At 47.6% G+C, this 143,135-nt stretch overlaps 1 long non-coding RNA gene and 1 pseudogene across 1 annotated transcript; one reads left to right on the forward strand and one right to left on the reverse strand.

Annotated features, from left to right (window-relative positions):
* The first annotated feature begins 24,906 nt into the window (after window positions 1-24,906).
* LOC144173493 (uncharacterized) lies at window positions 24,907-116,640 on the forward strand. The gene is made up of 5 exons (XR_013323295.1): window positions 24,907-24,963; window positions 29,474-29,489; window positions 34,131-34,263; window positions 61,004-61,301; window positions 116,444-116,640. It is a non-coding gene; the product is annotated as an uncharacterized LOC144173493 (long non-coding RNA).
* LOC144173733 (uncharacterized) lies at window positions 44,864-45,896 on the reverse strand (annotated as a pseudogene).
* Window positions 116,641-143,135: the final 26,495 nt, after the last annotated feature.

Here is a 143,135-nt window from a genome sequence, read left to right on the forward strand (position 1 = left end):
TGCGACGTTTCTGCACGAAATACTACGGAAACTTTCGCAGGTACTACAAAAACATACGCGCAGACTAAGGCAAAACAAATGCGTAATTGGTGGAGCTGACACATTTAATCTTCATAACAATGTAACGAAGACATTTGGTCTAATGACGTTTTGAACACCCAAGAATAGAAAGAACAAACCTACAAAAATTGCTTAACCGAATAAAAAGTGGGTATCTTACCGATATGCTGCAATTAACAAAATCTGAAATAGAAAAGCTTTCAAAATAATATTGGAAACCTTAAAAATTGCTACATTATAATTTCGCATGTTTTTGAAACCATGGGTGCCGCGATTATTAAATGAGGATAGCTCGTCGATTCTTTTTTATTGATTAACCTTTTTTCAACGCTTTTTCAACACGCACTCAATTTAATTACGCATGCCGCGGCGCTATATTACAGAGCTACTGTCGCAGGTTTATCAATGTGCAAAAAAATAGTTACTGTCCCTGATCTTTGACAAAAAAAAGTGGTAATAAGTCGTTACAAGAAACGAGTAAAAATACACAATCATACTGACACTGATTTGTTCATTAAAACAAGTCACCAGGAAAAAAGAAATTGAACAATAAAATTGACTGAAAGCTGCAAATATTCTGGCTTATATTACACAAATAAATATTCATTTTTGGCAAACCCCGCATAACCACCCGCTGGCCTAAAATACGCATAACTGCAAGCAAGGCCATCTGACATAAATAGTTCAGAATTGCGTGCTTACTGCATCCAATCATGCTCCAAGCTACTCTTACCTCTGAATAAATCTAATTCAAAGAAATCAATCTTAAACGCCTGCTTTCTTCATTTCAACCAGAGAAAGCTTCGTGTTTCAGCCATCTTCCTTGTTAGATGTCAGGGGCTTTGATTATTTTTTGTTGTTTGTTTCCGGGAGCCATGTGCATAGGGCACGTGAAAGGCACCAATTGAAACCAGGCACACATTTTTGCCACGCTCAAAAAAGGCATGCAACCATCCCGCAGAATTACAAAGAGCCAAGCCCTTTATAAGTGTAAATTTTTTTTTCAAGAAATAAATGAGCTGCATGGGTAGCTACAGTGCACAATAAAATAAGAACACACAAGACTGGTTTCGAAATACCAACTTTAAAGGCAGGGAGCTTGAAGATATAAGAGAGTGCCAATACAACCTCGCTTATATTTCGTCTATCCGCGCAAAAGACGCATCTCCACAAGTGCACGATGTATTTTAACCAAACGTCTTGACAGAATCCTTCTTCTACCAAACACCGTTCGATGAAAAGGCATTTATGGGGTCGCGGTTTATTTCCGCGCGTGAACTGATTGTAAGCTTACTTGTTTGAAACCACCGCTATAGTTTCATATACACGGTGGAAGGGTTTAGCTTTGAATATCAGCTACGTAAAAATAAACTGGGTTACATTGAATAAATACATTGTTTCCCGCAATGTCTACGCATGTACTGTCTAGTTTGCAATCTGCTACGCTGAATGTTATTTATGGTAGGTTGTGAGCCAAAGACCTGATTCTGTTTTATCCGCAATCACTATCCTGTATATGCAGCCAATCATGAGTCAATACTTCATCGTACTAGGTTATGCGTATTTGATCGATGACATTGTAGGGCGCAACCCCTCAGAGACTCGGGCGTTCTGCGTCTCCTCTCATCGTCTTCGTTTCTTCGTTGTAGTCACGATATTATATCAGCAGGACACTCGTTTTCCAATGCCTCGCGCTTGAACGTTTCATCCCCGTGGGCAGAAACTCGTACTAAATAACACACCGGAACACTCGTTTTCGAAAGCCTCGCGCTAGAACGCTTGGCGCTTCAAAGACATGAGACTTTATCAGCAAAGCTTTATGGCGCTACCCCCAACGGTTTCACCTTCATGGGCAAAAACACCAAGGCCCCAATAATACAGTTATACACAGCGTGCTTCGCTTTTCCCGGGGTTTCACGTTAGAGAAGATGGCCCGGGATTTTTTTTTCTTCTTTGGCGAACACTTTTCGGTCTCTTATTCAAACTTTGTGCGTTGATTGCTATAACTTCTGATCTTTTGTACTTGGTGAATTTGACTTTTTCAATTGTTTACAGTGTAGACATTCTTGGAAGCATTATATTGTTTATATTCTAAATATATTGACACTGTAGGTTTATGCAGTGTAAGCCATGCCATCTATAGGTTCCTGGGCCTGAGTCAAGCTATCTTTAGAGCGTTTTGCCTACGAACCCAGCTTGGTCTTTTTGAAAATAGATAGATAGCTCGGTTAACTCGTCTATTCAGAGGAGGGGTTGGAAGCCAGTAGGCACCGGCTATCCCATTTTACTGAATGTAGGGCCATAGATCCGGTTAAAAAAATAACAAGTACAAGACAAGGTCAACAAAGTTTCTGAGCTTTAGTTGGTCCTTCTGGGTTCGTATTCAGGGATTCGCGGTGGAAGGCTTACACTATCAGTTATTACTTTGAATTGATACCTGTCGAGTGAAAGAATGCATTTAAGGCACGGACGACCTTTTTTTGACGGGCAGCATCAAGCCATACACCTAAGAAAATCATCGTACTAGCGAACACTTAACAGCGACAAGGAAAAGAGGCGACGAAACACACGCTAGAACTTCAACTCAGTTTATGCGACAGAAACACGAAAAAGGCTATATGTACATGAAACGTCGAAAGGGTAACGAAGAGCAGCGAACACAAACAAAATAAAATAAAATAGAATCGCACTCGTCACACTTGCTCATATAACAGAGCCACCTCACAGTGCCCGCCGATATCACTCGGCGTAAATTAAACTTACACGTGTGTTCGGCTATCACCCCTCACCCGTGCACAACCTGCTCCCCCTCTCCAAAGAACCGATTTCCTTTGAAGACAGTGCCAAGGATGGTGAACTGATGCACCTTTCCCTTTCTCTGTTTATCATGAAGGCCTCAAAAATTTCCCGTTCTGTCTGCGGAAATTTCTGTCAATTGAGAAACCAGATGTCATTGTTCTGCTGAAAATTCAAGCATAAAGCATTAGCTTAACGGGCTACGATACGCATATAGCCGAGGGCATGACCCGAACTGCCATCCATACCCTAAAGCAGTTGGCCGCACATTTGCTCCCCCTCCAACACAGAATTCACCAGACCTTCGTGGAGATTACACCCGACAGGAAAACGTTTTAGAGCCTGTGCATAAACAACCATTGTCCACCCAACGAAAACTTGGGGGACCACGACAGATTTTTTTGTATGGTCTTGAAATTGAGCACGGGTCACAAGATGTTGGTGGTAGGTGACTTTAATGCACCCCACGTGTAATGGGGGTATAAAAGGTCATTAAAGAAAGGAAAATGTTCACAACGGCTCAACAACACCGCCTTATGCAGTGGAATGATCTCTGATACCCCACCCGAATGGGCAACTGTGTGTCGAGAAATACCATCCCTGACCTCACTTTCACGAGGGGCATCACCCATGCTGAGTGGCAGAGACTGGACGAGAATCTCGGTCAACTGGAATTTGACCATCGGCGAATACCAGAAAAAACAGGAAAGGCAAGAATTTCGGACGGGAAAGCCTTCCGATAAGAAAGTGACAAGCAATCAATAAACATAGACACGGATCTCAAAGAATGGACTACAAAACTGGTTAAAAAAGCCAACAAACTCACAAAGGAGATACAATTAACATCTCAAAATCCCAAAAAAGACCCTCACCACTTACATATTTGGGAGGCTCGCCGAAGGCTTACACGGAGGTGGAAAAAACAAACGTGTAACAAGAAGCTACAGAAACGGATTGCCCTCTTAACCAAGCAGAGGAGTACGCTAGCCAGCTGGGAAGGCAGAACTGAAACCAGTTATGTGACCGTTTATAGGGACACTCAGTAACCAAAGAACGTGGAATATCCTGAAGTGACTCATCCCCAACACTGGATCCAAAATACGTCTGGACGACAAATAGAGCGCCTGATGCACAATTTTCCTGGGACTGAAAAGGATATCCTTAAGGCGGCAAAAAAGAAACTCATTGGTGATCAAGACAAAATTATACCCGTTTCCCACCCTGATTACGTAGGGGTACCGAACGCCGACATTGACACCCCATTCACCAGGGCCGACCTGGATGCGGCGCTCGCCAAGCTCACAAGGAACACTGTGCCAGGAGCGGACAAGATTACCAACAGAATACTACGCAACATCCCAGAAAAAAAATCAAGGAGGGTCTTCTTAACAGAATAAACGAGGTATGAGAGAGTAGAAGTATACCAGCGCAATGGAAGCATGCCAACATCACCATGATTCCAAAGCCCAACACGCCTACCGGACTGTCTAACATAAGGCCGATTTCATTGACCTCGTGCGTAGGGAAACTCATGAAGCACATGGTTCTGAATCGCCTAAATCTTCACATAGAGCACAACACATGTACGGTTTCAAGCCATACATATCGACGCAAGGTATCCTGCTACAGATCAAAGAAGAAATCAATAACACTTCAGCACGTCACAAAAAGCGCCATCCTGGCGCTTGAAGTTAAAGGTGCGTTTGATAATGTATCGCATGGGGCCATGCTGGAGAACTTACAGGACTCGCAATGTGCGGTGAGGGCCTATACTACGTTCGGGACTTCCTTTCGTCTCGGACGGCGGCAGTGGGCCTCCGAAAGCTTCGGAGTGACAAATTCCACGTCCCAGCAAAAGGCACCCCACAGGGCTCAGTGATCTCGCTATTACTTTTCAATATCGCGATGATCAACCTTCCCGACAAGCTAAATGCAATCCCTGGTCTTAGGCATGCCATCTGCGCTGATGACCTCACACTCCGGGCAACCAGAGGGTCAATGGGAAACCAACAGGATTCCCTGCAGGAAGCCGTGGACCACACCGAGGCATCCCTCAGGCAGTGTAGACTTTCCGTCGCCTCCGAAAAATCGGAACTTCTGGTACTAAAAAAGAGGACGAGAGGCAGAACCCCGCCGGAAGCCCCGGACCCGGGCGTGAAGCTTCATGGGATCCCCACCCGAAAAGTCGACCCACTGCGAGTATTAGGCTTCACTTTCCAAAAGGACGGCACAGGAGCCGCTACACTCCACAGGCTCAAAAGCACTATCACCCAGGTAACCCACCGGGTCAAGACGGTTGCGAACAAAAAGCATGGACTCAGGGAAGAAGATACAATTCGATTAATACAAACATTATTATCAGCAAAATGACATATGGTACCCCATATCTGGGGCTAAAGAACACCGAAAAAGAAAAACTCAACATTCTCATAAGGCAAACCTACAAATTGGCACTGGGTCTACCGGCGAAGACTGACGGAGAAGCTACAGCACCTAAGGGTACATTACACGTGGGAAGAACTTGTAGAGGCGCACAGGGTTAGCCAAAAAAAACGGCTGAAACTCACAAAAACAGGTCGTCCTTCTTCACGCCGTCTCGGGTATGAGGTGAACTTGGATTCCCAAACCCGAAAAAGGCGCATCCCACTTAGTCTGAGGTAGTACATCACGGTTGCAATATCCCTCGCACAATGCACCCTCTTTACCACACTGGAAGGAGAAATGATAAGGTAAAGGCACTGAAAAAAGCCTATGGTAATGATAGTGAAACAAGGTACGTCGACGCCGCAAGATATTCAAGTGCAAAACATGCAGCACACGCGATAACCGTGATCAACAGCAAAGGAAAAGAGCTAAGCTCGGCGACTACCCCCACTGAAAACATTGACTCCGCAGAAGAAGCAGCGATTGCTCTCCCTACAAACGATCACGGAAAGCCAAGCTCGCATAATTATAATCACACACTCCCAAACAGCCTGCAGAAATTTCCAGAAGGGTCTCATCTCCACAGTAGCGCTTAATATACTCTGAAGCTAAATGATCAAAACAAAGATGTACCGGACATATACATCGTGTGCACACCGGTGCACGAGTTTCTGGAGGGTAATATGGCGGCTGATGCCGCTGCCCGAGATCATTCCGACCGGGCAACCACAGGTATACCCTCACCTACATCACAGAAGCTCAAGCCACTCCCCCGTCGCTGTTTCCACCTATCCTACGACGCACCAGGGACATGGTGGAACATTACAGATTTAGCAGACAGAAATATCCACCTCCTCATCCACAAGTCACCAAAGAAGCAGCAACGCAGTTAAGAAGACTCCAAACTAACTCTTTTCCGCGCGCCTCCCACTTGCACATGATTCATCCCAGTCTGTAAAGTTACGACTACCAATTCCCCGGCACCCCCAACACTCTACCACATGGTGTGGGAGTGCAAGGGTGTGAAGGAACTCCCAGAGGTCCTTCCGCCATCGACGGAGCAGGGGAGGCCCTGCTGTCCAGCGAGGTTGTGGATTACCAGCGCGGTATGGTGATCCGGGCCAGACAAGCAGCTGAGGGCCATGGCATCCTCGACTAGCGACGCAAGCCACCCTGGATGGTCAACGCTACTACAATGAAGATCAGCCAGTACTCAATTTTCCCTTTATAGGAATCAATAAACGTTTATTACTCCTCCTCCCCCTCCACGCTGATGGGTCCGGCATGTGACATATATGTTAGAAAAAAATAGTAGCGCTTTTGTAACCACCAGCACCTTTCAAGCAAAAGTTGCGGGAAGGAATATAGTTCCCTAAGAAAACCCCTCCTCCATCCGGAGTGAAGGCTATCACGTCGGATGGTATAGCTAAAATTTCTGCTAAACCTCCTGCTCCTCGAACGCGAGAATTTGTTCCTGCGTATATATTTGCAGATTTTATTCCTCAACGTCTTGTCTCTATTTATCTTGGGCTTTCAGTGGCTTAGACACCAATTTTATAATTTCTTTTGCAAGAAGATACGATGGCTTTATATTATCCAATAGCTGTGGAATCATTTCGGAATGTCAAAACCTTAAGTGTCCGGCCCATACGTTGTTATTTTTATTTAATAGGGTAATATGAGCACAAGAAATATTATATGAAGCGGAGTAGAATCACTGGGTGATAATCTACGCTGTTATAGCTGGGCTTGGCGCCCTCGATGTGAACAAATTTAATGCGCACTTATCTGCATTTACCGCCTGCTAACCAGCCTGCTGACCAGCCTGCAAAATGCTGCTCGTACATCACAGCAGCATGTAATCCGCTCGCTTAGTGTTGGCTTTTCGAGATGCAGTAACCACAGCTTCATACCTTAAGAAACGAAGAGAAGGAGAATCCGCGGGAGAATGCAAAGCGTTGAACGCAGCCGTCTAGTTGTGCAACGTACAGCTGGGCAGCAAGGCGACGGCGTTTTATAGGCGCTCCGCTTTATTTGGAAGCTTCCCCATACCGTATGATATTTCTGCATGACTTCGTGGCAGGATAAAGTAGATATGAACGCAAAAAGGTTCAGTGCCCTTCCACTCCATGAAGAAGTATGACCAGCAAAGCTGTGGTGTCGAGCCTGAAAGTGAGCGACAAAATGCTTTGACAGGGTCGAAGTCTTAGGGAGCATGAAGCAAAACACGCTTGTTTGTACTTTGCCATTGAATATACTTCCCTGTTAATTACCTGTATGAAACTTTGACGAAATGGAGTTCTATTCCAGTGGACAAACAAGGGGCTGTCCGTTTTCCTCCCATAGAATCTCATTTATTCAAAGAAGACTACAGTTCCTCAATATTTGCAACATCTCTGTGAACTATGCAAGTACGAAAAGGTAATAAAACTCGGCGTACTGTTAGAGCCGTCTTGGCGGCTAATTGTCATATAATTTTTTTCGGGATAGTTCCAATAAAACAAAAGTTAGAGCCACTTTCTGTAATGATCCTTCCCCGAAGAAGGACGTGTGCACTGTGCAACACTCAAGGTGAGAAAGCCACCTTATAAAGATCAAGCTTAAAACGACCTTCTAAAGTCGGCTTCACCTTTAAACGCAAGTGCATTCCTGGGAAGGCGTTTTGTAGAAGCAATATAAGCCGTCTTATATTAACAGATAAAGGCCCTAGGACCTTTGTAACACGAAAGTGTTTTATTTTGGGATACACAAACATTTTAGTGACGTCCAATCCGCCACAGAAGTAACGCCAGTACAACGAAGCAACCGGCTTGTAAACTGTGCACCCCTGCGCATAGGGTCTTCTTGCGGGGAAGAAACATTTAGAACCAATGTGTACGTTATACGGAAAGGTGTTCGTTTTTGGGTTTTATATTTTAACACGAAAGTATTTTATGCCGGGATACACTAAGATATCACTGACGTCATATCCGTGACAGAAATCACGCCCGTACACCTTTGCCGAAGCCACCCGCCAGCAGGACGTCACTCGCCAAGCACACCCGCAAGACAGCTGCCATACCGGAAATCATGCGCAACTGCAAATTTAACTGCACATTTAACTTTCCGGTTTTACCAATTCCTATGACAGAAGAATCAATCACATTTTTTATGTTTTATAGCGTGAGCTACACTGGTCGAGATTCAGCAGTTTAGCGTGGCTCCTAAAGAGTGGTACCACGCATGCGCGAGGAGCAGTGACGCCACGCGGAGCACAGAACGTTGCTCACTTCCCAGCGTCTCTCGCACACCCCACGCGCCCAGCGTCTTCTTCGACCTCCGTTCCGCACGGTGCGGCCCGGTCCTCTTGATGATTATGCCAGGGGTGGCCGGGTGTGGAGCCGATGGCTCGTACGTAGCAGCAACACCGGCGTGCGCCTGTAAAACCAGCTCATCTCTGGGGCGATCTGTGACGCTGCGCCGGAGCCTCTTGAATAAATATGCATGTATCACATAATGCGTATGAAGATTGCATGTATCACATAATGCCCTTTTTAAGATTTTCTCTTTTGTTATAGTAAAAGTTATGCACTAGCAAAATTTAGTGCGGACACACATCACCAGTCAAAAGGGTGCAAATAAACAGCAGAGACAGCGAGCCCGAATAAACCTGACGACAAATGCGAGAAACCTTCCGGCGAAATCCCGGAGGTGCACTTCGCAGCGCCGCAGGTGGTCGCGTTCACCGCCAATAATGTTGGCAGGTTCCGCCGCAGACCTAAAGCATAAAACTTCAATTGCAGAATAATGAGGTGCCTGTGAAAGCTATTCAGCGTGCGAGGGGCCAATTCAGGCATAGTATTCTTGAAACTAGTGCTTTGGAACGTACAACCCCACCCAAAAAATTTGGTAGCCTCTGTGCTATCACAGTGTTATGGCGGCAGGGCAAAGATGAGAAAGATGAAAAAAAGCAGAGCTGACAGCCCCTTCCCTTCGTCGAAGACCAGGCTGTTGCACCTGACATTAATTTCCGAACTTGCCGCTGTAAGCTCTCCAAGACTGGCAGGCCCGGATCGTTTCGTACGGAGGCTTTGACATCTCTCGTAAGGTGGACAGCGTCAGCACGGGCAAGAAGTGGCGGCCGAGACTAAAGTCAACGCCCGCCCCCCGAACCCAAAGGAAATGCTATGCGATCAGAATGTGATGAGAGCTCAATCGGTATCCATAACGCGAGGGGCCCAGATTGGATTCCGTCCACGGCAGCGTTTTTCTCTTTCCAAGTATTTTTATTGTATTGTTCACTGCCGCCGCTGCCTCCGTACTCCTTGGGCCTTTGGGGTGGCATAATGTTAGGTTGCCGGTGTCACGGCGTTAAGGGCCGGGATTCGATTCCCGGGACTTCCCTAACCACACATATTTCTGAGGCTTCGAGGTTTTTTGGTGCCACTGGTGAAAATGCTCGGCCTAACCAGCTCTGCTGTTTAACACTTTCAGGGTCACGGACGTACATATACGTCCTCTGCAAACGCTTGAAAATGGTCAATAACGTATATGTACATCATCGCTTGTATGTTTAAAAGCGCACCTTTTTCGCCTACTTCTCTTGCTCAGCAGGTGCTGCCACACTGCGGAAATACGTGAAATTATTTTCTTGCGCCGCTGGCTCTTCCTTTTATTTGTTTATAATTTACTTCAGCAGCGCACCGACTATCGCTTGCGCATCCGGTAACGAGGGTACGGTGGCTAGAATCTAGCCACCATAACGAGGGGGCGCAGTGGGTCTGGCCCTCCATGCGCCCGGGCACCTCCCGCCTCTTTCGCTTGCCACAGACCAAGGTCGCCTCCGAAACTTATGGGGCTCTTTTCTGCTTTTTTTTGTATTTTATAGGAGCGGTGCGCTGCCTATCGCTCGCGCATCCGGCCGCATATCGTCCTGCGGGCGCTTCCCACTTTTTGCGCCCGCAACACTGATGTTTGATTTCGATTCACTCAAGAGATGGCGGCTTGTTACCATCCCGTTTTTATTTAGAATTTTTCTTGTGTTACCAATGAATAAAACACATGTAGGTAACTACACAAATGATTTTTGTCACTTTATGGTCACCCTAAAAATTACGACAATGTTTTCTCGAAATAGATTCATCCGGAGAATTTAAATCAGCAATAACAAAAGTCGACCCTGGGGGGCCGCATTTGGCGAAAAAATTCGACCGTCAAAGGGGTAAATGACTGTGAAACTTCACAATCCTGAGCGTGCGGAGAGCACAAGGAAGATGTTTCCAGCGTGTTATTAGATTGACCCAATATACCCCCGGCTAAAACGTGAACTTTATTACAAACTATATCAGTAGCTAACGGTATTATGGTGGGTCCTGAAACTCTTAGGTGCATTACTAAAGCAGTAAGTTGGGCGAGTTGGCTACTGACTAAGGAAATCATCGTACTAGCGAACACTTAACAGCGACAAGGAAAAGAGGCGACGAAACACACGCTAGAACTTCAACTCAGTTTGCGCGACAGAAACACGAAAAAGGCTATATGTACATGAAACGTGGAAAGGGTAAAAAAGAGCAGCGAACAGAAACAAAATAAAATAAAATAGAATCGCACTCGTCACACTTGCTCATATAACAGAGCCACCTCACAGTGCCCGCCGATATCACTCGGCGTAAATTAAACTTACACGTGTGTTCGGCTATCACCCCTCACCCGTGCACAACCTGCTCCCCCTCTCCAAAGAACTGATTTCCTTTGAAGACAGTGCCAAGGATGGTGAACTGATGCACCTTTCCCTTTCTCTGTTTATCATGAAGGCCTCAAAAATTTCCCGTTCTGTCCGTCATCAGAAGTTGTGTCCTCTGTGGCGGACAACCTTGTCAAGGATTTGAAAAGTGACCGCTTGCCAGGTTCGGAAAGCCAAAGGCAAAAAGTGCCTGTGGTGGCTGTTCCGTACGTGCATCAAGTGTCCCACCACGTGAAAAAGGTCGGTGGGAAGTGCGGTGTGCAGGTTGTATTCTCGGCACCTGAGAAGCTCTCCAAGATGCTGCGTAAGGGGAACAACCCTTGCACAAAGCCCCGCTGTGACACGAAGCACAAAAGTAGGTTTGTGGATTGTGCGATGGGCGTAGTCTACAGGATTCCCCTGTCGTGCAAAAAATGCTACGTCGGCCAAACAAGCAGGTGCCTTAATGTAAGGCTGCAAGAGCACCAAGCGGCTGTGAAGACGCTGATGGGGGCTGGCAACCTGGCTGATCACTGCCGGAGGTGTAAGGATTGCACTCCAGATTTTCTGCACATGCGCATCCTGTACAAGTTTTCCTCGCAGACAGAACGGGAACTTTTTGAGGCCTTCATGATAAGCAGGGAAAGGGAAAGGTGCATCAGTTCTCAATTGAGCTGGATTAGAGCCAGTTCTGATTTTTAGATCTAATGGTTCTGCAGCTCCATTGCCAAATGTTGAGCTTGGGAACTGTTCGAAATGGGGCTTCGTTGTAGATGAGGGGCTACTCGTCATAATCTAGCATTTCATCCATTCTAGCTTCTCTCCCAGGATAATTCTTTGGTTTCTTGCAAGCCTTGTCCTTTTCCTCTAGAACCGTCGCCCGTTTGTTGAGGTCTTTCATTTCATTCAGTATGGTGAGTATTGTTCCTTGTACTTGCTGCTGCGTCTTGTGGATGTCTTGGATTTGCTCCTGAATCTGTTGAAATAGTCCTAGCACAGTTCGCTGAAATTCGGTGTGAACGTGTTTAATTTGGCGAGATCCTGTAAGGTTTGAATGGACTTTTTTCTTGTATTGCTTGATGTTGTCTGATATGCATTATTTCCAGCATCATGCTTGAGTTTTGTTTGATCAATTCCTCGATCATGCGCGTGTTTTCTTCAACGTTGCGTTTTAGGGCTTCGAAGGGGGCCACCCTGTCTGGGGTGCCTTTACCGTCGTTATTGTTATCAGTAGGGGTCCCAACCAAAAGTGAAAACTGGTCATTCGAGAACATTCGTAGATGATGAAGATGAATAAACTTTAGTTGAGACTAGGTGCTCATGCTAGGGCACCCGCCCGGTGGTAGGCTTCCTTATTCCGGGATGCCTTGGGCTATGCTGGCCGTTCGTGCTGGCCATGGCAGGTGGGAGCTAGCTATGCTGGCTAAGCTGGCTATGCTGGATATGCTGGCCGTCCCAGCAATCGTCGCATGTGTGGGAGGTGGGAGCTGGTCCGCAGCTCCACGCACTGCTCATAGGTAGTGTTGGGGTTAGGGGTGAGGGAAGGGGATCGCTGGAACTCCCATACAATGTGGTACAGGGTGCCTGGTTGATGGCAGGATTTGCATGTGGCAGCGTATAGTGTGTGATATATGGCATGTAGCAGGGTGTCATATGTGTACATTAGTATGTAGTCACCGAAAGGTAGTACCTTCATTACGAGAGAGCTTCGGGGGGAGGCGGATGGGTATTTACGAGGGTCGTTCCTGTAGTGGGCGAATATCTCGGCGTATTTTTGCAGTGGGGTGGGCTTAACTATTGCTTCAGGTGGGGGTTCGTGGCCCTCGTTGGAAACGGCCTGGGGTGAATGAGCGCGGGCACCGGTGTGTGCTGCTTCGTTACCCCCGAGCGGTTCGTGACCTGGACTCGAAATTTTATGCAAACATTTGTACCAAGAAAAAAAGTACCGAACATGAAAACTCTTGTATCTATACCGTAAGCCAAGTAGATGTTCTTCTGAAACCTCCCCTGTTTCTTCATCACCCAATGAAAGTTCTTGTGGTAACCTTCTCGCGAAGAGTTTCTTTTTTCGGGGCGTGCTGTTATAAAAGTTTATAATCTTGGGCATCGTCCAAACATATCGCGTTTCGTTTCCTATGAGACGGACTTGTCTTTTAATACGATTGGACGCTGTTTAGCGTTCTAAATTTCATGCATAAGCCATTGCGCTGCTATCAATGCTAGTTTTTCTTTAGGAAATGCTTTAGCGCTATTGGCTTTAGGTGAAATTGTGAGAATGTAGTTTTGTTAGAAATGCGCCGTATAAATATCCTTGCGCCATTTCAAGCTAATAAGTATCGTTTCATGCAGTAAGGCAGGTCGAGCCATGGTGGACGCAGTCGTTGAACTCTAGTGCTGCAGTTCATAGGAGATGGTGAACGGCGGGACTTCTCTCCCGCACCTACGGATCTCACCTAGATGTCTTTTCTCCGTAGTATCGTCCTCGTCTTCAGCAAATAAGCCAATTAAACACGTTCTGCCAATAAGAAAGGCCTTTACCCCTAGATTTGAGCCCACACACTGGATGCCAACGCTTTGTGCTACATCAAATTAGGCTTCGGTAACATGCAACGAGGCTTACAAATAACAAGTACGTAAATTGAGGCCCACCCCCTTATATCTGACATTACGACATGGTTATACAGCTAAAAAATGACGAACACAAGACAGATGACAGGACAGGCGCTTCAAAAATTGCATTGGACATTGATAATTACTTGTTGGACTGCAGTACTTGGAGCCTCTAAGCTGGGCATTGCTTGAATACCTTTCTTGCAGTAGGCTTTAGCCTAACCCCAGCAAATATCTGATGAGCAGCTACTACGTTTCTTCTGGCAGTATTATCGAACGGAAATATGTGGTCGTGCTGAAGACTGGTCTGCTATTTCACCCTGTGAAATGGTTTAACAGTTTAGGCAAAAAACGCAGTTGGTTTAATTTCCTTATTGCGTATATTACATCGTTTTCAATTTCCTTTAGAGTTTCTACGGGTGTACTCGTCGCACAGGCATATACAGCTTACCGCGAAGCGTTGTACGTCCATATATAAAAACATACTTGCTCGCTAGAAACGGTCATCTTCATTATCATCATCAGCTTGCTCAGGTTCACTGCAGGACGAAGGCCTCTACCATTGACCTCTAACCACTCCTGTCCCGAGCTGCTCGAGTCCACAGTTTACCTTGCAGTTCTTTATTTCTTTTGTTTTATCCGGCCCGTCTCTAAAGTCAAAAACATGTCACCAGGGGGCCATGGTGACTCCTGAATTGTGGTTAATGCACGATTACAGATATCTGTGGAAACTATGGACGTGTTGCACGGCGAAACAAAAAACGGAACTAGTTCGAACTCTTCCAAAATAAACCACAGCAACTTTGTTCCACCCCTACTTGCACATTCCGACACATAATCGCACTTGCGAATTGCGGAAAAGTATTTCCTATAAACATAATTTACACAAACGCAGGTGCTCATGCATGAACTATAACATCTTGGTCGTCGTCTATCACATCGCAAAGCGAGTTGGCGTCATTTCGCATTACTACTGCAGTTGTTGCGGCCGCCGCAGACTTGGCATAATAGTTTTTCTTCTTTAGGGCTTTAGAACTTGAATATGGTATTAGCGACTGCATAGACGAAGAAAGCCATGTTTATTTGCGCCCGTGTATGCAATGCTAACACAAAAACAAGTTAAACAAATAAAAAAAGCGGTTGGTTGCGACTTAGCAACCACTTAACTAGGGTGTGTATTATTCTTAAAATTCCAACTCAATTTTTTTGGCATGCGCAATGTTCACAGTACTCTTCGTGGGCTCCACTTTCACCAAGCAGCTCAATGATTGGCGAAAAATAGAGAAAGACAGACATTGGTGTGAATATTCGGCGCGGAGATTAGAATATTCTAATGGTATGGCTAGCTTTGCAAACGTTGTTATTAAAAATGCATTTATATAAAAATTTCATTTTAAATAATTTTATTTGTACAATATCGCAGCTCATTGCATGAATAAGGTACTGCGCTTGTGAACACAAGTTTCGGCTTGATTCCTGGCAGCGACAGTCGCCTTTTCGAAGTAAAAACAAGGCAGCCGAGCGATAAAGTAGCATGCGCAAAAACCTCTATGTAGCACGACTGTTGGGCACGTTCAAATCAATTAGGCATCACAAATTGGTCCGTAGCCCCTCCTTCAACTGCCACTCCAGCCCGCAAAGCCTCACGGTATCGTTTGCTCAAACATTATTATTTTAAACTGAATTTTAACACTTCAAAAATGTTTGTCGTCTTCGGATAACTTTTCGCCTTCCGCCCATGTAATACACTACAACTGTACACTAATAAATGGCCTCATTTGAAACAACGGAGCGGAAGAGTGACAGGGTTAGTTGCCGATGCTGAAGCGATCCAATTATGCATTCCGCTGTCTCTCGAGCTGCTTTTGTCTGCACGTTTATTCCCGTCAAGCATAACTTGAATCAAGTGTTTCAGTGATCCGGCCACCTCAAAAAGACAGATTGTGCGCTGATTTCAAAAGAAAATGGCAACGCAAGAAGTTTGTTTTTCTAGCGTATGGCCGGGAAAATATCGAAATATGATTTCCTGACAACGATTTTTACGTGTATTTAGTGATGCAACAACACTGTGTGTGAGGAACCGAACGGATTAGACCCTGCCGAATCGCAGTTCCCAAAACAAAACATTATTGTTTCTTTTATTGACAGACGATGCTACCGAAATTGACCAGAACACCGCGGGACAATACACCCACGTTTGAGCTGGTCGCCCGATTCGCCCGAGGTCGCGGATCGATTACTGGCCGCAGCGGCTGCTTTTAACATGAAGGCGAAATGCCAGAACGCCCGTGTGTTCGAGATTTTGGCGCACGTTAAAGATCCCCAGGTGGTAAAAATTAATCCTCAGCCGTCCACTACAGCGCGCGTCATTGTCTGTGTAGCGACTGGCAAAATAAACCCCACAATCAATCAATCAATCAATCAATCAATCAATCAATCAATCAATCAATCAATCAATCAATCAATCAATCAATCAATCAATCAATCAATCAATCTATCAATACGCTTACGTGGAACAGGTTACATGCACGCAAAACTGAGTCCTTCATGCATAAATAACGAAATTGTCAAAACGGTCAGTTAAGTTTGATGGGGTAATATTTTACACAGCTGATTCAAACACATCGGTATCCACTTTATCCAAATGAGCGTACTAAACTTATTGTTGGACCTTTCGTCTCGGTGGATCCTTCATCTCAGTAGACATTCAGGCTCGATTGAACCTTCCGACTCGGTGAATCTTTTGTCTCGTTTAATATTCAGACTCGATTCGACCTTCCGCCTCGGTAGATCTTTCGTCTCGTTGGATATCCAGGCCACAAGCGAAATAACAGCACAACGCGGCCGCCACCGTAGAGCGCACAGCATCCCTCTTTCTCCCTTCAGGAATCATCGGCGCCCCTTAGCACTCGCAATGCTACCCTCGCTCCCTCAATAGCACTCGAAGCTTTGACGAAAGGTAAGCGGCGGAGGTTTTATTTTAACACGAAAGTGTTTTTGCCAGGGTGCACCAAGGTCCCACGACGTCATATCCGTCCCGGAAATGACATCGGCATAAAAAGTTCTATTGAATCCCGGGCTGCCCCGGGATTCGAGCCACGAACTCTTTCGCCGCAACGGGATAAACGAAACGCGCTCCCGAACGCGCTATGAACAGTCGCGTGGATACGACGACAAACGCGCCTTATGTCGTTGCTTTCAGATACCGCTACAATCTAGGAGAGGAGAAGCGAAGTAGCGCATCATGACGCTAATGAGCGCGGACAGTTGGCGCCTCAATGCCAGCGCCTACAGGTACAAGGGGCGCGCAGCGCAAGCTACGAAGACGACTTGCAGATGTCACGCTCGTGACGCGGTCCGTTGCTCCTCTTGCTGCAGTGGACCATGTCTTCACCAAACAATTAGATGTCAACCCGTTTGGTTTCGTTCGCACAGACGGTTTGCGAGAGCGTGTAGAATTTAGTCTGATTTATCCCATGCTCTGGAGCGTGCATGCCAGTGCCTGACGTTGATTCGTATAACGGTGCCACGCCGCCGAAATATAAATAGCGATGTTGAAGTTCATATCGATGCACACTAAAACTTCAACTGCTCCTGTGAAGGCACACTTCACTTTCGTGTTTTACCGGTTCCTCTGAAAGAGGGAACAACCACATTTTTTGTAATTTTCTTGCTAATAAGCCGGCAAGTGACTGGAGTTATCATCGCCTCCTTCGAGGGCGTTCCAGTGTTTTATCAGGGTGAATAGAAAAGAAATTGAATTGATCGGACGGCTTTGTAACCAGAATTAGGCGCTGCACCATAATATGAAAAAAGCTGTACGACATTTCTGGAAGCCGAACGCTCGCGTTTGTGACACACGTTCACCCTTTCAAAGCCATTTTTATTTCGATGCAGTGGCCGAACTTTGGCTATCGGATGACGATAAGGACCTGCACTGCTTCCCTCCATATTCGCCTGAATATTGTCACAGGCAAACAAGTAACCATCGTGGTGTTGCTTTATTTGTATTTGCTACTGTTTTCTACAAGCGAAGGCAGGGTTTGCCATCTTGTTAACCAGATGTGAATCTGTCCTCAGCGCACTCGATCCTTCTTTTCTAACTATCTGTGGCGAATTTTTTATTTGTGGCTGCATTTATCGTTCCCCATCAACATCGATTTCTGAATTTTGATTGATTGTAGGGTTTAACATGGCGACGCAACGCAGGCGATGATACGCGCCGTAGTGTAGGGCTCTGGATTAATTTTGACCACCTGGGGATCTTTACCGTGCCCCGAAATATCGTACACACAAGCGTTTTTTTTCGCCTCCACCACAAAAGCGGCCGCCGCGACCGGGAATTGAACCCGCGACTTCGTGCTCACCAGGGCTACACCTTAGCCATTGAGCCACCCCGGCGGGTGATTCCTGAATTTTGTTTAGCTCTTCAAGATTCCATAAACAGTATGTGCCTGGAAAACAAAAATAACACTTTCTTGTGTAACAATAGAAAATTTTCCGGGTAACACATCTCTTGGCTGTATTAACTATACAAAAACAATTCACAGCTTCGGCATTGGGTGTCTTATCAATATTCCAACTCGTCATTCCAGTAACCGCAATATTTCTCTTACTGATCACGCCCTGTTTAATCTGCTTGCTCCGCCTCTAGCTGGTGTTCTTGACATCGGAATTACTGATCATTGCCTCACTTTTAGCAAATGTACCAGTAAACAGCGGCACCGTTCTTTTTATTTTGTAAGAAGTGCCTTGGACAAAGAAAAGTTTATTCAATTGAACATGTAGATTGGTCTGAAATTATGCGCACAAATGACACGCTGAAACCATACTCCCAGTATTTAATGATAATTTCCGCATGCCTGCTTTCTAACTCCTGTTCCAAAAAATGTAAAAAAACAAAATCTATTTGCAAATAATCCCTGGTTGGTCTATACAGTACTATCGGCCCTACACAGATGAGATAATCTTTACAAAAAATAAATAAAAAGCCTTTCAACTATAAGCAACTTCGTTCGTATACAAAAGCAGCCAATGATATTTCTGCGCAACTGAAGATCGCAAAAAAAAAGTATTACGAACAAAAATAACAGAATCTGGCCACAACGCAAAGAAAAAATGGAAAACTCTAAATTCTTAATAAATGCACCCATGCGCCAAGATCATAGTTCCAAAATACCGCATAATTGTACGGAAAACGCTCAAACCCTTCATATAGCTAATGCTTCTGCAATTTTTTTTTGCCGTGACGATCAAAGCGGCATATTTCCTTACGAGCCTCACTACGCTCGACTACTTCATTCGTTCTTCGTATCCCCTGCAACACGCCACGAAATTTTTCCCAACCAAAAAGCATCCAGATCCGGGCTTCACACCATTGACCCCAGCCAAATAGAAATGGTTGCTTATCCCATTTCACGGGTAGTTTCTCATATAATTTCCCTAATGTTTAAAGATGGTGTGTTTCCTGAGGAACTTAAGCAAAGTAAAATTATTCCTGTCTTTAGGAACGGTGATCTATCCTTGGGTCCTAACTACAGTCCCATTTGCATTCTACCATTTGTCAGTAAACAATTTAAAACTAATTGAAACTTGTCAAACACACTATTTAAATAAATTTATTATCCTGTCTTTAGGCCGGTTTCGTATTCTTCCCTGTTATTCTGCTGATCTAGCCCTCGTTTACCATGCCGTGTGGTTTCCCTTCACTTTGGAATCTCTCGCCCATGTGCATAAAATTCAACATACCTGGTGTCAACTCAAAGCGAACTGTCTCGCAACTCAGCCTCCTTCAACTCGCGCTTGCCCACAGCAGTGGTTTTATTCACACATGGCCAACATTTTAGGGACGCTCATCTACAATCACAGTAGTTGATCTAGCATTTACGTTTCGTCAACCGGCCAAGTGCTGTCCTACCACCTTGAACGTGCAACCTCAGCCACGTCGGCCGCGTTTTATACAGTTGAGCAAGCCCTCCGCTACATTCTCCGTCAGCCACCAGCAGAATGGTCTATATTCACGGATTCTAAGACAGCGCTGCAAACCCTATGGCACGCCAGCTGCTTCAGCCTCCACGACCATGTATCCCACGACGTCACCTACCTGCACCATATAGCCTACGCCGCTGGGCATCGTGTGACCTTGCAATGGATACCCGCGCATTGTGGCATTTTCGGCAACGAGAAAGCAGATGAGTAGGCTCGCAGAGGGCAATAACTGCACAATGTAAGGAAACTTGTCTTTACAAAGCACGAGGCCGAAGCGCTAGCGAAGCAGCTTGCTTTAGAGGAACGAAACAGCCTCTGGTCTTTCCCCGAAACTCATCACCCGTTTCTACCATATACACTTCGACCTGAGAATGAGGCTCCCAGAGCCAAGAACACGCCGACTTGAGACGCTTTACCATCGATTGCGCCTCTACGCAGCACTTACGAACTCCTGCCGACATCGCCTCGGCCAAACCACAAACCCTTTAATAACAGTAGTTTGCCAAAAACTGTTGTACACATCTTTAATAGAGTGTCTGGCACACAGCCAGGAAAGGAACACCTCGCAAAGGAGATCGAGTGCCTCAACAACAGACTTTTATCATTAGAAGCTCTTCTTGGACCACGGTCATATCCATCATCACAGCGAAAAGTATTAGATGCAGTGTTCGATTATTTACATGGAATCAGCGTCGCAGAAACAATGTAGAACTACACATCGTCCTCCGGTGAGACCACTTGGACTTTTCCTTAACCCACGGAACACTCCCTTTTACCTTATTTTTTACCTCTTCCTTTTTTCCCCTCTCTTAATCCCTGTTTTCTTTGGGGCCTTAATTCCCTTAACCACATCCCCGCACAGTAGCATGTAGGCGAATACATGCTAGCAGACCTCTCCCCTTTCTTCTAATAAAGAGCTCTCTATCTCTCTGCCTCACCGATAAGCTAAAATTATTTATTGACGAAGGTTGCTACGCTGGTTCAGTTTTCATCAATCTGTCTAAAGCATTTGATACTATCAATCACTCTATCCTGTTAAGTGCAGAGCCCTTAAAGGGCTCGCCTTCTCGTCGTTTCTGGCTGTAACGGTTGATGTGAAACGACTGCCGAAATCAGGCGGTGCCGCGAGATAACGGACCCAAATAGAGCCCGGCGTTCCCGCATGGGGCGTCCCGCACAGGCTTCGAATACCAATCGGTTTTCGAACCCCGCTGGTGCTGTTTCAGGCAGGGGGCGGGCGAGCACAACGAAGGCGGGGCATTTGAATTGCTTTAGTTGGTAGCAGCACTTCCTCTCCACTTCCGCCAGCTTTGACGTTTAGTGGAATGCTTTAATTTTTTTTTTACTAAACTATAATGGCTTGAAATTTGTAGACCGCACTTACTGCTCCTTAAAAATACTTACGAGATAGAATTCAAGTTGTTTATGTTGCTGATATCCACTCGCGATCCAGAACAACTAAAATTGGCGTACACCAAGGCTCCTTGATGGGACCACTACATTTATGTTATACATCAATTGTTTACTGAATATTCTTTCCTCTTCCAAATGGTAATTCTATGCGGGCGATACACCTCCCTACAGCTATGACAGTCGTTTCGTCACTAATTGCTAAACGAAATATTGATCTTGGTAACGTTTTAAAGAGCTGTAATCTTAATAGTTGGAACATAATACTTCTAAAACAAAATTTGTTGTCTTCAACTCCCAGAAAAGGGCAATAGCATTCAAAGCACCTGTTACCGTTGACAACCAACAGAGTTTTGCTAGTCAATAGTTTTCATTTTGAGGCGTCCTACTCGGCTCCAACTTGAAGTTTTCATATTACTAACATGAAGAGGTAAATGGCATATGGCATACGCTGCCTTATTAAAGCAAGATCTTCAATCATTCAATTCCTATGTATCACCATACGTCTCATTTATTCATTCACATATGACGTACTAAATCTGATGCTGGGCCAAGACATACAACAGTCACCTTACACCATTGCAACTAATACAAAATGAAGCTATTCGAATAATCTCGTCTAGTTCCTACAGGGCCAATGTCCGTTCATTGCTTCACACAAATATCCGTTTCCAGACTTGTGAATTATAACATAGGTCGTTTATGTTTAAAGTGCGTAGCAATCACGTCTTGTGTTTTTCTTTTTTGGCCACTACTCTTGTTGATACTAACACCACTAGAAGCGCGTGTGTCATCGGCCATCGTCGTCTTTTTTGCGCTTCAGTATGCAGCAACTAGACCAACAGCACGTTTTACTGCACACCACTAGGTTTGCTTTTAAGAGCGATTTTATTTTACCGAGAGTAAAATTAACTACGGCAAACAGACAGTGCACTTCTCTGCAATACATTACGTAATTTTATGCCTCCTGCAATTAAGTCTTCCAGCACATTACAGAAATCCAAAAAGAAATTAAAGTGCTACCTCATGAACGTGCCTCAGACATGACCAAGATTGTTTCCGATGCTTTGCTGTTCAACGTTTTTCGATGTTGATTCTGTAAAGTTATCATTACCGTTTACTTTTACCTATTGACATGCTTTACCCCATTGGTGTACGATCCTTTGTTTCCATAATTTGCTTCGATTATTCAGTGTATCGTAATTTATTCTGTAGAGGAGGTTCCACTACAGCCTGCCACCTTGGGACCTCGTTTTGTTAATAACCCCCATACATAATTTTCAGATATAATAAATTGATTGATTGTTTGATTGATTGATTGATAGGTTGGTTGTTTGATCGATTGATTGATTGATGGATTGATGGATAGATTGATTGATTGATTGATTGATTGAATGATTGATTGATTGATTGATTGACTGACTGATTGATTGATTGCTTGATTGATTGATTGATTGAGTAATTGATTGATTGATTGATTGATTGATTGATTGATTGATTGATTGATTGATTGATTGATTGATTGATTGATTGATTGATTGATTGATTGATTGATTGATTGATTGAACAGCATGGTCACCAGATAGCTGTCGTTTTTGATACCTTGAAGGCGCTTGTTTATCCTGCTTTATGGCGGACAACAAGAAGTCCGTTAAGAAAACCACTTTAGTATATTTCGCTACATTGATTTGCCTTGCAGGGTGTGAAAATTGTTTTAGTACACAACTGAAGTGAATAACTAGTAAAAATTCGAATATTTGCAACAAAATTTTGCTTCAGGCATTGAAATGAGCCTGCCGTTTTTGTAACATCGGAATTCCCGTCCCCATAGTGAAACAAGATTAAAAAAAAGCTTGAAACCCAACTTCAGTAGTTTTATATTTTGCCTAAGTATGCCGAATTACCGTATTCTTAACGGCAAATTCATAATTTAAACCAAATGTGCGTAGTTCTGTGCAATAACGAAGACATCGTGTAAAACGACATATTATTTGTACCTATTTTGGCTTGCAGTGCGTCGACTGGCTCAAATTAACACACTTTTCGTCGTTTATCCGGCTGAAAAAATCGGTAACTATTTTATAATGCTCGAAAGAAGAAAAACTGCCATGCGCAGTCTGCGGAGGCCACACCAACTAAACGCTGTAACGACGGGAGGAGGTGCACCGTGATAGGACAATGCCCACGATTAGCATTCAAACAAATTCCGGTTTCGGTTCTGTAAAACAACAGGCTTGACAGCCGACGTTAGCTGATGGGCATTCTCGATAACTCATTAATCGTCATACTGCGCTTCTGCCATGTTGTCGGCTGTGAACTGCCTAAGATAACCTTCCCAGGAAGACTTCGAATCGTACCAATCCCTTGCCGAGGCCTACGCAGCGGATGAACGTCCTCCGCATCACCGCAGACGCTCAAATGCCTTGCGCTTTTCCCCCATATTTGGAGCTTGCCTCACCCATGCCTGTATCCTAAAAAGCGTGATCGCAACAGGCCAAGGGTCTGCTAATTCTGGCCTGTGCCCACTGCCCGCAAGCAGTCGGTGCTTATGGCAACAGCACGCCAACGAGAACTCGCTAGCGCGTCAGTGTCATTCGGCGCGCGTTCTGCGAACTCGCTCGTGGTGCAGTAAAGATTACGGCCCAAAAAAGGTTAACTCAGTATAGAAAACATCGGCCGAAAACGAAAAAATCAACTTACAAAAAAAAATGTATCCCCGGAGATTTGAACCTCAAACTTACAAAATGATATGACTATAGTGTTACAGACCACTCGGCCACAGGCCAGCGCTGCCAGCGTTGGAAATAGGAGGTATATAATGTATTACCAGTTTGCACTTTAGTTTTAGCCTTTCAAACAGCTTACTATTTGTTGTATAGCGCTCGTGCAGTAAGCGTCCCCCAAACTTCAACAATATCTCGCGTCTTCACTTCAACAGGCTAGCATCTGCAGGCGTGAAAGTATGAAACATTAACGAGAGGTAGCAAAACCAGCACAAACGGGAGAGTTAAACGTTACAGCATGGTACAAACGAGAGCGTCAAACTGAATATTACAGTGTAAGGACGTTACCGAAAATCATAAACAATTTGATGCATATGTGATACCTACGCTACACGGCCGTTTCAAGGGCCTTGCGGAGGCCTTTGAGCCAAATATCTATCTAGTGCCCTATTGTAAATACATGGGCTCCACTTCAAGGGGGAGCGTTTAAATTGTTAATTTAAAGTTGCCGTGTAGCACACGCATTGGAAACGAAGTCCCACGGCCCGAATGATGCACCGCCGTCCGGAGGTGGAATGGCTTCCTATGAGGTGTTGCTTCGCTGTAGACCAGGCCTTCGGGTGATGAACACCGACATTGAAGAACCAGAGATCAAGTTGGGGTCTTCAAAGAAGCGGTTTGCCAAAAACTACGTGTTCAACGATACCTCTTTTGCTCTGTACGAGCGCTTCCTTTATAGCGCCGCTAACGCGAAGCAAGACAATAACGCACACAGCGTGTGCCACAGTGGGTATGCCTAACATCCTCGTTTCCCCTTCTCGAATTGACACCCCTCCCTCAGCAAGATTGTGAAAGTTACACGGCTTCCGTGGTAGCCGTGAAGGTGCTCGTGGCCGCGAAACCGTAGCCATTTATTTTGTTATTTACTTTGCGCCCCGTCCCTTACCCTTGTGCAGGTGCAGTATCTGTTTCAGTGACGGCGGTCGAATGATGAGTCATAAATGCCGAAATGAGAATGTTTCCGGGGCCTGTATAGGGGAATAAAAAGGAAACAGGGAATGAAAAGGGTGAATGTACTAGTAATAGATGGTGTACAAAAATATAAAAGGGCTGTACAAGAGAACATACGCGTATGTTGGAGCTTGGACACAGCAGTAGTCAAAATGATCACATATGTATGTATATTTTTTTCAGTTTTCGGCTGACACCAAAATGCGGGGGTACATCGCAATCGTTTCGTTTTTGTTTCTGGTGAGCACAAACTTCCTATAATTTTTGAAACATTTCTAGTTTAAGAGAATTCTTTCCAAGGTGCGCTTTCGTCATTCATCGTGGCTGTTTGTATTTTACTACCACCTTTGTTTCAAAAGAATGAAAATGTCCGTGCATTCAATTTTTGTCTAGCCAGGCAACCTAAAACGAACCAGACGTGAAGGTTTCATTGAAGGCTTGTTTGTGTTTACAAAAAATGTGAAAATATACATTCAACTCAAGCAGGCATAACCAAGACAAGCAAATAGCTTATAGAAGATACGCTTAATGTGACGTGTCGTGGAGTACTAGTGGTCACTTTTGCACACTTTCTGATGTTATTATTTCTGAGCCTGGAATAGTTATTTTTTATATACATCTTGATATAAAGAAATCTCCAGGACCACACGATATCCCCAATTCCCTTTTTAAAAAGATACGCGGAATGGTGTGCAAAATAATTATATGTTGTCTTTAGGAAGTCTGTAAATGATGGCGCTTTACCTGATGACTGAAAGCTAGCCAAAATCAAACCTGTACATAAAACCGGAGGAAAAACTTCCATTCAAAATTACCGAACAATCTCACTCACTTCAACATCATGTAAACTGCTGGAACATATAATTTACAAGCACATATTTACCTATTCAGAAAAACATAAGGTAATAACAAATATGCAGCACGGATTTCGGGCTGGTTTCTCGACCACTACTCAGCTAGTGGAAACAGTTCACGACTTTGCGAGTGCATTAATGAAGGAAAACGAACTGACGTAATATTTATGGAATTTAAAAAAAAGCATTCGATAAAGTACCGCACCAAAAGCTTCTGCACAAATTAGGACATATTATACGAAATGATAAATTAGTTGCCTGGATTTCTGCATACTTCAGAAGTCGAATTCAATTGGTCGCAATCAATAACGCTTCTTCCAACTGTGCACCGGTTGATTCTGGCGTCCCTCAGGGGTCAGTACTGGGTCTTTTATTGTTTTTATTATAAATTAATGACATTGAACACTGTTAAAGCGTTCTTGACGTTTAGGTTCATGTTAACCTGTACGCAGATGACTGCATTGTATATGAAATGATGGAACCTCTGCAAGACCAGTTAAGACTAAATAATCACTTCCAGAAAATAATTGCTTGGTGCCACGAGTGGCAAATGTCTATCATTTTCAAAAAAGCTGTCTTCATGACAATAACCCTTTAAAAAGTTCCCTTCCAGTACTAATACCCTGCTAATAATACTCGTCTGCAGGAAGTAGAACTCTATGGATATCGAACAAGCTTTCCTGCACGAAACACATAGACAACATCACAGCTAGATCACTACGCAAGTTATCCTTTCTACGGCATTCCTTAAAATTGTCCACAACGAATGTACGTCTTCTCGCATATAATGCAATTATTCGACCAATAATAAAGTACGCAGTAGTAATCTGGGACCCATTCACAAAATCCGATATTAATAAATTAGAAAGGTTGCAAAAAAAGGCTGCAAGATTCATTTACAATTCATATTGGCGCACCTCAATATCAGCTCTTCTTGAACAAAGCGGGATGTTGCCCGTCTCCAAAAGAAACCGGATTCTCCGCCTCAAGTTATTCTTTCAATTAATTAGAAGGCATTACTCTGTTGACAATTCTCGCATCCTAAAATATTCATCCGGTTATAATTCAAGACGCCGCCACGCGTTCTCTATTTGAACCGTCGAAATAACTGCTACAACTATTCATTTTTTCCTCGAACAATTCTTGAAGGGAACGACCTCACTAACGAAGCGGTAACACAGCAGTCATTGACTTCATTTGAAAAGTGTTTGCAATACGATATGTATTTTTATTTTTGTGCATTTTATGTTGTATTATTTGTTGCCTTATCTTGTATGTATTTGCATTTACTTACCTGTACCCACCCGGCAAAAGTCTCTAGAGAGACTGCAGTATTTAAAAATAAATAAATTCAGCAAAAAATGGCTGCAATACTCATTTTAAATTCGTCAAAGAAAATTGACAACCGCTGTTTAAAACTGTGGCAGCTGAGCAGCTGGGCAAATCAGGCTCGCCAACGCGCTGATTTTACTTTCTTTGACAGTGCGTCGTCTGGTACACCGTAATAGCTCGGTAATTTAGACTACTAGAGAGCGCCAGTTACGTTCGAATAAATAAAGGTGCGAACCAACGAAAACGAAGAACAAAAGCTGCACAATGCGATGGCGGAGTACTGGGACGTACCTACATAAAATGTGTTTCAGAAAGTCCGCAAGTGAAGCCTGCAGTTTATCGTTGATGGCGAACTCCAGATCACTTTCTCTAATGGGAGAATGTATCCGAACGCCTGTTTTCACGTATACTCTAACGCTGTAACAGAGACGGGAAGAATCCTATCCGATAATTACTTCCGAGCAATGGTACCCCTGGTGCTTCATCCGCTTCCTCCTGATGGTACTTGGCAATCACAGATTCTACGCGTCTAACCTAAGAAATGATGCCATTTATCATCCCGCCCCACACGATTAACTCATGTTCGCATAGACTGAGTGCCGAAAGATACTTTTGTATAAAAGGTCCACCTTCCTTTTTTATATTCTGTTTCCGCGATTTATTTCACTCCCTGTTTGTTGCTCCTTTCCCGAGGCTACGCAGCCTCCAACGTAGCCAGCGGGTGTGTTTCTTCAGCGGTGGGCCGGCCGCAAGCGGCCATTGCGGTGGCGCATAGTTTGATTTACCCGGGGCGGAACCTACTCGCGGTCAGATTAACACGCTTTCTATACATAGATTTCTATTGCATCTCGGCCGGTGTAGTACGAAAAGTTCGAATTTTAGACAAATTTGAGCGGGAAATAACGAGCTTTCCTGTAATAAGAAAACACGTTCACAGGTAAGCAAACGTATTTGCTTACGTGATAACAAGCTCTTACAGTTCAGTTTAGCAGGTCTCCAGAAGCGGATAATGCGAACAGCGCTGGAAGGCGGCCCGGCTGCCGGCTCTGAGCGCGAAGCTATTGCGGTGCGAATTTATTGATTCCATGTCGCGTCTACACCAGAACCAGCACTCTACCGTCTTCTGAAGCAGAGCGGCATAGTGGCAAGCATGTGGGCCGCAGTAGTGTGATGGCCAAAGTTTTGTCACAGACGGCGACAGGGACGTTCCAACACGCAATCTCCACAGCGCAACCACCATACAGGGAGTTAGACCGCCAGGAGGAGGTCAGCCTGTCGTTACAGAAACATTCAAACTTGTGGCCAAAAAAGGAACAAGCACGCCCTCTCGGAATTCTAGCACCTCGGCACCTTTCTGCCGACTAAGTACTTCTTGAAGTCAATACAGCAAAACATTCTTCTCCGTGGGAAGTTTGTTCCCCCGGGGTATGTGTCTACGTGTACTCTTCCAAATGAAAAATAAGTGAACTCTGAGATCAGTGTGATAAATCTTTGACAATGCGACTCTAGAGTCAGCCTCTTTCCTTCATACTGAAATTGGTAGAAGTCTCATTAAAGATGAGTGATTAGAGAGACGTTAGGCGGGAGCAGAGCACCTGGACTTTACAGTGATCCGTACACAAAGACAACTAAATGGACAAGAAAGCAAGCGAGTGCTGTTTTGTCATATTGTCAGTAGCGAAGCTTTCTACACAGAATCTGGTGCATGCAAGCGCCAAAAACCAGGATGAGTAGAGCTTTAAAGGGGCCTCATTTTTCGAAGCCAAGGCTCAGGTATGCCGAAGGATTGGATTATGATGATAGTAAACACAGCCAACAATCGCACCACTTTCTACACCTACTCTCTGAGTATCGTCCTTAAAGCGGTAGTCTCGAAACCATCTACCGCATCGGGAGCACTGCAATCTTGTCGACCACAGAGGTACATATGAATAGTAAATACAGAGAAGCACATAAACCCCATGGCGCGCAGGGCAACCAGCCAACTCTCCCGCAGGAGTAACGGCGCGAACATTACACTTGAGACTATGTCTTCTGAATGACATAGACGTTGAACAATAGAAGAGGACGTATTTACGACACGTCAACTATCAGACAGAGGGTAGCGTAGCTTGAATATAAATCTCAGTACTTTTTTTCATTCCCATAAAAGTGCGTAATTAGGTCTCTGTAAAAGGTATGCAATCGCTGCTAAATGCAAGAAGTAGGAACTCCACATAGTGGACTGCGAATGAAAGATCGGTGAGACCGCGGTTCTAATCGTTTTTGTTAATTGGGAAGAACGACTCCCTGTTAAAATAGGCACGGTAAAATGGCACACTTCCTTTGAAGCTGAAATGGAAACGCGGTGGAACATGTCAACCAAGGTTAAGAGCGATTTCGTTAAAAGGATCGACACAAGTCGATAAAAAGCAACGACACAAGTAAGCTATTTTGATTTTGTGTGCGTAAGTTAACTCTGTTAAAAAGAAACACTGCATTGGTTCAGCGCCTGTCTTCTTACCTCAGACTGATATAAAAATCGCCCTTACTACGACATTTACTGTTACCTTTGTCTGTTGCAGATGCGTCTGCGACTCGGTAAGAACCTTTCATATTTTCGTTATTCTGTCCCGCACATTATTATGCAGAAAGTGCATTTACAACGTGGTAGACTAAAAGGAACCTTTCATGTAACTGTCTCATCTCCGAATTTGTGCTTGTAAGATATGATGGCCTGGTGGAAGAATATTCTGACCCTTTCATTTCTATGCCGCCCGTTCAGTGGAGCCCTATTTCAATTGTGGTACTATACAGGGTGATCAAAGGTAAGTCGACAGGCGCTTAGATGCACGTGAAAACCACCGCTACAGTGAGGTTGTCTGCCAAGGGGCCACACAATGAGGTGGCATCTATTTATGTCAGTGGCTTAATTAGCAGAAGTTGAATAATTACCTTTTTAATGGCTGTAGTAAGCAGGCATGCTTGTGTTGACAGGTGGAGTAGACGAAATTTGTTTCTATGCAGTTTGAAGTGGCAGAATTCTAGCGCATTTGAACTCCGTGATATCGAACGGCGAAATTTATTTGCTTGTCGCATGATTACGCATTCTAGACAGTGAGGACCGGCGTAAAGCTCCTCCCTTTTGTGACGTTCCTGCTGTAATACGGAGTTTAGTTTGACAACGAGGTGGAGGCATAAGCCGAAGGGACAACTTCCACCCTTTCAGACTTGGCTGACGTTATCGCAATCTGCAGCAGGCAGAACCGGTATCAAAACACAGAACAAAAAGGAGGAGCCTTGCGCCTATTGTCACTGTCGAGAATGCGTAACCATGCGAACGGCAATTAAACTTCACAGCTCGAAATCTCGGAGGGATGCGCCAGAAGAATGCTGCCAAATAAAACTGCGTAGAAACTCTATTGCGTTAAACATTTCAAAACAGACGTGCCTGCGCACTGCAGCCACTACAAAGGTAATTATGGAATTTCATTTATTTAGGCCACTGACAATAATTACCACCTAATTATGTAGAGGTGGTAGAGGTGACCTCAACGCAAATCTAAGTGCCTAATTAAAACAACCGGTCGACTTATCTGTTATCACCCAGCATATTTTAGGTCGTAACTATAATTCGGTTGGACTATTCCGGCACCTAAATGACGTAGCGGCCTTCTCTTCATGACTGCTTCTGGTATAATGTACCATGAAATGAACGTAAGGTTTTGTGCAAAGCTTAGCTTCGCGACCAATATAATTTTTGGCTTCTCTGCTCCCACACAATTGTTCCAATACAGACGCGTTAAACCACAAGCCCAGTTTTTTAACGCAAGTGCGGTACGAGGCTAACTTTCATGATACCTGCTTATAATACTAAAATTCCATGCGAAAGTAGAAGGTGAATAATCGTGAGCGAAAGAGTGCAAACAGGAGCACTAAAAGTTAATAATAGGGGAGACTGCAGAAATAAAATTCAAAGAAAAGTTGGGCTGCTTTAGTTTTAAACTGAATAATTAAACCTGGCGCTGTGAAAGTATTTGGTCGTTCTTAGCGGGAATTTATTAAATGGCGCAACTTTGGCAACAGTGCGTTCGTTCTGCGGGATATACAGGGAGGAAAGGGTCATAATATATGAGGTACTGCTCAACTGAACTTCAATTGTTGTTCGCATGTTTTCAGGTTTCTTTTCTTTAATTATTTCGTGGTAGTCTTCCTTCGCGAACTTGACTTGATTTTTGCTACCGGCGAGGTGGTTGTTTTCCCGTAGGCTAGAAAATGTTTTTTGGCTCTGGTAATTTAGGATTCTTTCGCAAGAGGTTCACTGCATTTTTATGTCCAGTAACCGCCATTTCTGCTACGCTTAGGTACACCTGATTAAACATAGTTCCAGTTTCGACGGCGGTTACTGATAGTGTTTTTCATTCTTTCAACGGAAACAGCTTTGTCGTACTACCTGAAGCCACAAAATTAGCAGCGTTGAGTTTTCAATCATATTCTCGTCTAGTAAATCTTCGCAATGTCTCCTTGACATTGCTTCATTGCAGTCAACGTTTAGCGATGAAATTTATTCAATAGACGGACTAGACAAGTTAAAATGTCTTCTATTTATATAATGGAATATTTTTATTCTTTGAAGGCTATACGGCACCAACGTTCTTTGGAATTCAGTGCGGCAAGAAAAAAGCGTTATGTTCCCTGTTGTGTCCGAGCTCATTGACAACAGCAATAGTTTTTGTAGTGAACTTCTGAAGCCTAAAACCAATAAATACCATTAAAATGTTTGACTTATCGGCACACGGCCTATTCACGAGCAGTGCATTTTAAAGTTAACCAGCAACTATCACAGGCATTGAAACCCAGATATATATAAATTCTAGCACAAGAGACTGGTCAGAAATATATTCCACAAAATTGTGAAATGACAGAAGTGCCGATCCAGGCAGACGATAACGTAGAAACATTGTAATCGTATGGCCATCTAAAAACGTTTGTACAAATGTGGTTATGGCTAAACATGTAAAAGTACTATTCAATTCAGCCCTTTGCGGAATAACAAAGCAACGCTGGAGCCTTTCCATTGTTGGACGGGAACTTTTATTCGTCTTTGACACCGCGGAATTGGCGCCGTGCAATATTTGAGTCAGAAATTCCGGAAACACCAAAAATTAATTACGCCAGCTCCAACACTGAAATTCTATACTTGAGTTTACGACACCTACAAATATGCACATACGTTTCTAGGCGAGGCTCGGCTACCGGGGACTCATCTGCCGTAAGCCTGGGAATACCGTAGGCCCAGTGCACCGTCCATAAAAACTGAATCAGAAAATATCCTCGACCGCCGCAAAAATGGCAGCTGTTGGTGATGCACTACCAAAGCTGTCCAACAGCCGCAGTCAGCTTTTATGTGAAATTTCCGAAGTGCACACATGTATGCGCAGGCCGTCAGTTCATAGTTTTGTGGCTGTATGGTCACTGGGGGATACAAGGCAACACTATACCCTTCGCAGCCGACAGCGAAAGCCACTTGCTGCGCTACACGACCCAGCTTTCTTCCTCCCGAGAAGGCACTAATGAAGTTATCTTTGTAAGTGGATAGGCGGCAAACATGATGGTGTAGAACCACTCCTCCTGCAGGTATCGACGTTTTTAGGCTACTGATCTATACGCGGCCTTCGCAAGCGGTCTGAAGAAGTGTCCTGCGCCTCATTCGAGCGTTTACACAAAGGTGTACGTTCATAATACCTTGGGACGATTCAGTGTTGTGAGTAATTGCGCAATACCTGAGAGAACAAATCCCCTGCTGTGTTTTTTTCCTCGATTCGCTGCTTCGCGAGCGACTGCAGCTATCTTACTATTTCCTCTGCGAGGGGAAGGTACGCCAGAACTCTGTAATTTTCATATCGTTGCGAATGAGCAAAGATTGATGATTGTGCCTTGGGAACCTAAACTTTGCCCCGTTGCCTAAGTGGCTTTGAAATGGAAAAATACATTTAGATTGAAAACAATTCAGGTGCTTCTAGATACGTAGCCTTTTGCATTTTTATAGTTCACAGTGCAGGTCGGCACAATAAGGAATCCGTGCCTGTTGCCTAACAAAGGCGTGTGGTCGTATAAAACATCCGAAACTGATGATTTACTAGATTTATTCCAAATGAAATTCCGCGATGTGGAGATGCTCAAACGGTTACACATTATGGGAAGTTTATTGTCTGTAAGTGTAATGAGTAACTATCAGTAACACTTTAGAAGAAACTATCAGTGTACCCGCGACCCATATGTGCCCCATACCAATAAGTGTAACAAATAATGTGTTAATTGCAACTTGTCATTATTAGTTATTTATTCGTGGAGTTGTATACAAGTGCGACTACCCGCTTTCTGTAAATACATTGGCTTCAACTTTAGCTTTGCGTTTTAAAAAAGCCTAGAAATTGTATTTTATTTTAACCATTTTGAAAATATTTGTACGACCTTGGTGCGACAGAACGACTACATACCCATCGGAAGTGTCATCTCAGCAGGCGTGATTGATTATCGCATTGAATCCGGCTTTAAAACGATTAGAGGTAGCACCGATGCTGACGTATTTAGTTGACAATTACTGGTTGTGAAAAAATTACAAAAATTTTGCAGGCACCCTGGAGAGGAGTCAGCTTGTTTTAGTCTTTTTTTTCAACATTCATTACGCCATAAGAGCACATCTAGGTGTATCGACAAGATGCTGCTCTATACACAAAAAAACAGTTGCTGCAAAATAGGTGTTTTTGGAGTACCCTTGCAGCTTTGTTTTCTGACTATGTTGCTGTTAGCTAGCTGGCAAAGATAAGTGGTCCAATATTGGTCATGTAGATATATCATAATAAATTACCGCATAGTTGAAAATTTAAGGCAATCGGGACAACATTTTGGAAGCACATAGTTTTCTGCCACTGCAAAATGAAGAAAAAGCGCTCATGACTACTGTAAATTTTTAGGCTATCAGCGCAGAGCACCCGTATCTGAATGAAAAAAAAACACCAGCGGCGAAAGATTTCCCCCTTCTTCGGTTCTGTGGCTATACACTCCAATAGCAATCTTTCCACCTGTACTGCAAATGTAATACCTGATGCGGCTCTTTTAGAGCATTTCAGGTGACAGTACCATGACGTAACCAACTTTTTCTCTCCAACCACCCAAAGTATATTCTCGCAGATCTTAGATACCCGACAGTTTTTAAAATACCAGTATGTTTCTCGCCAGGTACATCTGAGCGGCTGAATTTGACGAAAGTAGCTGAAAGCTACATTGTAAACTTAGCAGGGGAGGCTGAAAATGTTCGTTCTTGGGGACTGGCAGCCAATTACAGCTACTGGAATACACCCCACCCCGGAGAGTAAGTACATGAAATGTTGTTTGTACATGATTGGTTTGTGCCTCTCAGCAATATTTTTATTTTTTTCGTCGTTTTTCATTGATGCCTTCATGGAGTAAGGGAAGTTTAAGCTGCAGGACCTTGCTTATGCATAATTTTTAAACCAATCTTTAGTTTTATTTCTTTTATTCTTCTGTGAACATAAGGCGTTTTGGAAAAAAACTTTGCAGTCTATTTGTCGGCACAGTGACAGAACCGAGAACTAAAGAGTTAGTGGCTGCGAGGATCAGTGGCCGCGCCTTGGCTTCCCTGCGGAGTTTCTATGCAGACACCAAGCCGTGCTGAACCGCGGCTCGCTACCCTCCGCTGATTCGCAGACGTCGCACGCCATGGCGACGGTTCCCGCGACCCCATTGTGATGTTTGCGAAGGACGTAAGAAGCACTGGCAGCACCACCGTACGAAAGTCGTTGATTGTACACAACACATCAAATATATCCATAAAGGAGAGACGCGCCCCATGTGGGTGAAAGAACACAACGTAATACCGCAACTGAATATAACCTACTCCGTCACTTATGTGTAGTGATTAGTTGTTAGCAAGTGTTAGTAAGAAGCCCCTATGCATGCACTGTTCATATTTACACGTTGTATACACATACATATTTACACTACATACACACTGTGCTATACACACAGACAACTAGTGGGTGTGATAGTCCTTGAGCCAGGCCCGTGGCCGGCGCTCTCAGGATGGCCGATCGGGATGCTGCACGGCCGGAGACGGTAGTGAGCTCGTAGAGCCCTGTAGTAGGCCAGGAGACCGTGGTTGTGGCCCAGGAGAAGGTGGCTGCAGCATGGAAGGATCCGGTACAGGCAGCTGCGGATAGGAGCCGGCGACTGCGGTACGCCAGACTGCAGTGCGTCAGGAGGCGGTGGCTGCAACCTGGGAGAAGGCGGTGGTGGCAGGGCAGGCAGCGGCACTCGAACCGTAAGCTGCGGCGCAGGTAGCTCCGAACGTTGATATGGTGGACTCGTGCCCTTCTCGGGAACCCGGGAAAGCTTGGAGCCGTTCCATGTGCGGCCGTCTGCAAGTCAGAAAGAGGCAGGTCCCCTCTTCTCCAACACTTCAGTTGGCGAGGAAAAGGAGCGATCTCCCTTGAAGCGAACGGACGGCTTCTTGAAACGAACGAAATCACCCACAGCTATCTTAGGCTCATTAGCAGCTCTCCTCCGAAACGGGTACTCCTTGCTGCTTTGCTGTTGAAGCCGGACCCTTTGGCGCTGACGCGCCTGTTCCTTTGCTGGGTGTTTTGCAAACGCTGGTGCCGAAAACCCCACGACATCCAATCCAATTCGCCCATGCAGCAGAACTGCTGGGGTAACCCCAGTGGTAGCCTGTGGAGTACAGCGGTATATAGCGAGGTAGTCTATGACTGCTTGTCCGATAGGTCGCCTTTCGAGGAGTGAAACTTGGATGAAGTTCTTCAAAGTTCGGTTGAACCTTTCGACTTGGCCATTCGCCTGGGGGTAGTATACAGATGAATGCGACAGCTTGATAGCTCGGCTTTGAAAAAAGGTTACAAGTTCACGTGAAGTGAACTGCGGCCCATTGTCGCAAACAATCTTCTCCGGGTATCCTTCACGGGCAAAAACACTGGTTAAGAAGTCTTTCACGGTGCTTGTGGCCACTTCGCTGCAAACATATATTTCTGGCCATTTGGAATGGTAATCGACCAACGTTATAGCAAATCGGCTATTGTGAGGTGCATATTCCTACGGGCCAACAATGCCTAGGCCCAGTTTCTGCCACGGCCTTTCAGACCAGTCAACAGGCTGCAATAGCACTGGCGATGTTTTGGCGGACTTATCTGGCTCCAGGCAGATGTGACAGTTTTTCACGGCAGATTCAGCTAGCTTGTCCATTCGTGGCCGCCAGAACAGCTCACGAAGTCGCGCCTTTGTGCGCGTGTCCCGGATGCGTCTCGTGGGCGACGGCGATGAACTGAGCCGTGAGCGAGGACGGAACAACGAGGCGCTCTGCGCGCAGTAGAAGGTCATCAACAACAGAAAGTTCTTCGCGCACAGAGTAGAAAGCTTTTGCGTCCTCTGGTACGCACTTTTGTGGTGGCCAAGAACCGAGCATGAACGAGTTCACCATTTGCAGACAACCATCGTTGAGGACGGCTTGCTTGAATTATTCCTTCGTCACGCAAGCCGGATCGACCAACGACACAATTTCTTCTTCCTTGGCCAGCTCTGCCTCTGCCGTAGGAGCTGGCAGCCGAGAAAGAGCATCTGCCACCGTGTTGGTGGACCCTTTGCGGTACTCGACAGTGAAGTTGTAACATAGGAGTCATGCACTCCAGTGTGGAATTCCTAGTGGCCTTCCACGTCCTTGCGACGACAGCAACTATACCAACGCCTGATGGTCCGTTGGAATCATGAAATTGATTGATTGATTGATTGTGGAGTTTTAACGCGCCGACGCAACGCAGGCGATGAGCGCGCCGTAGTGGAGGGCTCCGGATTAATTTTGACCACCTGGGGATCTTTAACGTGCGCCGAAATCTCGTACACACGGGCGTTTTTGCTTTTCGCCTCCATCTGAAAAGCGGCCGCCGCGGCCGGGAATCGAACCCGCGACCTCGTGCTCAGCAGCGCAACGCCTTAGCCACTGAGCCACCGCGGCGGGTGGAATCATGAAATGCCGACCCCAAAGGTAAGTGTGCCATCGTTCGTAATACCAAATGCATGCCAATGCTTCGCGTTCACCGTCCGAGTACTTTCTTTCCGCTAATGACAAGGTACGAGACGCGAAAGCAACTGGGCGGAGCTCGTGGCCATTTTGCTGCTTCAGGACGGCTCCCAGCCCACAGTCGGAAGCGTCGGTCGACACGATGACTGGAAGTGTGGGATCGAAGATGTGTGGAACTGTACTTGGAGAGAGCATTTCCTTGACCCTCCGAAAACTGCTGTCATCTTCGGCTGATCATATGAATGGCTCATTCTTGCGAAGCAGGACGCGCATCGGCTCGACCACCTGGACCAAGCGTGGAACTAACTTGAAATAGTATTCTATAAGACCCAGTAATGAACGGAGGGCGGCAACGTCTGTTGGCACTGGAGTGTTAACTACCGAGTCTACTTTCTCTGGAAGCGGCGAGATGCCTTGCGCCGTGACCTCATGACCTAGGAAAAAAGTTCTGGAACGTCGAAGAGGCATTTGTCGTTCAATTTCAGGCCTGCATCTTTGACTTTCTGCAAGGCCGTTGTTAGGTTCGAAAGATGTTCTTCTGCACTTTTCCCAAAGACTATCAAATCACCAATGTAGAACAACACACCAGGGCAGCCATCAAGAATTGTGGCCATCATCTTCTGAAATGCCGCTGGGGCGGAAGCTAACCCAAAACAAACTCTTTTAAACTAAAAAGCCCTTCATGCGTTATGAAGGCTGTCAGGTCCCTGCTATCAGGGTACAAAAGAGTCGGATGGTATGCAGAAGCCAAGTCAAGTTTTGAGAAGTGTGTCGCCCCTACCAAGGCACGAAGAAGTTCCTCTGTATGAGGCAACGGGAAGCTGTCTGGTACGACAGCCTTATTAGGCTCCCGAAGGTGAACACAAATCCTGATGCTGCCATCTCTCTTGTCAATGACAACAATGGGCGAAACCCATTCAGAAGCATCGATACGTTTGATGATGTCAAGGCTCAACAACCTTTGAAGTTCATCCGACACTCGTTCCCGAAGAGAATATGGCAGACGGCGAAGCTTCGAAGCTACCATCTCCACGCCTTGCCGAGTCTTTACACGATGCGTGAACCACTTAGCAAGGCCCAACTCAGGACTGAAAAGTTAACCGAAGTCGTGTGCCAAGGCAGGCGGAAGGTTTGCTTGCCTCGGTTGCTCTATTGAGGGCGTTGGAATGTGACAAGGTGTGGGGTAATTGACACGCGGCGATGGGGCAACGAACGCGTGCAGGCACTCGAGAGTGGAGCCCTGAATTGGAAGATTTAAGGCCTTAATGCCGTCAAGGCCAATCAGACGGGTTCCTTGGTGAACGATGTAGAAAATAAGTGGTGCAGAGCGCCCTTTAAATTAAACGTCTGCCTGGAAACAGCTTTCAACGAAAATTCCGCGCTTAGAATAGTCAAACAAGGTGACGTGCGCAGGTGGGACGAGAAAACCGCTTTGAAAATGTCGGCGAAATTCTTGCTCCGTCAGAATTGAAACAGACGACCCTGAGTCAACAAGGAACGCCAACTTTACATCCGCTACGCGCACTTGTACAGGCGGGAACTTAATTTTGCATACCACGCGAGCGCGCGGCAAACGGCGCCGATACGCGCTCTGGAGGCCCGGAGCCTGTTGTCGAGACCAGCGCCGCGCGCATGCGCGTCCTGTTTTACTCGCAGGCACGCCGAATTTCTCGCTTCCTGCAGCGGGGCTGCGTTGGTCACTCATTACTCAAGCACCACAGAGCTACGCCTTTGTAGCATTCATTTCATCCCGATGGCACATTTGGTACCTAATATGACGATTCCACCGGCTTTGGAGAAAGTGCTCCTCGCGTCCTGATAAACACTTGCAAGGAATGTTTTGCTTGTTTTGTGCTTTATCGTTTATAGACGATGAGACTGGCGGCTTGCGCTCGGCGTCCCCGAATGAAGCCTGTACGAAGCACAATTGCACGGTGCCGCGCCACCGACCAAGGTAGCGCGGCACCGGAAGGTTCGCTACCATATAAATGGTAGCGAAGCTTCGGGCAAAAAGCGGTTCAGAACCTATTGCCAGCGACATCAGCAAGTTGGCTTATGGGAGTTGCGGTTGAAGCGCGACTAGGTGAGGAGGGAACAAACACTAGTAACAAAAAACCAAGTTTTCTTCAACAATAAAACAGCGTTTATATTTTACGAACAATATTTATTTTTGAATCACATTTATTTAGGCACAGTGTGTAAATAATTTATGTAAATGCTGTTGATCCTCAAAAACTTTTTTGTAGCGCCCTCTGAAGAATGGCACATCTCATTGCTCTGTGATGCAGTCCTTGTAATGTTCTGAAAGGCGCTCCTAAAGTTCGTCTGCTAGGAAACGCCCCTCGCGTGTTTTGGTGGTGCGCATTCGCATCCGTTTTTCCTTGTTAATATGGTGTGCACTTAATTTTTGCTGTGCGTGGAGTTGCGAGGTGCGTTGTACCGTCGCTGAAAACGTTTAGTACCCTGTCCGGCGGGCACGGTGAACTACGGGACGATGCTGCCAACGGTTGGAGCGGAGCGCTTTCATCGGTACCTTCGGAAACGATGTGCTGTACAAGGTTGCGAAGAGAGAGAGAGAGAAAGCTCTTTATTAGAGGAAAGCAGAGAGGTCTACCGGCATGTTGACGCCAACATGCTACTCTGCGGGGTACGGGAGGAGGGAAAAAAAGTTGCAATAGGAAGAAAGGTGGAAGAGAGAGAAGATAGGAGAAAATAAAAGAAGTGAAAAAAAAGAGGAAGCGCGTGCGTTGGGGTCCGTCAGTGCGACACGTGAAAAGTCTATGGGCGGTTGTACAGTGCAAGAATGGTCTGGTCCTATATCAGCTCAGCGACGCCGATGTCATTGAGATATTCAAATAATGCGGTTAGCACCTTACACTGAGAGGAGGGAGATGGCCATGGTCCCAGAAGTGCTTTTAAAGTCAAGGAACTGTGGTTGAGGCACTCGATCTTCTGTGCGAGGTTGTTTCTTGCTTGATAGTATGTAGGACACTCCAGTAAAATGTGCTCGACGGTTTCTGGTGAACCGCAGTTGTCACAATAGGGGTTCGAGGTTAGGCCAAGGCGATAGCGGTAGGTATGTGTTAGCGCCACGTTGAGACGTAAGCGATGGAGCAAAGTCTCTAGCCGACGTGGAAGTCGCTCCGGTAACCTCAGTGCCAAAGTTGGGTCGACCTGATGCAGGAATGGGTGCTGGTTTTCCAGGAGAGACCAGAAGGTGCTTCTTTCCCTGAAAACAAGCTCCTTTGCTAGCCTAGAGGCATCGTGCTTCGTGAAGAAAATATTCCTCACGTTCCGCAGTTGCAGTCCTCTCTTGGCAGCTTCATCTGCTTTTTCATTGCCTATGATGCCGCAGTGGGCAGGGATCCACTGCAGTATCACGCGGTGTCCGGCGACACAAACTAGATGATTTAGGTAAGAGACATCGCGGGATATATGTTCATGAATGCTGAAGCAGCTGGCACGTCGAAGAGTTTGCAGTGCTGCCTTCGAATCCGTAAAGATTACCCACTGTGCTGGCTGCTGGCGGAGAATGTAGCGAAGTGCTTGTTTAATGGAATGAAGCTCAGCAGATGTAGATGATGTTGGGCGCTCAAGACGGCATGAGAGCGCTTGGCGGGTGGATGTAATGAAGAGCCCACAAGAACTGCAGTCAGGCGTAGATGATCCATCAGTAAAAATGTGGGTCATACGAGAGTATTGGTCACTTATATGGGCAAGTGTTAGTTGAAGGAGGCATATCTGAGGCATAACTTTTTTTGATGTGAGTCCAGGTATGTTTAATTTTATCCATAGGGGTGATAGAGTCCAAGGCGGGAAATCAGATGGCATGAGTTGTCGTCGTTGGGTAGGTACAGAGTGTTTATAGTATTTAGAGTTTCTGCGAAGCTCGAAATTTTGTTGCATCGTACAATACCTGCCAAGAACTTGGATTTTGCGTGCAGCCTATGCCTCAAGTATATTCGAAATGTTTCCTGCATTCTAATAATATCTAAAGGCAAGCAACCAGCCTCTGCGACAGTGCCAACACACGATGAGCCCTTAGGAAGGCCGAGGCAGGTACGCAAGCAGTTATTTCTAGCCGCATTGAGTTGCTTTTTGCATGTGGGCGACAGCCGTTGCAGAACAGGCAGGTTGTAGCGCAGCAAGCCGTCTACATATGCTTTGCAGAGAAGCACCATCGATCTTCAGTCGCTGCCCCATCGACATCCAGCAAGGTATCCAATAACTTGTGCCACCGCAGAGAGATGAGTACGTAATCGCTTGACTTCGGGCGCCCATGATAGATTTCTATCTACGATGATCCCAAGGTATTTTTGTGTTCGTGCGTATTGCAGACAACGACCGCCAAGGATTAGAGGGTATTGTCTCATCCGCTTGCGGGTGAACGCCATGGCAACGCTTTTTTCGGAAGAAAGGCGAAGACCCTTGGACGCAAGGTACGAAGACACATTGCTCAAAGCTTTCTGCAGCCGCTGTTGCGTTGTACGACGTGACTTTGCCGCACACCAAATGCAGATGTCATCCGCATAAAGTGTGACCTTGACGCCGGGAGGGAGCGCACGCTTTAGGTGGATAAGCGTAAGGTTGAATAATAGAGGACTTAAAACGGCTCCTGGAGGCACTCCTTTCTGTATACTGTGATGGGAAGTAGGGCCTTCTGGCGTGCACATGAAAATTTCACGTCCTTTGAGGTAGCTCGCAATCCAGGCGTACAGTCTTCCACCAAGACCAAGGACAGCTAAGGACTCTAGAATTGCAGTGTGCAAGACTGAATCAAATGCTGACTTTATGTCAAGAAATACTACTGTCGGTATGTGTCCGCTTTGTAGTTCTTGTTCCAGTGAAGCGACGAGAGCGATTATGTTATCAATAGCGGATCTGTTTTCCCGGAAGCCATTCATTTCAGGTGGGTAAAGGTTTCTGCTTTCCAAGTACCACGTAATTCTCTTAAATATCATTTTTTCCATGATTTTGCCAATGCAGCTTAGTAAGGCGATAGGCCGGAATGAGTCGAATCTTGTCGGTTGCTTCCCAGGTTTTAGGATTGCAGTAATTTTAGTGATTTTCCATTCTGTAGGAACACTACCACAGAGCCAGGTTGAGTTGTAGTATTCCAGAAGGCGTAGGCGGGAATGGTGAGACAGATGGGAAATCGCTTCGTAAGGTATGTCATCATGACCTGGAGAAGAACGTTTCTTGAAATTCGAGATGGCCGTGTCGAGCTCTCGAATAGAAAACGGAAGGTTCATTGCGGCTACAGCGTTTGGTGGCGTTACGTCGGGGACACGTTGAAGGAATGGCGGAGGCATGGATACTGTAGATATGAGCCGACAATACTCCTCAGCGGCTTCTTTTTGTGATATGCCTTCGTGTAACGACAGCGCTTTGAAAGGATACAGTTGCTGGTTATCTGTGCGCATACAAGGTTGCAACAGCAACTCCCGTACGCCTGCCGTTTTACCGCACCATTTTACTCTCAGTTCCACAGGTAACTCGAAACTATAGTACTGCTAATACGTGCACTGAGGTTGTGTAAGGGGACGTGGTGGTGCTTCGAAAAAAAAAATGGGTTTAAAGCTTTGTTATGTCACAGTTATCACTTGATTTTACCTCGGGCTGGCTCGGAGCAAGTGGTGTCAATTACTCTAGGACTTCTCAGTGTAGTACCACTCGAATTTAAACGAGTGGCTTTAATTGTCTATCTCAGTGTCTTTTCTATTGCATTACAACGCTTGTAGTGCTCGTTGCTTCCCGCACTTGTATGCGCAAGCATTATTTCCAGCGCAGTACGGTGTTGTGCTGCTCCGTGCGGTGCTGTTGCCAGATCTTTCCTGCTATGTGCTTTTACAAACTGCTGTCACTTTCGTTTGCATTGATCCATTTTTCCTCTTTTTACTTATCTGTTGCGACACTTGCCTAATAATTCAACCAGGAAATTGCAGGCGTGAATGCTGAGTGAACTTCTGTAGAAACCCTTGTCTACTTGATAAGACGCCGGGACAGCTGCCACCCACTGAAATCAAAATAAACAACTGATTGCTTTTATACAGCAGTGGAAGGCATGAATAAAGAATAAAGGTTCAGAGAAGATGCAAGATGTTTTTATAAACACCGACGCTAATCCTACGACAGTATACTAAAGTACGTTTCTCTAGTCGCGAGTATAAGCTGGCGTTGACTTGAAGCACACACGCCAAGGGGTCGCCAACTTGCGTCAGATGGCAATGACATGAGCCCTCAGGGATCAAAAGCCTGCTAAGGCTATATTGAAGTCAAATTTTCCCGCTAATGCCACCAAAATGACGTCACTTTCTGGCCGAATCTTGCGTCACATCCTGTTTATTTTTTGTTCCACCGGAAGTGTTCCCTCCTCACACAGATGGCGCTAAGCCCCATGAGCAGCTTAAGAGCCGCCATTTTCTGAACGTATGGGCTTCTATGGAAGCTTCGCTACCAATTATATTTACCTTGCCACCGACAACGAAATGCCAGCTATATGAATAGCGGACCTTCATTCACCTTGTTTATTTTGTAACTTGGCCACCAAACATATATTTCAGCTCTCTCTCCGCTGCCCATAAAGAAGGCGAGTTGCAAGATCTATAAAATCAATCCTCTTTTTTTATTGTAAAGTCTACTTTCTTACTCAGAAAGGATTGAAAGACATACCCATATAAATTGTCTGTTCGTTCTGCGCGCCGCATTTGTAAAAAAGGGCACCTCGGGTTCCAATCGAAGAACGCCATAACATTATTCGCTAGTTTTCGCCGTAATGGCCCTTCCGAATGTTCTTTTGACTAATGAACGGGTGCTCAACCACTGAAAAACAGTCAGCTTGCCCTCCTGTTTCATTGTTGACTTTGTCCTCCCGCTCCGTTGGCATCTGCAAGTTGGCCCTTTTGTGATGGCGGCGAAAAGCGAAAATGGTCAAGCGTGTTCAGGATTTAGGCGAAAATTAAACATCCCCAGGCAATCAAAATTTATCCGGAGCTTTTAACTACAGCGCGCCTAATCGCCTCTGCAGCGTCGGCGAGTTAAAACCTCATAATCAATAAGTGTAAGCCGACCTTGAAGAATTGCTCCGGCATTGAAGCAATTCATCCCCGTAGGCATGAATTCCTCGGTTGACAGCATCTCTTGTCCTATTAGTAAGCCGGCAAATGTCGCTTAGAAAAACGGTTCCTCAAAAGTAGCGAATAATTTTACTGCGTTCAATGGCAACCCGAGGTGCCATTTTTACGAATGCGACGCGCGGAACGAACAGACAATTTATATGGGCATGTCTTTGAATCATTTTTAAGTAAGGAAGTAGAATTTAAAATAAAAAGAGGATTTCTTTTATACAACTTGCAAATCGCCTTCTTTATGGGCAGTGGAGAGCGAGCTGAAATATATGTTCAGTGGCCAAATTACGAAATGAACAAGGTGATTGAAGGTTGCTATTCATATAGATGGCATTTCCTTGTCGGTGGCGTGGCACCGTGTTATTGTGTTTTGTACACGCTTCATTCGGGGACGCCGTTCGCAAGCCGCCAGTCTCATCGTCTAAAACGAGAAAACCCAAAACAAGCAAAACATTCCTTCCAAGTGTTTATCAGGACGCGAGGAGCACTTGCTCCAAAGCCGGCGCAATGGTCATATCAAGCCCCAAATGTGCCATCGGGATGAAATGAATGCTACAAAGGCGTCGCTCTGTGGTGCTTGAGTGACCAATGCAGCCCCTCTGCAGGAAGCGAGTAATTCGGCGTGCCTGCGATTAAAACAGGACGCGCATGCGCGCCGCGCCGGTCTCGACAACAGGCGCCGGGCCTCCAGAGCGCGCATCGGTGCCTTTTTCCACGCGCTCGCGTGGTCTGGAAAATTAAGTCCCCGCCTGTACGTAAATTGCGCTGCGAGCGGGGTGCTGCACAGTCAAAACTTGCTCAAAACTTTCACATGACAAAGCATCGTCATTGAATCCAACTTCACGAACCCTGCCTTGCATTTGTCGCTTGTGGTTGCATAGTTTCTGAAAGTGGCCCTTGATACCGCAAAATGAACACTTCTTTACCTGCGCTGGGCAGTGCGACGCTGATGCGCGGAGATTCCGCGAGCCGGATCGGAAACAGTGCGGTGAAACAGACCGGCTATCTCTGTCTCGGCGAGAGGGGCGGTGCCCCTACGGCGCACGTGAAGCGCTCGAGCTCCTGGGAAAGTTCTGCTGAAAATGCGCTTGTGGCTGTGAATTGAATTTTCGAGAAGAATGGGAATACTGTGGACGACGCCGTACAGATACAGGCTCGACTGAGGCAGAAAATTCCTTCAGCTCTTCTGCTGCTTCCTCAAACTGAAGAGCGATCCTCACTGCACTCGCGAACGAAAAGGAGGAACACTCGAGCAGCATCCATTCACGTACGCGGTTGGAAGCAACGCCGGCAACAAATCGGTCCCGCAGAGCATCCACTTGTGAAGCGAACAAACAATGCGAAACGAGCTCCCGTAAAGCAGCAACAAAGTCATGAACGGACTCGCCTGCTTGCTGGCTGCGGTGGTGGAAACGATGACGCTCGACGAAGACGTTGCACGACGTCGAAAACTGCTGCCGTAAGGCGATGAGTGCAGACTCGTACTCGTCAGTACCGGGCGCGGGAGGCTTCTCTTGTAGTGCCGGTGCTGCGACGCTTGCTGGTGCTGGTGCTGCGGCGCTTGACCTGCAGGTAAAGTCCCGTAAACACGCTGCCCTTCCGCCCCCAAACAATGCAGAAGAATGACCTTGCTCGCTCTGGTGGGAACTCAGCTGCTCCAGACGCTAGAAGGTAGACGGGTAAAGTCTGCTCCCACTCCTCCCATGGAAGTCACGGACGACCAGGTGTCGGGAGGAACGGTGGCGGTGGTGCACGGCCGGCGAAACTCATGGCGGGGCAGATCCGGGCGGAACTCCATGCTGAAGGTAGCGTGACGGGTTGTTATCCCAACCTCGTCGCCAATGTGGCGTTTGCGAAGGATGTAAGAAGCACCGGCAGCACCACCGTACGAAATATTTTTATTGTACACAACACTTCAAATATATACATAAAGGACAGACGTGCCCCCTGGGTGTGAAACAACACAAAGTAATACGGAAGCTGAATATAACATCCATTATATGAGCAGGCGCTCTTAAATAGAGTGTGCAGCCTTCGCAGGGTGCCAAAATATTGCATGGGAATGACGGCGCCAAAATAGGGCTAGCGGTATACAACAAAGAAAGCCCCGGGATCCAATGCCATTGATGAAGGATGCTTAGCATGACGCTTGAGACGGTTAAAGCGAAGACCACGGTCGGTATGGTGCACGAGGCCTTCTCAGAAAAACCTTGTTATCCACTACTACAGCCGGAGCAAAGCGTATGCAGTTGGCTCAGCCTATAGTTCGCAACGGAGAAGACACACAAGACCCCCCCTACTGAAATATCCACCAATATAACTTCCAATACTTTGTTTAGTGTTTTGCCTAAAGTCTCTGCTATCTAGCTTCTCTATTTGTCATATTAGAGAGTTTTAGCTGACCGTTTCTGACGGTCCGCTCCGCTCCGATAGCTAGCGGGAGCGCCATTGCGCATGCGTGGCGCGCAAAGGCGCTAGCGGCGATACCGGAGCGGGGCCCCGCTCCGCTATCCGGGCCTCTTAGCGGACCGTCGCGGCCGCTTACGTTACCGTGCGGAATATCAGCAAGGCTGCCCCGCGATGTGAGCGCGCTCCCGCTAACTCTGTTTTTTTAGTTGAAACGCGAGCGACGAAATCGCGAAAGCTCTTCCGAAAAGGCAAAGGTGGCACACTCCTCAACAAGCTTTAATACGGCAGCGAAAAACGTCGACCGAAGCGCGGGGCTGCTTCTATGCAGTGCCGAAAAAGATAGCCGTGTCTTGGCTATTCCAATGTTTATCGGCTTCTTTAAAATAAGTTAGAACCATTATGTAAGCGACTACATCGTTTTAAAAAGGTGGGGCACTAAACACGGCAGTTTACATTGGCTATTCCAATGTTTATCGGCTTCTTTAAAATAAGTTAGAACCATTATGTAAGCGACTACATCGTTTTAAAAAGGTGGGGCACTAAACACGGCAGTTTACATTACTTGAGCGACCAAATTCCTATTCGTATCTTGCGATGACGTTTTGGTTTGCCCACGCACAGGGCACGATCAGTGACGAGAATCATTCCTCGTCGAGGGAGATACGGTTATCGCTTAGCCGCTTAGCTAAAAGCCTTTCTGCCGCTGACGCTCCGGTTGTGCTTAGTGGGCCGTCGGGAGCATAGCTGAGCGTCAAAAACGCTCAGCTAAAACTCTCTATTGTAACAATTTTTACCGTTATCCCGGGGAATTTTTAATTGTATACGAACTGAGGCTGTTACAAAGTTGGGTCCTCGCACTTTTTTATGTTACATTTTCTGTTTTAGGGGAGGGGGGGGAGACTCCACAGATTGATTATGTTGTATGACACAAACTTCTCATTTCGTCATCTTGATTTAGGTTGTTAAGTTTCACTTTAGGCAAAGCTTAGGTGGCTTTTGTTGTCCGTCAAAAAAACCTCCCTCCGTTGTAGGTGTCCCTGAAGGGCGAGGGGTTCAGTAGCACGAAGAATATAAAGCGCAAAGCTTTGCAGAACGAGCTATAGGTGTGTGTCGCCATCATGTTCCAAACTGTCTACGACTTCGATGGTGGCTGCGCAGTTATAGCACTTGTGGGTATCTGTAGCATTCACAATGGATCCACGTAACGGAGACAGCAGCGCTAAATTTCGCCCTGGTGGCTCGGGTCGTCCGAAGAAGTGTTGCAATAATCGTCATGGCAACGACTGAAAAGGAAACCGATGTGGCTGCTGGGCGCTGCTCGTACTCAGGACATCATTTTTCTTTTTTTCGGCGCGGCGTCACAATGCTGCCTTCACCGTTATTGCTCGCCCAATTCTCCCGCCGCGAGCCGGCCGAAAACATAAGCGAATGGCGGCTGCAGCGGCTGCAGCGGCTGGCACATTAGAAGTGCCTTTGCGCCGCCTTGTGTTTGCTTTTTTTTATAATTCAAAGGATTAGACATGCAGGCTAAGAGGTGTAAAATGTTTGTGCATCGTTTGTTAGTTTTAATATACGCACAGCCGCGCAAGAACAGCATTTGTTTCATTTTCATTCAAGGTTAGTACTACGTTGATTGAGTGGTATATATAGTATAGAGATTTTCGCATCACGGCTTTTTTTACGTTGCTAGTATAACAGGCGTACGGCAACACTGCATTCTAGCAAGCAATAATACTGGAGGAAGAGATCACCAGTGGTAGTTTTTTCCATCGGCTGCTTGCTCCTCTATGACTTGGCAACCCCGCACTGGCTGTGCATCCGCTAAAAACTCGGCAGTGGAACCACAAAAAATTGGCTCCGGTTTATGTGAGTAGTAACTCTAAATGCAAACCGAAAGCTCGGCTCTGCCTCGGTAAATATTGATTTCAATTCATCAAATTAACATTTCATTAGGGTGTAACGACGGTACTATTTGCCAAGAGCCTCTGTTTTTTTACGTCGTGGTGGAGCTAGCGCCATTTGCGGAGACGAACAGCTCGCTCTTCTCAGTATCCGACTCTAGCTTCGCGCGCTTGGCATTCCGAACACCTTTCAGTGAATCAGCAATACCCGCAGGTTGGTGATACGCCGCTTACCAGCCACGGATAAAAGCCTCGCGCTCCTGCCCTTGGCTCAGAGAACACGACCCGGTTTGGCTCTCATCCCTGAACAAGCTCGCGTGCACGCGGAGAGTCACGTGGTCAGGCGGCGACCTAGCTGCGGTGAGCGCATGCCCCAAGCCAACAGCGACGGTGGCGGCGGATATCGAAGGGGGCCGTCGGTGGAGCTCGGCACGGCGAGTCGCGAGATGTGTTGCCAAGGGTACGACGACGCTGCGGTCAAATGAAGGTGAAATTCCCCGTTACGGCAATATGGCTAGATGAGACTGGTAAAGTTTTGCTTTAAACACGACAAGCTTGACCTTATTATTTAGGATGAAGTTCGATCCATTCCATACCGAACTGCTTGTGATACATCAATTAGTTTGGATAAGCTGATATAAATGCGGAGGCTTCTTTTGAATTACAGCTTCTTCAACAGCAGATGTCTGAACGAGTTACTTATTACTAGGACATACAGCCACAATTTACTTCACCGAGTGGACATTTGAAAACTGTTACTTCTCTGTCCTGTCGTTGGCTTAAGTAGGGAATTCTGAGGTGCTGCTTTTCCTCTTCTCAGTTGCCTTATCTTGCAACAAGAAGGAAGGTCCATAATTATCCGTTAAAACGACCAATGGGAACGTCGGGGCTAGCTTTAGCAAACGCTAAAACTATTCAAAATGAAGGCGGCCAAGTACGGGGGTGATGAAACATGCAGACTTGTACGAATGGAACAAATTACTCGACGCAATGCATTTTTTTCGTCTCAATGTTGTTCAAATTCACGAATATTGCGTGAAATGGTCCCATATACACATAGTACGGTTGTGGAGAGACACGTAAGAACAAGGTCCCATGGCTGACCTTAGAAATGTTAATATTGCACAGGTATCCACCGGCAGATCACCCTGCTGTAAGTGTGATAGGCGTTGAACGGACCATAAAAATAGTACAAGGCAAGAATTATTATTCATAGGCATCTTTGGGATGCAATGTTTCCGGGCAGCGGTTGAGATCTTTTCCATGCGACGACATATCGTTTCAAATCCGCCCGAAACGGAAGACCATTACTGCAATATTATTGATTTGCTGTTCTTTAACCCATACAGTTTCTTACTATATACACTACTGAGGAATCTGGTGCTAGCGTCGATGCGGCGCGAATTAAGGCCGTCTGTGTCGTCATAGGCCGCCATCATGCTGCACTCTCGACTAAGCTTCATCGTTGGCTTGGATTGAAATGTTTAAGTGTCCTCAAATTTATACAGGGTGATCAAAGTTAGGTCGACAGGTTTTTTTAAAAAATTGGCGCTTAGATTTGCGCCAAGACCACCTCTACAGTGAGGTTTGGCGCCCAGGGGTACACTTAATTAGGAGGTAATTATTGATTTAGGTGGCTTAATTAACTTAAATTGATGAGTTACCTTTTTAGTGGCTGCAGTAACCAGGCATGTTTGTATTGGAAAGGTAGACGCAATCGTGTTTCTAAGCAGTTTCAATTGACAAAATTCTAGCGCATCCGTAGTCTGAGATATGAAATGGCAAAGTTTAATTGCCGTTCGCATGATTACGCATGCTAGAAGTCAAGACCAGCGCATAGCTCCTCCCTTTTGTTCTGCGTTTCGATAGCGGTTCCGAGTAGTGCAGATTGCGATAACGCCAGCCAAGAATGAATGGGTGCCAGATATCACTTTTCCTGTGCGTCCACCCCTTTGTCGAACTGAACACCGTACACAGCAGGCACGTCACAGAAGGAAGGAGCTTTGTGCCGGTACCGACAGTCTTGCATGCGTACTCATGCGAACGGCAAACTTCGCCGTTTGATATCTCGGACTACGGATGCGCTTGACGAATTCTGCCAATCGAAACTGCGTGGAAACATGATTGCGCCTAACTTTCCAATACAAACATGCCTGGTTACTGCAGCCACTAAAAAGGTAATTAAGCAATTTTTTTTTAATTAGGTCACCTACATCAATAATTACCTCCTATTTATATGTCCCTCTGGGCGCATAACGTCACTGTAGAGGTCTTTTTCGTGGAAATCTAAGCGCCTATTTTTAAAGAAACTTGTCGACTTAACTTTGATCACCCTTTATATAGCGCCACAATGTGGGGATTAAGAGTGCTGATTTGTATAAGTGTAAAACAAAACGCGCTATAATAAAGCTTAGGAAATTAAAATTAAAGTGCATTTCTTTTGCTCAGAGTCTGCCGGATCGGCAGTGCCTACTATTCTGCAGGCCATGCTGGTAGTCATGTAAAATGTTAGGAGAACCTCACTAAAGACTTTTGCTTGGCGAATATTTCAAATAATAAATTGTTTGAAAAGCTGTGAAACGTTTTATGCGTGTACCTAAAAAACATCGCCTTCGCGGTGTTATCGTCGTGTTGTTGTACAAAACCGTCTCCTAAAACATTCGAGATGGCAGATTGCCCACTCAGTTAAGATGTACGGGCCCTAGTACTGCTGCAAAACAAAAAAAAAAAGCAAAGAATGACCGTGAAGCGAAGTCCCCGTACCACAAAATAGTGTGTTCACATTGTGCGCTTGTTCTTACGTAAATATGCACCGATGGCCATGCAACGCGATTATTCATCCCACTTGCTTTTATAAAAAAATGCTCTGTTAGCATGAAATAATGCAGCGAATTTTCAGTCGCCAAGCGAAGCGAGAGAAGCTAATCGAGTTTAAGCCATTTTGGCTACCCTGTAGGCATACGTATACATACTGGGGAAAGTAACCCAAAAGGACGCTTCAGATACCGATAGACATACCAAGCCAGTTTCTGTGCTTTTTCCATAACCACCCACGCCGACATGGATTCCCAGGCGCAGTTTCCTCTCTAGTATACTTACTAAGAAAACTCCATGCACTCAACGCTACACAAACGCACTACTGAACTGACCAATTCCTACGCACCCCCCTCCCCCCGTGCAGCTCGTCTCACAGCACCCATGTGCAGTATCCTACATGCAATCCCTCAGCGGCGCTCTATGCCGGTATCACGCACTGTGTTACAGTAACAGCGAAACTCTTTTCCGCGTTCCATTCCGGGGCTCGCTCTCCTCGTAACCATGGTTACGGCCATCCTTAGCTTCCCACAACCCGTGAAAAACCAGACAGGGCGGTACCATCAACCCTCTGGGCCCCCCTAGACAAACCCAACGCTGCATGTCCACGTCCGTTACTTTCCTTCTTAACTTTTCTTGCTGTGGTTCCGGTGCGCCTTCCTATCCTTTCTGCTGCTCTTTTCGCTCGTACATTTTATTCATTCTTCGCTGCACTGGGTGCTCACTTGTTCTCGCACTCCTGTGCGCAGCTAGATTTTGTTCGGTAACACCGATAGCGCCGCATGGCATATAGAAAGTCAGAACAAGTGTACGAGTACCGAATCTAAAGGTAGAAGAAAGCCGAGGACATACTTTCACTTTCGTTGCCGAGCTATGGCACTGCTGTCGTTTCCGTTGCTGTTACCTGCGACAGGTTCGTGCATGTTATCTGTTGGTAGGCGCCTCTCCAGCACCCTTACCCCTTACGACGTTGCGGTTGTATTATAAAAGGTTTCTCCGCATTTTTAAAGCAAAGCTTTCTAGGTCTACCAGCCAACGGTTCTTTCGTGGCGTGCGGGACAACAAAATCCCAATGTGGCGGAGGCGGCTGCAGGGGTAAGGGGGACAGAGGGTTTTATTCAGGGAGCACACTCTAGATGACGCGGAGATTTTACACAGCGTTCCCTGCGCGGAAGTGTCTGCTCGCAAGCGGCGGAGTCGGCGGTACGTCTTTGTCGTCTGTTTTACCCACAGTTGTTTTGGGCCTTTTTTTGGAGCAACTTCGCGTCAAGTGATCGTACGATAAAAATACGTTAAGGATTGGTTTTCAAAGCGGCAAAACGTAAAGTAAAATAATATTGGACATCTCGCTGCTATAGAAACGCTACCTTTTGTGCACTGCTTGCCACGATGGGACACTGCTTTCTAAATTAGTGAATACCAATTCGGTTGTGTTTTAAGAGGTATTACAAAAGGCGAAAGTAGCAACTGGTCTTAATAAATACCCATTATAAAAAAGCTCACTCAGCTTTCTCGCAAATCTGAAACTCTGTAAACTCTTTTCAATAGGTATAAACGCGAATCACTAGCTCACAAAGCCGTATTGTCTCGGTGTCTGTGCTTGTGTCACGCAGTGGTGTAGCCCTACGCTAGCCCATCCGGATAGCTAGGTTTCTCTGTCGCACCCTTCGAAGGACGTTCCTGTCCGTTTTCTTTCTCCCGACTCACGGCCGGCTACAGCGACGGCGTCCGCCGCTCTAACCCAGTCGTGCCGATGGTGCTGCTGCGTCCGGTACTCTGCCCCCGGGAATTCCTGGTAACGGCTGGTAGATTATCTGGTTTCACTCCTTGTAGAGCCACGTGTGTGAATTCAAGTGACGTCGCATAGGCAATTCCGGTGGGTGTCATTTAGAGCTTTGCTTTGCAACCACCTTCACAGCGTGGATTGGAGCCAATTTTTATATATTCACGTCAAAATGCATGAACCTTCACTTATCTTGAAAGCGCGAGGTGTTCCATACCACAGCAACAGCGCTTAAGCGCATTTTCTCGGCTTTAGCGAAAAGGAAGAAGCAGCGGCGCCGCGCGTTGGAGACAGATCGGAGCCATAAATAAATAAATAAAATTTTGAGGAAAAAGGCGCGAGCGTATCGGAAAGCAAATCGTGTCCAGCGAGGAGACGCCTGAGGAATTTCAGAAAGCGAGGTGGCAAGAAGCGTCTAAAGTGTTTTATTTAACAATAAAGTTTTTGAATTCCGAATTCGGAAGAAATGTTTAGGCGTCCTCAGACTGTTCCCGGACCGTGTGTTAGCCGCCCGCGATCCCTGCTGTTGGTTTTAATGTGGACGTGTTTGAACAGAATAAAAGTGATTTTTGGCGTCTTGCATTTACAAAAGTAGACTCAGACTCCTCAACAAAACTGCCCAGCCGATTCCCAAGTGGTGTTACGTGCATCAACTTGTCATTGTCCAAAATGTTTCTGCAGTTACGAGCGTGTATACCTGGGTATACAATAGCGGCACGAAAGTCATTCTAACTGTCGTTACTAAGAGAGCATAAATTTACAGCCGCACTGGTCATCTAGCATTGCCGTGCGGAATGGCCTTCCATTTTCTTTTATTTGTGCTCTGAAAGCGCACTGCTTCTGTCTATTCTGAATTTTTATGGCTCCCCGCGGAAATACAAGCCTTCTCACGCCCTTCAATGTAGAGAACGGCCCGTCCCCTACACAATTTCCCCACTGCTCCTTGTTATTGTTTACAAGTACCAGATTCTATCGTCTTGCCGGAAACGTTATTGCCTATGAACAGGGTTCTAACTAAATTGTAGCGTTCCTTTCACAAAAATCTGTGACGCAGTCTGTAACAAAGACGGCATTTCTCAATAATAACGTCACATTTTGATTACCGCAAATTGTATGAACTGGTATCCCTCACTTTCGACATTTCGCTGTGAGCTAGATTATTTCTAGACACAGGCCCAGATGCAAGCAAAAATAAAATTTGAATCTCGGAACAGCACCGCAATTCTGATGCCATTATATTGTACTGCTACCACTCTTGGACAACATTATTGCAACGGGCAACATACCAACTGATATGAAAGCAGTGATAATTCCTCCCCTTCACAAAGGAGGGGATCGTAACAAATAAGAAAACTATAGGCCAATATCTGTTCTAATATGCCTCTCCAAGATGCTAGAAAAATATCTGTTTCGAATTATCACAGACTTTTAGGGCACTGGGAATGTATTTCACCTCACCAATACGTGCTTGTCTTGAAGAAAAAAGCACTGAAACTCTGCTGGAAAACCTTTCTGACCTAAATATGGCTTTCCAACATAACCAAGTTGCCTGGGCTCTGTTTTTAGATTTTAAGAAAGCATTTGACAGTGTACACCATAGTTTTCTGTTGCGTATACTTTCCTTGCTTGGATTAAGGGGACCTTTCGTGCAGTTGCTTCAAAATTTCTTGCATGGCCGGCGTCAATGTATCTCCCTAAGGGAGTCTGCTAGCATCTTTTCACCGATAAAATGATGCAGCAAATTTAATGGTGGTTAATACTGTTAAAACGTAGCTTGTGTGCTTCCACAATCTATTAATAAATGTAGTGCTTGAATACCCGTCAATTTTGTACACGTCTTCGTATTTTTCTTTTACGTGAACACTAGTGAAGTATGCTTTGCCTGTAAAATATCTGGGTCTAATCTTTGAAAATGACCTGACATGGAATTCTCATCTACCATTTGTATGTAAAAAGCTGCGTGCGCTTTCGTGCATTATGTACAACTTGCGTTATTTTAAGCCGCTATCAAAGCGGAAAAATATTTTGCATGCGTCGGGCTACAGTGTTTTTTGTTACGGCATTACAGTGAACGGACACTGCTCGGTTTGATGGCCGGAGACGCTAAATTCTATTCTAAGCTCCTGGCTCAAAAGTGTAGCCTATAATCTATGTCTCCCTGGAAGCGCAGATATTTTCCCAACGTTACAATTTCCTAATTTTTTATGCTGTTTATGAAAATAATCGCCTTAAAGCATTCTTGGACGAGTAACCACAAAGAAAAATGCCTTCCTACACGTAGCCTCAGACGAAGAGATCTGTATCGAATACAACGGTGTCGTACAAGGTATGATCAAAGAATGCGGCGCCACTTTGTTCTGTCGTCCTTCAATAAATTGCCACCCAGTGTATTTGAAATGAACAGTCGTGAACTGAAAAATCGTCTACGTGCATTTTTCTCTGAAGTTGCCTGACTCTGTTTGCCCTGATGCCCAACTCTGTAGGCTTGTTTCCTGTTTCCCGTCACTTTGTGGAACGACCAGTGTTTCCTGTATTGGTTTTAGAGTTTACCGTATTTTTTTTTTTCACTCGTGGGTATAGTGTACCATCTTGAACTGACGATTGTGTTACTGTTTCATGTTCAGCTATATACACGGATGTGCGCAATCGGCCGGGCACTCCCAATAAGGCCTACTGTGGCTTTGGCAGGAATGCGAATTTGTAGTTTTGTCTTCTTTGTAATAAAATAATATTATTATGTAATTATTATGTAATTTTATTAATAATAATATTATTGTTAATATTATTATTGCCTGAACTTTCCTCGACCGCATGATCAGTGTTTGTAACCAAAATGTCCATGGTTTGAGGACCAAGTCTGCTCAGTTTTTTTTCTCTACAGCTTCGTCCCCATACAATGTAATCGTACTTACCAAAACTTGGCTATCCTCAGAAATTCCGTCTAGCGATTATTTTATTGATAATTATGTTGTTTTCCGAAGAGACCGTACTGGCCCCACTTCTAAAAATTGCGGTGGTGAAGTGCTCATTGCGGTGGACAAGTCGTTGAACTGCCGTCGTCGCTCAGACCTCGAAACTGCTGCAGAATCAGTGTGGGTGGAGGTTCTCGGCGCTAGCAACAAGAGTATCCTAATTTCCACCTTTTATATACCTCCATTCGTTAACTACGCTGAATTTCAATGCTGTGTCGCGTCAATAGAGGATGTTGTTAATGCCTACCTAGACACTAAATTTATATGTGGGGACTTCAACGTTCCCGGCGTAGACTGGGATGATCGCACTGTGAGACACGATCATCATTATATTTCCCAGAGGGGCTACTATCTGTTAAACTTTATTTCTTTCAGTGGTCTGGAACAAAGTAATAGGTGTAAAAACATTTGCGGTAATGTTTTAGACCTTTGCTTTTCCAACCAGGTGAGCCTTACCATTTCTCTGTTGGATACCTCGCTGGTCCGTCCCGACAAATTTCATCCTGTCCTTCATATCTCACTGCCGTATGTGTCGGGGCAATCGAGATGCTCCGGCCATTCTGCACATCCAACGTACAATTATGCTGCTGGAGGTTACGTTGCTTTTTAAAACTACTTATGTAACACTGACTGGTCTCTCCTCGTGAAACTTCCCTCTGTTGATGACCAAGTCGAGAAACTTTCTACAATTATTCAGCAAGGAATGCACATGTTTACCAAGAACGTCCGGAAAGAAATCTAAACTTCCGAACTGGTTTTCTGCGGAACTGCAAAAGGCATTAAAATGTAAAGCCCGTGCTCACAAGAAAATTCGCGGGACACAATCCGAAGCTTGGAAAAAGGAGTTTAAGTATTTCAGAGCCTTGTGTAAAGAGCTGTATGATCGCGATCGGTCAGACTACATAGCCAAGGTAGAAATCAGCGATACGCGCGACCAGAAAAGTTTCTGGCAGTATGTTCGCTCTCGATCTTCTGGAAAGGTTGCCGAAATCGTTAACCTTCTAGACGACGATGGAAGTCCGATTGGAGATGTTGCTAATGCCTTTGCGGATCATTTAAGCTGTGTATTTCCAAAGGGTGAAGTTAACATTGTGTCCAACGCTTCCTCTGCGTCGTTTAAATTCTGCGTTCCCAGAATAAGTGAGGACGATGTTCGGAAAGCCCTGAACCGTCTCAAACCGTCATTTTTTGTGGCCCTGACGGCATTGCTCCCGCAATATTAAAAATTTATGGGGAGCTTCTGATTCCTATACTAACCGCTATATTTAATAATTCAATTCAATCTGCTACTTTTCCAGCAGCCTGGAAGCTAGCACGCTTGGTGCCTGTTTTCAAAACTGGGGCCAAAGATAGTGCTAGAAACTATCGGCCTACTTCGCTTCTGTGTGCGGCGTCTAAGCTTTTTGAGACTGTGTTGCACAATGTTTTAACTTCCAGTGTTAAGGGCATACTAATTTCCGAACTGCACGGGTTTATGTCCGGACGTTCCACAACAACTAACCTCGTTTCTGTCATGCAGTGAGGGTCCGAAGCAGTTCATCATAGGAGGCGGCTCGATACTGTGTAATTTGACCTGAGCAAGGCTTTTGATGTGGTCAGTCACCCATTGGTAATTTCTAAACTGTCACTCCTGAACATAGATAATTCGATCCTTGACCTCCTAATTAGTTACTTGCGTGGGCGGACCTGTTACGTAAATGTTAACGGCCAGCAATCCTACCGTTACTGCGTTTCAAGAGGTGTATCACAGGGGTTGGGTCTAGACCCTCTTTTGTTTTCTTTATTTGTCAATGATGTTTTTGCTGCTATAAGGCATTCTTCTTTTTTACTTTATGCTGATGACATCAAGATTTTCAAGGAAGTTTCGTGTCTTGGCGACTGCGAGCATTTGCAAAGAGACGTGGATGCATTTACACTCTGGTGTAAAGAGAACGAACTGATAGTGAACGCAGCGAAAACCAAAGTGTTGTCGTACACGCGTAAAACATACTGCCTGCTTTATCACTACTCAGTTCATGATGTTACTTTGCCTCGAATCTCGATGACAACTGATTTTGGCGTGCTCTTTGACAACCAGCTGACTTTTACACCGCACGTTAGATCCATCAAACAGCGAGCTCTCCGCTGCTTGGGCATAATCTGCCGGATGTCTAGAAAATTCCATATTGCAAAGTCCTTCCTGAAACCGTACTGCACTTTCTGGCGTCCCGCGCTGGAATATGCCTCGCTTGTCTGGAATGGCACATGCAAATCTAACAGCGGGGCCATTGATAAACTGCAGAATAAGCTGCTGTCTATACTTAGACATCGCTTCCCTCGCGAGTATCACGTATTTACTCCGGACCACGGTACTTGAGATGCTGCCTGATGTAAAGGCTAGGCGCAGTACAGCTGACCTCTTGTTTCTTTTTAAGCTCATACACGGACAAATTAGCAGTGCGGAACCTCTTTCTGAGCTCCAACTAACAGTGCCTCTTAAAACCACAAGAAAATGTCATCCTTTTCGTACTCTCTGCTCCTGTAACCGACATTGCCCGCTCTTCAGGCTGCAGAGCACGTGTAACTTCTACTCTGCAGCCGTAGATATTTTTAACAGCTCCCTCAATCAATTCAGCTCAGACACTTGCAGAATTTTCATTCGCTAATATGCTCCCTCTTATTCTCTTACATGGAACTATATGGAATATTTCTTTCCTCCGTCATATTGATTGGATCTTGGTCTGGTTATAGTAACTTGTTTTTACCTTTTTGCCTTACTATAAGGACAGTATGCTGTTTATATGACTTTTTTGTTGCTTTCCATTTTGTGGATTGCTGTTATAACGTTAAAGGATTATCTGTAGTGTGCCGATGTTCTGTTTCATATGTACGATGTAATTACGAATTCTGTTGTATCCTGTCAGTTTTGTTTGTGTTCATTGCATATAGTGTATACGCTATCTATGTTTTGTAGTGGTTTGTGCGGGACACTTTGTAATATACATTGTCAAAACGTTCTTTCCTTTCACTTTTTTCCTTTTTTTCACTTGTATCCATCTCTGTGCCAGCACCAAGGCATCACGGCCGTTCCTGGGCACAATAAATATTCATAATTCATAGATTCACTGATTATAATTAATATTATTATTATGATTGTTATTGGCAGCATGTCTTGTCTCAAAAGTATTCCTTCCCTTTGGTGTCGACGAATGAGAGCTGACATTATCTTTCTTTATAAACTTCTTCATGGTGATATTTTGTGTGATGACTTGGTTGCACTTATCAATGTCAACTTGCCGAACAAACTTTTCCGAAGATTTCGAACGTTCAGAACAGATGCTTTAAGTAGACGACGCTCGTGCATCTGCAGAATACAATGTGCATATAATGAATATTCCGATCGTCTTGATATATTCCAGAGCTCTTTGTCTTTGTTCTCTAATGAATTGAAAACTGTTGTAGCTTAAGTGCCTTTATGTCATTTATGTGGCGTATTTCTGTTCGTATTTATTCTATGCAAATCATCATCTTGCTTGTTTGTTTTTCACTTTTCCTGATTTTGTGTTGCTTGAATTTCTGTCGGTTTAAGTGTCAGTGCTTGTAACGCTGAACTTCGTTTTTCCATTTTGAAACTTCCTAAGATCTTGTTACAAAACCTTTGTTTTATGTGTATAATCTATGTTCATTGAGTATTTGCTTGTGTATTTTCAATTTTTCACGTGCCCTCAACGTTTTGCTGGCCGGGTGTCATGGCTTCTAACACTAGGCTTCCTTTTTTTTTGGCTGTTTTGCTTTCTGGAATCTCTGTAACTATTTTTACTTTATTGTTTCTTTCATATATATGGTTTTATGTGTTGTGTTGTTTTGATTTTAGTTTGTTTTTATGAATGCTTGTATATGGTGTACCAGTACCAAGACCCTAGGTTGTTCCTGGGCACCAAAAATAAAGATTGATTGATTGATTGATTATTATTAATATTATTATTACTGCTATTATTATGATAATGATTATTATTATTATTATATTATTATTGTTGTTGTTGTTATTAATATTACTATTATTATTATTATTTCACCTTTCAAAGTTGCTTTAAAATTTTAAAGCAACTTCTCCGCGGTTCTGTTTTTAACCAACAAAGATATAGTTGCCTATTTTTGAAACTGCTTCCTCAGATTTTTTAGTCGTATCATTTGTCTCTGTGCCATGTCCCGTTGTTTTAATCCTTGTTAGTATGCTTCTTGTGTGGTTTTTACAACATGCAGAGCCACAAAGGCGTTTTTTTTACCTGTACCCACCTGTCACTCCACTAGTGTTTTATTTGTCATTTTTCCCTATTTCATTTTGTGTGTGTATCGTCGCTCGTTTTTTTCTTGCAATATGTTTATTGTGTTTTGTTTTTATGTAACTATCCATGCGCTAGCACTCAGGCGTTTGGCTGTTCCTGGGCACGTAAATAAACATGATTGATTGATTGATTGATGGATTGATTGATTGATTGATTGATTATTATTCCCCCTCTGCTCTTCATGAAAGCATTAAATTCGTACCTTATAAGGGTCAGTTTACCGCCATGGCAAACATCCTTTTTTACGCTTTGGCCGCTAAATGTTAAAACAAGTATACTGGTTGCGTGCAGCTAATTATTCTCGAATGGAACATTTTTATCTTCGTTATTATCGTCATAAACAGCCTATTACAGCGAGAGCGTAAAGGCTTCTTGTTCGAAAAGGTTTTGGAGGCGCAGCAAGCAGCCTTGAAGGCCCAATGTTTACTTTCTTTTTAGTATTAAACTATTTCCAAAGTTAGCTTCAGAGCATAGAAATTTCTCAAGAGCACAGTGCAGAACAAATATTCGGAAAAAAAATGATCTTCAATGCGCGTGGTTGAATTTTTTTCAGGTTCTGCTACGGTAAACAAAGTTCACTAACAACGAAGGCGTGGCCAAGCACCCTTTTTACTAATTGGGCTAGCAAAAAAAATACTTAAGAGCAGCGGGCATTTTTATTCTTTTTTTCCAGGTACCCAATTACAGCTAGTCTGAAAGACTTGCACTGTGAAGGCGAACCGCTTACACGCATGAAGGCTAATGATCCTAAACGGCGGGAATGCGACAAGCTCCTCATTTGGGACGTCTCCGATGGCTTGATAAGCCCCTTTGACCTTAAAATCAACATCACGTTACCGATGATAGGAAACTGGACAAGTCCAACTCTTGAAGAGCTAAATTTTACGAACGAAGCATCAGTTTGGGCATTTATGGCAGCAAGTTATATAGCGGAATTCAACTATGATAACTATGAGGAAAAAACGGACGAGGTAAGCGCCTTTGGGCCACATTTCTTGTGTTGAAAAAAAACAAGCCTAACGTTAAAGAAAAGTTTCCGAAAGCATTCCTCATCCCTGTTTCGTTCATGAAAAAATAACAGCGCCACAACACTAATTACACTAACAGATGTAACTCGAGGAGATGTATTTCCTACTTTTCAAAGTTCACCTTGGAGTTGTACCATTGTAGATAGGTACTAACTACGGCATGCTGTCATTACATCCGCCCCTACCACTGGTGTGTGGTAGGAGCCCATGAAACGTGGTTATGTGAAAGATGTGGGTATGGGAAACGACTGGAACTCGTGTTTTATTGAAACCGTCGTGATATAAATTACACCAAGATAGTGTCTTCAACTGACTGCTTATCCATGCCGTTGCCGTCAAAGAGCCACAGTTGTCAATTGTGAGTATGTAGAGCAGATTTCTTTCCTCCCATTAATTCCCAGTGGATGGAGGTGTTGGGCCGCTCGGAGTACCCCCAGCTACAGAAGGAGCTTGTTTCTCGAGCGGGTGAGGTCGTCGCCTGAAGCGCTAACTGTTGGGGCGCCACTGAAATCCCCTAGCAGCCTGTTTTGAAAGGAGTCGCGGGAGGCTCTGGCCTGCTCCACACTATCGCCACTGCTTTTTCAGCACGTTCACAACTGAGATTTTCACTTTCTATCCGTTGAAAATCATATTCAATTGGAGCAGTGACTGTATTCAAAAATGGGGTGTATTCGGTAGAGCGTAAATGCTTCTGACGCGACCTCAGTGTGGTACATGCGGTATGTATAAGCGCCAGCCGCGTCTCACAGACCGGTGCCGTGAAACCGGCATATACATGAAGCTAATTGTAATTGCAATGCATTGAAATTTACCAACAGTATCTCAGTTCGTAAATGTAGTAGTTAGTACTACTAAGTTAGTAACGTTGCTCGAGATGGAAAACAGTAAAACAGCGCTAAATCAAAGACAGTAGAGCAATTCACAGACACGAGGGCTGGAGGACTGTTTTACTGTTATATGACGAACCAACTAACCCAAACCCAAAGCTTGAGATGGTCATGCTACGGCTGCACACTACATTGTATATCATTTTTTGTGCTTACATAATCTCGTGGAGCACTCATACCTTACCACGCCAGTTACTCTTAGTAGCTCAGATATTGATAAGTAGACTGGGCAAGTACATGCGGAATAAATATCGCGAGCCTTCTACGCTGTAAGTACAAAGGATAATGACAACTAATACGTGGGAATCATCACACGACAAAACACATAATACTGGGTCACATTGTCGCGAAGTGACTACTCGATATCGATCATTTGCTACATATATCTCCCACGATTAGGGCGGAGATGGCCTTATAGAGTAATCCGCTTTCCGCGACTGAGCGCTTCTTCGAAACATCGTAAGAAGGCACAGGGATCCTGAACACCCCAAGAGAAATCCCAACAGACATTCAGGCTGTTGGACCGAAAGCCAATCCGGAAATTCGGCATATCAGTCTGTTGGTCTGATGGCAGCCTGTTGGCCTGGTGGCAGTCTGTCGGTCTGATGGCAGTCTGTCGATCTGATGGCAGTCTGTCGGTCTGATGGCAGTCTGTTGGTCTGAATGCAGTCTGTTGGTCTGAATGCAGTCAGTTGGTCTGAATGCAGTCTGTTGGTGAAGTATAGGTTCGATGACGAGATTGACTTAGGACAAATCTGTGAGGTGTGAAACTGGTTTACAAGTTTGGCAAGCATGTAGGCCTTCTAGCAAAATAAAAATAGAGAAGTTCATTTTGTGCTGCTCACTCATTTATTTGCGCTGCATGTTGCCGTGCTTTTGCGAAAGGTGCTTTCGCACCACCTTTAGCCTGGCTTCAGTGGGCTCCGCAGACGCAGTCCTGGTCACATAGATCTGAAAAAGAGCTGTAGATAGAGAGAATCATTAAGGGTTCAATGACCTTGTGAACAAAAGACCATGTGGTAAAAGGGAAAAAAATATTGCCAAACAGGTTGCCAGTAAAAAGCAACACTTTGGGGAATAAACTAATACCCTGGAGCTTTTTTTCTTGTAAGATAACACATTCTGGGCCCCAAGTAAACCATTATTCATGAATGGCAATCAGCCACAATAGAGTTTTAGCAGTCCGTCCGTTCCGTTCGTTACGTTGTTACCGTGTTGACCGGGGCCGGTCTAAGCCTGCGCGCGCGGAAGGGCACGGAGGCGCGGACATGGCTAAGACAGGCGCGCGGAACTAATCCCCCTACCGTGAAAAATGCCCAAGTGCCCAGACGGTTCCCGGTAAACACGCTAGCTACGTACGGGATGGAACGGACGAACTGCTAAAACCCTCAAATGTGAGACCATTTATTGTGCAAGAAGTTTCATATTAGGGGATGCTTGCTTTTGTTAATTTATGAGTTAGCTATGAGTTCTGATGCCAGATATCACATGCAATACCTTTCAGGGATGCGACCTTCTCGGTGTCAGGGCTGGTTTAGGCTTCGTTTTTGCATGGCCCTTGTTCACTTCGTTCCGGTGCTACATTAATCTTCTGTGCAGATTGCCTGTTTCGCCAATGTACACTGATTTGCATTCGGCGCACGGAATCTAATAAACAACACCTGGAAGCTTGAAGCGTGAGAGGGGGTCTTTCACGCTGACAATGTCAGAACGTAGCTTGCTAGTGGGCACGTGCACGATGTGCACACTGTGTTTCTTGAAAATGCGTGCAAAAGCTTGATTGATGTGTAGGACGAGAATTGCAGCACGTTTTGACACAGGCCTTGTGGATGCTTCTGCCTGGTAATGTCAATGCGGATTCCTGCTGGTCGCCCTCTTCGCTTCTATTTGAATATAATGCTTTAGGCAGCCACAAGGACTGCATCAAAACGTGCAGCAATTACCTACGTCCCACACATCAGTGAAACTCTTGCACGCATTTTCAAGAAACGCAGTGCATACATCGTGCATGTGCCCACTAGCAAGCTGCGTTCTGACATTGTCAGCGTGAAAGACCCCCTCTCACGCTCCAAGCTTCCGGGTGTTGTTTATTAGATTCCATGCGCTGAATGCAAATCAGTGTACATTGGCGAAACGGGCAATCTGCACAGAAGATTAACGCAGCACTGGAACGAAGTGAACGAGGGCCATGCAAAAACAAGTGCGCTGGCAGAGCACCGTGAGAGGACGGGACACGTGGTCGACTGGAACAAGGCGAAATTACTGACAACTGAGTGCAATCTATCTTCTTGATTACTTCTCGAGTCCCTCATCATTCAGACGACGCCCAACATTATCAACATAATGGATGGCCATCCGCACCATATCTATGCAAACTCATAGAACTTCGTAATGCCCAATATATAGCTTCGTTTTCCACGACACATGCTCATCGGGAACAAGCACAAAACCGTTAAACGGCTTTCTTGACTTGGTCAGTGACCTACGTTTCATCATTGCAATAATGCTTTTACCTGCCTACATGGCATTTTGTCAAACACTGGACTACACTACATGAGCCATTGCCGTTCTTAACCTGCACCAGAGTATATAACCTTTTACTACTGCTATGAGATAGACCCATAAACGCACTTCAATATGGCCTTTATATTTAGCTCTCGGAAATATGCATAATTTCACCTTTATGTTGCACCTGCTACAGCAGCAGGTAATATTCCAAAAACATGAAAAAAAAAAAAACGCTGGTTTAACACGCCGAAGCTACACTGGGGATATGGGGAGCACTGTAGAGGAAGGCTTCGCATTAATTTTGACCACCTGGGTATTTTTGTGCGCACCGAAATCACAAAACACGGGCGTCTTTACGTGTTGCCTCCATCTGAAAAGCGGCCACACCGAGCGGTATCTAACCAACATTCGCCTCCACAGCACACCACCCTAGCCACTGCAGTGGGTTAAACATACAAAATAAAGGGAGTTTTGGAGTGCAAATGAAAATATTATTCACACGTCTTATTTTCCCAATCGACCTACCTTTTGAAATCCACCATGCAATCCCCCCTCCCCTACCGGCCTACCAAAACACCTTTTTCTCAAGAGGTAATCCGGCTGTTGGGAATGAAGTAAGTATTTACAATTCCAGACTTGCAACCGTTAAAGTCGTGCACTTTGTTTTAGAGATAAGCGACATTACCCATTTGCAGCACCAGGAGTTAATTGTGTTAAGATCAGATTGAAACATTGACGGTAGTTGAAAGAAATTGTGTGATAAATTGCAACATCATCTGCAAATAGACCTACATGGGAGGATATGCAACATGGAAGATAGACAGGACCAAGCAACCTGCCTGGGGGGACAACAAAGTGGCACGAGCAAAAGAAGTATATAGTTATTAGGAGAAGTAAACTGCATTTGAGAAGAATGAAAATCTTTCGCTCCAGTGAGGACAATAGGGTGAAGTTTGAGAAGTAGTCTGTGGTGTGCAATGCGATTGAATGCTTTAGAAAAATCGAGAAAAACTACCGCAGTTTGTAAGCCTGCGTCAATGGATCAATTTGGATCGTGAACAAATCCTGAAAGTTGTGTTTCTCAAGTAACCCTTGTGAAAACCGTGGTGATATTCGAATGTGATATTGTGATTTTATAAATAATTAGCCACCTGAGAGTGATAGATATGCTCCCCGACCTTGCATATGGTGCTTGTTAGGGAAATTTAATGGTGAAGTACAGTATCCTGATTTAAAGATTGGTGCTACCTCACTATCTTGCAATCATTGAGAATAGTGCCTGTAATGAGAGACTGCGAAAAAAGCGCTGTCGGAATTCTACAGACTGCGGGATATACTTTTCGGTATAGTATGATTTATACCAGTATGATCTGAAGTAGATAAAATTGTTAGCTTACTTAAAATGGAAAGTAGTTCCACACGAGTTTTTATTGCAAGTTCAAAACCATATCAAAAGATTCTAAATGTTGACGCAGCTTGATTACATATGAATACTTGCTTCAAAGTCAGTCCAATTTCTCTCCTTGCCCTTTAGTCATCGGCCCCAGATTCTCTTCAATATCTCTGATAGACACGCTCCAAACGCACACCACTGCTTCAGGAAAATGTTTCAAATAATCAGAGGCCACAGCACTGCTAACAGGTATACAAAATGGCAGGTTCCACAACATGCAATAACTAACCTGAAAGTACATAATCGGTGGGTGCACCGATATGGCAGCAGTGCCTGGACCGATGTGTCAAGGCAAATGCGCTGACTTCTGAACGGGTGGTCCAAGCGGCCAGATGATGGATGAATGACCATTCCTGGCGGCAAAGCGTACGGAGCACCAAGGAAAGGCCAGGCAGTACTTGGGTACAGCAGGTGCAGTGCCGGTTGGCCAAGGGAGGCCCTGGCAAAGCCTTTGAAACTGGATTGGAAAGCAGCCGACCCAGGACAGCCAGCAGCAGCACTTGCAGGTGCATAATCTGTGAGTGTGCTGACACTTGTTGAAATACAAGAAGAGCACACACAAAGCACGAATGCCTACATCAAGTAGATTTTTAATCGCGCAAAGACAGTAACCTCCAAGGCACTAATAAGAACAATCCCGGAACAACTCAAGTGAAATTTAGGTCACAGTAAGAATCTATTTATTAGACCCGCAGGTACTGTGAGTGGTGTATGCATGATATATGCAAAGCTCACTGCTGAGCTAATTTGCATAGAACGCATGCTAGCAGCTCATCTGTATCTCTTGCTTTCAATCGGTTCTGGTGTTTGATAGTTGAGGCTCCTCCATTTCAATGTCTGACTTGTATCTGCACGTTCAATTCTCCAATATAAATCGAGTTGAGTGAGTGCCTACAGCTTTCTTGTTTGTCTCTGTATGGCCTGCGGTTTTGCGAAAATTAGAACTTGCGAATTCGCTCAATTTTCTGCACTAATTTAAACAATACATATGCCTCTGATGTCAAGCCCCAGACTTCCCGAGAGCTACTCTGACGAAATCGGCAGGCGCTTCGTAGGCGTTTTGAAATCTCCCCCACTACCCCGAGACTATGCTAGCTCCCTGCGAGGCCACATGCGCGCCTTTCACCTTTATGAACTCTCAGACGGGCGTCGTCATATTCGTGCCGGACTCGTGAAGCTCGCCAACTTCAGGCGTCGTGATATCGCCGCACTCGCTCGGTGGCGCGCGGCCCGAACTCTCTCACCGTTTCCTGCCCTTGCATACTATTTTCTCCCCCTTGCACTTTGTAAAGTCTCATCCGTTTAACTACACCTCCTGCGTCCTCATCTCTTGCCTGCTTTTCTTCCAGCACAACTCCCCCAGCACCCGGTCGACGCGTACGCTGTCGGGGCGCGTTGGGGAGCGAGTACGGCAATTTCACGACGCTGTTGCCGAGCGTCACGAGAACGGCACGCATATCGCGGCCCGAAGACCGCGAGGTCGCAACGGCGGCAGCCGGTCTCGCGAGCGCAATAGCTGCGAAGCGCACTGCACAAAATTCGGGTACGGGGGGAGACCACATCACCTACGAGACGCCAGCCAATGAATCAAGTGTACGCTTTCTATTTTTTTTAGCAGCCGTGTACTACAGTGCGAGCATCGTAGCCAAGGTCTAGCTTCAGCGTAAATTGATGCTGACTTCTGCGGAAACGGTGGACTGGGCGCCAAACAAGTATGCTAAATCACCTAGGCTCTCAGAGCAAATGAGATGGGGGTCTAGTGAACCACTGACCCATAAACACCAAAACTCGTTCCAACCAAATACAGGATATTAAAAAATGCGTACTTACCCTATGAAAACCGATGTTTCCAACGTACAATTCTCCTTCACTGTCGCCTTCATCTCGCGGACACCAACAGGCTTTGTTCGAACGCAATGTCATCCACTTTTGACGCGCAGTATTTTATGCGGCGATGATCGTTCTTCCCGGGTCCCCATGTTCGATACACGCGTAGGTTGGAAGGGTAGACATTAACAATAAAACTTTTATAACTATGATTTAAGCTTGAAATAGATAAAACTGAACTAATTGCGCCAGCAACCACTCGGCACAAAACGCTATGAACAAACTCACAAAAAGTGAGAGATAGTTGCCAGACTTCAATAGCAGCACCTCTATGTTTGACAGAAATTGTGTTAGTGCTGTAATAGTGAGAATTATCTTTCTGGTTTCAAAGTCTGAAAAGTGTTTATAACTTGAATTTCAGGTTTTTAAACACAAAAGTGAATGCACATAAAGTAACTGACATAAATTCTGATATTGTAAAGAAGTTTTGACGCTTGTTTTGGTTTTGTTTTCACGGCGGGCTTCTCTAGAGAGGAGGGGCGAGAAAACAAGCTACTTTGGGTTTAGGAAGAGGGTGGTAATTGTCGGCGTGATGGAAAGCAAGGAACAGGCGCTTACCCTGGTCTTAAAAAAAAGAGCTAATAAAACCCTCACAGGAAAAAAAAGCGAGGTTCGACGAGGAATCGAACCATGGACCTTCAAAACAGTAAGCGGACGCGTTACCACTCAGCTATCTTGGCGGGCGGTCGGGGAGTGCCTAAAACAACTGTATACTTACGTAAGTTGTCAACGTATCTTGTCGTTTGTGTCTAGTTTATGCTGCATTTTTGAAATTCTGGTGGTCCTAACGCTTGTTTCTCCCGCACCGATCTTGCAGACGAGGCCACATTGCTAGCGCTGCAAGCGATTGAGCCAAAGCTCCCTTATTTGACTCAAGGAAAGCTATCGCGGGTCAACCCGACCTTTTCTGCGCAAGCCACGGTAGCCACGAATGAAATGGAATGTGCCGTTAGAATTCTGGCGTTGATAACGATTGTTTGTCCGGCACCGTCTTGCAGAGAAGCAACGTCGCGCTAATACTACAAGCGATGTCACTCCGGGCATGTCAGACGCATCAAACCCGTCGTGTAAAACTACTGCTAACAGTGCGAAAACCTCTGAGTTTGTAACAAGTGGGGATAATGCAACGCAATTATAGAAAGCGACCGAAGCATGCGGTGACTGCGACGTAATAGGTACAGCAAACAGGTACTGTGGACGGCAGCGACGAGCGAAAAATATTTTACAGGGGCCGCCCCCGGTGGCCTGCGCAAAACAGGAAGATAGAAGCCCTGCATACATGCCCTCGAAGAAAGCTGTACAGCCGATTCAGTTTGTTCTTGACGAAGAGCAACGGAGGCTGCAGCAACAAACTTCTTGCCGTGGTATGAGCCAAAGCATATCTTGACATAGTTATGTTATCGTCCGTCTGACTGTTACTTATTGAAGGGAAAAATCAGAACACAAACGTTGACCTTTAGCGTCTATGCCAGACATAGACGCTGGTGTTTAGGCCCTAAAAACACCTTCAGGGCGTCTGTCGGTTCTGTCTGATGGCGCGCTCGCGCCGCTGATTACCAACAAGGCGTCTGTTGACGTTCACTGATCGTGTTGGCGAGTTGGTAAACGCCATCACGGTTAAACTCCCTGTCGGAAGACTACGCTGTTGGGACGATAGAGTGCCGACAGAGCTTCTTATTGGCCCCACAAACACCATCAAGGTTAAGCTCCCTGTTGGAAGACTAGGCTATTGGGACGATAGAGTGCCGACAGAATTTCTTATTGGCCCCACAGGCGTGCTGTCAGCCCAACAGGAAAGTCTTGTAGGACTTTTTGTCCGGGCAATCTAGAACAAACTGAAATCAACGGGCCTTATCAGGCACCACATTCGTCAAATGACGCCATTTATCGCCGGTGAAATACTGTATACTTACTTTCTGTATACTTAAAAAAATGGGGCCGTCCAGTGATCACCTGTCCATTGACGTCGACAGATAAAAGCGAAGTTATCGCGAAGCTCGTGTGTGTGAATAATAAAACGATCAATCCGGGAGTTTGGTTCGCATTTGTACGCAACGATAGTTAGGCGCCGTCACGCAAACTCCAACCCCCCCACCCCTTATGTCTTCGAAATATCAGGACATTTCACATCTAGTTGGTTTGGTCAGCCCTACTTTCCTTAAGTTTAGACGAAGGTCTTTCGCATTTCCGAAGCTGCACTGAGATAGATTTTCATCCGCGTACGAGCTGTTCTGTTTTTTCCGGACTTAGTAGAAGATTTATTTTCCCGCAGTTTGATTAACTTTGATTGGTCCTTGATATAAAGCGTGAGTGGGCCCATAACCAGCGAAGCACAGGATTAGAATATACAAAACAATTTCTCGAGACCTACATTCCCACAAATTGCATAAGATATTGTCAGGTATTTGGTAATCACAACCACGAAACATGTTTTTGTACGACGTGTATATTCTAAACAAAGCCGCATTCGTTATCCGCGCCGCAAAACGAAACCAACCTCTCACTCTGCCAGTATCCCGTATAAACAGTTTATGGGTATAGACGAGCTGCCATGTTGGCCTACAAGCGGCTTGTGCGTTGTTACATTGGCGAAAGCGTCCCCATACCTAGCTACGTCACCTCCGTCATCTAGTGGTGGCGTGGTGGACGAGCGGCAAGCAGGCAAGGTGCCTTGGCGTTGACGACAAAGAGCCAGGAGGAAAACTTCGCAAATTTTTGCATGGCGGAAGGAACAGCGACGATTATAGTAGCAGTCCTTTGGCGTGCTTTCTTGGCTCGAGCAGGAAAATGCCAGGATCCGATGTCGCCGACGAACTGCAATGCATTTGAAAGCAACTCGTTTATATAACCCAAAACGCCCACGCCCAAACCAGCTTGCCAGAGTTGAGCACGTTACTAAAAAGCCCAAACGCGGAGCACAATTGTGCCGAAATGGGAAAAAATGGCTTGTCGCATAGCTAAATCGAAAGTTGGAGTATCAATACTCCTTCCAGTGGGAGTATCGCCTCACTCCCAGTATTTCCTGAATTTGTTTATTAATATATAGGAATAAATTTTACATGGAGTCAAACTGCAGTTATATTATTTTCTCCAGGTATAATATTTCAGGGGGTGAATACGGAGTACTGTTCCGCTGAATTCTGGGCGTTCATTGTTTTTAGGTGTTTTATAAAGGCGCTGTCGGTAATTTATTACTGTATTTTGTGGTTGTTGTTAGGCTCCTAGCCCGTACTTCACTTTATGGGTGTCGAGGAATAGCATTTGGCGTAATTTCGAGTGCTTTCAGAAACATTTCAAAGGCAAACGTGAAAGGTTTTTTTCCTGGACACAATTTCTTGCATGGCAATTGCATACATACAAACGATGCTTCTGAACACGCAGATAGCAACACGGTATTAAAACGCCCAAGCAACAAAACAAGTACCTCAAGAATACAAAGCACATTAGTAAAAGCCTTATCTACTATGACTCTCTTCAACAAAAAAATGTAAGCCATTTGCCATCAGTGATGTCGGCCGGACATTGATAGTTGCGCTGTTTGCTTGCGCTTTCTCCCAAAACATTGATTTCGGCGGCGCCTCCTCGCACGCTGCCCACGAAGCCATGGAGTGCCGGCATTACAGCGACAGCTGAGCTCTTTGAATCGACACCAACATATACCGGCGCATGTTGTGCAGCCGACCTAAAAAAATAATTGTAATGACGCTGCACTTGTAACTCTGTGTTTGACTTTTCTTAATACCCAAATTTTTGTTTAAATCTATGAAACGTTGCCTTTTCATCCGAGACACCATCACTGACTTGATGGTTGAGACCACGGAGGTCAAGACGAAGTGTTGTTTGAGTATTAACCCAACCCTTGCGGCGACAAACTCCTCAAAAGGTTTCTCCATCTCCCCCTTTTTCCCTGGTGTAGTGTTGTGGTAGCCGGCTTTAGGTTTCACCGCCCGCACCTTCCTGTGCCCCCCCCCCCCACTCTTTATTGTTGCAGAAAATTCCCGTTGATGCGATGTGTCCGCTGAATGAACATGATTTCTTGGGCTTCCAAACATAACAGACGTCCATCGGCCCTTCAAGAATGCTCCGGCAAACTGCACCTGCTGGTTCCATTTGCGACCACCCAGTGCATGAAGAGCTAGCTCTTTTTGTCGGCCACAGACCCCCGTCTTCCCCGGCGAAAGCGATTTGACATCTTTCTGCGCGATGCGTTCACCCACCATGTACCAGGCGCGGCGAGTACTGCTCGTATTTCTCAAGAAAAGTACCTCGGCGGAGTTTGATTTGCCAACGTCAGCTTATCCTGCAAATTATCAGGCGCGGATAGGGCGTAACGAAAATACTTACTAGCCTTACTACTTTACATTCTCGACCGTTCTTCACAGCGCGGAAAACCTTTATTCTGCTCGCGACCCGCTCACGCAAGACGGCTGAATCTGCGCTGCTTTTACGCCGTTCGACCTCCCCACAACGTTCCGGGCATAGTGCCATCTCTCACGCACAATGCTCGCCTCGGCCGGTGGAAATTTGCCGGTACAGTGAGTCGAGAGACACAATGAGATTAATTTGGCACTACAAGTGCCACACCTCTCCAAAAATGTTTCTCACAATAAAAGACGTAGAATCTGACCTTAAATCGGCACGCAGATACGCAAAAGCATTATTTCCAACAAGCCGCTCACCGTTTACGGTACTCCATTTACGCCTCGCGTTGGTTCCCTGGCGTACTCCTGCGGCTTAAAGGTGGATGACTAGGGGGAGACGTTGCAGTGCGTCGAATCTATGCTGGTCCCACAATGTTCACAACGAGCTTCAGTTGGTGGGAAGTACTTCGCATCCATTCGTGCGGCGGAAAGTTCACATTTACAAAAATAATTTTAGGGCCGATAGAGGTTACGCGACAGACGATAACTGGCAGCAGTTTTGTAAGGAGCCGTAGTGGAGGGCGTGGTTCAAAGTTAGGAGAAGGACAAGGCATGGGGTTCATTCATACTTCAATTAGCACCAAAATGGTATTAAAAGCCAGATAATCCGGTTTGGGGGGAGGTACAACCCTGGTAGAAGCACCTACGCACAGAACAGAAATAAGCCGGAAAGCGAGTAAATGGCTTGTTGCGTACCTCAGTACGAATTCGGAGTTTTCAAAACTCCTTCCAATGGGAGTTTCGCCTTACTCCCATTATTTCCGCAGTTTTTTCAGTAGCATATGGGATTTCATTTTACTGCCACTACAAAGGGAGTTTTTCAGGGGTACCATTGGGGGTGTATTGTTTCCTCCAACTGGGAGTTTTCAGGGGGCGCGTTGGGAGCAGTGTTGCCCTGCATTCGAGGTATTTTTTGTTTTTCCTGCAGAGGAATTTATTACTGTATCTCGGAGTTGTTAATAAGCGCACAGGCCGCATTTTTATTTTTCGTTTAGGATTACGTAATTTCCAGTCTTTTCCCGCTTCAAACGTTGAATGGCGAAACGTGAAAAGTTTGTTTTCTGCACAGTCAATTTATTGCATAAAAATGGCATAAATACGATATAAGTGTTAACATGTAAAAAACACAATAAAAACACTGAATCAACAAAACACCTACATCAAGAATCCAAGGTATCTTGGTAAGAACCTAATCTACTACGAAAACAAAATGAAGCCATTTGCAAACAATGAGGTAAGCATGTCGTCGGTGCTCTGTTTGCTTGCACCCGCCTCCCAAGCGCTGACGTTGCCGTACCTACTGGCACCTTCCCCAGGAAGCCACAGCAGCACATGCATTAGAGGGACAGCAAAACGCTTTAAATCTGAGGCAACAAATACAGAAGCATATTGGGCAGCTGACCTAAAAGAAACAACAAAAACGAAATGGCATTGTACAGGCTGAACTTGTCAGTCTTGTGTCCAACTTCCCGTAACGCCAAAATTGCACTTCCATCCGAGACACCTGCGCTCACTAGTTCGTCAAAACGAAGTGCTCTGCCGTTCAAAAGGGAGCGCGACCCTTGTGCGACCAACTTCTCAAAATGCTTCCTTTCCCTCTTTTCCTGCGTGTAGTGTTCTGGGAGCGAACTTCAGGTTTTACCACCCGCACTGCCTCTCCCTCCCCTCACTCAGAGTTAAGGAAAAATTTTGGTCGGTGTGACGCCTGCGCCTGCCCCCTTCAAATAAATAAATAAATAAAATAAGCCGTCGTCCGCGACTCTACAGAATGCTCCCTCGAATGGCGTTTGCTGGTTATAGTTACACGCGCCTAGCGTACGGAGAGCTCCCACGGGGCCCCGACCTTCTCCCTTTCCAGTGAAAGCAATTGATCGCCGGCGGCACGCGGCAGTCACCCTCCTCTTAGCAGGCGCGGCTGGCACCACACGTACTTCTCAAGAAAAGCGGCCGGCCTGCGACGTTTTACCGGCCAACTTCACCTCCTCCTGCCAATAAGCCACAGACAGCCTAACAAAAACATCTAACAGCCGTTCACAGTTCGGACAGTTTTAATTCTGCTCGCGAGTGTGAATGAGTGAGTGTTCTGCTCGAGACCCGCGCAAATACGCATTGCTTTCACACCGTTCGGCCTCCCCAATGACGTTTCAAGCGTGGCACCCTCTCTCACGCACAACGCTCACCTCCAGTGGCGGAGAATTGCCCGTGCAGTACGCGGGAAACACGCTGAGTAGTTTTGACATTAGAAGGGGCACAGGTCTCCCAAAATATTGAGTACAATAAAAAACGTGAAAATCTTACTTTCAACCACCTCGCAGAGGCACAACCGCGTTGTTTTTAACGAGACACTCTCAGCGATCACTGCATTTAGGCCTCGCGTCGGCTCGCTGGCGTACTCCGTCGGCTCGAAGGTCGGTGACACGGAGGCGACGTTGCAGTGTGTCGCACGTCAGTGCAGTCTGGTTCCACAATGTTCACAACGAGCTTCGATTGTCGGGAAGCACTTCACATCTATTTGTGTGGCCGCAAGTTCACATCGACAATGAATTATCGGGGACGCTGGAGATCACACGACAAACGACACCAACTGGCAGCCATTTTGTAAGGAGGTGTAGAGGAGGAAGGGGTGAAGGAGCAGGAGAAGGAGATGGTGGTCGCGTGGGAGTTTTTAATACTCCCATTAGGACAAACGCAGTATTCACAGCTGGATACTGCGTTTTGGGAAGAGGTGCAGTCGTGGTAAATGCGCCTATTTACGATGGCTTGTGGCCCCCGGTGTAAACTGGCAGTTTTAAACGCGGAGCTTTTCTTAGTCGCACGATGTCCCTCGACCGTCGGCGGCGGCGTCCACACGCTCACTGCGCATGCGCGTCGCGGCGAGGTCCATTGTTAACATCAAGCCGCTTTGTACTTGTACTGCGCTCTGCTCACGGTCCCCTTCAATACCTGTGTTTCGCGCAGAAAGTATTTTACTGAAGTTTTCGCCGGCGTATGTTTGGAAGAGCGGCAGATAAACATTACTTCGTGGAACAGGGACCTTCTCCGAAATAATTTTCGTGGAGTTGGGCAGATTCCGCTCTCATATTTCTTCGAGTCCTGTAATTCGCTGAAGTGAGCCAAATGTTTTCTTTTGTATTAATGCGAAACCCATTTGTTGACCACGTAGTTCGAAAATCGAGCGGCCTGATCAATCGATTGCAGAATCAATTCCCACAGCACAGAGATAAGAGAAATAAGCTGGTTGAGCTAAAAGGATTTTTTACCATATTTGGGTAAATTTAGGTGTGGACGTCAACACAACCTATGTGCCCCCGAATGCGAGATCGGCATTCATATACAACTTCAAAGGTTCGTTTGGTCTAAAAGATAGAGTTGTGAGGACACATCACTACTCATCTGATACTAGCCATTGGAAAGGCGTTATTGTGGATTCGCTGAACGTGTACACCTAATCAGATTATTCGTTATATTTTCATTTTTCTTCTTTCCGTTACGAATATTTCGCGCAAATGTGTAGTTCCAACTTCTGCAACTGGCCTGCTGATATTGCCGAAAACCATTCATTCGATTTGTTTGCTTTGTTTTTACTGCCTGGTTGAGCCGGGCTGTATTATCGGTTTCCTAAGCGAAATGCCTGTTCCATTTATTTCTTTCTTTCTTATGCCGCACTGGCATTTGGTAGGGAGAATGCTTCGCCCTAACGTAACTAGCCTATAAATAGTCTTCTTTGATATACAGTGTTCTCAATGTACTTAGGCGGCTCGAGAAACACCCTCGCCCAAAGATAATGCCCGTATTTGATTCGCTGACACACGCCTCCACAGGTCACTTCGTTGACTACTGCTTCACCACCCTTGCATTTTTTTTCAGTTTTAAGTAAATCACAAGTTCGCGCCAATATTGGAGCGAACTGATCTATATTGGAATTGCAGAGAAGAAAAAAACAATTTTGTACTGGTTTTCCCCTCAACACAACTGCGTCATCTTTGGCTTTGTGACATCTGGTAGTAGTGCTGGGGACATGCACCTTAACCCCTCAGGAAGTCGCCAAGCAAGCCTCACTCGTACCAGCCGCTAGCAAGGCCTCCCAACCCAGCTCGGTCAACTACCGGAGAAAGTTAGAAAGGAAGGTGTCGCGACCAGCACCATGATCAACTAACGTAGTCCTACCGCCATTCTGCAGCAACCTCGGGAGCCCCCGTAATTCCGAGAATACCCCCGTGAATAGCTAAGAGCGTTGCTGGAGAATCTGGAGCGCATCTGAAGTTTTAACCGATGGGATGGCGAAGAAACCCTAAGGCAAGTGTTTTTCTGCCTTGGAGACTCGGCTCGGGTATACTTTGAAAACCACGAGAGCTCGCTAACATCATGGAGCATCTGATCTTCAAAACAAACTTTTAAAAACGTTCGCAATTATCGTGCGTAGAGAAAGAGCGGAAGTTTCCTTGTAGACGCGAATCCAACACCCTAACGAAGGTGTTTTAGTTTTTGTTGAGGGGATGAAGATGCACTTCCCGCGAGCTGTAACTAAATAGCAGACGAGAAGAAGCTACCGTTTCTGATGCGGGGCGTTAAACAAGAGCTGTTATCTGGACTCTTCCGCAACTCCCCAAAATCCATCGCTCATTTCGTGACCAAGGCTACCATAATCGAGAGGACCCTGGACATGTTTTCCAGGTAGTACGATCTACCACTCAACGTGTTTCTGGGGAACCCCGTCAACTCCCTTGGATTCACCACAAAAGACTTACGGAAAACAATCCGTGCCGTCGTTCACGAAGAACTGAGGAAACCTTTCCCAGCAGCGCCGTAACCTAAAGTGGCCTTCCTGACTGACGTGATCGGAGAAATTCAACACGATTTGGGAACCTATATGCCATCGGAAGCACCCCGTGAGACACAAGCTATGGCTTACGCCCCAGCTGCTCATCGACCCAGACCAGCTTCAACCAGTAGTGAAGAGGCCCCGGCGTACCACCGCCCACTGGCGCCCACCCGACTCCCTGTAGTCTAAAATTAGACGCTGAGGAAGACGGATGTACGGCGAACCACCGATAATCGTCCTCTGTGCTACCACTGCGGAGCGGATGACGACATCTTTCGTCGCTGCCCATACAGGAGACTCGGTCTGGGTGGTTTCTCAGTCGACGCACCAAGCCCTCTTCCTTGCCAACGACCACGTGAGATCGACGAGTCATCCATCGCAAACCAGCCTTTGCCCAGCCCGTTTCAACCATTCCCTGTCGCCTTGCCAATACCAATCGCCCAGCCGCCATAGCGGTGCTGACTTCGCACGTGGAAGGTCCCCTAGCTCAAGCGGGGTAAACTAAAAGTACCAACTTCTAGAGGTGAAGTTGCACAACGGCGCAAAAACAGAAACCCTCCAACGACGCAACTATTCATGGAAGAGTGCGCTTCACGACATGCCCTCAGCCAGACAACGAACTCAGAAGTAACCCTGACAAGATCCCGTACACGACGTGCGCCACAGGGCGGGACGCGTACCCGACATGACCGAGCCTGCCGCTCACAAAGCGACGACAACGACGGCGCATCGTGCACGACCATCAGCAAGCAAAAGACGAGGTACAACGCCCTGACGCACTCGAAATTCAAGGAAAGGGTCATCGGACGCCCAGTTGTCGATGGACGGCTTTCATGAAGTCGTCTTGGTATACACGTCAGCTGACTACTATGTAATGTGCCGATCATTCGAGTCTAAGCTGAATAACGTTTCCTACCATACAGTGTGGTCTGCACATACGCACAGCAGGAGGGCATCTCGTAACGCCAAGTGGAACGTGCACATCGCTCGTCACCATAAACAGCACAACGTGCCCTGCTTCGTTCGGTATTTTGCCTACCTGATCCTGTGACGTAATTCTTGGACTGTACTATTTGACGGACAACGGTGCAATAATTGATCTGCAGACGAAGCCGATCACTTTTTCCTCAGATCATTCCGTGACGCTGGAACCGAACCGGAATTACCGTGCGGATGTAAGAATCGCCGATGATCATGTAACCCTGCCACCCCGCGCAAGCTTGATGATCGCTGTCTTCAATGAGGATGCTGCTCCTGATGTTGACGCTATCCTAGAGACTGACCAAAGCTGGCTTCTTGACCGCGGTGTCTATGTCGCAAGAGGCATTGTGCGCTTTAGGCGACGCCAACCCACGTTTTGGACACTAATTTTACCGAGGCGTACCAGCATTTAAACAAGGGCGCTGCTATTGCTTTCCTCGATGAAACGCAAAAAGCAAGTGATGTGATCGCGGTCGCGAATTGAAAAGGTCACTCGAAGATGCCTCCAAGCTTCCAGATCTCCTCAAGGCCAATCCGGCGGTACCGCAGGAAAAACGGTACACAGTATTGACTTTGCTCCTTCGCTACAGCGAGTGTTTTTCGTCGAACTCAAAATTACGTTAGACACCTCTAGCGAAGCACCATATAATAACCAAAGATGGAACGCGACCTACCCGACAGCCACCGCACCCCGAACATGAGCGGGAAGCCATCGTAGAGCGGGAAGCCACCGGAAAGTCGTACAGATTCAGTTGACTACCGGCGACAAAACAAAATCATCAAAAGGGGCATGTACAGCCTCTATCAAAATTTTGTGGGCCAAGCCGGAAACGCGGATGCTGCAAAATTTGAAAGTACAAGCTTACGTCTCCAGCGAGGCTGAAACTTTTTATGCTGGAAAGCAAGAGAAAACAGCTTTATTTCTTACTGGCTTAAAACTTTTTTGTCACATTTAAAGGTAAAGCCGATTGCTTGAATTCTTTTTCGTCGAGAAGGCTTAGTTCTGGCCCACCAAAAATTTCATATAGGGTATACCTGCCGCGACGAATCGACGACGCCCTCCACCACCTCTGTGACGTGATGTATTTGATGACAGTGTACTGGCAAATTAAAGTGAACGAGAAAGACAGAGAAGACTGCATTCATAACCCGGACGCCCTATACGTGTTCAAGGTGACGCTGTTTGGGCTATGCACGGCACCATCAACATTTCAAACAGTCAGAGAGAGTGTGCTAGCTGAGTTGATGTGACACAGCTGCTTCGTATACCTCGACGACGGTGTGGTATCCGCCCGAACCTTCGACGAACCCCTTGCAAGGTTGGAGTCTTTATTCAAGGCCATCCGTAGGTCGGGGTTTAGGCTGAAGCCTGAAAAGTGCCGTTTCGCGTACGAGGAACTCACGTTTTTGAACCACGTGCTCAAGACCGCTGGCCTGACCCGCCAAAAAGTTCAGCCATTGCGAACTTCTCAAGGCCGAAAGACAAGAATGGCGTGCGTCCATTTATCGGCCTGCGGCCGTATTACCGGCGCTTCGTCGCAAACTTCGCACGCATTGCACAGCCACTCACGCGCTTGAGGAAAGAAAGCACCCCTTTCAGCTGAGAAAAATCCGAAGAGTAAGCATTCTGTGAGCTGCAACCACTGCTCCAAAGCCCGCCCATGCTCGCTCCATTTCAACGAGAACGCCGAAACAGAACGGCACACGGACGCCAGAGGTATAGGCTTGGGTGCCGCCCTCATTCAAACGCAAAGCGGTTGCGAAAACACAATCGCCTATGCCAGCCGTTGTCTGTCAAAGGAAGAGAAAAACTACTCAGCCTAGAAGAAAAAAGTGCCTGGCTAATGTGTGGACCACTTCAAAATTTTCGGCATACGTACATTATGACTGTTCATTGTTATGACAGATCACCATGCGCTGTGTTAACTCGTCAATTTGAAGGACCCCTCTGGCAGTCGTAGACGGTGGAGCTTGCGACTGCAAAAATTCGACGTCCAATCGTCTATAAATCCGACAGAAAACACCCCGACGCCGACTGCCTGTCTCGCGCCCGTGTCGACCAACCCATAAAAAGACTCAATGACGACAGCGCGTTCTTCGGAGTCGAGACAGAGAGCGACCTAGCCATCCAGTAGCGTACGGAACCCGAGTAACCCGTCATGATCGAATACCTCCAAGCCTGCAACGTTGCTGTGCCCAGTGTTTCAAACGCAACTTACCTGCATTCCGCCTCAAAAACTCCGTCCTGGTGCAGAAAAATTTCAGCCCCGTAAAGAGAACGAATATCCTTGTCGCCCCCCATATCTTTGTTACGAAATTTTAGAAGCATGCCACGATGACCCGTCTTCCGGACATTTCAGCACACCACGCACTGTTGGAAAAATCAAGGCGAAATGCTACTGGCTCCGCTTCCCAACCGATGCGTCTCACAACATACGGAGCTGACGTGACTGCCAGCAACGAAAAACGCTGCCGAAGAGACCCGCCAGATGTGTGGAGCCGATCAGCGTCTCATCGAGGCCCTTTCAACAGATTGGAATCAACCTTCTGGGCCCGTTCCCTGCGTCACGATCCGAGAGAAGGTGGATTGTCGCAGCAACAGACGACATGGCGCGTTACGCAGAGATGGCCGCTCTTCCGAGGGGGACAGCAGTAAAAATCGCAAAGTGCTTCATAAATCAAGTTGTGCTGCTACATAAAGCCCCTGAAGTCTTAATCAAGGACCATGAAACGTCCTCCACTGCGGAGCTTATGCAAGGAATCTCACGCTACAGCAACACGGATCGCCGAAGAGCGAAGGCGTACCACCCCCAAACGAAGGGACAAACGGAAGATCTGAACAAGGCGATCGCGGATATACTGTCTATGTGCGTCGACGTTGAACTACAACTTTGGCAAGAAGTCGTTCCGCATGTCACGTTTTACTACAACATGGCTATCCAGGAAACTATGCAGAAGACACCGTTCGAGCTCATCTACGGAAGACGGCCGACTACGATGCTTGCCGCCATGCTCACACACGTAGAAAAAGAAGACCCAAATACATACTTCCAAGGATACCTTCAGCATGCAGAGGAAGCCCGCCAGCTCGCTCGAGTTCGTATAGCCACCCGCCGCGGTGGCTCAGTGGCTAAGGCGTTGTGCTGCTGAGCACAAGGTAGCGGGTTCGATTCCCTGCCGCGGCGGCCGCTTTTCTGATGGGGGCGAAAAGCAAAAACGCCCGTGTGTACGAGAATTCGGCGCACGTTAAAAGATCCCCAGTTGGTCAAAATTAATCCGGAGTCCTCCACTACGGCGCGCCTCATCGCCTGCGTTGCGTCGGCGCGTTAAAACCCTACAATCAATCAATCGAGTTCATATACCCGATCAGCAGCAAGTGGATGCCGGATGCTACAACCTCCGACACCGACGCGCCCAGTACCACTCAGGGGATCGTGTGTGGGTTTGGACTCGTATCCGACGACGCGGACTCAGTGAGTAGCTTTTGCAACTATATTTCGGACCCTACCGGATTCTACGACACGTTGGCCAACTTACCTACGAAGTGATCCCCGATGGCGATTCCGGCACAGCACGACGACGCAAGCGACCCGAAGTCGTCCACGTGGTTTGCCTGAAACCTTACTGGGCAAGATGACGGACTTTTGTGTTGTTGATGCTTCGCACTGCAGTTTTTTTTTAGCATCGGGTCGATGCACTCTTAGAGAGGTAGTAATGCCATAAACTAGGCATTAGGTTTGTTTGTTTATATTTTGTTTTTACTACCTGGCCGCGCCCGGCTGTGTTATCTTGTCCCAAGCGAAGTTGTTGGTCAATTTACCTACGTGTTCGTCAATTTACATATGAGGTGAGGTCCAGCGGTGATTCCGAAACATCACGACAAAGCACGCGCCCCGAAGTCGTCCTCGTGGTTCGCCTAAACCCTAACTACGCAAGAGGAGGGACTTTTGTGTTTGTTTGTTCGGACTTTCATTTATTTTCGCATCGGGTACCGGCACTCTTAGAGGGATTGCCGCCAATCACGCATTGCATTTGTTTATGTTGTGTTTTTACCGCCCGGCTGGGCCGGGATGTGCTATTTGATGTCCGAAGCGAAGCGCGTGTTCCATTCTTTCTTTTTATGCCGCGCTAGTTATCTCATTTCATAGGGAGAATTCTTCGCCCTGACGTCACTACCCTAAAATAGTCTTTTTTGATCTACAGTATTCTCAATGTTCGATTCTTTCTTTCTTTCTTTCTTTCTTTCTTTCTTTCTTTCTTTCTTTCTTTCTTTCTTTCTTTCTTTCTTTCTTTCTTTCTTTCGTTATTTATTTCTTGATTTGCCTTCACAAAAGTGGCACGTTGGCAGGGTAAGATAAATGCCTGCAAAGCAGACTCCGCACCATTGCATTCACCGACACTCGCCTGCGCATGCCACCTCTCTTGACTGCTGCTTCGCCACCTGTGTATTTATTTTCTAAGGTATTAGGCAACAAAAGTTAGTTCCAATAAACTTGTTTTTCCTTCAATAAAACTGCGTCATCTGTGGGTTCGTGAAATGACTCACGTAGGCCTCAGTACAGGACTACAGCACATGCCGTTAAACCTTCAAGGCTACAACATTGTTCATCATCATCACCAGCCTATCTACGCCCACTGCAGGGCAAAGGCTTCTCCCATTATTCTCCAATTACCTCGGTCCTGTGCCAACTGTGACCAATTTATCCCCGCAAGCTTCTTGATCTCATCTGCCCATCTAACTTTCTGCCGCCCCTTGCAACGCTTGCCTTCTCTAGGGATCCACTCTGTTGCCCTTAATGACCAGCGGTTATCTTGCCTTCGTATTACATGCCCTGCCCACGTCCATTTCTTCTTAATTTCTACTAATATGTCTTTAACACCAGTTTGCTCCCTGATCCACTCCGCTCTCTTCTTGTCCCTTAATGTTACACCTATCATTTTCCGCTCCATTGCCCGCTGAGTCGTTCTCAATTTAAGTTGAACCCTCTTAGTGAGCCTCCAAGTTTCTGCCCCGTAGGTGAGTACCGGTAAGATGCAGCTGTCATACAATTTCTTCTTCAGCGACAATGGTAGGCTGCTATTCATTATCTGAGAATGTCTGCCATATGCACCCCACCCCAATCTGATCCTTCTAATTATTTCTGCCTCATGGTTGGGATCTGGGGTTACAACATTGTTACTACATTTTATGTCGTGAACTAGAGTCGTCAAGCTGTGGAGATATATGTCAGGGTCATATTCCGGAATTCTCTGAATCAAATATCATAGAGGCCCAGATTTAAATCTCATGTTTATTTCCATTACCCAGTTTTTTTCTCTTTGAGACATTAGCCATTATCGGTGCCGTCTGTGCGGAGGAACGCTGAATTTTTGAAGTACGCAATTAATGCTTGCAAATTACGTAGACGTCATTAGGCAGTTTTCGCAGTTTACTTCAAAACTAGTCTGCCGAGGCCAAGATTATTAGTTTTTGCATGCTAATAAAAGAAGAAAAAATTAGTGTAGCAGCGAAACTCTCGCGAAAGTTTTTGTTGCGATGCGAGCATGAGAAGTTCCATGATGCGGAAGCGATGGAAACACACAGTCGAATGGCGCTACGCAGACAAATGGCCGATGAACAGAGCGAACGTTGGTATGCGCCGCACATACTCTAGGCCTAAGTGTAAAGCTTTCAGCTCTAAGATCGCTAGCGGCTCCCCACAGCTGCACGTACAAGTTTCACACCGCCTTGAATGCCGTTAGTCCCTCTCGCAAAGTCAGGACAGATTTATAGTGGAAATGCCATTGGCCAAGGCCCTATGTTTATTTCACTATTTCTATTTTGTGCGACAGATGAACGGTAGCAAGATAACTTACAAAGGGGTAATGCGTAAAAATAACGTATACCTATTTTTTCTTTTTTATTTCTTGAGCATTGTGTAAACTTCCATCAAGTCATCGGAGAACTGCAGTTACTTTAAGACCCAGTACCGTATTTGAGGTGTGGTACTGAGGCCTACTCTAAGCTATATTATACTCCCATTTTGCCTCAAGGCATTGGCAATTTCTGGCCATATATTAAACTAAAAACCAACTTACGTAAGTACGTATGATTTGGGATTCCGCAAACGCTATTTTCGAACTGAATAATAGTCATGCTTGCGGTATTTCTGGCTCGGACATCGTTTTCGAGCTGCAGAGGAGCACAAGTGTCCGCAGCATCAACCGAAGGTGCGACGATGTGCCCCGCAGCGCACCATGGGCCGCAAGTAGGGCTCCGGCTTTACTTAGTTTATTTTTGGTATAATTTCGAGAGTGTATTTCCGAGTGTATTTTGTTAGCAACATTACGGAGTTTTTCGGAGTTTATATCCTGTAAATATGCAATTATCCGAAATTCGGATTTTATTCAACTTTATTTGAATACTCCAAATCATTGGTGATATTCAATCTGAACAAAAACGCCTCAGAACCCTCGGAGCAAATTTTGTCTCAAACGTTTGAATGGCAGACACCCATATATGTACGCAGCACGACCAGTTAAAGACAAAACATGTACGCTTCCACTAATACTACCTTAAATCCTGTGGCAATACACGCTAGCTTACTTTACGAGGTTTCGGTAGCTGCTGGATGCGCGCTACTCTCGATTTATAATTATCGGTATAGAAAAGTCCTTTAATTTCAACCGATTCAGTACATACAACGCAGCGAACTCGCATCGCTGCGTTGCTAAAAGATTGCTTTTGTAACCAGTTGTGCCCAATGCCATACCTTTTTTTTTCCCTCATGCAATGGTTTTTATGTCTTCTCTCTAGATCCTGTAGCCGTATTACTGTGAACATTGTACGCACGTAAGGTGTTTCAGTTTATTGACGATGTGTTTTTTGGGTCATCGCCTGTTACAAACCCTGCATTTTGCATTTTCTATATTGTGCTTCTAATCAGCGTATTTTTAGTGTACGTTATGTGCTTGCAATTTTAAAAGTGTAATAACTGCTGGGCCCCGGTGCTACCATTTTTGCTAAGGGCCCAGATGAAATCTTCACGCTTGTACCGACTAATGTTCAGAAGTAAATAAAATGAGACAATGAATAAATGAAGGTTTGCCCTAGAAATAGGTAGAGCGAGAAGCCTCAGCCCATAGCGACAAAGCCCTGGCTACTCCTTAGTGGGAACTCTCCAAAATGAGAGGGATTCAACAATGTTACCTAATTTACAGCTCCGGAATTTCGAAAAATCTTTCATCAGCAGCCTTATCTCACGGTAGATAACCCTTGTCTTGAAAAAGCACAAATTAGTCTCCTTGTGTGACTCGTGGCCATTTGTTGATATAGGGCGACGTAGCACTATAAGGCGCTAGGGTGACCGCCCTTTTCGGCGATAGGGCGAGCGGCAAGTCGTGCCAATACCTTACCGGAAATTCTAATGTCCTAACTTCGATCACAATTTCATGCGGTCGTTGTGCTCTAAAATTTGTGTTTGTCGGATAAATCCGAATTGGCCCAAATTTTACCGAGGAGTGTCTGGCCCATTTTTTCGGGTTTATCAGAAAACACGGAGCCCTAGCCGTAAGTGACATCTTCCCTGCTGCGTCCTGTAATCGCGGGAGGGTGAAGATCGGCAACTTCGTAGCTATAAATCGCGTATCCTCTCAAAAGCACCATTTTTTGATTGGCGCTTTTTCTTGGTTCTATCTGTAAATGCGACGAAAAGCCTCGGCCATTTACACACAGGCCTATTGATATGCTTTATATCACGTAGCCCTAACTCTAATTATAACTACTTGGCAGGCAACGAGGTGCCGGTGCGTCAAACCCGTTGTAGGTATTGACGCCGCTAAAACTCAAAGCCACGATGGTCGTAACTCAAGCTCAGGTTGTATCACCACCCAGCCCTTCCATTCGTCCGAAAGTCGTGCTGATTGTTCCTGGGCAATAATGAATTCGTTGCTAAGGAGCCAAATTTTAAAATAATAATTATTTCTATGCAGACACAACCAGAACACCCGTTCGCCCGTTGTAACGTTGTACGTGCGACGCTTTCTTTGCAGAGGGAGATGCCTTATAAAAAATATCACTTGAACAAAATCCCTTGAAAAAAAATTTCAGTCTACATATTCAAATCTGGGACCTACAGGATTGAATGCGGGCATATTACCCATAATTGTATTAGTTTTTTTTGTAAGCGAGCGTCGTGCACGTCGTGTTGCCTGTTAAATGTTGTGGCGGCGTTTATGTCCTGGGGAGCGGTACCTTGTGGCATCAGTAATTCAAGCAGGACCACATTTAAATACAATAACTGCCCAATGAGTTGTTTCAGTAGAGCCATGTACAGGCTTAGAGCCCCGCTAATGAACATAGCCAGGATAATTCGGCGCGCTAATAGTTCAAACGTTCTCTTATTCCGCTTGAACACTCACCACCGGCGGTAAGGGGTACGTACCACCAGGCACCATTTTTCATTCTGCTTGTCGTTGTCATCAGAACGCCGTGACCAAGAACGGCTGGAGGCGTTACATCCGTCGGCGTCGGTCTTAGACTAAACCGGTAGCAGACCCTGTCGGAAAACCCCGCGTTTTCCAGCATTAGGAGAGCGATGGAATACGCCGGAAAGAACGAAATGCACTGAAAAACGCCGAGCCGGACGACAGTAACGCGGGGACCGCATTTTCCAGCGTTAGGAGAGCGATGGAATACGCCGGAAAGAACGGAAAGCACTGGAAAACGCCGCGCTGGAAGACATCAACGCGGGGAGGTTGTTGGAAAGCATCGAATAACACGGGGACGTTGCCTTTTGAGGCTGGGATTCAGATAGGGCGAACGGGTCAGTACGTTCTCACGGCGCCGCTGCTTGGCTGGACACAGCAATGCCTCGCGCCGGTTACTTGGTCGACTGGTTGTAATCCAGCGCCGCGATCTACGCATGTGCTCCGAAACTTGACGTTTGCGGCCCGTGCGGTGCCACAAAATCCCACTTTTTTAGCCTGCGCTTCGTGGAAACAATGCTGCGTACGAGCGACGATCATGTCGTTCTATTGCATTGCAAGCGTCTGTTATAATGAAAGTTTGTTGTATTGCTGCCATTAGCATTCCGGTCGTGTTTGAAAAAACCTTCGCTACAAATTTGCAGTTAACAACCCAACTTATCGCAGATCACGGTAATGTTGGAACAACTAAGCGTAGCCCGCTAACCAAACTAATGGATAAATAAAGCCCTTCACAAATTCGTGGCATTGTTTGAGTGAGTTGCAATTGCATATATTGTACTGTGGACAACCTTTGATGAAAGAATCAGGCAATAAGAGTAGCCCGTTGGCAAAATGAACGCATAAAGGCAAGCAAGACTTGCTTTTTGAGGATGTGGTGTAATTATTGCAGTTCACATTCGGACATGTATTTTTGGGGCTTTGAGAGCCCCATTGTCTCCATCTGCGTGCTGCTGTATTTTTTTTAGCGAGCAACCTGTTTATTTTAACGCGAACCATGTGTCCAATCAAGCTTAAATAGTGAAAACAAGATTTTAAAACCAGCTAACCAGTTTCCGCTACCGGTGTTAAAAGAAAAAGAAATGGCGCCAGTGAACCCATTGCAATACCAAGATGTGTTAAAAAAGAAGAAATGTAGAAAGAAAGAAAACGCCCGCCTTCGTTCCAGCAGGGCCGCTCGGAAGAAAGTCCGTGGATGCACTGTCACTGACGAAAACCTGTCGCGCGACAGCACTCGCGGGGCGGGGGAGCCCACAATACGGAGAATCGAGATGGGTGCGGAGGGGTTGCGGTGCGGAACAAGCTCTCGTGATCGGCCGGGAAGCACTTCGTTCCTCCCTGCTTTTCGCCTTTCTATCAAAATTCGTAGGTGGCTGCGTGGATGAGTGGCCCGTGCGCATTTCACATCGGCGCTGTGCCTAGTTGAAGTTACGCGTAACGTTTTTGTAAAAACGTGCATCTTATGTCTGCGGGGTGTGTCAGCAGCAACATGTGAAGCTACGAAAGCTGTGGTAGAAGCAAGAACAGTGGTCCAGATTCCAAGCATCTCGAAGTGACGACACCTCTAGCGACGACACACCGTGGTGCTTGCGATTATTGGCACTTTGATGCGAGTGCATACGACGACTCTTGGAGTCAGCGTGATATGGAATACGTGCGGTGAGCTTCGACGATCGACTGAAATTGCAAAGACCCCTACATGACTTGGGCAGGTATAGTGCGCGCGTACTCTTCGTGATAGTGCTGCACCACGGAGACGTGCGCTTTTCGTCACAGGATACCCTTCCAGGCATTGCTGTACGAATGCATTGTCAACGGATCAAGTTCACCAAGGCAAGGAATCCAGCTAAAGATTGACTTTCTATTTTAATTCTCACGTTTTGCTGTTAATATAAAAGAGGTTAAAGAAATATGTGTTTACTTGTGTTTTAATGGCCCTAAAAATATAAGGAACGAATTTTCGAACGGTTACTGTCGATGCTCGTTTTTTTTATTATCCGGGAGAATAAATTTGCTTTTATGAACAGATTGAGCGCTACTGACGGAACGCGATAATGAAACAATGCATTCAGCAGGGCGAAATCAGCTGAAAAGTGCCAAATGAGTCTAGCTAAATTTTGTAGCGCTACTTAGGTTTCCCTGAAGGAAGGAATTCTGTATTTCTTGTTAACAGCCATGCGGGTTTGTAATTACAAGGCTATTATTGAAAAAAGGCCTAGCGCGAGCACCGGCCACGCTATACGCTGGAGACGGCGTGGTCTCCCGCGTGTTCCTGCGTCACGTGCCAGCGCGCGCCGGATCCACGCGTTTCCGCGGCCGGCGTGTTCCAGCGTCCAGGATCCGGCGCGCTCCAGCGTTTCCGCGGCCGGCGTATTTCAGCGTTAGGTAGTCCCATAATCATGCATTCGCTGGAAGCGGAGCTCCAGCGCCGCTGGGTTTTCCGATAGGGAAGGGGCATACGGGACTTTGTCTACTTTTTTTCAATTCAATCAATTTTATTTGAATACTGCAAATTTGCGCCGGTGCCAGGGGGCAGACAAAAGCCTCAGATAAACGGCTCGACAAAGGTTTGCGGGCCCTCAATGGTAACACATTGCTGCATCATGTAGCAAGATAGAAAGAGAGACATGAAAAAAAGAGTGATGGATCCGAAACAGAGAGAGAAAACAGATAAAACAGAACATAGAGAGAAAAAAATGAAAAGAAATCAAATGGCAACAAGCATGGTCTCAATCTGGTTATTGTAGAATGTTTACAACAAGCGAATAGGGTAATGCAGTACTGTAGCATTGCAAAATTATTTTAACACATTTTGTACATAATTCTAATCAGGCAAATATGAAATTTTAATGCAATATAACACATCGAAAAAGTGCATCATCTGAATTACAGGTGAAGTTCCTACAGGTAACCGTGACGTTTTACGTTCAAAGTTATAGCAAATTTAGTAACGATGGTAACGCGTCGCTCAATATCTTGGTGCCATAATTACAACGTGCGTGCGGTATGTACTGAGTTTCATTATGGCGTGTCTCATAACGGGGATGGTTTCACGTTAGGTTAGATAGTTTTGTGATGAAATTGCTTTATATTTTATTGCAAGATTACATCTTTTCGTAAGTATGTAGGCATATAAATCCGGAGCAGTGCGAATACCCAATTTCTGGAAAAGCGGTTTTGTGTGAGCATCATGTGATGAATTGGAGATACTGCGTACGGCTTTCTTTTGTAATAAGTGTAGTTTATTAATATTTGTCGTAGTAGTATTTCCCCATACCAACAAGCAGTAGTTGAGGTGCGAAAGAAAAAAGATAGTTGTAGATAAGTAGCTTTATATTGGTAGGTAGTAGAAAGCGCAATTGGTGAGTGCGCCGACAGTTTGTGATAATGTGTTAGCGAGTGAATTGACGTGCTTATTCCACTTTAGTGTTCGTCAAAGATCACTCCAAGACTTCGAAATGTAGTGACGATTTCTACAATTTCTACGACCCTTAGCGCAGGGACGGTATTTGTCGAGTGACGATTACTCAACAAATACCGCCCCGACGCGAAGGGTGACCGGATGGTGTCAGCGTGGATATCAAATTGACTATTTGAGCTTGTGTCACAAATTTCTCTTGCCGGAAGAAATACAGCATATGCATACTACGTGCACTGTTTGAAATTGTGGCTGGTGGCGTGTTGGGCAAGAATGTCGCGAAAAACTTTAGAAGGCAAGTCACCTACCTTCGGTTGCACTATGCAGGGTCTAAGAAAGCGGCGGAGCAGCTTTCCCGACCAACCACATCGGTCAACTCAGGCTTGTGTTTATACTTTATTGCCGCCGTCAAACCCCACGTAACTGGGCTTAAGACTGCAGTATCAGCGTTCTCGTTTCCATATCCTTTGTATCGCACGCTGCCAGGAGTATTCACCGCGGTGAGTAAACTTGTATGCAGTTGCGATGTCGTCCTTCAAATCTGACGTAACATAGCGTGTAGAATAGTAAAAACCTCTCTACCAAATTGAGTCATCTGTGCCATCTCCTGCTGTGATGTGTTATAGGCGAACATAAGTTAACATACAACCACCTCAGAGGTCTGTCGTTCAATGTTGACATATCAGCTTATCATGTACGCAGTTGTTATATTCATTCGCTTGTCGACTCAACCCGGGAATGTTCGTTGAAATTCTTCGGCTTGCACGCCTACGGTGTAGTGAGCTGGCTTGGTGAGCTCCGGGTTTATGACTTCTTGTGGTCGATGACGACTGATGGCTTTGACGGCGGAGTTCAAAATACTATAAGAAAATTTTTTACAACCATTTAAATTGTACAAGTTATTAAAAAAGAGAACCGCCTCGGAACCGACATGAGCCGGAACTACTTTTTTCTTAGCCAAAACTATTTCATACGTGCTTTTTACGTTTTCGGGATTCGAAAAGTTTGTCTAAGCAAAGTTTTGTTCCATTCATTGCGCCAACAAATCTTCTATATGAAATCTTCTTTTTCTAGTCCTCCACCACATCCTTAGCATATGAGGGCATAGTAACGTGTGAGCTAAAAAGCGTGGCAAGCTTCGTACCGTTTTTTTATAGTCCGATTTCGTGCCGGTCCTTAATTCCAATTATTTTGCAGCGTCCGCTGGACATAAGTGACACGCTTCTTGCGCTTATGTGTCCAAAGCCCAAAATCTAGCTCCAAAGCTACTAGAAGTATACTGGGATTTCTGCATACCTCTTTTTTTTCGGCATTGAGTTTAATTGCTAAGAGGCTAGCGAGCCTTCTCCTACTGCTCACTATGGCTTGCTTAGAACTGTCAAGAGAAAAGTTGGTTGCAGAGTTAGTCACTATGCCGCAGGTTGCTTCCTTTTCATCTGTCTCCCCATCTTTGCACCTGAACATGTCGCGGGTTTTCAACCCACAAGCATGCATTTTTAGTTTTTTTAAATGAAGGCATTTCAGTAACTCACGATGTCACCCGCGTTGTCCCGTCGTAGTCCGCACCGCCGTTGTCCGCACCCCTCCCCCTACACTATATTTAAGAAAATACTATCCAGCGCCAGGTTTCGATCCCTCGACCCTGCGGGCGGAACGCAATGTACATGGTGCTCTACCCACTGCGCCACAAAGCCGACACAGAATGGGACGCTAGGAACGCGCCTTATATCGTTGACTCATTCAAATTACTGCTGACGACCTCTCTCTCGTCAGCAGTTGCCACAAGTGCAACAACATTAACGTAACGCAAACTACTTAACGTCGTGCGCCCCGGAAATGCTCTGCATTTGATCGTGGCCCTCGCGAGGGGGATGTTTCACTACGTCGCCATGCGAACAGTGTGCCACGCTTTAGTTTCAGTTCTTTTTTTGCTAGGGTGCCGACTAGCGACGCCACCTCCTCGCACTTCGCCGCGGGAGGATCCGCGGCGGGGGCGAGAGATGGCGCTGGCGTCTCCGCGTTCTCCCCGGCGCATGGCGCGCGAGTTCTTGGGCGAGGAGGGAACGGTTCCGCCCGATCTTTCGGGGCTCGCTGCGGGGCGCGTGTCTCCGACGAGGGCGACAAGCTCTCACCCAGACAGGCCTCTTAAAGAGTCTCACTTGCTGTGGAGGGGTCGGCCCGGCGAAGTGCAGGCAAAGGTTACTCCGTCCGGCTCTCCCGGCGGAGATCAAAGGGACTGTCGTCTCAATCCCAGCAAGGAGTCAATGACCCTCTGTGCCCCCGTTGGCAACATGCACGACGGGTGACGACAGAGCTGGTGCGGGCTACACAACCTGTTTCCCGAGTGGCCCTCCAGACCTCACTCCGCCAAACTACACCTCCTCAACCAGGTTCACAATCCGTCGGCCTGCAGCCCTCCTCAGCCCCCCAGGCTAGCCAGGCTCCTCCACCCTGACACAGGGCCAGCTCTAACGGACCAAGACCACGCGTTCTCCAGTGGAACGTTCACTCACTGCGGAGACGCAGTGCAGAGTTGGCCGACCGCCTCCTACGGGCTGACTTCGATGTACTGGCCCTGCAGGAGGTTACGGTGAGGGGGGAGCCACCCCGGCTTCCTGGATACGTAGGCTACCTCAGCCGCACCTCGTGCGAGCTAGAGTCCTGCACCACGACCCGCTGCCTGGATCTCAGTCACCCACAGGGACCGTCACGGGCGGCCCTGTACGTGAGACGGGACCTATCAAGCCTGGCTTTGAACCTGGATAAATCAGCTGGTGGCCCTAAGGAGTGCGTCGGCGCTACAGTACGTATGGGCGGCACAGACACCTCGGTTGTCAGTATTTACATCAGGCCAGGGGAACCATGGGACGCCAGCCAACTGGGCCGACTGCGGAGCCTCCTGGGTCGTGACTGCCTTATCTGCGGGGACTTCAACGCCCACCACCGACACTGGGGAAGTCGCCGGAGCAACAGACGGGGTAGGGACATCCTCGATGCGTCGGTCGCTGCAGGACTGCTGATAATCAACACTGGCAGCCCAACTTTTGTTCGCCGAGCCTGCCAGACGTGCATTGACCTCACACTGGTGTCCGAGCGCTGTACCTACAACTGGGAGACGGCAAACGATACCTGGGGCTCCGACCATTTCCCAGTTCTCCTCACCCCGTCCTCCCTGTACCGGCGTTTTGACACCAGACGCTGCAGCGTGATCAACTGGACCATCTTCAGGCAAAAACTGAGCGAACGACTGGAAACAGCAGACGACAGCACCCTCCGAAAGGACCTTGTTCCCTGCACTGAAGCTGCCAATACCTACACCGAAGTGACCCGGGGAAAGCCGGTGCCTGATATTAAGGCACTCGACCTTCGGGCCGCCAGGACCAGAGCCCAGAAGCAGGCCATCCGCCACAACACCCCCGCCCTTTGGACGGCCTTCAGACGGCTGGACGCAGCAGCCAGACGGCACGCCAGGCAGCAGCGCAAGAGATGCTGGCAAAGCCTTTGCAGCTCCCTTGACAGCAGCCGGGACCCTGCCCGGGCGTGGAAGCTGTTCAATTCCATCACACAGCCGGTCTGCGCTCTGCGCCCAATCCACTCAGTGGCCATAGGGGCAGGGATAAGGGAGCAGGAGCTGGCTGAGGTCCTTGCAGAGCAGTTTGCCCTTTGCGTCAACCCGATACACCCACCTCCAACGCCAGTCCCTATGGCCACTATCTTCGGGCTGGCCCACACGAGAGCAGGCTTCTACCTGCTACCATACAGAGTCCCCCTCGCCGAGCCGCCACGGAGACCAGCTGACCCTCGTGTAGAAGCGGCCTGCAACGCAGACATCACACTGGCTGAGCTCCTGACGGCTGTGCGGCGCTGCCCCCGGGGGCACAGCACCCCCGGCGCCGACGGCATCACCTATGCCATGCTACGAAACCTGGACACCGACCAGCAACTGCGTCTACTGGACCTTTTCAACCAAGTCTGGAGGACCGGCACCATCCCTGAGGACTGGAGGACGGCTATTGTGACAGCGGTGCTTAAGACTGGCAAGCCACCTGGCGAGCCTTCCTCGTATCGCCCCATCTCTCTGACCTCAGCGGTGGGGAAACTCATGCAGACGGTGGTCCTGGGCAGACTAGAATGGCTAACAGGCCTACGAAATGCCCTTGATGAAAAGCAGAGTGGCTTCCGAAGGTCTCGCTGCACCGCTGACGCCCTGGCGGATGTGGTGTCGTTTCTAGAGCAGGCCCGACACGAGAAAGAGGGGGCGTACCTCCTGCTCCTGGACGTCAAGTCAGCTTTTGACGCGCTACCGCACCAGACCATCCACGATGCACTTGACCGCCTGGGAGCGGAGGGAAGGCTCAGAAGCTACGTAAGTGGCTTTCTCAGAGACCGCACACTGCGTGTACGTGTCGGCAAGACCCTGAGCGGCCCTCGCGGAGTGGGGACTCGTGTCCCGCAGGGCAGCGTCTTGAGCCCACTCCTCTTCAACCTTGCCATGGCGGACCTACCCAGCTGTCTACCGGAATCCCTGGAGTACCCGGTAGAGATGGCCATTTATGCCGACGATGTGGCACTCTGGACCCAGGGCCCCACCAAACACGGAAGGCGGGTTCGCGCGACCCTACAGGTGGCCCTCGACGCAGTGGCGAATCACCTGACAATAAAGGGACTCAGACTCTCCGAGGCCAAAACGGAGGCCATCGCAATCCATCCGCGCCCAGCTCAAGTCCGACGCACTGCTCCACTGCATCTCAACGGACGACCCCTCCCCTGGCGACGCAAAGTCGTCTACCTCGGCCTGGCCATCGACGAAACCCTGTCATGGAGGTCTGCCGTTGGGGCACAGCTGGACCAGATGACCCGCGCCGTTAGGGGCATCAACCAGCTCGTGGCACAGGGTAGAGGGTGCTCGCACCAGTGGGCGCTCCGGATCTACAGAGCCTGCGCTGTCTCGCGTGTTCTTTACGCACTCCCCCTGGTGAACCTCAGGGACGCCCAATGGAAGACCCTGGAGCTGGCCCATCGAAAGGCCATTCGGCGCTGCGTCGGCCTCCCAAGAGACTCCCCAGTGGCCAGCACCCTGACGGAAACTGGAAGCTGGCCCATCCAGCTGCTCGCCACGCAGACAGCGGCTGCGACATGTGGAGCGCCTGCACCGAGCACCTGGAGGTGACCACCTCCTCGCCAGGCTCCGCTCGAGAGGCCAATCCCGCATGGGCAGCATGGCCGCTCTATTCGAGGACTATGTCGAAGTCCCTCAGAGGGCGTGCCTTCTGCCCCCACCGCCGCCGGCAGCCGCACCCTTAGCCATAACTATCACGCTGCCAGGAGTTAGGTCCCGGGCGAGACTGCCGGAGGTTGGGATTCGTCAGGTAGCGGCTGCCCTCATAGACCTGGAACCGCCGGGACAACTGCTGGTGTACACAGATGGCTCGGTCCTTCCAAGTGAGGGCCGAGGAGCTGCTGCCTGCACTGCCCCGGCCAGGGGAGCTCATAGGCAATGCCGGCTGCCGTTCCCCACCAGCTCCACAGCGGCCGAGCTGGCAGGCCTACACTTGGCCGCGGACATGCTGCGAGAAGACCCACCGCCAGCGGCCACCATCTTCTGCGACTCCCGGCCGGCGCTACTTCGCCTGAGGGAGGCATCTGCACCACGGGGGCGAGGTGGCCACCCCGAAATGTCCCTGATTGCCAAGCTGCGCGACCTGCAGGGACAAGGCTGCAACCTCCGACTGCAGTGGCTTGCTGTCCACGTCGGTATACCGGGGAACGAGGCTGCAGACGAATTAGCCAAAGCAGCCCACCACTCCCCAACGGCCCCAGTTTCTGCGTCCCTGGTGCGCTATGATGTTGCCAGGGACGTCATCAGGCGTGAGGTGACTGCCCGCCACCCCTGCAAACGAGTGGCCACCGGCGAGGCCCCGCAGCTCCTTCCCACCAGAGGGATAACCCAGTCTGAGCGGTCCCACCTCCTCCGGCTCCGCACCGGCTGCTACAACACAGACGCACGCCTCCACAGGCAGGGCCGCAAGGCCACACCCACCTGTGCCCACTGCCCCGACCCCGAGACACTGGATCACGTCCTCTGCTCCTGCCCTGCGTACGCTGGTGCCCGGAACAAACTGGTGTCTGGGTACCGGCGGCTGGGGCTACCATCAAGCACCGCAGAGGACATCCTGCGTCCTAGGGGGCCCTTCATGCTGCACCGGGAGGCCTTCAGGCTGCTTCTCTCGTAGCTCGACGAGTCAGGCCTCAACACCCGCCCATGAACTGTTAAAACCAGAACCCACCGGTCATCCACCCCCTGTTAGCCCTCTTGTGTGCGTGGCTGTGTATGTGTGAGTGCGTGTGTGTGTAAATAGGCTGCAGGTAACCTGAGAGCGTATGTATATAGTCTGTACATAGCCTTTTATACATAGTCTGTACATAGCCTGTTATCATACTTAATCAACAATTCCCTCTCACTCCTTCTTCCCCCGGCGAGACCTGTGCCCTGTACCGAGAGGCAAAACTTCGCCCTGTAAATATTTTCATGTTAATAAACACTTTCTCTCTCTCTCCGACGCCGCGGAACAGCGGAGAGATAGAGGCGTAATTTGCAGCGCACACAACGCGGGGTAATGCTTTTGCCATCGTCATCGGCCTGATTAACCCTTAAATCTAACCCTTCTTTCACCGCGCGCACAACATGCCGTCGGGTACCGTCGCTCATACGACACCGTGAACCCGACTCGGCCCTGAAACTCCGCCAGAGTTCTGTCGTCATTGCGGGGGTAATCTCTCTACATCGCCGCGCTCAGTGGATCGTGTTCGGCCGCTGTGTATTGTATAAAAAGGGGGAAGGAAGCCAGGCGCATGAGGGCAGGGTTTTAGAGAGGGGGGGAAACGGCGCTAATCCCGAGAGAACTCCTCCTCCAACTGTCTTTTTTTTTTTAATGCAGAGCATTTCAGTAACTCACGATGTCACCCGCGTTGGCGTCCGTAGTGCGCACCGTCGTCGTCCCTACAATATAAAAAGCAAATACTATCCGACGCCAGGTTTCGATCCCTCGACCCTGCGGGCGGAACGCTATGTACATTGTGCTGTACCCACTGCGCCACAAAGCCGACACAGAATCGGACGCTATATACGCGCTTTATATCGTTGACTCATTCAAATTACTGCTGACGAGCGATCTCTCGTCAGCAGTTGCCACAAGTGCAACAACATTAACGTAATGCAAACTACTTAACGTCGTGCGCCCCCGGAAATGCTCTGCATTTGATCGTGCCCCTCGCGAGGGCCATGTTTCACTGCGGCTTCCTACTGGCCATAGAGTTCCTGTATATGCTCCCTACGGGAGCAGAGTTGCGCCTTTGATTTCCATTCGCCGCTCACGACCCTATTCGCTGATCGCCGTCACGTGCACAAAAAGCATCCACGCACCGCAGAGAAGCCGGCGATGCGGCTGCAACGCCGCTGCTGCCCTCTGCTGTCAGCGTCTTTCGTACATTTTGCACAGCTGCCATGTCGCATTCGTAGTTCGTAGCGCGAGAGCGACAAGCCGCAACACGCTAGTACATGAAGAGTATCTTTTTTGCACAACTTCAGTACGCGGTCAAGCCGACAGCCCTGAAGGCCTAGAATTTGTTTTGGTCTTCCATTTTCGCTGTTGTCGGTTATTAGCAGCTGACTGTTCCTTTTGTTCGAATGCTTACATGAGAAGCTGACGCCTAGCTCCATTTTGCACAGCCATATCTTCCCGATATTCGGATATGCGTTATAGGAAAACTGCACTCAAGAAGAGGAGGAGGAGTAAGGAGAGGAGGGGAAAACTTTGTTTAACAATTAAATCGATCTGGTTAGTGGGCCGGGTCCTCAGTCCAGGACAAGAGAGTAAAAGTAATTTTCTTAAAATCATAGAACGCCATCCCGAGTAGAATAGGATTTGTTCTTCGCGCCTGGAAGGGTTGAAACACGCCGTGTGGCAAGAGAGAGACCTGCAATTTTTTAATACCCTTATACACTGCATGGTTCGCCCCTCCCCAGGCTAACCAGATCGATTTAATTGTTAAAGAAAGTTTTCCCCTCCTCCCCTTACTCCTCCTCCTCCTCCTCTTGAGTGCAGTTTTCCTATAACGCATATCCGAATATCGGATGGATGTGCAAAATGTTCCGAAATATCCCTCCAGGTCTTAACAAACATATTGTGAGACCCAGTGACTACGCTCCCAGTACTTTGCGTTATGTTACGGGCGCTTCTTCGTAATCACCCACTATCATCAGTGCTAGCCCCGATGGGCTCGGCATCATCATCACTTGTAAATAATCATCATCACCGCTTGATCTTCTTCCTTGGCCCGAGCGTTGGAATAAACGGCCACGCAAACCGTCGTCTCTCAAGTGGTGGAGCGTGCGTCTTGGTCCCTCGTCCTCCATCTCTGAGTGTACCCCTGGAGCTCCGTTCGGGTCGTCGCCTGCTGCGAGACGCCATGCCTATGACAGCGGAACGTGCCACCGGAACCGGCAGCGGTACCGGCAGTGGAACCGGCAGCGGAACCGGTGGGGCGGGCTCAGCCGCCGTCCCACCGTACTTCGTCACCAGCCGCCAGCGGGATCCACCGATGTTCGCTGGCCTTCGTAATGAGGACGTTGACGAGTGGCTTGATACCTTCGAATGTGCGGAATTCGCGGGCACATTTCGCGGTTCTGTAGGAGGCGTTTAATTGATGAGCGACGTGGCTACGACACGTACGAACGTGACCGACCAAACCTTCGTTACGACTACCGCCAGAGGGGTTACCCATCTCCGCCACGGCGGTCCTCTCCTCCTGCCACTTCCGAGTCCCCGACCAATTCTCGTGCGTCGCGACGTCGTTCCCCATCACCATTTCGACGATCTGTGTCTCCGCTTCGCCCTGTCGTGCATGACCCCACCCACCTCTCGGAAAACTAAGTCATGCAGTTTTTGGAGGGGAAACTGCATCTATCGGTAAATTAGCAACTCCTCCAGAACACCCATCGAACTTGTTGTTAGTATCAGTTGAAGGTAACGATATCGGAGCTTTGGTGGACACTGGAGCAAGTATTTCTATTATTCGAGCTGACTTTTGTAAGAGACTACGAAATGTAAAAACCCCATACAGTGGCCATTTATTACGTGGTGCGAACGACACGTCCATCCAACCTTCTGCATTCTGCACGGTACGCGTTTCTATCGACGGGCTGTGTCATCACATTCAGTGTGCGGTGATCTCGGAGTGCCCCTATAAGCTTATTCTTGGTTGGGACTTTCTTTCGTCGACTTCCGCTGTTATTTGTTGCCGCACACCTGCTATTAGCATCACAGACGTTCATCACTCAGCTGTCCCGGAAACAAGTACGCCTCGTCTGGTGCTACGTACCGATCACGTTGTGCCCGCCCGCCAAGAGCACATTCTTTCAGTTTCCGCTGACAAAATCGTTGACGGCGATGTACTGGCCATTCCGTGCGGCCGCCTCCTTTCACGAGGTCTTGCAGTAGCCGCTTGTCTGGTACGATTTTCCCGAGGGCGCGCCTTTATCCCTGTGCGTAATACGACCTCCGAAGCGGTTCTGCTCCCGCAAGGCTGTGCGATTGCTTCTGTTTCTGCCGACGACGTGTCCATCCTTCCGTCTGGTACTCTTTCCACAGGCAGTGGGCCTTCCACGACCGTTTCCTCTACGCCGTCTCTTGCGGTCACCATCGGTCCGGACCTTACCCCATCCCAGAAATCCTCAGTACTGGAACTTTTACACAAGCACCGTGCCTCGTTCGACACCCATTCAAAGTTCCTTCCTCGCACCCCTGCAGCTACGCATCGCATCAAAACTGATGGATCAACTATTGTTCACCGCCGCCCGTACCGAGTCTCCCCATCAGAACGGCAAGTAATTGAGGAGAACGTGAACGACATGCTGCAGCGTAACGTTATTCGGCCCTCATCCAGTCCTTGGTCTTCCCCAGTCGTCCTGGTGGAGAAAAAGGATGGTTCCGTGCGTTTTTGTGTAGATTATCGGGCCCTCAACAAAATTACCCAAAAGGATGTGTATCCTATGCCCCGGATCGACGACGCCCTGGACTGCCTTCAAGGAGCCGAGTACTTTTCGAGCCTTGACTTGCGTTCTGGTTACTGGCAGATACCGATGCACGAGTCCGACAAGGAAAAGACGGCGTTTGCTACTCCCGACGGCCTATATGAATTTAATGTCATGCCGTTCGGCTTGTGCAATGCCCCGGCAACCTTTGAGCGGATGATGGACTCAGTGCTCAGAGGACTAAAATGGAAGACCTGTTTCTGCTATCTTGACGACGTGGTTGTCTTTTCCTCGACATTTGCTGAGCATCTCCAACGCTTGGACGAAGTGCTTACGTGCATCTCCAATGCTGGACTACAGCTCAACTCAAAAAAATGTCGTTTTGCGACCAAAAATATCAAGGTACTCGGCCATGTCGTTAGCAAGGACGGGATACGACCCGACCCCGACAAAATCGCTGCTGTTGTCGGATTTCCGCGTCCATGCCAACAAAAAGATCTGCGCAGTTTTCTCGGGTTGGCCTCGTATTTCCGTCGCTTTGTCCGGAACTTTGCCACCATTGCGGCCCCCCTCAACCAGCTCCTACAGTCCGGCGTAGCTTACGCTTGGTCGAATGAGTGCCAACAAGCCTTTGAGGCATTGAAAGCCGCCTTAACGTCTAGCCCGGTACTCTGCCACTTTGATGAAAGCAAGCCCGCTATCCTCCACACAGACGCAAGTGGCCACGGAATCGGTGCTGTTCTCCTTCAAAGTGATGCTCAGCTCCGGGAGAGGGTCGTTTCCTATGCTAGTCGTTCGTTGACACCCGCCGAGAAGAATTACTCCATTACAGAGCAGGAATGCCTTGCCATCGTTTGGGCTGTTCAAAAATTCCGGCCTTACCTCCATGGCCGTCACTTTACAGTGGTCACAGATCACCATGCACTATGCTGGTTATCTTCCATGAAAAACTTGTCTGGGCGCCTTGGTCGCTGGGTTCTCCGCCTCCAACAATATGATTTTTCCGTCACGTATAAGTCCGGAAAGAAGCATACGGACGCAGACGCTCTGTCTCGTTGCCCATTGTCTTCTCCGTCGACTGCTCTCCAGGAAAGCCTCGACCACGGTGTCCCTTTGGCACCCATCACTTTCCCTAGCTCTGCTGGACACAGTGACTTGCCCTCGCTACAGCGAGCAGACGCATACTGCCGCCCCATCATGGACTACCTCGACGGCCGTGTGCCGCCTCCGACCAGCCGTGCCCGTCGTCAACTCGCCAAGTTTCAACTCCTCCATGGTGTCCTTTACCGCCAAAACTACCATCCCAATGGCAACAAATGGGTCCCTGTAGTACCTGGTCCACTTCGACGTCGTATCCTCGAAGAATATCACGATGCAGCAACCGCTGGGCACCTTGGCGTCGCAAAAACATGCGAGCGAATACGTAGCCGCTACTTTTGGCCTGGCCTCTCTGCAGCTGTGGCCAAGTACGTCCGCTCGTGCGCCTCTTGCCAGCACCGCAAACGTTCGACTACTCCTCCGACCGGACTACTGCAGCCTCTTCCTTGTCCTTCGGCTCCCTTTGAGACCGTGGGCATCGACTTGTATGGACCGCTACCTGCGACCCAATCCGGGTACCGATGGATAGTTACGGCTGTAGATCATTTGACTAGGTACGCCGAAACTGCGCCTATTCGCTCTGGCACCGCCGCAGAAGTGGCAGACTTCATCCTGCACAACATTATTTTGCGCCATGGAGCTCCACGCGTCCTTCTGAGCGACCGCGGCAGGGTTTTTCTCTCAACCGTTGTTGAAGAGCTTCTGCGTGCTTCGAACACGGCCCACAAAACAACGTCCAGCTACCATCCCCAGACGAATGGTTTGACTGAGCGCTTTCATCGAACACTGTCGGACATGCTCTCCATGTATATTAGTCCTGATCATCGCAACTGGAACGTTATCTTACCCTTTGTAACCTTCGCTTACAACTCCGCAAAGCAAAAGACTACCGGCTATTCACCGTTTTTTCTCGTCTTTGGCCGCTCCCCAACGATTACTTTTGAATCCAGTTTTTTCTACGCTCCTGTCGCCTCTGATGCACCATCGCATGAGCAGTACGTTTCACGGCTCGCCCACTGTCGAGACCTCGCGCGACGTCGAACAGAAATTCGGCAGCACGAACGGAAAACCCACTACGACGTGAAGCATCGCTCTGTGCGGTTCCGTCCCGGGGATGAAGTGTTGCTATGGACACCCGTTCGCGTCCCCGGACTGTGCGAAAAGTTCCTCCACCGTTTTCTTGGCCCATACCAAATCTTAGAAGAGACTTCTCCTGTCAATTATCGCATCACGCCGGTAACTCCGCCTACAGACCGCCGTCGCCGTGGCACTGAAATCGTTCATGTATCCCGCCTGAAGCCATTCAACCGCCGTACCACCGACTGACTCGCGGCCAGGAGGCCGCTTCCGCTCGCGGAGGGGAAATTATGTGAGACCCAGTGACTACGCTCCCAGTACTTTGCGTTATGTTACGGGCGCTTCTTCGTAATCACCCACTATCATCAGTGCTAGCCCCGATGGGCTCGGCATCATCATCACTTGTAAATAATCATCATCACCGCTTGATCTTCTTCCTTGGCCCGAGCGTTGGAATAAACGGCCACGCAAACCGTCGTCTCTCAATATATATGTTACTATAAATTTAACGAAGACGTGACTCGTTTTGCTCAATAAACCTCCATACTGGTTAGATGCCTGGTCACATCAGTACGTTGTCAAGGCATGAAAATTTGCCGACATGCACTATAGACTGCAAAAACTGTAGGTTGAGTTCCAAATAACCCAGTGTGTATATACGCGCGTGCTGATTCTATACCAGGCATCTAACCAGTATGGAGGTTTATTGATCAAAACGAGTCACGTCTTCGTTAAATTTGTAGTAACACATATATGTTTGTTAAGACCTGGAGGGATATTTCGGAACATTTTGCACAGCCATATCTTCCCGATATATGGATATGCGTTATAGGAAAACTGCACTCAAGAGGAGGAGGAGGAGGAGTAAGGGGAGGAGGGGAAAACTTTCTTTAACAATTAAATCGATCTGGTTAGCCTGGGGAGGGGCGAACCATGCAGTGTATAAGGGTATTAAAAAATTGCAGGTCTCCCTCTTGCCACACGGCGTGTTTCAACCCTTCCAGGCGCGAAGAACAAATCCTATTCTACTCGGGATGGCGTTCTATGATTTTAAGAAAATTACTTTTACTCTCTTGTCCTGGACTGAGGACCCGGCCCACTAACCAGATCGATTTAATTGTTAAACAAAGTTTTCCCCTCCTCCCCTTACTCCTCCTCCTCTTCTTGAGTGCAGTTTTCCTATAACGCATATCCGAATATCGGGAAGATATGGCTGTGCAAAATGGAGCTAGGCGTCAGCTTCTCATGTAAGCATTCGAACAAAAGGAACAGTCAGCTGCTAATAACCGACAACAGCGAAAATGGAAGACCAAAAAAAATTCTAGGCCTTCAGGGCTGTCGGCTTGACCGCGTACTGAAGTTGTGCAAAAAAGATACTCTTCATGTACTAGCGTGTTGCGGCTTGTCGCTCTCGCGCTACGAACTACGAATGCGACATGGCAGCTGTGCAAAATAGGCCTCCTGCGCTGGAGTTTTGGCGACATGCAGCGCTCCTAGCGGCCGACGCCTCTGGGTAGTACAAAAGCAGACGACCCTCGCCGCCCTCCATGTGTTTTCAATTACAAGCCAGAGTGAAAGTTGCTTGTGGCGCTTTGTGGCGTGTTTCAATGACTGCATACTGTATGAAATAGCCCTTAAAGTAGCTGCAGAGGCTAAACAAAATAATATCCGCTAAAAGAAGCCGATTTGTCGGCTTTCTTTTGAGCGAGCTGTCGCGGTGGTCGCGGCGTGGGACAGTATCGCCAGGTCGGGTGGTTTAACTGTTTGACGACAGTTAGTTTTTTTCTTCTTGCGTGCGGTCGACAAAGGAAAGTTCACGAGTAGCATATAAACACGGAACGCTGCTCATCTTACATCCTGAGGTAACTGCAAAAGGTTGCTTCATCGGAAGCATGCAAGCGAACGCAAGAATTGCGCAGCCGACTCAGCTGACACTGCTGGCCTGGCACCGCCTTTGAAACGAGTGGAAATTTTGTTTCGTATTTTCGCAAACTAAATGATTCTTGCGTAACGTTTTACGCCGCACGATTTACGAATGGCAGGGTACATGTATACTAGCGAGTAGGTGGGGAATAGCGCCAATTAAAAAACAAATTAAGCGTTATTAAAGGACGCAAAACACGCACCAAATCACACGCCCGCGGCTTGCGGAGATGTGTACTTCTATAACATCACATAACACAGCCGCATACACGGCGCGGGGCCCCGAATATTTATATACGATCATCACTGACTGTGTTGGTTTTCTAGTGCAGGGGTCGTCGAATCTGAACGCCGACACGACGGGACAAGAACAGAGAACTGGCGTCCTCCAGTTGAATCCCCCCCCCAACCCCACATCTTCACACTTCGCCAGATTATTGTCAAATATTATTACAAATTCTCTGAATTTTTTTCTCTTTGCATTCGAAGCCCCCCTCCTCCTCCGCCCCCCCCCCCCCCCCCCGCGTTGCCGTCCAGCCCTCCGCCGTGTCGGCTGCATGGAACTCGGCCGTTGCTGACCCTCATTCTAGGCTATTAAGTGCGAGCTGGGAATGTATGCTGCAAGAGCATAATTAAGTAAAGTATGAGCAAACAAGGAAAGCGAGCGGCCTCTTAGTTCGCCCGACCACTTTGTTTTACGCCCACTAATTTCGGAATCGCAAAACAGATTTCACGCTTCTGACAGTCGCGGCATTTTGTCACTGAGACACGCAATAAAACGGCAAGCTAACGCTGCACCATGTATTCGTAACGGCGACGAGTGCACGCATAGTGTGCAGGTACGCAAAAGAGCGGCGCACCGCAGCAGGCGAGCCTGTGGTCCGCCGGACTCGCTGGCTTTTTAAAGCGCTATCATCGCCGATTGCGTTACTCTTCTTTTTTGATCGGCTGTTTTTGAGAAGTCTTTGTCACCTAGAGTATTAGTTTAAACTAGAAAATTTACTTAAAATTTCACTTCGTACGACCATCGATCGGTGAACCTGCGAGTAGCAGACGCCGTCACGGTCCCGGCACTTTCGTCGGCGCTGTAAACGTGTTTAGCGCTGCAAAGCTTTTTCCCCTAATGCCAAGTTGATCGCTGAAATAGATCGGACGCGTCGGGGATGAGCTGGGGACCACGTCGCAAAATAATCGAGAGAGTCGAGCTCATTTTGCTTCTGTCAACACGGGATCCTATGGGACCCAGGCAGCTTTGTACTACCCGGAAGTACTGCCCGGAAGCCGCTTGCGCAGCGCCCCCTGGGCAGCGCAGGAGGCCTATGTACGAAAGACGCTGACAGCAGAGGGCAGCAGCGGCGTTGCAGCCGCATCGCCGGCTTCTCTGCGGTGCGTGGATGCTTTTTGTGCACGTGACGGCGATCAGCGAATAGGGTCGTGAGCGGCGAATGGAAATCAAAGGCGCAACTCTGCTCCCGTAGGGAGCATATACAGGAACTCTATGGCCAGTAGGAAGCCGCAGTGAAACATGGCCCTCGCGAGGGGCACGATCAAATGCAGAGCATTTCCGGGGGCGCACGACGTTAAGTAGTTTGCATTACGTTAATGTTGTTGCACTTGTGGCAACTGCTGACGAGAGATCGCTCGTCAGCAGTAATTTGAATGAGTCAACGATATAAGGCGCGTATATAGCGTCCGATTCTGTGTCGGCTTTGTGGCGCAGTGGTTACAGCACAATGTACATAGCGTTCCGCCCGCAGGGTCGAGGGATCGAAACCTGGCGTCGGATAGTATTTGCTTTTTATATTGTAGGGACGACGACGGTGCGCACTACGGACGCCAACGCGGGTGACATCGTGAGTTACTGAAATGCTCTGCATTTAAAAAAAAAAGACAGTTGGAGGAGGAGTTCTCTCGGGATTAGCGCCGTTTCCCCCCCTCTCTAAAACCCTGCCCTCATGCGCCTGGCTTACTTCCCCCTTTTTATACAATACACAGCGGCCGAACACGATCCACTGAGCGCGGCGATGTAGAGAGATTACCCCCGCAATGACGACAGAACTCTGGCGGAGTTTCAGGGCCGAGTCGGGTTCACGGTGTCGTATGAGCGACGGTACCCGACGGCATGTTGTGCGCGCGGTGAAAGAAGGGTTAGATTTAAGGGTTAATCAGGCCGATGACGATGGCAAAAGCATTACCCCGCGTCGTGTGCGCTGCAAATTACGCCTCTATCTCTCCGCTGTTCCGCGGCGTCGGAGAGAGAGAGAAAGTGTTTATTAACATGAAAATATTTACAGGGCGAAGTTTTGCCTCTCGGTAGAGGGCACAGGTCTCGCCGGGGGAAGAAGGAGTGAGAGGGAATTGTTGATTAAGTATGATAACAGGCTATGTACAGACTATGTATAAAAGGCTATGTACAGACTATATACATACGCTCTCAGGTTACCTGCAGCCTATTTACACACACGCACTCACACATACACAGCCACGCACACAAGAGGGCTAACAGGGGGTGGATGACCGGTGGGTTCTGGTTTTAACAGTTCATGGGCGGGTGTTGAGGCCTGACTCGTCGAGCTACGAGAGAAGCAGCCTGAAGGCCTCCCGGTGCAGCATGAAGGGCCCCCTAGGACGCAGGATGTCCTCTGCGGTGCTTGATGGTAGCCCCAGCCGCCGGTACCCAGACACCAGTTTGTTCCGGGCACCAGCGTACGCAGGGCAGGAGCAGAGGACGTGATCCAGTGTCTCGGGGTCGGGGCAGTGGGCACAGGTGGGTGTGGCCTTGCGGCCCTGCCTGTGGAGGCGTGCGTCTGTGTTGTAGCAGCCGGTGCGGAGCCGGAGAAGGTGGGACCGCTCAGACTGGGTTATCCCTCTGGTGGGAAGGAGCTGCGGGGCCTCGCCGGTGGCCACTCGTTTGCAGGGGTGGCGGGCAGTCACCTCACGCCTGATGACGTCCCTGGCAACATCATAGCGCACCAGGGACGCAGAAACTGGGGCCGTTGGGGAGTGGTGGGCTGCTTTGGCTAATTCGTCTGCAGCCTCGTTCCCCGGTATACCGACGTGGGCAGCAAGCCACTGCAGTCGGAGGTTGCAGCCTTGTCCCTGCAGGTCGCGCAGCTTGGCAATCAGGGACATTTCGGGGTGGCCACCTCGCCCCCGTGGTGCAGATGCCTCCCTCAGGCGAAGTAGCGCCGGCCGGGAGTCGCAGAAGATGGTGGCCGCTGGCGGTGGGTCTTCTCGCAGCATGTCCGCGGCCAAGTGTAGGCCTGCCAGCTCGGCCGCTGTGGAGCTGGTGGGGAACGGCAGCCGGCATTGCCTATGAGCTCCCCTGGCCGGGGCAGTGCAGGCAGCAGCTCCTCGGCCCTCACTTGGAAGGACCGAGCCATCTGTGTACACCAGCAGTTGTCCCGGCGGTTCCAGGTCTATGAGGGCAGCCGCTACCTGACGAATCCCAACCTCCGGCAGTCTCGCCCGGGACCTAACTCCTGGCAGCGTGATAGTTATGGCTAAGGGTGCGGCTGCCGGCGGCGGTGGGGGCAGAAGGCACGCCCTCTGAGGGACTTCGACATAGTCCTCGAATAGAGCGGCCATGCTGCCCATGCGGGATTGGCCTCTCGAGCGGAGCCTGGCGAGGAGGTGGTCACCTCCAGGTGCTCGGTGCAGGCGCTCCACATGTCGCAGCCGCTGTCTGCGTGGCGAGCAGCTGGATGGGCCAGCTTCCAGTTTCCGTCAGGGTGCTGGCCACTGGGGAGTCTCTTGGGAGGCCGACGCAGCGCCGAATGGCCTTTCGATGGGCCAGCTCCAGGGTCTTCCATTGGGCGTCCCTGAGGTTCACCAGGGGGAGTGCGTAAAGAACACGCGAGACAGCGCAGGCTCTGTAGATCCGGAGCGCCCACTGGTGCGAGCACCCTCTACCCTGTGCCACGAGCTGGTTGATGCCCCTAACGGCGCGGGTCATCTGGTCCAGCTGTGCCCCAACGGCAGACCTCCATGACAGGGTTTCGTCGATGGCCAGGCCGAGGTGGACGACTTTGCGTCGCCAGGGGAGGGGTCGTCCGTTGAGATGCAGTGGAGCAGTGCGTCGGACTTGAGCTGGGCGCGGATGGATTGCGATGGCCTCCGTTTTGGCCTCGGAGAGTCTGAGTCCCTTTATTGTCAGGTGATTCGCCACTGCGTCGAGGGCCACCTGTAGGGTCGCGCGAACCCGCCTTCCGTGTTTGGTGGGGCCCTGGGTCCAGAGTGCCACATCGTCGGCATAAATGGCCATCTCTACCGGGTACTCCAGGGATTCCGGTAGACAGCTGGGTAGGTCCGCCATGGCAAGGTTGAAGAGGAGTGGGCTCAAGACGCTGCCCTGCGGGACACGAGTCCCCACTCCGCGAGGGCCGCTCAGGGTCTTGCCGACACGTACACGCAGTGTGCGGTCTCTGAGAAAGCCACTTACGTAGCTTCTGAGCCTTCCCTCCGCTCCCAGGCGGTCAAGTGCATCGTGGATGGTCTGGTGCGGTAGCGCGTCAAAAGCTGACTTGACGTCCAGGAGCAGGAGGTACGCCCCCTCTTTCTCGTGTCGGGCCTGCTCTAGAAACGACACCACATCCGCCAGGGCGTCAGCGGTGCAGCGAGACCTTCGGAAGCCACTCTGCTTTTCATCAAGGGCATTTCGTAGGCCTGTTAGCCATTCTAGTCTGCCCAGGACCACCGTCTGCATGAGTTTCCCCACCGCTGAGGTCAGAGAGATGGGGCGATACGAGGAAGGCTCGCCAGGTGGCTTGCCAGTCTTAAGCACCGCTGTCACAATAGCCGTCCTCCAGTCCTCAGGGATGGTGCCGGTCCTCCAGACTTGGTTGAAAAGGTCCAGTAGACGCAGTTGCTGGTCGGTGTCCAGGTTTCGTAGCATGGCATAGGTGATGCCGTCGGCGCCGGGGGTGCTGTGCCCCCGGGGGCAGCGCCGCACAGCCGTCAGGAGCTCAGCTAGTGTGATGTCTGCGTTGCAGGCCGCTTCTACACGAGGGTCAGCTGGTCTCCGTGGCGGCTCGGCGAGGGGGACTCTGTATGGTAGCAGGTAGAAGCCTGCTCTCGTGTGGGCCAGCCCGAAGATAGTGGCCATAGGGACCGGCGTTGGAGGTGGGTGTATCGGGTTGACGCAAAGGGCAAACTGCTCTGCAAGGACCTCAGCCAGCTCCTGCTCCCTAAAACACCCCTAATAATAAAGCAAAGCGCGCGTTACAAAACAAAATCGCGCCAATCCACCCCGTGAATGTGCTTGGAAAGCAAAGCTGTGAACGGCACCCACAACGATTACCCATGCGACGTCACTTAAATTCACTCACATCGCTCTACAAATAGCAAAACCAGAGACAAGTGAAATGCACTTAACCACACCATTTATTACTTCAAAGAGATATTCTTTATAAGGTTACTTCAATGCATGATGCATGAACGGTGGTTGGTTTAGTTGTGTTGGTGTAGCACAAGAGTGGAAACTTTTTTTATAAAATTAAAGTAAGCTCCAACACGGTGTTAGACGATCTGACTTCTCCGTCTCTGCGCCGCGGACGGAGGTAACGAGATTTGCGGCAGAGACGGAGGAGGAGGTGGAGGAGGAAGAATTACTTCTGTTCAGATTTCTGAACGGCCCAGAGTGCAGCCCCGCTGAATGGTTCCTTCTTCTGTGGGGCCCATATGCAGTCCGCGCGGCCTCGGTTCTGTCCACCCGCTGAAGCTGGGTAGGTATAGAGGGCCTGGACAGCAGGATCTTTCATTGCTCTTGTTGGGTAGTTGACGGAAAGAGATGAGGGTGCTCAGGGCTAAAGTAGCACACCCCGATTACGGGGCGGAGTGTTCCTACATCTGAGCAAAATTTACGTTCAGTGTCGTAGCGATTCGCATGCATTAAGTGAAGACGCGTAGGCTGCGGGAAGGAGCCCGGATTGTATGAGCCGTAGGGTAGTTTGTTGTTCTGAGGAAAGGTTAGGGTAAGGCAAAGGTAGGGTCTGTCTCAGAAGGCGATAATGCTTGGTTATGTTCCTGAACGAGACAAGCGGGTGACTCCTCGTGCAGCTCCATAGCACGGGGTTTAAAGCGCAAGCTTGTTGGTGGGCGTATTCGTTGCCCTCTATTGAAGCGTGAGGTGGTGTCCAGATGAGCTGAATGGAACCGTTTGGGGAGTGGTTTTTTAGCACGCGCAGTGCAGGTCAGGACACCCAACCCGAATGGTAATTCCAGTAGGCTTGCTGGGAATCGGTGAGTACCCTCCGAACACATGGTTGAGTGAGAGCCAAAGTGATGGCTGCCTCTTCTGCTGCCGTGTCTTCTTAGGTCCTAAGCGAGTTCACGCAAGGAGGTTGGTTCTGGAGGTAGCCACGATGATGGCGTATTGCTGCCCTTGATGTTTGGACGCGTCTGTGTGGATAACTGCATGATCCCCACCCAGGGTGGTGTTTAACGCTTGAGCCCGTGCTTTTCGGTGACCCTCGTCATGTGAGGGGTCATATTTCTAAGCGAAGCGAGCCTCCTTAGTTTCAGTCGCGAAGAGTCTGGAAGTACGTCAAGCGGAGTGACATTCTGGGCTGCCCAGTAAATCTGGTGAAGCATGCGGTTACCCACCCCAGTTCTGATTCTGAACTTCTGGTTAGAAAGATGGCCTTATATCAGGTCTTCCACCGTGTTGTAGAGCCCCGTGCCAAGCAGCCTCTGTGTGGACGCACTCATGAGAAGACCAATGGCCTGCTCGACCGCCTTTCTAATCATTATATAACGCATCTCTATGTCCTCCTTGTCGAGAAGAGGACAGGGGGTTGACGTAAGTGACTCTCGAGAAGACAAAAGCTTCAATTAATCGAAAAGTAGCGGATTCCTTTAGGCCTCGCTTCTTGGTGGCAACTCGCCTGATCATGTGTATGATTTGATTATTGCTGTTTTTGAGGTGCTGCAAGGAGACGTCACTCTTGGTGTCAGCCTGGAGATGTAGGCCCCGGATCTTGATGCTGGGGCTTGGAGTGATGGCCTGGCCATCAAGGAGTATTTGAATGTATTCCTTGATTTGGCGTGAGGTTGGACGACAAGGAGCGGTGATTTTTTACATGAACACTGGAGGCCACAGGCTTTAGCACATTGGCGTACTAGAAGTGAGATGCCATGAATTGGTGTTTAATTTTCCTTCCTTTAATTTTAAATTTTTTTATCTTTTTATTTTTTATTTTTTAAACTTTGATTTACTTTACTTCCTTTAATTTTTGCAACTCTTAGCACATGAGCAAGGAGCGCACAGGGCCGCTAGATGGGCGTGAGTGGTCGCGTGACGCTTTCACGTGGCATTAAGTGAGGACGCAGGGGGGAAAACCCGTAGATGTTCTTGGTGAGTACACCACCTGTCTTCCCTGTCTTCGAGTGGGCTCGTAGCTAAATCGGTAAGACAACGGGCTCCCTCTTTGTTAGTCCATTAGTTCCAGGTTTGATTCCTGGCGGTGCCAGTAAATTCTTTTGTTTGTTCGCTGGAGTTTTCTGGTGACACCAACGGTCGCGAAAGAAGCCTTGGAGGGTAGAGGTAAAAAGCTTTGCTTTAAAAAAGCAGTGACGTCGGGGCGCGCTCACGCTCCCCTAGCGCGGTGCGCACGACTCCTTCAAGCCCGACGGTTGGCTTTCCCACGCTGCTTTGGATGCTCGGCGGTCAAGATGGCGGACCTATGCGCAACTCTGCTCCCGTAGGGACCATATACAGGAACTCTAACTGGCCAGTACACTTGTCGCCATCTGTCGGATGTTGTGCGAACCCTTTGCGGCTGATGGCGCGCGATTTGAAATTTATGCACACTTTTTTTATGAGATCACTTGTAAATATGCCCTTTTTCCCTGCTCAGTGGTCTTTTTTTAACAAAATGACGATTCATGGCGCTGTCTCTTGCGCACGCCGCTGTTGCAGCACCGCTACCAGAGACAGCCGGCTTCCCTCGTCCTCTTGTCACCTTGTTTCCTCCAACTTGCTTTCGGTGCCTCTTATTATGCCAATTCAACACGTTTTTTGATGTTTTGGAAGCGAACTAATACCTCTGCTACACGACTGTTTCAAAGGTCTCCAGAAGTCCGTTGATCTAATTGTCTATCGAGTGCCCCATTGTCAATACTTGGAGTACAGTCACAAGTGAACGGTCAATAGTCAATTTACAGTTGATGTGTAGCACAGTCATAAGATACTTTCATCTGTACTGCACAGCTGCACAGCAGCGCCGTTTGGAAGATTTCCACTAGAAAGAGTTTCGCAGTGTTTGCCTGGGGCCATTCAGGGAGCAGGGCAAGGCAGCTGCAGAACACAACCAATTCTCCAGGGTTCACCACCCCTTGCAGTGCCTTACTTGAACCATTTATTCTTCCCCATACCCAGGGTCCTGTCATCAGCGCTTCTTGTCTCAAAGTTCTCAGCAGGATATTCTCCAAGCTGCAAATAACGGGACCACCTGGTCCGAATAGGAACCGCTTGCAAACCGCGTAATTGCAAAAATTGGGAGAGGACGTTCAGATCACATGAACGTGAACGGTCGCGCAAAGTATACATTTCACAAATACGAACCTAAATAAACTTCAACTTCAAATATCCGGATACACTTCTATGGAATATTGCGCAGGAGGCTAGGATGGCTAATCGAAAACAGAAACATACACGCTTGCGAGATATCAATGAACACAATTTTTTATAATGTGCAGACATTTACAGCATTGCACGTGTAGCATTCTTATGCCGCTTGTCTGTAGTGTCAGTAATTTATAGCCAAAGGCTATATGTAGGGAAAGACGTTGGACTAATTTATTTTTTAAGCCCTGTTTTGTTTCTTTTCGCCAGCGGTGAAAATTTATACCATTAACATGATGAGGAGCCTTTAATGCCAAAATTACGTTTTTGTTTCGAAGATGCGAAGTGTACTCCAGGGTTAGGCAATTTGCGATATTTTTACACGTATTGCCAATGGTCTGTTGGGGACTTTTCTTTGTCTATTATCGGTCTTAGGGGCGATTTACAAGGTGCATATTTTTACTTTTGTGAGATAATTTTGGTGACTGTTTGATTAATATTTGTTTGGCAATGTGCCGTCCGAAAAAGTACCTCCATTTACGGTATTACAATGATTAAAAGAGTTTCATACGTAAAATCTGCATTTGAGCGGAAATGCAAGGCGTTACACCGTCTTCGCTGTGGGGCTACTCGGGAAAGAATGCTACGCATTAAAGCTGGTAATGAAACAAAAACGTGCTCCCAAACAACGAAAGCGTTGAAAAGACGCGTCACCCTATAAAGCCAAGTTGTTGCACGTAGGGCACAGCAGAGACAAGATTCAATAAAATTATCTGAACATTAGTGTATTGCAATAACCAGTAAAGCAAAATAAACACTGGAGAGAACAGTTAAAGCAGGAAAAGCACACTTTCGATAAATCAGATCGTTGGTGTCCCGATAAACAGCATTCGATAAAACGGTGTTCGATAGACCGGCGCATTGGTTAGATTGAACGGCGTTCGATAAACTGACTGGGAACCGTCGCAAGAAAAGCGAAGCCATCGCATATTAAATTGGTGCGGTTTGGGAGATGTGTAACAATATCTCAGATTTGGCGCGTGTAGTTCAACAGAAAAATGTTTAGTTTCATTAATTTTCGACATATTTATATCTAAAATACCTTTAGGCGTGGACGTAAACTACACTGGGGTAGAAAAAAACCACGGAAACAAGATTTTTAAAATGCGAAGTATATATTGCCCCTCCCTGAATAGAAATGATGCAGAAATCTTTTAACGAATTAATGCAGATAAGTATGTGAATGTTTAACACTACGCATAGTGAAATAATACCATTTATTTTAAGGACTGACACACGCAGACAGGCCCACCAAAACCATGCAGCAAATATCTTACACTATATCTCACCTTACGGAAGTCATCAACCATCTCCTTTCGGAAATCATCAAACTCTTGCTTAAGTTTAACATCAGCACCATCAGTTGCCTTTTTTCCACTGCGAGTACTCATCGTCCTCGAATCGCAGCGAAGGAACACAGCACAACGAATTACACTAGGCAAAAACGCGCACTTGCTGAATTATTGACGCAAAGAATGTAGTTCAGACAAAACACACCAAAGGAAACAGTGGAAATGTTCCTGCGTGGCATGCGAACTAAACTTTTAAAGAAGGGCGATGACCCCGCGCCGGCGCAGGTGCCCGCGGAGGCCGCAGACGCGGCCGCGGAGACGCCAGCGCCATCTCTCCCCCGCCGCGGATCCTCCTGCGGCGAAGTGCGAGGAGGTGGCGCCGCTCGTCGGTACCCCAGCAAAGCAAGAACTGAAACTAAAGCGTGGCAAACTGTTCGCATGGCGACGCAGTGAAACATCCCCCCGCGAGGGGCACGATCAAATGCAGAGCATTTTCCGGGGGCGCACGACGTTAACTAGTTTGCGTTACGTTAATGTTGTTGCACTTGTGACAACTGCTGACGAGAGAGCGCTCGTCAGCAGTAATTTGAATGAATCAAGGATATAAGGCGCGTCCGTAGCCTCCCATTCTGTGTCGGCTTTGTGGCGCAGTGGGTAGAGCACCATGTACATTGCGTTCCGCGCGCAGGGTCGAGGGACCGAAACCAGGCTCCGGATAGTGTTTTTTTTTTATATAGTGTAGTGGGAGGGGTGCGGACAACGACGGTGCGCACTACGACGGGACACCGCGGGTGACATCGTGAGTTACTGAAATGCTCTGCATTTAGAAATAGGCAGATTTCTGTGACATTTTAATGTACCCACAGTGCTACTGTGAAGCTCCACGCGGGGTTGAACAGAAATTATAGTCGTGGTAAGGGCGAGGAGAGAAAATTCGTTTTGCTAGAGCCGCATCGGAAGGAGCAAATCCCGCCCGATTGCGTGGGTATTAATGTCACAAGCAGTCTTTAGATCACGTTCGTTGAGGCGTGAAATGGAATATCTGGCTCAGTAATTTAGCGGCATCAGCTCGCGATAGTGGGGAAGCATTAGTTTATTAGTATTTTTCATCTCCTTACACCAGACATAGAAGGCACCATGCAGCATTGTTGGAATAAAATCCTAATGACGGTTTTCCCTGTTCCCTCGAGACGCGTGGTTACGCGCAAGAGGCTGTCCAAAACCCAAAAATTGATTTCTTACTCCGCAGCCGTCCCAATACAGGGGTGGTCAGGAAGTGAAGTTCCGGCACCACGGCACCATGCCTGAAAATAAACAATCTAGCGTTGTTATTAGATGCAACGCATCTCGTTAACTCGCCTTGTCGCTCGTTGTCACAGTGCAGTCTGCATCCCTCCCCCACGGCCGCTGGATAAGAGGCCAGCGGCCGTGCCTCCCCCATTCTCCTCACCGCGGCGGCTGCACGCTCCGCCGCTCTCACCGCAGCGCCATTTGTGCGTCAGCGCGGTCAGCGCGCAGCTAGCGCTCGGCTGCGCTCGCTCTCGTCGCCGTGCCAGCTGTGCGTTAGCGCGCAGCTTGCGCTCGGTTAAAAATTTACACCATCTTCCCGTGAGGGCAACCATGGGGTAGATGCGACGCATCGGGGGTGAACATGCTGCGTAAATAGGATACACAACAACAGCAATCCACACGCTGATATCGCTAACATAACGGAAACGAAACGGCAACCCCCGATGCGTCGCATCTACCCCATGGTTCCCCTATCGGGAAGATGGTGTAAATTTTTTATTACAGAGGGGCGACGTTAAACTCTCATAAGGTTAATCCATTAATTTGATTCATTGATTGTAGGGTTTAACGCGCCGACACAACGCAGGCGATGAGGCGCGCCGTAGTGGAGGGCTCCGGATTAATTTTGACCACCTGGGGATCTTTAACGTGCGCCGAAATCTCGTACAGGAAGGTTAATAAATTTCTGAGTATTTTCGATTGATCTTTAGTATAGGTAAGTTGTTCCTCTAGCTGGTCTAAACAAACACTGATAGGTAATTGTTATGTGTATGCACTAGGATTTATTTCAGTAACTAGGAGCATTCTAAGAAAAGGTGAATGGAAGAAACGCCTTTTTAACAGCAATTTTTATATTCGTAGAATAATCGCTGTGTATATTTTGAGGTGTATTGGTTTTCTTTGCAGTTTTGCAATTTCAGCGCAACTATAACGCTTGAAGGCTTCTTTGCGCATCACTTCAAAAGACACCGAGGAGATACACCAGAACAGAATGGAGTTCCTATCGGAAGACTAAGTAACCTTAAACCAGGACTTACTGGAAGTGGAAGACAATTAACTTACATTATGAAAGGGAATTATACACAGAGAACTTTGTGTCGACATCCGCATTTGATCTCTCGCCAATAAAGCCGAGCTTTCATCAACATCCCGTCAATCTTACGTTTTTTTGCAGGCAGATACTTCGTACTTCCAATAGTCACTCACTGCCGTTGTGCACAAATCATTATAATTGCGCGATCGCGGGCTATATCTTTATTGCGTGAATAACATTGACGTGAGTGATGCTTGCGTTCCACACAAACTAGGCCAGAGAATATAAATAAATGTATTTATTGCTTCCGTCTACTACCGACGCACTGCCTGGTCTTTGACAGGCTGGCTGTTGACTATATATATTTGCACATATGTTGTAACCACTGACTAATTCCAACATATGCTGCCGTATGTGGATATTGCCCCGTTGGCCATGTAGCAAACGATATGTGCCAACCATTTTTCGAAGGCTATGTACCAGTACCACTTGCCTCGCTCGCCACGCACGGCGTAGTTGACTCACGATAATCATCTGCGCGCTCTGGCATGTCCGCGCTTGACATGGGTTCACCAGCCTGTCGCTCTTTGTGAGGCTCACCTAATAAACCGGCGGCCGATGGCCTCTTGGATGGTGTCTCACTGTGTGTGTATATCTATATATATATATATATATATATATATATATATATATATATATATATATATATATATATATATATCTTCTGTTCTCTTTTTTTACCGTGGTCGAAACCATTTTTGTGTATATATATATCAGAATAGGAAATGAGGGGCTCGTTGAAAGTAAGACAGAAATAAGGGTTGGCAGTCAAGAAAACCTCGGAAAGCAAAGGGGAGGATGTGGTAGGTAATTGAAACAGGTAAAGAATTTGGAAAGAAAGAAAGAAACTGGAGCAAGTCAAGTTGTGGAGTTCGTCGGTTGGGATCCCACGTGGCGGGCATTTTTTCTCCACTTTGTTTCTTTCTTTCCAAATTCTTTATCTGTTTCAATTACCTACCACATCCTCCCTTTTGCTTTCCGAGGTTTTCTTGACTGCCAACCATTATTTCCGTCTTATATATAAATATATATATATATATATATATATATATATATATATATATATATATATATATATATATATATATATATATATATATATAAATCAAGAGAAAGATAAACTCACAAAACGCGCAGAAATTGTATAAGTAAAGAGTCGGATACACAGTAAGAACAATAACAAACAATGTTTACTTACGTAGCGGCAACGGGACTTGCCTTCATCAGAGTAAAGTTACATGATTTTGCGGATGTTTTTGGGCCAAAGGCCCAAAAACATCCGGTGTCTCCGAGACTCCGGATGTTTTTGGGCCTTTGACCACCCGTGAATCCGTCGCATTTCCTGTTATCCCCATACTCGCGTTCATGCAGTGTGTTCCTCCTTGCCTCTTTCTTGCCTCCTCCTTGCCACCTTGTTCCTCCCTCTTCCTTTCCTCCCTCCTTTTTTTTTTGAGGCTCTTTTTTCGCCTTCCTATGGCAGAATAAGCTCTGTATTGTGTGTGTGGTCGTTTGTGTGTTTGTTTCCGATGTGGCTTGTGTTTCGGGGCGCCGCCCCCACTCTGAGTCCGTACAATTTTACCCAAAGCTTTCATTCCTGAGGAAGACCTCTCTCAGGTCGAAACGTTGGAAATAAAGTCTCCGAAGAGCGTACTTCTACTTTGTATATATATATATATATATATATATATATATATATCTATATATATATATATATATATATATATATATATATATATATATATATATATATATATATATATATATATATATATATATATATATATATATATATATATATATATATATATATATATATATATACATATATATATATATACATATATATACATATACTATATCAGGGTGTCGGACAGAAAAAAATACCCGTTCGGTTACGGTTCGGGGTCGGGTGAAATAATTTCGTTCAAAATCACGTGCCGAACCGGTTCGCGAACCGGTTCGATGAGTTGAATTGTCACTAAAATTAGAAAAAAAACATTTAGTAGTTTAAAGCGACAGTAAAAGCAAAACACAAACAAGAATTCAAAATGCTGCTGTTTCCCAAGGGCAGTGGCGCAATTGCAAAGCAAACTTTAAATAATTACGAGATATTAGAAAAACAGATGAATGTATTATTTACCACCTACTTTCTCGTCCAGATTTTATGTTGTCCTAGCGACTATTCATAAAGCCACTGCCAAGAAATAAGACGGTGGGATATATTTTCTGTCGTTTAATTTTTTGTTGAAATCGGAATCTTCGCTATGGAATCGCCCATCACGCTAACCTTGAAGCCTTAAATTTCGGTCTGCGTACTGCCGTGTTCAAATATCAGCGCTTAATATCAATGGCGAACATTTTTTTATATTTGTAACAAAACAGAAAAATCCTACTACAGGCACATAAATACTACGAATGAATTAGATCATTTGGTCACCCTGAATAATTTGTTAGCTGTTACCCTATCGAATGTGTTAGCCACACTTTTGTTAAAAGTAAGCTTTAGTTAACGCTCAGTCACTGCATAATTGCTCTGACCACTGCAATTCCTTTTGCGAAAGCTATACTGGATGTGTGCATTACAATCAGTATGTCATCGTACGGCCTGACCCCCGCCCATCGTTCCATGTGCTACATTGCGTAATCATTATGCTGTTACAAAATTAAAGGGAAATTTGACGAGCGGAGCATGAGAAGAACTTTTTTGGGTAGACGCTCTTTAACTCGTCCACAGCAGTACTCCCCTCTGACCCGCCGCGGTGGCTCAGTGGCTAAGGCGCTGCTGAGCGCGAGGTCGCGGGTTCGATTCCCGGCCGAGGCGGCCGCTCTTTTGATGGAGCCGAAAAGCAAAAACGCCCGTGTGTACGAAATTTCGGCGCACGTTAAAGATCCCCAAGTGGTCAAAATTAATCCGAAGCCCTGCACTACGGCGCGCATCATCGTCTGTGCTGGGTCGGCGCGTTAAACGCCACAATCAAATCAAATCAGTACTCCCCTCCGGAACGAGTAGCAGTAGAAGTAATGTAGCGAGTTGGGCAGTCAGTACAAGTGCACCTTCAAAAAAAAGCAGATCTGAAAGAGACAAAACTGCAGAACAGGCAGAAAAGATGATCGCTCGGCGAATGGGACAGTGTGAGGTAGCGGCCTTCCTTTCTGCACGTCTCATCTGCTTTATTACTGTTTCTGCTTCCAAGGCAAGGTCGAGGACTGCAGTTTCTTGCCAAGAGATTAAGTGCGCACCTTGACAGTTTTTCCTGACATATCTGTTGTTATTTGTACTTGTAAAAAACGGAGCTTGTCCACTGTACTGTCCTCAAAAACGGTCGTGGGTAAGGGACATCGAAGCCACTTGTGGTCAGCAGCAAGCGGTTTAGCCACTGAGCAGCTCCTGCGGTCACACTTGTCAAATATTACAATTTGCAGGTGTCGGACATTTTAAACAAATTATGAAATGGAAAACATTTGCACACATCGGGCTTTCGCTGCTGCGCACTGGAGCACTCCTGCAGCCTGATTGCTTCACTAAAGTTGCAGCTAGGGAAGGGCAAAGTCGTTTTATATACCCTTCAAACTGCGGAGAATGACTTCGTTTTGTCAGCTTCCACTACACTCGCGCTTCCAGCAGCAACAGACCATTGCTACATGGGTGCTCATTCATTTCCCTTGTTGTTACATAGAGCGTGATAGTGTTCAATTGTCTGGAGGGGAAAGTGCGCGAGCCGGTACGAAGTTGATGGTAGGTGAAAGAAAAAAAGGCCTGAATTGCATTGACTGTGCAATGTCAACAACAGAGGGTCGAACCGTTTCGGTATGAACCGGTAACCGTTATTTCTTTTTCGGTTCAGTTCCGGTTCGGGTTCAGCGTGCTCAAAAAATAACGGTTCAGTTACGGTTTTCGGTTTGGTTCAGCTCCGATTCGACAGCCTGCTATATATATATTTATATAGTGAAAGAAGTCTACTGACACGTTTCCCGTTTTTGCTGCCAACAGTTTCGGAGATAGAAACTCCTTCTTCAGGGCTGTATTTTAATTTTTCACATTTCGCCTTTATACAAAAACTTCTGTGAGGGAGGGTTTCTTCCCTCATTCCTGCAGGAGAGGTCGCAGGTGAGGGGTGTTTCACACAGTTTGAGCAAGTGAGGCATTCCGATTGGCTAGAAAGGTGGAAGTTGAGGGAAGGGGAAAGAACACGGACGGGAAGGCAGCACGGAAACACGTAACAAGAGGCACACAAGCAAACACAAAATCAAAAAACAAGAGTGAGTCCTGCGCGCTCCGCAAATGGTGTAAAAGTAGTCAGCGGGAAGGGAAAAGGGGCTAAAAAAGGGGGGATGAAGGGAGACGGACATAGGATGGCGGCACAGACAGAGATCTTCGAATCGGTCAAACTGCAAGGCCGCATGCATGCACGGCCCGCCCAGTTGACACATGGTCCCCGCGCCATACTCAGAATTTCCTGTCCCATTTTCGGTTTTGTTTTACTCCTGGTTAAACCTACCGTTAAACCTCGCGTCTTGGCGCCACTTCGACGAAACCGAGTGGTGCAGCAAAGCTTTGCCGCGCGGCGAGCGAGCCGCGGAACAAGTAACACTGGGATTTCGTTTCGTTTGCGGCGCATTCTTCGGCCGTTTGTCTGTCAGTGGTGCGGCGGTCATAATTCAGGCCACTGTGCGTCGGCGGGCCCGCGGGGCGCGCTCACAGCAGTTCAAGGTCACTGATGAGACGGGTGCTGGTTGCCGAACGGGCGGGGAAGGGGCTGGGGAGGCGTTCTACACGTTTGTTTTGCTTGACTTAGTCCCTAAAGGGGGGTTTACTTTTTTCCTTCTTGCTTTCTTTTTTAAGTTGTATGCACGGTCCCGATTCCGCGGTCACCCCCTCCATCGCCCGCAAGGTCCCGATATTTCAGTCTAAGGCGCAGCTTTTTGTCGCAAGAATGAGAGGCGGCCCGGGTTCTCATTGATGCCATGGGTGAATGCCTGAAATTTGTGTATAAAGTAGGACTCCCTCTGCTCGCGTTCGAGGGAAGAGCGGAAGCCGGACTGCAGGAGAGTGATTCTGATATGCTCAATGGAATGGTCCGGCAGGCGCATATGTTTGGAAAATGGTACATCCGGCTGTGAGGTGACGTGGGATTTGTGGTTGTTGAATCTGAGTCGGAATGCATTCTCTGTCTGGCCAATATAGTCCTTGCCACACATTTCGCAGTGCAGTCTGTATACGACGTTACTGGAATCACAGTCGAGGCTTTCTTTTATTCGGAAGGAAAATTTGGAAATGTTAGATTTCCTTGTCGGTTGGGGTGATGAGGGGACAGATTTTGCAGCGCGTTTACCCGAATGGGCGGCATCCTGAGTGTTGCTTCGTGACCCCAATTTTACCCTTAACAAGCATATCTCTTAAGTTCTTGTCTTCACGGTACACTACAGGGGTTGGTTCGGGGAAGATAGCTGACAGGTGCTCACTTTGCCTGATCATGTTGAAATGCTTGCTCAGTATGTTGTTTACTCGTGGCATGTTCGCACCGTATGTTAATACCAGGTTGGTCTGGGGTGTCTCCTTTTTTTTGTGAATTGACTTTTGACAATGCTGACTGGCGGTCTGTTCGGCAGGCCCGGTTGATTTCTTTCTTTCTTTATCTGTTTCTATGACCTACCATATCCTCCCCTTTGCTTTCCTAGTTTTTTTTTGACTGCCAACACTTATTTTCTGTCTTATTTTCAACGAGCCCCTCATTTCCTATTCTGATTCGCTGTATGCACAGCGAGGGCCTCTGTTCTGGCAGTCTTGGTGCCATAGGAAGCTTAAGAGGGGTCAACGCTGGTTGACCACTCTCGATATGTCGCAGACACTCGAGGCACGGCCCGGGGGTTAAAAAAGAAGGCCCCTTCACCCCGAGAAGTCAGAGTGGCCCTTGCTACCACCCCCAAGCACAGGAAAAAATTACATTAACATAAATACCCCAGAAAGTGGAGGCGAAAAATGGCCCGGCAGTAGCGTAGTGATTTTCGCACCAGACCGGTATTCTGGAGGTCGTGGGTTCGGATCACACCTGGCGGGCATTTTTTCTCCACTTTCTTTCTAAATTCTTTATCTGTTTCTATGACCTACCATATCCTCCCCTTTGCTTTCCTAGGTTTTCTTGACACTGCCAACACTTATTTTCTGTATTATTTTCAACGACCCCATCATTTCCTACTCTGATTCGCGAAATATATATATATATATATATATATATATATATATATATATATATATATATATATATATATATATATATATATATATATATAGATACGGGACGAGGGACCCGGTAAAGATACATGTCAAGGTTGCAGTCGTCATTGCCAGTGCTATTCGGCTTTTTTCGAAATATTTAAATACGGCCGAATGACGTGTGCTTGTCACATTTCTTTGATTCATTGATAAATAAGCGAAAATATAAGTCGAGAAAAAATCCTCCGTTTTTCCGGGAGCGGGACCGTCATTCGGCCCTATTTAAATATTTCGAAAAAAGCCGAATAGCACTGGCAATGACGACTGCAACCTTGATATGTGTATATATATATATATATATATATATATATATTATATATATATATATATTGTAAGCACTGTTGTTCTCCGCGGCACAATATTTCGCTGACTTCAATCTTATGTGTAATAGTCATCACCGGTCACCCTTTTCAGTAATTTATTTATTTATTTATTTTGAATACCCTAAAGGCCCAAAAGGGCAATATAAAGGGGGGGGGGCAATTCAAACAACGCAACTCAACACATATGAATACAAACTACTAACGGCAGTCAGACACATATCTGTGTAAAAGGTTCAATTTACAAAAAAAAATTAGAGAAAGAGAGATAGTAAGATGGCAATTAACATCTTCAGCGCATGACACCACTAAACCAGGCACTCGCGGAAGTCAGTTTTAGAGAAAATTCACTGTTCAAAACAACACCACCACCACCAACAACAAAAAACAAAGCAAAGAAATCAAAGGGCTGACAAAAGTGACGTTTGTACATCTAATAGATGTGGAAATATCTTATATTTTTAAAAACGCACCCAACGCAGATTGGAAAGCAGAAGTGTTAGTGAGAGAGACAATATTTTGAGGAAGAACGCTCCACTCCTGTATAGCCAACACCAGAGGGGAGTTTTAATGTTTTTTTTGTCCTGGCAATTATGGGAGCAACTTTACATGTATGGTCATTGCGGGTGGACACATAAGGGGCGGGAAGAATCTGAGTTGTTGAAAAAGATGAACTGCAATAGTAGAGAGAATGAAAAAGGGACAACCGGAAAAATTTTCTGCGCGTGCTCAGATCCGGAAGGTTAAGTGACTGTTTTAATGCCGAAACGCTTTGATAAGGAGAGTAGGTGCGCAAAATGAAACGGGCCGCCTTATTTTGAATGGATTCGATACAATCTGTAAGGGAGGTGGTGTGAGGGCGCCAAATAACTGAGGCGTAGTCGAGTGTAGCTCGGATAATGGAAATGTACGCGCGAAGCCTTGTGTCACTATTAGCTAGATATAAACGGCGCTTAAGAAAACGAAGCTTTTTCAGTGCCTTATTAGTGATATGTTCTATGTGCATATTCCAGATTAAATCGGATGTGAAAATGACACCGAGGTATTTGAAAACAGGGCTTCGTTCAATTATGCTACTGCGCAGCGTATATATGTTAGACGGAGGGTTTAACAGGGAAGAAAAAGTCATGAATTTGGTTTTTTTCTGCATTTATTTCCATTTTCCATACGCGACACCATTCCGCGAGGGTATTCAAATCTTTTTGCAGAATCGCTACATCACCCGAAGTGCAGATTTGTCTATAAATCACACAGTCATCGGCGAACAGCCGTATTGTTGAATTAATATTATTGGCTATGTCATTAATATATATAAGAAATAATAAGGGGCCCAACACCGATCCTGCATCTTCGTCACCTGTACATGATCATTATCATCACTTAGGCTAGTGCTGCTTGGCTGCGCGTTCGCCAAATAAAGGCGTCTGTCTTCTCCGCTCTATCAGTGAGCGACGTCTCCTTGAAGGGCTATTACGCGTGGTGGAGGTGCACCCCGATCCCGCCCTCTGCCTCTCCTAGCGCACCCCTGGAGCTATGTTCAGGAAGACGCCTTCAAATGCCAACCGGGCAAATTAAACAGGCCGTCCCGACTCGCACGGCCCCTGCAACGGCTTCTGCGCCTCCTGCGTGGACCGTTACCAGCCGCCAACGGGACCCCAGATCCTTCGCTGGTCTTCGCGGTGAAGACGTCGACGATTGCCTCGACTATTACAGCAGAGTGAGTCGACTATTACAGCAGAGTGAGTGCTTTAATCGGTGGGATGACTCTATAAAGCTCTTTAATGTCCCGTCCTGCCCTGACAAAGTGCCTGGGACGTGGTTTTATAACAACGCACACCGCCTAGGAGATTGGAATACGTTTACGGAGGAGATTCGCACGATTTTTGGCCCATCGGCGAGCCCATCGGAGAGAACCATGAAGAAACTCGCCCAACGCGTTCAACATGTAGGTGAGACGTACACGTCTTACATTGAGGATGTGCTTGCGCTTTGTCGACAGGCGAACGATGACATGTCGGAGAATGACAAATTCCGGCACCCTCTGAAAGGCATTAGCACATTTGCCTTTAATGCTCTCGTCGCTCAGAATCCCACCACCGTACGCGACGTAGTTGCGATTTGCCAGCGCTTGGATGCGCTGCAGTACGCTCGCATCCAGCAGGATACCCCACCAGCCTGCCTTCCACCCGACACGGAGCTGCGCTCCTTGATACGTAGTATCATTAGGGAAGAACTTCAGGCGCAGAAGACCTCTGGACTCTCTGGTGATCGCCAGTTCTCCTTTGGTGCCACTTTTGCGGGACCCTGTTAAAGAAGAACTGCGTCTCATGGAAAGCGGTCCCTCTACCGAATACGCTGCTCCACAGCACGTGGCTCAGTACGCCGCGATCAGCCCACTACAGCCACTGTTCTCGCATCCTTCGCCTGCTCAGTGTCATTTGTCTGCTCTTTCTCCGAGACTCCCTGAGCCATACAACCAGTACTATGCTCCTTGATGACCCCCCCCGACCCACTTGCTTCTACTGTGGTATCAGGGGTCATATTGCCCGATTTTGTCTACGGCGTCAGCAAGAAGAACGTCAGGCCTTATACCGGACCGCAGCACCAACCGACCTCTATATGGCTTTCGTCAACGGGCATATCATTCCGCTCCACGACCCTTTTCGTCGACCCCGGACACACAGGACGTTCCTGGAAGTTACCGCACATCGCGACGCCGTTCCCCACCTCCCTTCCGGAACCGCTCCGTATCGCCCCTTCGCCCCGCGTCTCATGCTGCTGACCTCCGCCAGGAAAACTAACCTCTGCAGTTTCTGGAGGGAAAACTGCTATACCTGGTAAAAGTAGAATTCCTCGGCAGCGGCCATTGAACATTTTATCTGTCGTCGTCGAAGGTATTTGTGTTGATGCTCTTGTGGACACTGTCATCAGTATTTCAGTTATACATGCAGACGTGTGTGCTCGACTTCGTAAAGTGCAAACGCCCTATTCTGGCCCGACCTTGTGTGGCACAAATATTGTTTTGATTCAGCCCTCTGGACAGTGCACGGTACGCGTACTTATCGACGGCCTTCGGCATCATATCCCGTGTGCGGTGCTGGCGTCGTGTGCTCATTCGCTGATTCTGGGGTGAGAATTTCTCTCTTCAGCCTCAGCCGTCATCGCTTGTGATAGCCCAACCATTGAACTCTCCAATGAGCAAGTTTCGGGTGTTTGCAGTATGCCTCAAGTGAACGTCATAGTGGCTGCTGATTGTATTCTTTCTCCAGGACTGGATACTCTCCTCACAGTTCGATCGGCCGACATCAGTGAGGGGGACATTTTAGTCGTCCCTTGTGCCAGCCGACTCTCTAAAGTATTCGTGATAGCTACGTGCCCCAGACGCTTCTGCAATGGGTTCGCAACTCTTCCCGTCACCAACGCTATCCCCGAACTGATCTTGCTGCATGAAGGCATCAGAGTGGCCTCGACTCATCAGAGAGAGACCATTGATGTTGTTCCTATCGGCTCGTTGTTGGCTCTTTCGCGTTCCGTTTTTTCGGACACTTATACTTCAGCGCTGACCGCCACCATTAGCACCGACGTCGCGCAGGCAGAGGCACACTCCTTATTGGCCTTACCGGACAAGCACCGTATGTCTTTCGACTACTTCTCCAAAACGTCAGGCCAGACCACGGTCGTAGCACACCGCATACAGACAGACAGTCTTTCACATCATACGCCGCCGCCCGAATCGCGTATCGGCGTCTGAATGAAGAATAATTGAAGAGAGTGTCTCGGATATGCTAAAGCGAGACATAATTTGTCCCTCCGCGAAAGCCTGGTCTTCTCCTGTTGTATTAGTTAGAAAGAAGGATGTGTCAGTTCGCTTTTGCGTGGATTATCGAGCCCTCAACAAAATTACCAGGAAAGATGTCTACTCAATGCCAAGGATTGAGGATGCTTTGGATTGTTTAAAGGAGCTGAATATTTTTCAAGCCTGGAGTTACGTTCAGAGTATTGGCAGATACCAATGTACGAGGCCGATAAGGAGAAAGCAGCATTCTGTACCCCCGACAGCTTATACGAGTTTAACGTTATGCCGTTCGGGTTGTGTAACGCACCCGAAACGTTTGAGCGACTCATGGACACTGTTCTACGTGGACAAAGTGGAAGAGTTGTTTATGCTATCTGGACGGCATCGTTGTCTTCTCATCCACCTTATCTCAGCACCTGCAGCGGCTGGATGAAGTGCTGACCAGTCTCGCTAACGCCGGCCTACAGCTCAACACAAAAAAATGTCGTTTTGCAAGCAAGGCCATCAAGGTCCTGGGCCATGTTGTGACCAAAGAAGGCGTCCGGCCCGACCCTGAGGATATTAGCGCAGTAATGAGCTTTCCACGCCCGCAGCAACAGAAGACGCTCCGCAGCTTTCTTGGCCGGGCTTCCTACTTTCGACGTTTCGTGCGCAAATTTGCCACCCTCGCGTCTCTGCTAAACCAGCTTCTCCGTTCTGGCACGCCGTTCGTATGGTCTGCGTACTGCGAAAAATCATTTGAAACCCTAAAAGACGGGCTTACCTCTGACCCTGTCTTGACCCATTTCGACGACACCAAGCTAACCTTATTACATACGGATGCAAGCGGGTACGGAATTGGTGCTGTTATTCTCCAGCGCGATAACCAATCTAGAGAGCGTGTTGTGGCCTATGCCCGTCGCACTCTCAGTTCCGCAAAGAAGTACTACACCATTACTGAACAAAAATGCCTGGCTGTCGTCTGGTCGGTACAAAAATTCCCTCCCTACTTATACGGTCGCCACTTCACCGTAGTGACCGATCATCACGCCTTGTGCTGGTTATCGACGCTGAAGAACCTTTCCCGCACGCTCGGACGGTGGATTTTGCGATTGCAAGAGTACGACTACACTGTACAGTAGAAATCAGGCAAAAAACACCTTGATGCGGATGCCTTCTCACGATGTCCCCGCGGGTCGACATCAAACACCGCTGGCGATGTTTCCTCCGTTGCACGAGCTACATCCTTGGCTTCCGTCGACCCTGCGCCATTCGTTGGGTGCTCCGAGCTGGTGTCTTTTCAGCAGGCGGACCCGCACTGCCGAACCATAACTGACCGACTGTCTGGGTTGGCGCAGCCTCCGAACAGCCGTTTACGACGGCAGCTTGCAAAGTACACGCTCCGCAAGGGTGTGCTCTGCCGCGTCAACCATCACCCTGCTTGTGCCTGTAGCTCCTCGGGCTTTGCAGCCAAAGATTTTAGAAGCCTTTCACGATGACCCAGCTGCTGGCAACCTCGGCTTTGAAGAAACGTTTGATAGGATCCGAGCTCGCTTCTTCTGGCCCGGCATGTCAAGGTGCGTCGCTAAGTATGTGAGCTCCTGTGCATTGTGTCAGCATCGCAAGCGCCCTACAACGGCGTCTGCTGGACTTCTTTTGACGTGGGATCCGGCGGATCCTTTTGACGGGGTGGGTATTGATCTATACGGCCCTTTACCATTCACCTCATCCGGCTACCGTTGGATCGTGACCGCGGTCGACCATTTGACGAGTTATGCAGAGACGGCCCCTGTTCGCTCTGCCTGTTCCTAAGAAGTCGCTGAATTCACCTTGCATAACGAGATCTTACACCATGGTGCCCCCCGGGTTATACTAAGTAACCGTGGAAAAACATTTCTTTCAAGAGTCATTGCAGATCTGCTTCGTGCATCGAACACCATCTACAAAATGACGTCCTTATACCACCCCCAAACAAATGGCTTGACCGAACGATTCCATCGTACACTTTCGGATATGGTCTCCATGTATATCGGACCAAGCCATACTAACTGGGACGCCATCCTTCCATTCGTGACGTTTGCGTATAATACGGCACGCCAACGAAAAAAATTCCCCCGCATTTTCCCGAGGGGGAGAATGTGAAAGTGCGAATGCACGGTTGTCGGCCCGCTTGCGGCGCTTGCGCTCGGCCCCCGCAGCCCACCGCCTCGCCGCCTTCTCTTCCATCTCTTCCATCGGTTTTGTAGTATCACGTGTACACCACGCAGTTATCAAGCCGCTATAACGCCGCTGAGTCGCCAACGCACGCCGCTGACGATGTAGTTTGAATGCGTTAAAGATATAAGGCGCGTCACTAACACTGATATCACCGTCGCGTCCGTGGCTTGGTCGGTAGAGCGTCGCGCTGCGGCCGCAAAGTCCTCGGATCGAAACCTGGCGCCGGATGCTGTTTCTTTTTTAAATATAGAGGAGCACTGCGGACGCCGCCGCCGCCGCCGCCGCCGCCGGCGGTGGATGGTTTGGGGTCGCTTATAAAGTGCATTCGCACTTAAAACTGGGTACGCTCTGTTTTTTCTTGTTTATGGCCGTGATCCCTCCTTCGTCATAGACACCTGCCTGTTCTCGGCACCTGCGACGGGATTTGTTCCCGCGTCTGACGAATTCATCTCTCGCCTTCATCACTGCCGCGTATTGCCCGTGAAAACACGCAAGCCTGCCAGCAGGACCGCAACGACGCCTCTCATCGGTGTATCCAGTTCCGCCCAGGGGACCAGGCTCTCCTCTGGACTCCCGTCCGTGTGCCTGGGCTATGCGAAAAGTTTCTGAGGCGATTCATCGGTCGTTATACCATTTTGGAGCAGTCGTCGCCAGTCAACTATCGGGACACCCATGTGTCTCCCAGCACAGACCGTCGCTGTCGGGGAACCGAAAATGTGCATGTATCCCGTCTCAAAAATTTCCACTCTCGCACTTCCTAAATGCCAGCGGCCGGGCGGCCGCCTTCCTCGAGGGTGGGCAATTTGTATAAGCACTGTAGTTCTCCGCGGCACAATATTTCGCTGACTTAAATCTTATGTGTAAACATCATCACCTGTCATCCTTTCAAGTAATGCTTCATCTTCGTCACCTGTACATGATCCTTCTCATCCCTGAGGCTAGTGCTGCTTGGCTGCGCGTTCGCCAAATAAACGGCGTCCCTCTTCTCCGCTCTATCAGTGAGCGACGTTTTCTTGAAGGCCTCTGACAATATATATATATATATATATATATATATATATATATATATATATATACATATATATATATATATAGTGGAGTCCTTAGTTGCTGCAGAAATACGCACAAAGTAGAAGTACGCTCTTCAGAGACTTTATTTCCAACGTTTCGACCTGAGACAGGTCTTCCTCAGGAATGAAGGTAAAATCGTACGGACTCAGAGTGGGGGCGGCGCCCCGAAACACAAGCCACATGGGAAACAAACACACAAACGACCACACACAGCATTCAGAGCTTATTCTGCCAAAGGCAGGCGAAAAAGAGCCTTCAAAAAAAAAAGGCGAAAGGAAGAGGGAGGAACAAGGTGGCAAGGAGGAGGCAAGAAAGAGGCAAGGAGCAACACACTGCATGAACGCGGGTTGTGGGGATAACAGAAAATGCGACGAGTTCACGGGTGGCGAAAGGCCCAAAAACATCCGGTGTCTCCGGGAGGGAAAAACTACAAACCACACGCCGCCACGAGCAGTGAGTTATATATATATATATATATATATATATATATATATATATATATATAAATGGGAAATGAGGGGCTCCATGAAATAAGACAGAAAATAATGGTTGGCAGCCAAGAAAACCTCCGAAAGCAAACGGGAGGTTGTGGTGGGTCATAGAAAGAGATAAAGAATTTTTTTAGTCGAAAAGAAAGTGGCGAAAAAATACCCGCCGGGTGGGATCCGAACCCACGACCTCCAGAATACCGGTCTGGTGCGATAACCACTACGCTACCGGTGGGGCTGTTTCCCCAGCACTTTCTCGGGTATTTATGTTAAGGTATGTTTGTTTCCTGCACTTCGGGATGGTAGCCATCGCCACTCGGACTACTCGGGATGAAGGGGACCTTCTTTTTAACCCCCAGGCCGTGACTCGAGTGTCTACGACATGTCGAGAGTGATCGACCGGCGTTGAACCCTCTAAGCTCCCTTTGGCACCAAGACTGCCAGAACAGAGGCCCTCGCTAAGCATGTAGCGAATTGGAAAATGGGAAATGAGGGGCTCCGTAAAATAAGACAGAAAATAAGGGTTGGCAGACAAGAAAACCTCCGAAAGGAAAGGGGAGGTTGTGGTGGGTCATAGAGAGAGCTGAAGAATTTTTTGAGTCGAAAAGAAAGTGGTGAAAAAATGCCCGCGAGTGGGATCCGAACCCACGACCTGCAGAATACCGGTCTGGTGTTATAACCACTACGCTACCGGTGGGGCTGTTTCCCCAGCACTTTCTCGGGTATTTATGTTAAGGTATTTTTTGTTTCCTGCACTTCGGGATGGTAGCCATCGCCACTCGGACTACTCGGGATGAAGGGGACCTTCTTTTTAACCCCCGGACTGTGAATCAAATGTCTACGACATGACGAGAGTGGTCGACCAGCGTTAAACCCTCTTAAGCTCTCTTTGGCACCAAGACTGCCAGAACAGAGGCCCTCGCTAAGCATGTAGCGAATCAGAAAATGGGAAATGAGGGGCTCCGTGAAATAAGACAGAAAATAAGGGTTGGCAGCCAAGAAAACCTCTGAAAGCAAAGGGGAGGTTGTGGTGGGTCATAGAAAGAGCTGAAGAATTTTTTGAGTCGAAAAGAAAGTGGTGAAAAAATGCCCGCCGGGTGGGATCCCAACCCACCACCTCCAGAATACCGGTCTGGTGCGATAACCACTACGCTACCGGTGGGGCTGTTTCCCCAGCACTTTCTCTGGTATTTATGTTAAGGTATTTTTGTTTCCTGCACTTCGGGGTGGTAGCCAGCGCCACTCGGACTACTCGGGGTGAATGGGACCTCCTTTTTAACCCTCAGGCCGTGACTCGAGTGTCTACGACATGTCGAGAGTGGTCGACCGGGGTTGAACCCTCTAAGCTCCCTTTGGCACCAAGACTGCCAGAACAGAGGCCCTCGCTAAGCATGTAGCGAATCAGAAAATGGGAAATGAGGGGCTCCGTGAAATAAGACAGAAAATAAGGGTTGGCAGCCAAGAAAACCTCGGAAAGCAAAGGGGAGGTTGTGGTGGGTCATAGAAAGAGCTGAAGAATTTTTTGAGTCGAAAAGAAAGTGGCGAAAAAATACCCGCCGGGTGGGATCCGAACCCACGACCTCCAGAATACCGGTCTGGTGCGATAACCACTACGCTACCGGTGGGGCTGTTTCCCCAGCACTTTCTCGGGTATTTATGTTAAGGTATGTTTGTTTCCTGCACTTCGGGATGGTAGCCATCGCCACTCGGACTACTCGGGATGAAGGGGACCTTCTTTTTAACCCCCAGGCCGTGACTCGAGTGTCTACGACATGTCGAGAGTGATCGACCGGCGTTGAACCCTCTAAGCTCCCTTTGGCACCAAGACTGCCAGAACAGAGGCCCTCGCTAAGCATGTAGCGAATCGGAAAATGGGAAATGAGGGGCTCCGTAAAATAAGACAGAAAATAAGGGTTGGCAGCCAAGAAAACCTCCGAAAGGAAAGGGGAGGTTGTAGTGGGTCATAGAGAGAGCTGAAAAATTTTTTGAGTCGAAGTGAAAGTGGTGAAAAAATGCCCGCGAGTGGGATCCGAACCCACGACCTGCAGAATACCGGTCTGGTGTTATAACCACTACGCTACCGGTGGGGCTGTTTCCCCAGCACTTTCTCGGGTATTTATGTTAAGGTATTTTTTGTTTCCTGCACTTCGGGATGGTAGCCATCGCCACTCGGACTACTCGGGATGAAGGGGACCTTCTTTTTAACCCCCGGACTGTGAATCAAATGTCTACGACATGACGAGAGTGGTCGACCAGCGTTAAACCCTCTTAAGCTCTCTTTGGCACCAAGACTGCCAGAACAGAGGCCCTCGCTAAGCATGTAGCGAATCCGAAAATGGGAAATGAGGGGCTCCGTGAAATAAGACAGAAAATAAGGTTTGGCAGCCAATAAAACCTCAGAAAGCAAAGGGGAGGTTGTGGTGGGTCATAGAAAGAGATAAAGAATTTTTTTAGTCGAAAAGAAAGTGGTGAAAAAATGGCCGCCGGGTGGGATCCGAACGACCTTATCGCGTTTCCCACAAAGAACGATGTACTATTGATGAAAACGTGGACGAGATGCTTGAGCGAGGCGTCATTAGGCCCTCCAACAGTCCCTGTGCGTCTCCCGTGGTCCTTGTGTCCAAGAAGGACGGTTCGATACGCTTTTGCGTTGACTATCGGCGCCTCAATAAGATAACTAGAAAGGATGTCTACCCTCTGCCGCGTATTGATGATGCCCTGGAATGTCTGCAGGGTGCCGAATATTTCTCGTCGCTCGACTTGCGCTCCGGGTACTGGCAGGTACCTATGGCCGAGGCTGATCGCGCAAAGACGGCTTTCATAACACCTGACGGCCTGTATGAGTTTAATTTGATGCCGTTCGGCCTTTGTAATGCGCCTGCCACTTTCGAGCACATGATGGACAGCATTTTGCGCAAACTAAAATGGAAAGCATGCCTGTGCTACCTTGACGACATCGTCGTTTTTTCTCCGGATTTCGAGACACACCTACGCCGATTAGAACAAGTTTTAACTTGTCTTGCCGACGCAAAGCTGCAGCTCAACCTTAAGAAATGTCGCTTCGCCGCTCGCAAGCTCACTATTTTGGGCCACGTCGTTTCGAAGGATGGAGTTCTACCCGACACGTCTAAGCTGAAGGCAGTTGCGGAGTTCCCGAAGCCGACATCTATGAAGGCCCTCAGGAGCTTCCTCGGGCTGTGTTCTTACTTCAGCCGCTTCGTCCGCAACTTTGCGACCATCGTTGCACCATTGACGCAGCTTCTGTCCGGTACCTCTAAAGACCTCACTTCGTGGTCCCCTGCTTGTGAAAACGCGTTCGCGACATTGCGGAAGCTTCTTACTTCGCCACCTATCCTGCGGCATTTCGACCCGAACGCCCCCACTGAGGTTCACACTGATGCCAGCGGCGTTGGTCTTGGGGCTGTGCTTGCTCAGCGAAAATCGGGCTTTGACGAGTACGTTGTCGCCTACGCTAGCCGTTCCCTTATAAAGGTTGAGGCAAACTACTCCGTCACGGAAAAAGAGTGTTTGGCCATAGTTTGGGCACTACATAAGTTCCGACCTTACTTGTACGGCCGCCCTTTCGACGTCGTCACAGACCATCATGCGCTATGCGCATACGCGAGAATACGCGAGTAAAAATCGCAGCACATGAGGAATCATATCAGTGAACAGTAAATAGCTTACAAAGTGACATTTAGGCATAAAAGCAATGAAGCCTGCTGAAAAAAAAACATTATTGACAACACTATACCGAATAGCGCTTCGAAAGTGTAATGATGTGATACAGTAAGAGTTTGTGCAAAAGAAGCATTAACGCACACGTAACAGTAACCTGTTGTCAACGATGAACCATCTAGCGCCTCAGAAGTGGTAAGATGCGATACGTGCCGCTACAAAGTTTAGGCTTGAAGGCACGACAGCCTTACCGGAGACTCATTGATACGCCGTGTGAGAGTGTTGTATTAGTGGATCAGATATGACTCGCAGGCTTCCCTGCCGTAATGGGTTTTAAATCCTGATTGGAGCAGCATGGCCGTAAATTGGTCGAATGGCTACTTCAAAGAGTTGATGTGTTTTGAAAGGGGGCGATAAGATTTTGTTTTTCATCGGCTCTCTGAATATTGATGCGAGTTCTAAAAGAATTTTAAGTCTGTCCAATATACTGCGCACCACAAGCACCACATTCCTGGAGGTAAACTATATTTCAAGCGTTACAATTGAAGTTGCCCGTCATCTTAATGGAAAAGTCAGATCCCCGGCTCTGAGCCCTTGTTGTTGGTTTCATCATCGGGACACAATGTGCACCGGGGTTTTCCACATAGTGTGGAACCTGTGAAACTCGTTTCTTTTTATCGAGTTGATGTTACAATGTCTCTGATGTTTCTTGCTCGGCGATAAACCACGCGTGGTGAGTCCGGGATGACGTGCTTCATTCTTTCACTCTGTAGCAACATGTTGTGGTGTCTCCTTAAAATTTCATTGACGTTTGGGTCAGATGCCGAATATGTCAAAATGAGATTGGTTTGTGACCTAGAAGTGGAGGTTTTATTGCCACTAATAAGTGTAGAACGCTCCTGTTCTGATGCCTTCCTGATTGAATCTTCAATGAGTGGTAGTGGGTATTTTTGTCGTGCGAGGTCAATGCGGAGCTGATCACAATTTGAAGCGAAGTCATTTTGGTTAGAGCAAATTCTGCGGAAGCGTAGGGCTTGGCTGTTTTCCGTGTGACGATGAACCAACACGCCCAAACCTTTCCCCTTCTGAACTGTATGGAATGGCCGTTTCGCAGTGTCTCACATGGCTGCTGTGAAAGTTCAAGTATTGTGCCGGTCGGTATGTTTTCTGTACACCGAAGTAACCAGTCTGTGCCCATTAGTTGTTATCTGCATTACAAGAACATTAATTGTAGAAGTTGAATACTCATTTGAGAATGAGATATCACTGTGAGCATTGTTATAGTCATATATGAATTTATTTAGGGTTTCCTCACCATGAGACGAAACCAAGAAAATGTCGTCGATGTACCGCTTGTAAAACTGTGGTTTTAAAAGGAAATTCTCAAGGGTTCCCATAAATCTTGTCTCGTAGCCAAAGACGACGCAGTTGTCTTCAAGGAAAACAAGTTTCTTGGAGCAAACTTGTGCTCCCCTAACAACTAAAAAGAATAGAGACGCGGCGAAGCAGCGGTCAACAAATTGACTTGCGCGGGCGAGTGTCGTCGAAAGGAATGCCGCGGCGTCTGCTCTGCAGGCTTTTATCTTTCTGCGCGAGTGTTTCTGGAACCGTAGATTCCCATACAGAACATTGTAGATCACAGAAAATTATTCTAGGCTAGTGACGTTAGGGCGAAAAGTTTGCTTCTCTGAATGAGATAGCCCCTGCGGCATAAAAAAAAATGGAACACGCGTTTCGCATGGGACACAGATAACATAGCCGGGCGCAGCCGGGCATTAAAAACAAACAATAAATAAACAAACTCGTACGTGGTTCGCGGCAATATGTTGGCATAATTTGGGCCTATTTTTGTCCCCATAGATGTGCCGCTTACTTGGACGTAGTGCTGGTTATTGAATACAAAATTGTTTATTTCAAGTAATAAAGTTAATAGTTTGTTCAATGTGTTGCTGTCAACAGGTGTGTCCCCTTCTGAATTTTCGTAGGCTCTTATGACGGATTCGAATCCACCGGCGTGAGGCATGTTTGTATACAAAGAGGCTACGTCTAACGTTACAAGGGAGGAGTTGTCCGGTATCGTTAGGTCTTGTATTTCACGTAGAAAATGAGTAGTGTCTTTTATGTACGAATTGAATGTGGGCGGGATGTGCTTTTTAATGTTGTCGACATAGCTGGAAATGTTCTCGGTCCCCGCGAGGGGAGGTGGGCATAATTTTTTTTTCATGGGCTTGGGAGTGCTTGCCAGCGCCACTCCGACTTCTCGGGGTGAAGGGATCTTCTTTTTAACTTTCGGGCCGTGACTCGAGTGTCTACGACATGTCGAGAGTGGTCGACCAGCGTCGAACCCTCTTAAACGTTTTTTACTCCATTTTCTTTCTTTTCGAAGTTTTTATCTGTTTCAATGAGCTACCATGTCCTCCGCTTTGCTTTCCGAGGTTTTCTTGACTGCCAACATCTATTTCTGTCTTATTTTCAACAAGCCCCTCATTTCCTATTCTGATTCGATACATGCATAGCGAGAGCCTCCGTTCTGGCAGTCTTGGTGCCATAAGAAGCTTAAGAGGGTTGAACGCTTGTCGACCACTCTCGGCATGTCGTAGACACTCGAGTCACTCGAGCCCGGGAGCAAAAAAGAAGATCCCCTTCACCCCGAGAAGTAAGAGTGGCGCTGGCTAGCACTTCCAAGCCCATGAAGAAAATTATGCCCACCTCCCCTCGCGGGAACCCTGGTGTGATGCGACGCTGAGGGGGGTTCAAGCGCAAGCCGAGAGAAACCGTCGACCTAAAGGCCGCCGGAGAGCGGCACACCGGTTATATGCGCAGCGCGCCAGAAGGGGAGTAGACCGCGCAGAGAGAGAGAGTTCCGCGGCTATGACACAACACATTTACAACACAATCCACTTTAATCCAATCCCATCCAATCCAATCCAATCCAAGTCAAGCCAAGCCAAGCAAAGCCAAGCCAATCGAATGTGTTCGGCTTAGCACTGTGGCGGATATTCGAGTGCCGCTCTCGTAAGCGGTGCAGATGACAATTTTTAATGCGGGCCCGCCATTGCATCATTAACTCCTTTCTCATGTAACCCACCATGGTCGGGACTTGGGGACAATTTCGTGCAGCGGTAACAAGCTATCACTCGAGCTACCTGCACCGGCCAGGGCCACTTCGCGGCCGCGGCCGCCGCCTGCACAGCGACCGTGCGGCTAGCTCAGTTGGCTTTTCGTGCCTCCGGCGCGTTTTCGCATCCAATGGTAATAAACAGTAATAGAAACAGAGTCCCTGGAATCGCTGTAGAACTTTGGTCGCGGCCAGCTGCCCGATGAGCTGACGAAATCACGGCGCCTCCGCCGCCAACGATCGGGTCGTTCGTTCTCGAGAGCAGAAGCTCCGCCCTCCGGCCCTCCGATTGGAGCGGTGAGCCGGGCGAGCCGGCGAAAAACGCCGGCAGTACGGAAGTGGCAAACACAAACTCGTGACGTGTTTGGGTGTTGTTTATTTACACAATATACTCAGGATGTCGATTGCGCGTGGTCCTCTGCTAGCTCCTCGGTTGCGTTTCGCACACTTTAAAATTGATTTTAAATATGCTGTAGGCTGTATTCGCCGCTTATATTTTGCAGATGATGTATATGTGTTCCCACCAATCTATCTCCGAAGTTATCTCGCCTTCAAAATTTTGTGTCAGTGCCCCTTTAGGAGAGTTCAACGCTGGTCGACCACTCTCGACATATTGTAGACACTCGAGTCACGGCCCGGGAGTTAAAAAGAAGGTCCCCTTCAACCCGAGAAGTCGGAGTGGTGCTGGCTACCACCCGCAAGACCAGGAAAAAATTACATTGACATAAATACCCCAGAAAGTGGAAGGGAAAACTAGCCCGGCCGGTAGGGTAGCGGTTCGCACCAGACCGGTATGCTGAAGGTCGTCGGTTCGGTCCCACCTGGCGGGCATTTTTTCTCCACTTTCTTTCTTTCCAGTATTCATCTGTCTCAAAGACCTACCTTATCCCCCCCCCCTTTGTTTTCCGACGTTTTCTTGACTGCCAACCTTTGTTTCTGTCTTATTTTCAACGAGCCCCTCAGTCCGTACTCTGATTCGCTTTATATATATATATATATATATATATATATATATATATATATATATATATATATATATATATATATATATATATACATATATATATATGTGTATATATATTGTAAGGCCTTTGAGCAACGGGTGAACCGAGGCGTTTATTCGGCGATCCAGTCGGTTCCGAACACCATACCGAGAGCGATGATGATGATGCACGAGCGAAGAGGATTGGGTACTGTTAATGAGAATGATAATGTTACTGCGAAGAGGCAATGCAGGAGTTTTCCCAGATTGTATGAACAGTCCCTGGGAGTGTCGAGGCTGTGCCGACGCGACATACGCGCTCACAATAATTTCTCCTGCGAGTGAAGGCGGGCGCCTGACCGCCAATGTTCATGGAGTATGGCGGACAAAAAGCTTTAGCCGTGACACGTGCACGATTTCTGCGCAATGGTAGCGACGGTCCAAGCGAGCTTGAGTAGGCGTGACACGATAGTTGACAAGGGATGTTTCCTCAAGGACCGTGTACGGGCCTGTCAAACAGTGGAGAAATTTTTCACATAGTCCTGGTCTTCGACTGGATGTCCAAAGTAAGACCTCGTCACCAGGGCAGAACCGAACAGTACGGTGGCTGGCGTCGTAGCGGTCCTTGCGGTCTTGCTTGCTGGCTTCAGTCTTCAGACGAGCCACTCGACGGCAATAGTTTGCACGGGAGAGGAACTGCTCGGAGGAGGGGCTTGAGGTCGACACGGGAGCCGATCAAAATGTGGTGTCCAGAATGGACAATGGGTCGCGGCCGTATACGAGGAAATATGGAGAGTAGCCGGTTGTCCGTTGAACTGCAGTATTATAAGCAAACGTAACAAATGGAAGAATTGTGTCCCAGTTTGTGTGATCAGGTCGAATGTACATAGAATGCATATCCGAGAGTGTCAGGGTAAATCTTTCAGTGAGGCCGTTCGTTTGCGGGTGGTAGGAGGAAGTGGTTTTGTGGACTGTGTTCGAAGCACGAAGAACATCTTCAACAATACTGGACAGAAAAACCCTACCGTGATTACTCAAAAGTACACGAGGGGCCCCATGGCGCAAGAGTATTGCGTGCAGGAAGAAGTCTGCGGCCGGTGCTGCGCAGCCAGAGCGATTTGGCGCCGTTTCTGCATAACGTGTTAGGTGGTCAACTGCTGTCACAATCCACCGATATCCTGCAGCTGTACAAAGGAGAGGCCCGTAGAGATCTATACTATTCGTTTGGAAAGGCATAGCGGACACGGAAGCGGATGCAAAAGTCCGGCAGGTGGGGATGTGGATCTCTTGCGGTGCTGACAAGATGGGTAGGAAGCGACGTAACGGGCAACGCAGGTGGACAGGCGCGGCCAAAAGAAATGACTTCGGACGCGGTCGTAGGTTTTACTGAAGCCTAGGTGGCCAGCTGTGGCATCGTCGTGCAGCGCTTCCAGTATCTGCGCGCGGATGGAACGTGTCGCAACTGGAACCCATCGGTGGCCAGAAGAGAGATGAGTGGAACGGTACAAGATGCCGTCCAAAAACTTGAATTGTTGAAGCTGCCGACGGGACCTATTGTTTGGAGGAGGTGATGAGCCGGTAAGCTGGTCGATCATTCCACGGCAGTATGTGTCGGCCCTTTGAAGAGAAGGCAGGCCCAAGAGGTCCTCAACTGCTACACGATTGACAGGTGCGATGGGAAGGACCGTGGTGAGGGGTAATGACGCGGAAATCTTGTTCGACCCAAGAGGGCAACGAGAAAGTGCATCCGCATCCTGGTGCTTTTTCCCGGACCTGAATGTGACAGTAAAGCATATTCTTGGAGTAGAATAACCCACCCTCCGAGCCGTCCTGATAAATTTTTCAGCGTCTGCAACCAGCACAGAGCGTGGTGGTCAGTCACTACTGTGAAGTGGTGACTGACCACCACAGCGAGACACTCTTGCTCAATGATTGTGTAGTTTTTCTCGGCAGTGCTTAGGGTACGACTTGCGTAAGAAGCAACCCTTTCTCGGCGTTGATCATCAGACTGCAGCAGCACAGCCCCGATTCCGTGGCCACTGGCATCCGTGTGCAGAATAACAGGGTGAGACTCATCAAAATGGCATAGTACCGGCCCTGAGGTGAGTGCGTGCTTGAGTTGTCGGAAAGCCTCCTCACAGTCGTCTGACCATACAAAGGGTGTTCCAGAGTGTAGCAGCTTGTTGAGAGGCGAAGCAACTGCAGCAAAGTTGCGGACGAAAGGGTGAAAGTAAGACGCTAAGCCAACAAAGCTGCGTAGGGCTTTTTTCGGTTGTGGCCGTGGGAAATCGATGACATCAGCAATCTTCTCCGGGTCGGGCCAAATCCCCTCATTGCTGACGACGTGGCCTAGAACCTTTATGCTTCTTGCGGCGAAACGGCACTTCGTGTTCAACTGAAGACCCGCATTCGCGAGGCATGTAAGAACTTATCTAGCCGTTTCAAATGCTCAGTGAAACTTGAAGAAAAAATAACGCTGTCGTCCAAATAACAGAGGCATGTTCTCCATTTCAGGCCCCGAAGAACATTGTCGATCCTTCGCTTCAAAGTTGTAGGAGCGTTACATAGTCCGAAAGGCATTACATTAAATTCATACAGTCCATCAGGGGTGGCAAATGCTGCCTTTTCTTTATCGGCCTCGTTCATTAGAATTTGCCAATAACATGAGCGGAGGTCAAGGCTGGAAAAGTATTCCGCTCCTTGTAGGCAGTCCAGGGCATCATCGATGCGAGGCAGCGGATATACATCCTTTTGGGTAATTCTATTGAGTGCGCGGTAATCGATACAAAAGCGAACGGATCCGTCTTTTTTCTTAACGAGGACCACGGGGGACGACCAAGGGCTGTTTGATGGACGGATAATTTTGCGTTGAAGCATATCGGCGACATTTTCGCCGATGACTTTTCGTTCGGACGAAGACACACGGTATGGGCGGCGGCAAACAATACGGGATCCATCTGTTTTAATTCGGTGCGTTGCGACAGAAATTTGGCCAAGCGTAGTACAATTCTAATCAAATAAGGATTTGTGCTTGTTCAGGAGGTCTAGTAAAGAGCCAGTTTGCGTGGGGGAGAGGTCAGAGCTCATTGCGGCAGATATAGACGGCTGCAACGGTTTAGAGGGCGAACTTGGGCAGGAGGAAATAGGGGAGAGGAGAACAACACAGACAGCTTCGGAGTCAGCAGCGGTAACCACAGTGGTGCCTTGACGAAAGAGAATCGCTTCAGGATAACGTTCGCGGCAACGAGTGTGGCCGACCCGCGGAAGAAGCGCACAAGACAGATGGCGATCACGATGCCTCTTGGAAGAAACCGAGTACATGGAAGGATGAGTACGTCCCCATCATGAGAGTTGCCACCGCGAACGGAAATTGTTGTCTCACTACCAGGTTTAAGGACGAAATCGGCACTTGCCACGAAGCACTGCCGCTTGACGTTAGGAACACCCGTATAGTCCGTAGCGGTGATCTCGATGTCGGGGTATCGGCAAGAGATGACCGCGGATGCCGATGATAGAACGTCCCATCCTAGAATGAGTTCATCGGAGCAGCTAAGTAACACCGCGCACTGAATATGGTGGCGAATTCCCTCTATCAAAACACGTATTGTACAGTAGCCGGATGGCTCGAGCACCTCTCGATTAGCACCGCACAACGAAGGCCCAGTATACGGGGTAGTCACTTTTCGGAGGCGCGAAGGCAACTTCTCATTAATCACTGATATACTTGCTCCGGTATCAACAAGGGTATCAACACGAAAACCATCAACTTCCACAGACAATGTATTTGATGGTCTTAATAGAGGAGTTTTTGGCTTTTTGACGAGTGCAGTTTCCCCTCCAGAAACTGCAGGCGCTAGTCCGAATGAGGTTGGCGGCGGCGATGGGCGACGCGGGGGCGAACGATATGTGCCACGTCGGGACCATGCAAGAAAAGCCAACGTCACGTTCGAACGGTGCGTACCCGCGTCGTTCATCTTGCTGACGCCGTCGACAGAAACGAGCTATGTCCCCGCGAATACCGCAATAATAGCAGACGGGGCGGTCACCCGAGAAGAGCTGGCGGCCAGGTTGCATGTTCGTGTAGCATCCCCGTGGCATGCTTGCTGCGGATATCGCTGTTAAGTGTCCGTGGGTCAACGGGGCTTGCATTGGTAAGGGTGGTTTGGATGCGATGGCCGAGTAGGATGGCGTGGGAGTCGTAGGACCAGGAGACGTCGAGGGCATCACACCCGCAGTAGATGCCAGCTCCTGTTTCACCAGGTCGCGCAGCTGAGGAGCTTTCGTGCGGAAGTGATATCGTGGAGCAGAGAGCGGGGCGCTGAGCTGCAGCTCTTCACGGATGATTTGGCGTATGAGAAACCGTAAGTCCGTGTCCCCTTGTGACGGCGTAGCCAGAGCAGCCGGTTGCAAACGAACAGCCTACAAATTCCTCCAGGCGCTGGCAGGTTGTGCGTACATCGCTGACGCTCGTCGGATTTTGCACCACGAGGGCGTTGAACGCGAAAGAAGCGATGCCCTTCAGGATGTGGCGAACCTTGTCGGCCTCTGGCATGCTTGCATCCACGCGGCGGCAGAGAGCAAC

The sequence above is a fragment of the Haemaphysalis longicornis genome, unplaced genomic scaffold (genome assembly GCF_048455015.1).
Source record: "Haemaphysalis longicornis isolate Haplotype H1 unplaced genomic scaffold, Haemaphysalis longicornis Haplotype H1 scaffold_3, whole genome shotgun sequence".
Classification (NCBI taxonomy): domain Eukaryota; kingdom Metazoa; phylum Arthropoda; class Arachnida; order Ixodida; family Ixodidae; genus Haemaphysalis; species Haemaphysalis longicornis.